This window comes from Pseudopipra pipra, chromosome 2 (genome assembly GCF_036250125.1).
Source record: "Pseudopipra pipra isolate bDixPip1 chromosome 2, bDixPip1.hap1, whole genome shotgun sequence".
NCBI lineage: Eukaryota > Metazoa > Chordata > Aves > Passeriformes > Pipridae > Pseudopipra > Pseudopipra pipra.
In genome coordinates, this window is record NC_087550.1 from 100,887,226 (window position 1) to 101,009,892 (window position 122,667).

Here is a 122,667-nt window from a genome sequence, read left to right on the forward strand (position 1 = left end):
CTTAAGTACCTACCTATAGATAAGGAAACTCTGGAGACAGATAAGTATTTTACTTGGTAAAATCATTTCCCCTCAGTTTGTACTGAAATAGAGCAAAAAACTTACTGTGACAGAGGCAAGTTAATTCAGCTTTGGTGGGAGTAATTGGGTTTGGCAGGAATTCTATTAGTGATGAGTAAAGGGACTTAAAACACTATGTGAATTATCTCGGGTTGTAGTTCTGCAGCTCAGCTACTCCATTCTCCATTCTCTGGCTCCAGTGCTGCAGCATTAACACAAATGAGAGAAATACAAATCAGTAAATTTTCTACAGATTTGTTTGCAGTGAGTTAGTCTGATAGCCAAGTAATAACTGCAGGAGCTCAAGTGCATCTCTGTTTCTACAGAACAGCTTCTCACATACAGAAGCCTTAGTGCTCAGGCCTCTGCTGGGAAGGTGGGATTTACTCTTTGAATATCAAAGGTAAAGTATCAACAAGCTGGACAGAGTTGGACTGTTTAGAAGGTGTTTGTGGTGTCTGGAGAGCAAATAGAATGAGTTTGGTTTCTTATTTGCATTGTTTTTTAAAAAGCAGGAGGAGCATCCTTTAGTCTACATATGTTTCCAAGCAGAGGCTCTTCAGTTGTAGGCAGGTACTGGAAAAAGTGCTGCTCTAATGGAGCTTGCCAGTGTGTCACTGCACAACCACAGCCACTGTACCACCACATGGAATGCCAATTAATTAAGTCCCAATGGAGTGAGTAGGGTCAGTCATTGCTAGTATCACCAAGTTGCTCTGCATTCAGCTGTCACCCCAGCACTGTCCCATTCCTCATGGAGTCAGGGAACCCAGAGGGAGCCATTGGCTCATCCTGACTGTGAATTGCTCCTGCAGCAACTGGCATCCCGGAACTTGGGCCGCATTCCTTATATTTGTTTGCCATCCGAAGATTTTGATATGTGGCTTATGAGCTCAGGAAGAGCATCTGCCATAGTCTAAAACAGTAACTTATTTCAAGGCCAGAATACACAGTATATGCAAGAACAATTACCATGAGGCAATCTTGAATGTTGATCCAATGCATTGGCTCTTCTGAGGCAAAGTGCACACTCTTACCCCAAGCCTAATGGCAAGAAGCTGCCCCACTTGCATGGAAGGATCAGTTTCATTGAGATTCCTCACAGGAGATCACAGTTGGAGCAGCCCACATGATGTATCTCCTCTACCATGAGGGAATTTCCTCTTGTGGCTGTGCCATAAGTGCATGGCAAAGGGCAGACAGGTTTGAGCCCACTACCTACAATCATCCTCCTTACCAGAAATGCACAGCTCTGAAGTCACCGTAGTGATCAACACACCAGAACTGAGCAATCTAAACACATGTCTATTCCAGGAGAGTGAATTCGAAAATGTTTCTTCTGACCTTTCCCAAATGCCGTTCTTTATCATTGCCAAGCAGAATTCCAAGCAGTTTAATCAGAAAAGGATTTGGAATGGTGATGGATGTGTTTGGGGTTATGACTATTTTTCAGTTTTGTAAATGTTTAAAGTATAAGCTGAGCAATTTTCTTTTTAAGAAAATTTTTTCCCTTCACCACACCATTCTCATCATGTTAAAGAAGTTGCAAGTGGCTTTCTCTTTTATTCCAGTCCAGTGGCACACACTTCATCTTGTCATGCAAAGCACCAGGAGGAAGGCAAGTGAGGCAGTGGAGGTGGAGTGTGAATTTACTCCGCTTGCCTAAGCTCACAGGTAGGTTATGCACGTCATGCTTACTGGAACGTGACCTGAGCACTGAGGTGAAGCAATTTAGCAGGTGGTAGAACTGTGGTGATACGAAGCAAACACTGTATCAGTGATTTCAATTCATGTCTGCATGTGCAGGTGTCATGGTTAAGCCCTTCCATTTCAGGAGGCACTTCTGATCCTAAGCACTCTTCATTTATCAAAGATAATGAGTAGAAAATGTGAAATGCAAGTTAGAAGCTAATTGCTATAATAGGCCTTCTTATAGACAAATTGCTGATGACACTCTTTATCTGCCTTCATCAGCCAAAAAGAACAAAGCCAATTCTAGCCACAAATGCTTTTCCAACCAGGCAGCCATCAGACAGATACTTCACCCTACAAAACTAAGAGAATGGCTGTTTACACATGAAAGGTACATCTCCCCACAACAAATTGGTGCACAAGCACAAGGATGCCTTTGGTATCCTGAACTCCAGAACTGAGCCCTGTGGATGTCAGTCAGAACTCTCCTGAGACAGCAGTGCTGTGCACTCACATCCAAGACTTGAATAAGTAGTTTGTGACACAGCCCTTTTAGCTCCTATCTGCACATATGTTTTGGGGAAGTCTTTTTTTGTGGAAGAAGAGGTGGATGCCCTTCTCCACACTGCAATTGTTTTTCTGAAGCCTTTACAGCTTTTTACAGCAGCAAGGAGTTTAGTGAATCTCTCTTTTTAGTCTCTGTACTCACCTAGGCTAAGGCAAGGCACCTAAGGTTGCAGGCAGGTATCTCACAATGCAAAATTATTTCAAAGGTATCTCTTTCTTTGACTTAATTCTGAATCCCAGACTTGTTAGGTACCTAACAACCTAGGAGACAATGCATGCTTCTCTGCTGATGCTATCAAAGGCAGACAGAGAGACAATTACTCTTAGTCTAGAGCACCGGGAACAGCTTTATTATTTAATATTAAGAAGAACCTGCCATGTGAATTATGTTCTGATCATGTCTATCAGTCATTACAGTAGTAGAAAAACCCTGGGAATTGTGTGTGTGCCGTGTCTTTCAAGCAGATTACTCCTGTACAGTATGCTATCCTCCTGCTTTGCTACTATAATAGAAGACATATTGAGTTGAACAGAAATTAATGAAAAAATGTTTACCTTATCTCTCTTGTTCCCTCTTGGAGACCAAAGAGAAAGCCAGGACAGTAAGCAAAAATGCATTGTGACTATAAAAGCCTTGATAGACCCTCTGAGAGTAAATTCATGAGCCACAGGAAAAGGTGGGTTAAACTAAACTGTTTGGTAATCAATGGAAAGTCCAGTTATTCTGCGCAATGGCTACAGACCAAGAACAACCACTATGATTTAAAGAAAATTTGACATGTCAAATAAATCCAGTTTTGTTCTCTGAAACTGCAAGTTTTATTCAAAAAGCAAGTATGAAGGTTTCATACTCTTAAGTAACAGCCCAGCATGTTATTTCATTAAACTTGAGCCATTTTATCCTGACTGTAGGAAAAATGCAATCCTATATCAATCACTGGAACTCATGTTAAGTTAAACAAGGATTGGTTGATTCACAGATCTTTAAAAAGCAATGGGGAATGTGCAGAATCATCATTTTCATTAATTGTCTCAAAATAAGTTCAGAATTGCTGATAAAATATACAGGTACCACGAAGGTTAAAAGAGCAATTAGAGCAATTTGTCTGCCCTGTATACAATGCCCAGTCAAGCAAAATGTGTTTTCAAAACAAAAGCTTGGGCAAGTGAGAAGAAAGAATGGAGATCAGCCCTCTGCAATGGAGAATTACCTCGGGGGCTCTATGAGACAGCTAATTGAGCAGAATAGCTCATATTTAAAAGAAAAAATATTTTTGGATGAAGAAACAGGGAGTAATATTGAGTAGCAAAGAGACAGTACTTTCTCTGCATATGTCCTCAGTGAGCTTACTGCTAGAATATGGTGTCCTTTTGGGGAATCCATGCTGCAGAAAAGGAGGCTGAAAATCTGTAAAGGGCTTAGAGAAGGACAGTTAAAGCAGGAAAATACAGCTGTTAGGTGGAAACTGAATAAACTGTATCTATTTATGTTTATATTCAAGAGGTTAAGAAATTACTTGATTATAGCCTACATACATTTAGAGTGAGGAAGAGATTTAACAAAAATAATGCCTAGTGAGACACAGTAGTTGGAAGATGAAATTCAGCAAATTCAGCCTTGGACTGTAAAGTTCAGTAATGATAACAAACCACTGGTTAATAGACTTATAACAGATTTTCCATCTGTTAAAGTTTTGAGGACAAAATTGAATGTGGATCCAGTTTTTCTTGCCTAGCCCCCTATGGAGTATGGCATTGCAGAAATACAAGAGAATGAGGAAAGGGTTTCTGCTTGTCTATACCACCAAACTCTGGCCCTCCTTTGGGTTGCTTCAAGTAGTTTTCCCTGAAACAGTTACATGTGTATTGTGACCCTTCACAGATGCCCAGGTCTATGTTCTGCAATATCCTCAGCAGAGAAGTAGCTTCTCTAATGGTGATGGAGTGATGCAAATTTTCCACAGCTAAGAAACTATTAAAAAGAATAAATAAATCCATTGTTTTTTGCCTAGTTTCCCTTATCTATGCTCATAGTAACTCTTTCCCTACTATTTTATACTACTGCACCTTCCACAGTTTTAGCTTACTGCATGTAATATGCCAGCTCTGGCTACCTCCTTGCAACTGTTCTATTATCCATTCAGACACAACAAATCCAGAACTATCATAAATGCTAAAGCTAAATAAAAATGCTGCTTCAGCAGGGAATCTGATGCTATAATATACATATATAATATAAAAAGTGCATAGTAATATATAATTATAGTATTATGTATTATATGTTCTGGTTTATATCTATATTATGTATTTATGTTTTTATTTTATAATATATATGAAATATGCATCTCTAATATAATATGTTAGACAAAACCTGCCAAGAAGCTTTTTTGTGTGGTAGGAAACATAACTCATTTTGTTTTCACACGCTATCAAGTGTGCATTTGATGACTTTAATGACTGAAAAATTTATTAATCTTTGAATCAGCCGAAGCTTCTGCAAGTAAAAGTGTGGTTTCATGTCATCACACGGCTACTTAAAAGAACTTTTCCTTGAAAAATGCAAGCATAAAGGAAATATATAGAGAGGCCTGTAAATTGTCTAAAATTACAAGCAAGCAATTTTTACATCAATTACTTTTTAATCCATTCCCAGATGTGTGATAGTCGTCCCAAGAGCTCCATGAATAATGATCACCAGTCATATGTCCTGACCTCCACTCACTGTACTGTACCATCATTAATGTTTCTATGCAAATCATCTTGATCTCAGGTGGCCATTCATCCCAAAGTCACTGACATGGCAGAGCGTGAGAATTGGTACTCAACTCTTTCAGCAAGCATGGACTCCTTAATCTTCCAGCTGACACGTACTGTCCTACAGTTTCTTCCTCCAAGAGATGACAGCCTAACTCCTGAGTCCAAATGTTCAGATATGTAATTGGTGGATTGTGAGTATGATGGGGCAGGCTATTGGAATACATGTTACTAATTGTTTAAAGCAACAGGCAGGACAATTCACAACATGGTAAGGATAGTAAAAGTCATCACAAAGTACATTAGTTACCAGAGGTGGCTGGCTGTCAGAGCTGGTTGGAGTATTTTATTCTGTTTGTTATGGCAGATACATTTCTCATGACAGAGAAATGTCTTGAATGCCTCACCCTGCATGGCTTCTATTCATAGCACTGTAGAGTGTTCTATAATGCAGTCCACATTTGTGGCCAAATAATCATAATGTTTCCTAGGATCAACAAAGCCCAAAGCCACAGGCATAGAGAGATAAAAATCTCAAAATATCAAATATATTCCCAGTATGAAAATAATAACTGACATAGCTGGCATCTTTAATTTTAACACAGGAAAGTCTCTTCTGAGTGAGGAGCACTCCATCTAGTAGTGATGCCTGAAGTTCAGGATTAATTCTGCAGCTCAAGAAACAATTTAGGAAAGTTGAGTTCCTATGAAATTGCATCCTTTGTTTCTTTATCTCTCTGACACTTATGCAATAGGAATTCTTGCCCCTAATGTGTTTTCTGCTGTCTCCTCACTACCACCCTGAGAAAAGAGCTTAGGCAACGCTGGCTGGGCAGCCCATGGGCACAGGCTGGCTAGCCAGTTGTCTGAGCTCTACCTGCCCTTCTTTTCTCAGTATCACCTCTTCCTAGTGCAATAATTTTCATAAAACTTTAAATATGCAGACTGTAATGACTCTTAGACTGCCACACCTCTGACTGTTTGGACTTAAACCAGCCAAAGATTTAATAAGGTATGAGGAAAAGAATGAGAAGGTGTTGGACAGGCACTGTGATCACATAAGTAGCATTTCCATCAGAAACCTCATTCATAATTTCATGTGAGTGCTATAAGAGTCACAGAATATATTCCTCAGCTGTAGAACTTACCTTGCCAAGACATCTACAGAGCTTACTCTGCTCAGTTCATCAAAATGGAGACTGAGAGGTAACATGGTTATAGTGAATAAATGTTCTCAAAAGAGGAAAATAAATATTTTTTTTTAATGTAGTAGAATAAACTGCAGTGTGAATCAATGGTTTCAATGTAAAGACAGATAAATCTGAAAAAACTAGTAGGTTATCAATGCAGTGATTAATTTCTGGCATGTAGTGGGCAAGTTTAGGCTTCAGCATCCCTCAGCGTGTCCAGATGAAGGACTGGTGACTTTACCATAGGACACAACTTGGTCAAAGACAACACACAAGGAGGCTTGGTCTAAAAACTGTCTAAGTAATAACTGAGAGTCCAAATAACTGAAAATGTCATTTTGGATGATCTTATGGATTTTTTTTTTTTTTTTTTTTTACTTTAAAAGCAATTGAATAAAAATTAAATGCTAAGTTAAAGATATCTGAAATCAAGGTATATTATGAAAGTGACAAAATGCAGTAATGAGTACAAGGATTAGTTGTACACAACATTACTGAATTACAATAGAACATCTTCCTCCCTTTCTCCCGTCTTGCTGAAGTGTCACTTACAGAGGTTCATAAAGTGACTAATGTATTAAAAGTTTAAAGTTTTGGCCACATTAGCCATAGAAAGGTTAGAGTCAACATTGCAACAATGCCAGTATTAGAATATAACTTTTCTGTTGTAACAAATCACGATGCTGCAGCTCACAACAGCAATAAAACTGCAGTGCTTATAAATCACTCCATAAAAGAGAGTGATTTTTTTTTCATGATAGCAAGGCTAGGAATATTTTGGTCCCAAAAGACTGAAACAATTCTTTGTTTAAATAGGAAGGAAGTTTGGGGGGTAGGAATCAAGGAAAGCTGGATATGCTGCATTTAGACGGAGAGCCTTATAAGTCACTAACGACAATGTATTATTTTGAATGAGGAGAGGAAAGGGAAAACAGTGACATAGCAAAGACATGTTTTAACAATAATACTTTGGAAGTCTCATGAATAGACTCCTGACCTTTACTGCAAAACACTGAGGCACAAGGCCCCTACACAGGCCTGCATTCATTTCACAAAAATAAACAGTATCAAGGCATTGTTTTAACCAGTCAGAGCAAACTGGTTGAAGATTTGTGCTTCAGTGTTGTACTTCAGGCAAACATGAACATATCATAAAATAGAAAAAAGTGAGGCATAATGGAGGAGAAATAATAAGAGGGAATTTCATTCAGACTCTCCTGATCTTACTTTAATTAATAGGTTTTCCAAGTTTTTCGAGTGGTGAAGGACGGAGTTTTAGTTAATAGTTTTCTGAATGTGGCTTGTGTGCTGTAGATTTCTCACAATAGGTCTATCCTACTTTGACATAGCACACGGTGTCTGTAATGTGTGGTACACTAGATAAGGTGGAGAGCTGCACAACATCAGAGTTGAATGGTACTTGCAGAAATAATGAGCTACATTTCCATATGCATGTAAACACCTCAGTCATCAGTACACTATCACCATTGACTTGTCCAGACAGGAGTCATTTAGATAGACAAGCTTCTCCTGGTCCTTTTTATATGCAGGCAGTATTAAACTGTGTAGTCTCAGGGACATTACGAAGATGCAAAACCTTATAGGCTAGACCAACACGCTACAAAGAGTAGCTCTTTTACTTGTATACAAGCAGATTCCTCGGCTGAAATGCTATCAGCTTCCAGGAATTACAGGCCCACATTGCTGTAAAAACGGGACAAAACGTGAAACAGGAATAATTTGCACTGAACTCACTCACAGCCTGTGCTCACTCACATCTGGTAGCTCACACCACACGCTCTGCTATGAGTTGTGCAGTCTCCAGCCTTTAGCAAAGATCTGACTTTTTAGGCAAGAGAAGACAGAGCAAGGTGATATTTGTAATTAGCGATACAGTCATAGGCTACACATAAATGTGTTACTATGCCCTTTAAAATAAACAAGGGGCCATAGGGGAACAGCTTGTGGAAAGCAGTGCATCTGATTTAACCACAGCTCAGAGGCAGTGCTGGAAAGCAGCAAAACAGTAGCATCCCTCCATGCAGCACAGAGAGCTCATTGTAATGACAGCACGAGTGACTCAGGGCACTGGAATGAGATATGGCACCTTTCACCTCCAGGTCACTAGTTTCCATCCATTTTCAGCTAGCCAGGACTAGAACTTATTACCATCAGAGGGGCGTTCAGTGAAATGAGTCAGTTGTGTCCGTGCAGCCGGGAAGGGACAGCTGCCCAGCTCACACAGACCAGCCCCGCAGTTGTTACCCAGCACGTACTGTTCTCCCAGGCTCCAGCCACGGCTATCCAATAATCACCCAAATGGCCTGAAGCTCTGAGGGCCACCAGGCATACACTGCTGCCTTCTGTTTCACACAATAACAGGCATGTTCACCCCACTGAGAAAGAGACAAAGACCTTCTCATGTCCCCTTTGTTCTTCAGTTCTTTCTTTCCCTATAAAGATCTGCGAGAAATGTTGTCTACACTTCTCTGCAGTTTTTCCACTTTCGCCAAGTCCAAGTATTGAAAAGTGATTGACCATGCCACAAGAATCATGAGCATTAAAAAGCATATTCCATTTTCTATTGTTCAGTTCTCTTTTGATTTTTGTATTTGGCTCATATTTTCAACTTTCTTTCTCTTTCTTTCTTTCTTTTTCTTTATTTCTTTCTCTCTTTTTTTTCTTTCTGTCTTTCTTTCTTTTTCTTTTTCTTTTTTTTTCTTTTTCTTTTTCTTTTCTTTTCTTCCTTCTTTCCTTCTTTCCTTCTTTCCTTCCTTCCTTCCTTCCTTCCTTTCTTCCTTCCTTCCTTCCTTCCTTCCTTCCTTCCTTCTCTCAGGAATTTTGAGATACTCATACAGATCCAGAAGCACAGACTTTAAGAAGTATTGTGATTATTTTTTCATAAAAAATAGGACCTGACAACACTGTATGCTAGTGCTGATTTAACACACTGATACATTCCATGCACAGTGCAAATGTCAGTAACTGGCTCCCAGTGGAGCTCAGAGGAGGTTAGTAAGATGGACAATCAACTATAACATGCTTGGTTCAGGGCCAGTGAGATGAATATTGGGTCTTTGTCTACTGCAAGTCTCAAAAAAAGGCCTGTAAAGAAATTCAGATTCTCTGGTACAAACTCAACAGAACTGTGGTCCCAGTTGCTTTACACTCCTCCCTGCAGAGACTAAGTCTTTATGCTCTCTTAAAAAGCATAGAAGTCCCTTGATCATTTCACAAAAAATATTTCACCAGTTTTGTTTTTACTTTAAAAGTTAATTTTCCCTTTTGTGCCATTATCCCTACAAGAGGATTCATATAAAAGATTATGCCAAAGAACATTGTGTCTTCAAAATATTAATTTCTTCTTCCATTTTCACATATATCATTTGATTTATTTGCCCACTACCTGTTTCCTCCATATCCCTGTGCTTCCTGTACTTCCAGGCTGCCCACTGCAGCTTCTCAGTGTTGCTGGCCATGGGCCAGGACCACAGCAACTGGCTACATCAATCACTTCAGCAGTTTAATCACACCCTTCCTCTGGTTTTCCCCCTTATATCAAGGAAATGGCCTGCAAATCTCATAGACGACACATTCAGGAATGAAAACCTTATCACTGCTCAGTCAAGCCTTAACAGTGCTGTGCTAGACCTTTCTACATGGCAGCCAGGCATCACAGGGCACTGCAGAAATACAGTAGGGTAGCAACCCCACTCCTGCTAATCTGGTAATCCAAGGTCCCATTTCAGCTATCTTTTGAATTCAAGCCCTGCAAATTGTTCACTGGAAGCTTTGTCTGATGACAGAGTAGCAAAAATATTTTACCTTTCTTTTGACTCCAAAGACACTGGATGCTAGGAATGCACGCCGTAGTCTAAAATCCATACACAGTGTTAAATACTTAGAAATTTTTGTTTCATAATATGCAACCCTGGCATGTGAAAAGCAAAGAGTGAGAGGAAGGATGTGAATTTTTTCTGCCACCCTGTGAGAGATGACAGGGTAGAAAAAAGATTCCTCACAAAAGGTCTACTAATATGCTCAGATACCTGTTATCCCTCTACATATGCATAGTCTTACATTTTAAAATGTGGCTCAAGGAGGAGCAGCTGCCATTCACATTTAAGCTCTCTCTACCATCAAGGTAAATGCATTCAGAAGAGCACGTAGTACTTCAGAAGACATACCTTAGCCACCACCTTCTGCACTCTGTTGAGTAAAGTGGAAAAAGAAAGACAACAACTATGTCTTTTGAAACTGGGCAGAATGTAAGATTCAAAGCATCAGAAAGTGCAAATCAGCAAATCTGTAGCCATAACCAGCAAAGAACTGAAGTTTATGGGCTTTGGTCCTGAATCCCAGGACTCTGTGTCTGTTTGTTGATAGTGATTGGAGGTGATAATGGAAAGAAATATCTAAGGCATTATACAGATTTTTTTAACAGATCACAATTGAGTTAAATGTCTACAAGGAAATTTAAGTCTTGTGTGTCTGAGCCTCAGCCAACAGTAGGTCTTGTATTTATCACTATATTACACATGAAGTGTGCACTAATGGGTGTTTATGTGCTCTCTAGAGGCTTGAACAAGCATTTGAACCAAAACTACTAGGAGTTTTCAGTCCAGTATCCTGTTTGAAATAATTATTTCAGGGCGATCAAACCTGAATATTTTTTTTCTTGACTTTCTAATAAATGGAAATAACTAATTTCCAGCTGACTTAGATAATGCTCAGAAAGTTAAGGTACTGTTAATGACATTCTCCCGGGATGTAGGACGCTTCAATTTAACTCTCTCTGCTGCCTGACGGCTGAATTTTGGCAATCAAACTCCTCTGACCTGAACAAAACAAAGAAACAAAAAAAAGCAAGCTAAAATATAACCCCACTCTTGGACTTAAGATTCTTCTGCCTAGTTTGACCTGAACTGCTCTGTCTTTTGAGATCCCCTTATTGCTAATAGTAATATTGAGATTTTATTTTGTACAACTGCTTGAAGCTTGTTCCAAATAAAATAAAGCTTTAAATATAGCAGATTACTTTCTCCACCCTGTCTGACACGAGCTATAATCTGATTTTTTTTCTCCCTTTCATGAACACCATCTGTTTGTGACCATTAAAATCCATTTTCTATGCTAAAGGGATGGGAATTCAGAGGGATGTGCTCAGCCACTGTCCAAACAGTATTGTCATTCCTAAGGGATCCATTACAGTCTGACACACCCAAGTATTTATGAGCCATAAAACGCCTCCCTAAAATGGCGATTCATCACCCTGTACATGGGAGACACTGACAATGACAGAGCATGTTGTAGCTACGAAGGGAGAGAGGGTGTATGAGGTTTAAGATTTTTTTTTTTTTTCTGAAGGAGCAGTGTTATATAGCATCAGGTTTTCCCCACTATGGCACCTCATTTCCAAGCCATTTGCTCTGACAGTTCTCACAGCCAATGTTAAATTAACAGATGTCTTGGAACTGGGCACGAAATGAGACAGCTACAAGGTCACCACTTCTCCCCATCATCTGCTCTGGAGTCACCCCCCCCTTGGTGTCAAAGCAGAGCATCCAGCTGCTTTTCTGTGCAATGCTCCCTTCAGGGCTGGTTGAGGGACAGAGCGCAGCTCCCACACCAGCATGACTGAGCATCCTCCTCATCACATCCAGGCACAGTCAGAGCAAAACAGTCACGTGAATGAGATTCCTACAGACTTTTATTCCTGTTATCTATGAGGCAAATTGTATCCCCCCTCCCCCATTACAAAACTGATGTTGTTATAAAACTGATTAGAGAAGCTGCAGTCTCTGAAGAAGTCAGACAACACAGCAAATGGGTTTTTTCAGCTGAGATTTAATACAGAAAACAGATAAATTCAAGACTTTTGCTCCATATGGCAGCGGAGCACATAGCTCTCACACCCACATGAGAAACTGCATAAGGGAACAAAGAAAAGGAAATACAAATGCTGGCAAAAAAATATAAGTGCAAGGGCAGTCAGAAAACTGGCTCTGAACACTTCTGAAGCTTTGTGAACAAAAAAGACTACTGTAAAATTTAGACTGAATTTACACCAGTATCCAAAAAAATCGCAGCCACTACAGAAACCATCTTATTTTTATACTTGCCAGCCTAATATTTAGTGCTGTGCATGCCCAGATAAGCAACCATCTAGGCTAAGCTGTGCTTCTCTGTGCCTACCACACTTTGGAGATTTACAAACGAGGCTCCCGCTGCTTATGTTCCCTGGGGGAACCAAGCTGACAGGCATGCTCAGTGAACAACAGCACACATCGACAGCATTTTGTTAAGCAGAGGGCACCACAGACACAATTCTGCTTCATGAAATGGAGAAAAAAACACTGGGAAATTGTGGACAAGCTGGAACAGTAAATCTTAATTGTGATAGATTTAATAACCACTGTGCATTCAGTAAAGGCATCAAGTGACAGATGTACATAGATACTTGGGACTGAAACTGCACTCCCCATTCCTTGTTAAGTGTTCTCACCAGTGGATTGCAGGGCCTGAACTACAAAGCCTGTTCCCATGCATTCCTCCTCTCCAAACCTTCGACTGCGTTTCCATAGTAGGACAGCCTCAGTGGTGCCCAAGCACCCCAGCGGCAGCCTGGCCATTCCCCTTCAGGCCCCAGCTCTTCCATTTTTCAGGTAAGTTCCCCCAGGCAAGTAGGGAAATGTTGTATAAAAACACCATTACCTGTGGCTACTTTGAAAATAAATGCACGTTGTATCACCTGCATCCCCTGGGATGACTTTAAGCCTCTGCTGAGTCCCATTTAGTCTGAGCATCCTGCAGGATGTGAGTTGGTCATAGGTACCTACACTTCATGGTATCTATCAGCTAAAACTCAGGTATCTTCCCACTTATTGTGCAGTTCTGATTACCATCTCCAAGCACCTCCCCTGTTACCTGTACTTGCAGTTAAAGTGTCCAATTCATATCGAGAAATCCCAGGCCCAAAAACAGGGATCTAAGCAGATCATCCTTTTTCTGTCCTGTACCCAATCTAAGCCCTGAGCTCCTTAAGGCTGTATACCTTAAAAGACAAATAACGGGATAATTTTTATCGGACTGTGAGATGCCATTGAAATGGGACTATCTCAAATGCCAAAAAAATGGAGACAAAAGGCTCCTTCAGCAGACTACAGGAAAAAATGTTTGCTGGCCTGCTGCAATCAGTTTGTATCTTTCAGTAAGTACCATTCAGGCACATTCACAAGAAACATGGTTCAGAGAGCAGCTTATACATTTTCCTTAAATTCTAATACACGGAAAATGTTGAAAATTTTTTAGATATTTTCTGCCTATTCTTGGGTTATACTTCACGGACTAAGTAATAACTGTAGACCTGTACAGTAGCTGAGCAGCTTTTTCACCTGTATTATAGGAGATCAAAAAGCTGTATGCAAGGGAGCCTTAGTAAAGAAGGGTAGTGTATTCCTCAGTTGCTCACAAATGCTGCCAGCACTCTGATTTTCTCTGTTGCATCAAGCAAATGAAGAGGAAATGGGACCGACTTACACATCTTAGATCAATCTCTAAAATTTCTCCGATTCAGATATTCAGAGATTTGGGGGATTAACCCAGCTATTAATGAGGCTGTAGAGCTTAGGTAATCAGAAAAATGCTACAGTGCACATTAATCTTAACAAATGCTATTCAAGGACAGAGTGTAAATATATTGATAAAAGAGTTAGAAGTTAAAAAAACCCCTACCCTACCACCTCACAAAACATGTGAACTATTTGCTTTCCGGGGGCTTTGGGCAAAGATGTAAACAAGAGTCTGAAGGAATCCACATTTAAAACTGTGCCTTTTCTTGTCACGCTTGACGCTGAGACATCATGGAAATCTCGTACTCGGGGAAAGAAGGAGGGTTGCTAAGCTTGTGGCGTGTTGTTTTTTGGCTGGCTGACAATGCCCACGCTGAGAGGCCGTAGGACGGCAGGCAGCGATGGCTGACGAGCGCTCCTCGCCATGCGGCTGCTGAGAAGCCGCTTCCACAACGCAGTGAAGCGCTGGATGCTGCCGCCGTAGTGAAGAGCAACCTTCGAGGGTTGGGCACACCCCACCTTAGCGACAAGAGCCGGGGAAGGGGGAGGGTCTGCTGGATTCTGTGTGTTACTGATACATAAAAGGGACATCATTCACTGATTAAAGGGCTTTTTATTGTATAGTTGCGATTTTCCTTCAGCAGCAAGCTCTGCTTGCCGCCGTACAGGGACACGTTCTGCCGATGCGGGCACACACGGCCGCTCCCGCACGCTCCTGCAGGGTGTTTATGCACGCTGGCTTAGCCGGGAGCACTCCTCCCAAAATGTCCCCGCACGTGGTACAGCTGCTGCTGGGGGACGAGGCGGGGAGGCGGTCGGTCCCCTCCACCCCACAGGCACCAGCTCCTTTCTCTCCCTCCCAGTCCCTGACGCCGGAATGACAGAGCGGCGGAGCACGTCGAATCCCTGCTCGTACAGACAGCGCCTGCCCGCAGGCGAGCGTGCCCGCCGCTCCAAATATCCCACTCCCTCTTCTCCAGGCGCAGGGGCGGGTTCCCTTTGTCAAAGGCTCCCGGAGGTGCCCTGCCCACCCTCCGTGACCCGCCTCCATTCCCGGTTGGGAGCAGGGGAAGGGGGGTCTCACCCACGCCGGGGCGGGGCGGGAGCCCCCGGCGGCTCCGCGTCCTTGCGCGTCCCCTGCCGGCGGGAGGCGGCACCGCAGCCCCGGCTGGCGGCAGGGCGGGGGCTGTTCCCTCGGCCCGGCCTCCCCCAGCCCCAGCGCTGCGTCTCTCTCGAGGAAAAGTCGCTTTCCGAGGCATTTGCGACCTCAGGTTTGGGTTCCCCGCCGCCCCCGTTTCCTGTTATCTCGGCAGGGCTTTGCAGCCGTGCGCGCAGGGCGGGGCGCGGGCGATTCCGGCCGCGGGGAGCGCGGGGGCAGCACCGGGAGCTGGCGGGCAGGGTAGGGCGGATCCTGTTACAGTTGTCCGTGATCTGATGTCGAGTTCTGCACCACCAACTGCTGGAGGAAAGTGCCTCTAACAGGATGGCTTTTCTAAAAGGAAGACAATGTGTCTCCCCCCATTTTTTGTGCAGTACGTCAGCTTTGCGTCTCACTGAGGAGGGAGGGCATCAGGTAAGCACAGCAGGCTGCTTCTGTCAGCGGCACACGTTCCATGGAATCGGCAATGCTGAATTTTATCCAGAAGATTTGCGGAGCTTTAAGTGAAGACAAGCTGCCCCTTCCAGGAGGATGTTGAAACAACAGGGGATCCGGCCTGAACTTCACATCCCAAGCTGGTGTTCCTTCCCAGACATTTCCTCTGGTGTCGCAGAGAAACCTCGAACAATAAGCACCAAGGTGCTGTGAAACACCCCTGTTCTTTGCAAATAAAGACATCTCAAAAAGAGTCTGACCTCAGATTCTCGGCTCCAAATATTCACTTCTTGCTTTGCTATTTGTGCTCCAAAACACCCTCACTGTCTGAAAGCAGGAGCTCCTATTGCCTTCCTACTGGGAAGAGCCCTTGGGCTGAGTGCTACATCCTGGTGCCACTTGAGCAGGAGACCTTGGGAAGGCTTGGGGCAACTCTCCTCAGCTGAGCAAACACAGGAACCTCCTCTTGATATGTGAAAATGGGAAAATCAGGACAGCTCTTCCCATGCCCCTCTCCTGCTGTATGCCTAGCCCGTGATTTAAGTTACACACATACATGCATCTGTGAGCACAAGCAGGGAAGAAATTTTCTATACTTGATGTATGACAAAGACACAAGTGAAACAGTCTCTTAAATTACACAGACAGTATTGCTCAGCTAGAGGGCTGTGGCTTCACCAAAACAATCTAGCAGTAGTCTGTTTAAGTGCTATCATCCTCTGTTTCATCCCAGTCCAACTCCCACTTACATAAAGAACAGCAGCACCCCAGAGCTATTTACTCACATGTTCTTGGAGAAGGTGTGATTATTATTGCTGGTGGCTCTCAGAAGAAATGCATGTGAGATAAGATCTAAGGAGAGCATGAGAAGGAACAATGGTCATTTGGAAACAGGCTGTTCTCAAGGGTGACATTTGCAAGCAAGTGTTTACTTGTGGGGTTAATGAGAAGCTAAGATGAATGGGGAGATGGTTGATACAAATAAAATACACACGACAGCCTTGACCAAAGTTGAAAAGTTTATTTGCTTCCTCATAAAATTTCCACTACTCCCTTGTTACAGGCCACATTGGAAAGATCATATCATGAAAGAAATCATGAAAGAATTCATGTCACTGTTTTCTCATTCTGATAGAAAGCAGAAGAATCCATGCTTATTTTAAGCAAACTCAAAGTTTTGGACTCGAAGGTGGCAGGAAGTCTTAAAAGTAACACCTTTGAAGAGAATTAAAGAGAAAACTTTATTGCGGAGTCACATTATGAATGCAGAAAGCGGTATTTGAAATATGAACAGTTTGTGGCTGTTAAATCAAGCATTCACTGTGGATACTCCATTTTCCCATTTTCCTTTTTGTATTACTCTCATGTTTGTGGCTGGGGCCCACAGGCTGTCGCACACCTGCAAGAACACATTGCATCCATCCTCCTCTGTTTCTGGAAGGCACAGCTCGTGGCACTGCTCCGAAGCTGAGACCACTGCCAGCTGCCAGGGCAGAAATGAAGGAGGCCGCTTGCACAGATGGGCTGCAGTCTCAGCCAGGAAGCAAACAGCTGAGGGGCAGCTAGAAACTGTTTCTTAAACCCCTTCTCACCTGTGATTTGCCACTCAACCCACAGGCAGGTAGCTAACTCCCCTCAGAGCTAAAGAGGCTCTGGGAGGGCTCCAAAAGCAAGTAAAGGGGTGTCATGGGCCTTTGGGGTTTGCACAAGTGTGCAAGTGGGGATTTAAAGTTGACATAACCTTTTTCAGCCTTCAGAACTGCAGAAGGACCTGCCCAAAAGCTTTTGAATAAATTTCATAGTAAATTGTTAGAGCAAGTATTTGTGTTTCATTACTGGGTCTGCTGCTGTATTGCTGTGTGACATGTTTCAGCCTCTGTGCTTCAGTTTTTTGCATTTGCAGAACAATATTACTGTTCATCTTTTATTGCATATGGCATTTTTAAAACAAATATTTCAAGGGTCAAAACCGTGGCCAGGATTCCCAGTGCATCACTGTTCTTATTCTCTTTTTGTTAAGTACCTAACATCATGCCTAGTGCCCTTTTTGGCTAAGGTGCAATCCACACAGACAACCACTTTCTTCTCTTTTTTGATGGAATATTAGTTTCATCCATGTGAAGCTTCAGGATATGATAGATCTGAGTGTATGTTTTTATAAAGCATGTGCACTGCTGCAATATCCAGATGTTATGGGCAGTAACCAGGAATTAATTTGAAGTAATTATAGCAGGGTTTATTAAAGAAATTATTGAAGTAGTTTGTAATTAAAATAATATACTAATACAAATTTTGAAGATACTTCTGTTTTTATTTTAAAGAAACAAGTAATAGCAAACACTAAAATAATGAGCTTTCTTAGATCATCTTGGTTGTACCAAGACAGTAATTAAAACCCAACTGTGTTCTTTATATCACTGATGGGAATTTTAAAATTAAGCCACAAGATATTCAGCTGCTTTTTCTGCCTTTTTTTTGCAATGCAAGCCACATAATCATTCTTACACACAAGATTTTTGAAAACTGAAACTTGATTCTCTTTTTGCTGGTGAGGATGCATGAAGTAAAGACAGATGGATCTTCTCAAACTGAAAAGCACCAAACACATTTTCAGCAGATACACATTCACGTTTCCTGGCTGAGAGGCAGAAGTAACTAAACTGTAGGATAAGCCAGGCACTGTTGTTGAGTGAAGCTTCTGTTTATTTGAATAGGTTCTACATGATACTTTTAGTCTATTAATATGTGAACATTACATACCCTGAGCCACTGCTTAAAGATCAATCATGTTTCTAAAAGGCTGCTTTAAACTTAAGCAAAAGCAAGGAAGTACAATAGGGATATTAGGAATCTATCTATATTAATTTTGCTTTTCTGAAGCTTAGCTCTGTGACCAAGAGTATGGACAGGCTCAAGTCCAAGCTGCTTATGACCAGCTCCCTCCAGCACATGTGTCTTGGAGTCGGATAGCCAGGGAGGTGCAAAGGAGATACAAGGAGGAGGCTGCCAGCTAAGAAACAGTCCAGTCTATTATTTAAAGTGTTAACACACCTTAAGACAGCAGACAATATCTGCAACACACTGCAAATGCATACAAAATGCTACTTCTGAATTGATTTCTCCTTCTTTCAGGAAAACATACATAGAAAGTAGGGAGCAGTACAAGCTCCGTTGGACTATCCATGATCATGACTATCCAATGACCACATTTATTTCTTTTTATGAAAGAAAACGTTTTGAATTAAATGAGATGGCTAATTTACTGGGCCATGTTTAATTTGGTGGAATTTGCACCCAGTTGCACCCTCTGGAAGTTAACATTACAGAATGAATGAGTTATCTTAGGAGCTGAGACCTGCAGAGACAATGTGAGTGCCTGAGTGTCTCCACTGCAAGTCAGAGCGCTGTGGTCAGTGTGACTAGCGGTGGCTGGTGCTCAGCATATGCAGCTCAGAAGTGTCTCCAGGCATCCATTAAGAGGCTTGCCAGTAAACAATACATTCTACTTGCTCTCTTAGTGATGAACAATCATCATTATTCTAGAATAAGGTATTTATTGAGCAACCTTATCTAGTAGATGTCCCTGCTCATTGCAGGGGCGTTGGACTATATGACCTTTAAAAGTCCCTTCCAACCCGAACTACTCTGTGATTCTAAGATTCACCTTCCTGCACCGCTTCCAGATTTGCAGCCATTGCAAAACCTGTATTAGAACTGCTGTAATTTGCAATGCACTGGTAGTGTGCAACTCAGTTTCTTCTGTTGGGGATGGAGTGTGGACCGGAAGCCAAGCAGATGGTAAAAGTACATTTTAAAACAAATAAATCCATATATTTAAGTCAAGACAATGCTAAGGCATAATCAGTCCTATTTGATAAGTGAATAAACTCATTAAACAGCTAACAGAGATGAAACTGGCATTCCTCAATGCATATAAGAAGAAGAATATTGCATAGAGATTATGGAGCTTTTCTCCCTGGGGGTTTGTGAGGGGACAAGTCTTACACTAGCTTCACATATGGTACTAGGGAGTTTGTTTCTTTACACACTTATATTTTGTTCTTATAAGAGGCAGTTACTCTAGGAAAGTAACCCAAGTGGTAAATCTGGGCAGAGAAACCCTTACCTACACCTCAGTTTTCTGTAATCACAGGAATCCTAGTGATTACTACTTTGCTAGTGCAAGATCTGATCTGGAAAAGGAGCTTTGAACATATGTATGAGATGATAGCAAACATTTGCCTTTGCTTGGATCAGTTTACTCTTATCCTCTTATTTTAATAGCTGAGTTCCCAGTGGGGCAGGATCCTTGCCAAACCTTATAGAAGTTGCCCTTATATCAATACTTTTGTTTTCCACATAGACGTTTTTTTCATGTATTTTTTTAACACTGCTTCAGATTTCAATCACTACAATATGTGAGTGTCTCATTCTTAGATGAATTTCTTTTCTTTTGGCTTCCCTATGAAACAGGAAAGGCTTTGTAGTTTAGGTTTTTTGTTTGTTTGTTTTGTTTTCAAATCCCGGTTGCACAGGGAGAGACCAGAAGCACAGAGACTCTACAGCTCTGATTCTCAAACACAGTGAGGTGCTCGACTCCTACATGGCAGAAATTCTTCTATGTGTTGGAGGGTCTGAGCATGACTTGGTTGGAATCACACAGAAAGCACGTGGCTGACTGGGGAATCTGGACAATGAATTGGCCTCCTGTGTCTCCAGTGAAAACAGGCTTGGAGTGCAGGCACTGAACAGCCCTTCAGCAGCAAGAAGCGAAGACAGCGAGCAGAAGGGTTCAGGGAGAGTGCTACATCTCAGCCTAGGGTCTTTAATGAGTTTAACCTGATCCTCTCTTTCACCATGGCAGTACCTTACAGTGTGAATAATTTTACTATACTGAGAGGAGACAGTTCATTGGTAGATATTAAAACCCAAAACAGAATTCCATTTTGAGGAGTTGTGAGGCAAAGAGAAAAGAATTCATGTTCATACCAAACATTTTTTAAGATTAGTATATTGGTGTCATTACTCCCAGTTTCTGACTCAGTGACAACAGCCTATGTGTTTGAAGTGGTGAATTTTTCCTGAAGTTCACTGTTCTGACTGCACTTGCTGAAAGAATTTTATTAATCTTCACTCTAAGCATCAGAGCACATCTGCTACAGTCTTTACACATCTTGCTTTTCCTTTTAACCCACAAAATATTCCCTTTAAATTTTATTTCTGAAGACTAAAGTATAAAAAAAGTGTAATTAAAGTAGACATACCAAGTTTTAAAAAGATGTTTCTCTAGACTTTAACATAGAAATAAAGCCTTTTGGAAAAATTGACATTTTAATGGAAGAAAACCTTCACCAAAAATCTACTGTAAAACTGGTCCTGTTTTATTTAGCAAAATAGACACAGCATTTAGTCTACTTTTGTTTTTATCTTTGTAGCATAAATAGGTTAAAATGAAAGTATCTGAGAAATAGTGTGATAAGGGAGCAAAAATGCACCACCAGTCAACTGCTATCCATCGAAAATCTACAAAAAGGTTTATCTAAAAAACAAACACCTTGCACTTTTAGAGGCAAAGACTGAATGAACAATTGCAGTCTCAAATGTGCCTTAAAGTGAGGGCTTTTTGCATTCCTTAGGACTACTGAAAAAAGTGAATTCCCAAATAGAAAGCTCATGCATTGAGACCATTTTGCTCTCAGGTTCCCAAGAGACAATATGGACTGTTACCTCTAGGTCATCAGCCTTTATAGACATTCATCCTGGTTAGAGAGTGTGCCGTGCAGTTTATTAAAGGTCTTCTTTCATCCCCTGCAATCTTGTGTAAACTGTCACTTCTCCAGAGCTTTGCAAAATGTGAATCCAAGCATGCAAACTCCCAACTATACAACAGGAACTTGTACCAACACATTCCAGCTGCTGCATTAAGGTCAGGCCTGGAGGTCACTGTCGTTCTGTCAGAGACACCAGTCATTGTAAACTCCCAAATAATGTGTTCATTGGGGGTACAGTAAAAGAAAACTCACTTGAGTGACAGGAGATACCATGTGGCTCTTTCGCAATATTTACCTATATTCCAGTACCATCAAGTATTGAAACACAATAAAAGCCTTTGGAAATGAGATATGTGGGGGTCTTTTCTCTACAAACTGAATTTGTGCTGAGGTTGACAGCTCACAATGAAGTCTATAGCAGGAAGCAGAATAGAAGCCCTTACCGCCTGCACCTTCCTCATATATAACTGTGTTTCCTCCCTCCCTAAACATGGACTTCAATAATTTCTTTAATAAACCCCACATCTGCCCACTCTTACCCACCCTTTGTGTGGAGAAAAGTAGTTGTGCCAGTTGTGCTAGTTAATTTTGCTACAGCTTGGTATCAGATACATTTGGGATGGTACCCTAGCATGGTTCTCTATTACCACTTCCCAAATCCTCATTTATGATGGAGATTTACTTATTCTCTGCTTGGACATGTTTACTTAACAAGCAGTAATGATTCTGCACTGTGAACCAGCCATGACATTTGTGGCAGCACAGCTCAGCAAGGGGGATCATCTTTTCTGGAAAAGGAATTGCCTCAGAAAGAAAAATCCCATTTTGTGAATATATTTCAGATTTTTTCCTCTCCAAGAAACTCTCAAAGTTGTCAATTAAAAAACAATTAAGACAATTAATGATAAATTTTGGAGTAGCCACAGGCTTTGCGTTTATGGTATATAGCAACGATATAAAGAGTCAGTGTTTAGTCCTATAAAAGAGAGTTTGGATGCTTTTTTCCACCCCTCCAAATGTCTTTGCAGCCTCATGTTCAAATCCTTCATATACAATACAGGAGAGTCATGTTCAACTCTTTGCTTTTATGTGAATTTAAATTATTTAAAGAACTCCAACAGGGCAGTAAAAGAAATCTGACACACTCCCCACCTACCTCCCCAAATAATAGTCTTTGTGGTCAAACTTTTAATGCCCATTGCAAACAGCATCACAGCAAGTGTTGGATGTGGAACTCACACCAAGCAAATGTCCTATTCACCATATCAATGGCTTTTCTGAAATGTGGCTGTGAGAGATTTGCTCCTACCTGGATATTCCACCATGGAGCAAAGAAACCTTTCCTGACTAAACTGATCAAAAGTACCATATGTTCCCATGAAACACTTCTTTTCAGACATGAACCATTTTCAGTTTTCGTAAGAGAAGCCCTGCATCAGCTCTACCACCACCTCTTTGCTGTTACACATGGCACAGCTAAAGGGAACTCCAATTTGTCAAGGATTCTATTTTTTTCTCTCTTTTTTTTTCTTTTTTCTGTTCCCACACTAATTTTCCCCTTATCCCAGATGTAACCAAATTCTGCTTTCTCCCACCATCCATGAGAAGAGTTTGGCTCCTGGCACACTAAACCCCTTCAGCTTTTCGCTCCTGTCCCTGCAGGCACACAGGAGCAGACAAGATGTTGTCATTGGTACAACTACATAAACTTGCTTGCACACTGCTGTGGGGTTCATCCAGCAGATGTCAGAGTGGTTCAAGACCCATCATGAGAAGCAAGGCCTGTGATCAGGGCACTTCTTCCAGTTTTTTAAGGAAGGCTTTGCTCACCTTCTCTTCTTGACTTGGCAGTCCATATCAGACTCCTACCACTGTGTCTCCTTTGTGACTTCCCTACTGATCCCATGAACTGTTGACAGAAATATCATATTTTCCATACCAAAGCTCCATGCACCTATGCTGCCTCTTTGTGTACAGCACACACCATCAGAGAACTTGAGTCATCCCACAGCATCGTGGCAGAAGCACTGATTGAAGAAGCAGCTTTGATACGTTGTTGAGGCTGGGCAAATGTTTGACTGCCCAGAGGGTTTTCTTCTGCATCTTACCTCCAACCCAGTGCTGATCAGTCTGGTAACTGGTTTGATAAACCCCGCAGAGAGATGGCACTTTTATGCTTCCCTCTACTTAGAGAGTAGAATCAACTGCTGTTAGACAGGTCACTTTTTAGACAAGCAGCTCCTATAATAGTTCAACAAATGGGAGATGTTCTGATGAAGACCAGACCAAATTTTCTCATTTTGTAGCTACTGAAAATGTAACTTTTCTCAGTTGCTTTCAGGTTGTGAAGTAGCATTTTAAAAGAGCAGCTTAATCCCCTGTTTGGCATTGCAAGTTTCACACATGGACCATCTGCCTCTTGTTTATCCTCTTCTCTCATGGACATTCTCTTTCATTCTCACCTCATATTAAATTTCTGGCTGAAGATATGCTGAACAGTTGGTCCAAACAGCAGAGACACCTGATGTCTGTTTGCAGAAAACAAAGCTAATCAATTGACAACTCAAGGACCAGACCTTTTGATTTTTTACATACGCTTCTGAGCAGTAGTGTTGCCAAAAATTCTGGACATAATGCTTTATGAGAGTAATGTCTTGTTAATCTGAGAAAACACTCATGGCTGTGCTAAGCACTCTTGAGCATTACAGCTACTCTTATCAATATTAAGGACTGTATATAAATCCTTCCTTGTTCATATCCTATAGATAATAACATTCTGCATCATCCACAGAAAACAAAGGTCATTTTATGTCTTAGATGATATTGTATCTGTACACACAGTGTGCACACATAAGCATATCTACAGCTTTCTAGTGGCTCTCAATACGTACAAAGAATGCTATAGAAAGAGAGGACTTGGGAAAGTATTTGTTCATAGAGTCTTTAGAATACATCAGAAATTTGTATGTAAGATAAGAAGAAATGATCGGAAGTTCACAATGAGCTAATATATAGAATACATAGAAGAATAGGAGACTAGAACTTAAATTTAGTCCCAACTCTGACTACTCTGACAAATTACAGCCTGCCTGCACAGCAGGTACTTCAACTACAAAGCTGACAATACACTTGGCAAGACCTGGGGACTGAGTTACTTGGTAAGGCTCAAAGCTAGCATGAGCACTGTAACTAGAGCTGGATAGCTGCCTTCCTTTACTAAATTAAATAGCTATTGCCACCTACTGGCTACCTTGCAATATCAATATAACAAACTGGTGATTTCAAGTATATGAAATCATTCACCTGTTTTCTCCATATGAAAATTATATAGAGTAATAGTAGAACAATTAATGATTGCCATCTTTTTCAGTGAGGAAATTATACTTAATAGAGTTTTCTCCTTTTACAACGTATATTGGTAAAATAGTTTTGTACATTTAGAGGTTCCATCATGTGGCCATATGTGGCTGTGCTAGAGGGTATAATATGACTATTCATAAATGAAATTAGTGTCCCAGTCTGCCTGCACTTGGCTTTTTTCCTAGACACACAACATCTGAGGTAGGAAGACATATTTTTTGTATGTTTTACTAAAGCAGAATAGATCCCAATTGCTGGCTGGGTGTAGGTACTAGAAATATAACCAGATTTTGGAAGGGTCTGGTCACAGTCTAGCTGAAGAATGGTCACGCATCAATAAATCTATTGTATCATTTCTGCTGTTAGCAGTCAATGAATTTAGCTGCACTCAAAGCACTGCTAATTATCATAACCTATGCAGCATCAAAGCAGACTGGCATCACATTCTGAAGAAAAAAATTATATGAGCAGAGTTAATCATATCTACAACAGTATTTTTTTCCCAGAAAACCCGAACAAGATGTAATTCAGGAATTTTGGTAAATGATAAAGACAAGTTGCATTTGATTCTGGTCCAGCACCAGCTTTGCCAGTAAAAACCCAAGAATTAGACTGGATGAAGAAATTCACCTTCATTTACATCAGCTCTAAATTTGTTCTGCTGCCTTCCTCCAGCTGATTGAAGCTGTGTCACATGAATGTTATTCTACCAATTCAGTACCAAGCCAGTAAAGTGCTTTTTCAAAGCTTCTTTAACATGACTTAGTTAAAAAAAAAAGTACAAATGTGGTTTGCTTAAATTTATTTTGAAACATGTCGGAGAGTGCTCATTCAACCTGTACCAAGTAACCATTCACTTAACCTGTACAGTAAGTAACCTTTGACTGATCAATGGTGGTGAATAGTAACGTTTGTAGTAAACATAGAAACATTGTAAAGCAGTTTTACCATTTGGCTTAGTCTGCAGCAAACTGAAATGTCTTTAGTCAAGGATGATGTTATCTACAGAGGAGTTGAAGATACAGTAATTTAGGTGTATTGACTTTATATATTCAGCTGATTTCCTTACATTTATAAATTGTTCCTGTGCAGACCAGCCCTCTTATATTTCACATATGGCTATGTCTTCAGATTTAATTAGTGTCAAGCACAATGCAGTGAATAAAAATTACATATTCAGCAGAAATCCATATTAGATAACATCATAAATGCTCTTTTCAAAAATTGGCAGCAGCAGCCAACATCTCTAGCGGGACACATACCAACAAGCAGTCTCAAACAAACAGCTACTCGACTTGTATAAAAAAAAATTCTCAGTCCTTCCCTCCAGTTGTTGGGGTTTACTTTGAGGATTTCTATTTAAAAGAGAAGCAGTACGCTTAGATTAAGAGAGCTCTGAAGCCATTCTACAGACAACAAGCAGTTGGGGAACTTGCAGTTGGGGGACTTGGGGAACAAGCAGTTGATGTTAGCTTATCTTAGAAAGCATCCATAAAAACATCTATGAAGGACAAGCTATCATGGGTCCCTAAACAATATTAGGTATTAGACCATCTCCTCTGAGAAGCTAGAGCATATTGAAGTAGTATGGAAATATGGAATTACAGTAGCCTCACAGTTTGCCTCTTTACTAAGTAAAGTTAAGGTTCTGTAAAGAGAATAGGTTTAGATTAGGTATTATAAAAAAATTCTTTACTGTGCAGGTGATGAAGCACTGGAAAAGGTTGTCCAGAGAAGCTGTGGATGCCCCACCCCTGGAAGCATTCAAGGTTGGGATGGATGGAGCCCTGAGCAACATGATTTAATGGAAGGTGTCCCTGCCCATGATGGAGGGATTGGAACTAGATGATCTTTATGGTCGCTTCCAACCCAAACCATTCTGTGATTTTATGATTCTATGATAGCTCAGCTGCAGGATTTAGCTTGGCAAGTAGCAGCATCCAAAATACTTCTTTTAAGATGACAAAATATCTATTATTTTTCAGCCTGGGGGTCTATAGCATAGAGTCCTTTTTATCTATCTATGCCATACTTCTGCTTTCATCTCTTTCCTGTGCTCTCTTACCCTTTGGTAGCTTTCCAGAACTATGAAAGTTACCTGTAGCAGGCAACTGAAGTTGGCAGCTGGGAAGAAGTTTAACACAGTGCACAGCATGGCAAAACATGAAATTTAAAATACAGCGAGGACAAAGTGTTACCTAGTACAAACACTCTTCAAAGGGAGATGGTGAGGGGGACAACCACTCTGTGCTGGAATTACCGTGAAAACTAACCTGTGAGCAACCATGGGATGGCAGTCTCGATTCACTCAAGTACAGCTTGAACACGCCATAACACAGAAAGACTTGCACAAAATAAGTACATACAGTCACTTGCTCTTCATCCAAATCCATGACAAGGTAATCAATTCCTTTTCTCTCAGCTAGACTTGGTGTTAGTAAGGCTACTAAGACCTACAGGCAGAGAAGTCTAATGTTTACCCACTATGAAACAAGGAGGCCTTTCCAAGAAAATTTTATTACAGACTTTGAAAGTATTCAAAGAGAATTCAATAAATTGTAGCAATTTAAGGTACATAGGCATAACAAATAATGGCACTCTTAAAAAAGTGATAAATCTTATATTCAGGTTCTCTATATTCTTAAAATTCAAATTTGTACACTATTTTCTGTTTCAGTTTCATTATTTTTTTTTCAGGTATCAGATTAAACTTCAGGGTAGCCACTGTAGAACAAGTACAATCATAACAATTTTATCAGGTAGAAAAACTGAGTTTTATTATTAAAAATGACAGTAGGATAAAGGAAGATTTTTTTTTTTAATTCAAAATCAATTCAAATTCAAAATCTTGTCACACAACCATTGTGATAACCTTGTAGTTCCCAGTCCATGAACCTGATTTGGATGAGTTTAATAAAGCAGAAGATGAATTTTCTTCAGGTATGTCACAGGCAATCTGAAGTCTCTGTGCAAAAGCAGAAAGTCAGGAAAATATGAGTCACATCAATAAAAGCACAAACAAAAAACACACAAAGCACCTTAAAAATTTCCAAGCTGCAGCTGTACATTCTGAAACCGTACTAAATTTTCCAAGTGCTTTCCATCTTTAGATCCATTTGGATTCAAATTCACTTAGTGAAAGAGCAGCAGACATCGGAACAAGAAGTTGCAACCTACAGTTGTGTGGGGACAGGCCATCTCTCATTAATGTGTAGCTCTTCAGTATGTTATACAAACAGTGAGAAATGCTTCATGATACACTACGAACTCATTGACTTGCAGGGACATATTTCAGACTTGCTTGATTGCTTACCGTTCCCTGCCTGCCAGGGAACATGAAAGTGCACACATTGAGGCATATAAAATTAGCTAAAGCTTTAACAGATTTCAATTCCAAAGGCTTTACTTATTCTGTGTCCTTTCAGTCACTTGGAATTTCCCTCACCCTTCTCTGAAGATTAAAGCAAGTTAAATACTTTATTAAATTGTGAGTCTGTGTTCAGCCTCTAAATTTCTTCAAAGGGGACTTCCAACTGATAGCTCAAGCATAAAAGCCCAGAGAATAGCCAAAGGTGTCCAAGCAGAGAAATAGCATAAGATCTCTGGACAGTTATTAAGTTCACAGCTTCATTCACTGTGAACTTCTCTATGCAAACAAGCTCTACGGCTTGAGCAAGATCAAGAGAAGAGCATGTCTAATTGACAAGCGAGATTTTCTCTGAAGACTTTACTCCAGGAACATGAAGTTAGCAGGCAAAATATCTCCATGGTAGCATTTAAGGCTGAGTGGCTGAGTCCTTGTGCCAAAGCCCACTCAAATGGCTTGTTTTTCAAAACAAATGAACTCATACACGTATTTGGTGGTGGTGCCATAGTACTAAATAGAGCTTTAGACCTTTCTCTGAACTAAGGTTTCAGTTGTACATGGAATATCTGGCTGCACTGAAATAAAAAAATTATTTTAATATTTTAATGTAGCTTGCTTGCCACATACCATATGTACCCTGTTTCTGAAAAAAAAAAAAAAAAAGGCAATATTCACAAATACATGTTACTAAAACCTTGGTCTCATTGCTTTTAAACAGAGAAGACCATACCACAAGGCAGGTGGAACTTACTGTATTTTAATGTCACCCTAAATACCTGTCTGCCTCAAACTGACCCCATAGTCCAAGTTGGAAGCTGCATTGTTTTATCTGATGGGTCACAAAATACAAAAGCAAATGAAGATGGGTGGTTGTAGTTAGTGACATTCAGATAGCATTCAGTACTCTTCGTCTGTTCTCCTTAACTAATAGCAAAATACTTGTTTTGAAAAAGTTTTGTATATTTCAGTTAATATCTTACTAACATTTTGTAATCATATTCATGTTGTATCTCCTTAAGAAATTTGTTCTTTCTGTTCAATATCTGGCTTGTATTAGGTATAGCTTTGAGTAACATTTATTCTGTAATTTCTTGACAATAATTACAATAATTACAATAATTACAGCAAATCAAAGGCTCCTTCCTTACCAGAACACTGAAAAAGTATATAAAGAATCAAAAGAGAAAGTTACAACTAATGTAAGACAGAGAAAGTTGTCCCGATTCTCAGCACTAAGCAGCATTGGCACCAGGTCCAGAAATGCACATGCTGTTGTGTTCCATGACATCTCTTGTGTTTGTGGGGAAGGGGAATAACTCTGGAAAATTCAGAAAGGCTCAGTATAGCTCCAACAGGTTAGTTCCCCTTGTTTCCAGTTATGGCAGAGGTGTTGTATGTGTGGTCTGCGGAGCACAGATACTCTGTGAAATGCTGGAAATAGGTCTGGAAACATTTCTGAGAAGAGTGATGCTAATAATGCTAGGAAGCTACAGCTTATAATGAGGTCTGAACTTCCACTGGGGAAACTGGTGAAAGATTGCAAAGCAGTGCTCCATGGTTGGGGAGCGGTTCTTGCAGGGCATTTGGACACTTTAAAGAGTTAAGCAACTGCCTAAAAGTAACCTGACTGTCACCCTTGACTGTAAATAGAACTCAAAGAGACCACTCTCCCTAGAACAAAGTTATTATTTGTGAATCTCCATTTTGAGACTCAACATTTAAGTTTTTCTTTGTGTTTACAGGCCTTATAGAAGGATTATGAGTAAGCAAATCAGTGAATGGAACAATACAGATCTATTATTTCTCAGCCCTCATCACTATACTGCTTCCCTACATCATTTCTCATGACCCACCAATTAGCAGCACTTCTTTATTTTCCCCAGGTTTTGTTGTGGAATATAAATGAATCTGAATAGGACTGTTTTAATAACTGAACATATATTAATATTCCAAATTTATGTCATCACAGCCAATTCTTACAAAAATATGTCATAATATACAATACAAATGTATCACCGATTCTTTGCCAGGGATTTAGTTCACAATCAAGCAAGAAGGAGAATATTTCACTGATTTACTGCGGTCTAAACAGACAATAGCTGATGAAAAAGGACATAGGAGTGTGTTTCATTACTGCAAATAGGCAGAATGTAATCTGTCTTGTGTCTAATCACAAAGGATGCGTTTATTATATATACTGAAAAATGAAAAAAAATCTTGAATTTAGGTGGCAGAAATATAAATCAGGGAATTGTACACTAATAACTTAATTCAGACCATAAATATGGTGATCTTTGCAAAGACAAGCAATTCTGTGCTTGCTGTTTCGTGTCAAGAACATAGACAGAAGCTTGTGTTTTCCAGATAATTTGTCTCTTAGCCATTCATACCCTAACTTGCTCTGAGTTTCCTCTGCTCCCTATACCTTTCTGTAGCTGTATAGTGGTACCAATACAATAAAAAAGGTATAGTTTTATAACTGCTGACTTTGCAATCTGTGCAAGACCCCTCTGAACAAGAAGCTCTCTGTCAATGGCTAAATGGACTCACGGTACACGTGCAGACTTCAAATACAGCTTCAAAAAGTTTCTGTGTGAAGAAAAGAAGCAAACTAGGGAAACTTGAATATATGATAAACTTATTCATACATCAATTTCAATTTGCAATATCAGATTTTGTTGCACCTGGATGTTTGATGTTGTCAAGAATGATTTAAATTAAAGTGTAGCTTATCTGTTAACACAAACACTCACATTCCCTCAGACTCTTCAGTGCAAAGATCATATCTTTGACTTCTGTAAAGTGCCTGAAAAACAGCCCTAGAAGCCCTGAAAAATATTAATATTATCTTCAAAAACAATGATGTGATATGTGAAGTGAAATAACATTGAATATATAAGGAAAAATTCCTTATATTTGCGCACAAGAGAATAAAACCAATACAAACGTGATAATTGCTTTTTATCCATGAGTTCAACCCACACAATGAAACTGTATTTCAGTTAAGTTGATGTAATGTTCAAACCACAGGCAAAAAGTTTCAGCATCAGAAAGTGAAATCTGAAATTTCCTGTCATTATATTAAAAAACTAAATCTATATTTCACTAATCTATGATGAATGGTTTTTGATTGCTATAAAAAAATAATTCTGCTTTAATCTTGTGATTTTAATTATTAAAAACTCTGCTATAGTGTGCTTAAATATGTTGCCTCTGGAAACTAGAAAAAAAATCATGCTAAATATGAATTACTCTTTACAATTGTCATCTTTTAGAGTCCTGAAAACGTAATCCTTATACAAAAAGACCTAGTCTACCCCAAAATTCTCCTCCCTGGGTCCAAAAAATAGTCTGAGAATTCACGGAGCATGTTATGAACATTAGCATATTTCAAATGTAAAAAATTTTTCAAGATGGCCATAGCAGATGCCATCAAAAGCAGAAAAGAACAAGTATAGTAGTATTTGAGCAAACACTTTCCAATTTGGAACCAGTTGTGATTTGTAGAAAATCTGTAACAGCCTGTTTTAAAACATTAATCATACTGGTTCTCCAGATCCCATTCCTATGGTGTCCCCACACTGTTATTTTGCAGTATTTAAAACAACAAATTCTCATCAGCACCTTCAGAACTTGCAATGCTGGACATTTATAAGGAAACATGAGGAATGCTCTTGTTCAACCAGAAGAGTACCAGGCCCCTCTTGACATTCAAAAATGCTATAGACATCCCAAAAGGCAGCTTCTTAAACAAACAAGGAAAAGACAGAAATTAATTAGGATAGTGGTATTCTTTCCAGGAGGAAATATGCATATCCAGGAGGAATGCTTTTCGGCTTTTCATGTGCTATCTTCATTAGAGAACTTTGTAAAAAAGTTTAATTTTGTACAAAAATTTAATAAGAAACTTAATTGTATAAATATGTTATGCAATGCATCAAAAATAGAATCATAGAATATTATGTTAGGGGAAAGATTTTATGTTAAAGACATTCTCCTTAAGAATAGAACCTATAATTCATATTCCAAAGCATATTCAGATAGTCAGTAGGATGAAAGCACATAAAGTGAGAGGAAAAGATTTTGCTATGCTAGTAATGAATTAAAAATGTCTCATGGGTACTTGAACTGACTCATGCAGCTTTTGGTGAAATTAGGAGCAGAAAAGAAACAGAAACTACTCAATCATTCCTCCAAACTTCCTCATATTCTTGCTTTTTGGTCTTTTTTTTTTTTTTTTTAATTTGAGTGAAATTTACTTCTTTTGGAAAGGCCATGGAATGAACATGAAAGCCTCGAGCGTCCTGATGACCCACACTAATCAGACACTCTGTCCTGTGGCCATCTCACAAGAGGAGGGCTGAGGGCACCAGCCAAGTCACATGAGAGATCATCATGCACTCACATGAAATCTCCCAAAATCTTCACTGAAGCTGAATTCTTTCTCTTCCACAAGTCTGGGAGGAGTGCAACACCAGACTTGACTTGTAACAATTTAGGCTGAACTCAACAGGATTTAAGTGGTTTTTTTCTCTTCATCTGTTATTTTTGGGATAATTTTCCATGAGGCATTGATGAATTCCAGAATCTCAGGCAATAATAGTCTTCTATTATTATAGCCAGGAGTATAATTATGCGGGGGAAAAATGAAAGGAAGGTGTTTTTCACTTCTTAGAGTTGCTACAAAGCAAATAACTGCTTGCACTAGCAGTTTGTCACAACACAAGAGCCCTGCTCAACCCCTCAGCAGAGTGATCTGATTGGCACATACCTAGGGCAGAGGCCAAGGGCAAATCGTGTGTGCTGCTCCTGCCTTTGAGCAGGGATCATGAGGGGAAGAGAGACGGAGCACAGAACCCCTGGCAGGGGGGATATGGAGAATTCAGGAGTGAAGGAAGAAAACTGAACCTCACAAAACTGTCTGGTCTTAACAAAAAAGACAAGAGGAAGGAGTAGGCAATGAGAAAGATCAGAGACACGGGACATACGCAGTGTCTTACACTCAGAGTACCATCCTTTTACATGGAGAGAGACAAGATGTTGCTTCCAGGGAGCTAATGCAATGAGATGCTGAAGGTATGCACAGAGCAGGCTCTTAATGAGCCAAGAGATTTTGCTTTATGTCAGAGAGAGAGGAAAGCTGTAGCTGAGGCTATGTTGTCATGGAAGCACTGTAAAAAAACAAAAACAAAAACAAAACCAAAAACCAAACAAAAAAACAAAAAACAACAACAAAAGCAAACAAAAAAAAAAAAAAAAAACCAGAGAAAAGCAGCCCTCCTCTATGAGATTGGCTATTCTGTATTTCAAGGTGTTGGTCAACAGGGGCAGCTCTGTTGTACTTAGCACCACAGCTGCTAGCACTCTATTTCAGGAATATTCAGAACTCAATAAGGACCTCCTGGGGTCCTTCACAGTCTTGTTTACACTACTCTTTGGTGTGGGAGATGTGTTTTCTGATCTCATTTTTTTAACTGCCATCTGGAAATTTACTTATCCACTTACTGCACCCATTCAAAGCAATTGTGGGCAATTGAATGCACTTTGAGTACTCCAGAGAGCTCTCACTTTTGAAAAGCCACATACAGAGCTACTCACTGGAGGAAAGTCACATTTTGGCAGAGATATCAATGGGTTAATGGCTTTGTTTAATCAAAGAAAATGGGGCCACAGAGAGTTGAGATATAAAAGAAGTGTTTTAATAGCAAAGCAGAAGGAAAGCTGGGAATTGCTTCAGCCCACTGCAGTGTGAGGACTGCAATTTTTTGTATGATAAAATCTAACATAGCAAGTTTATTCTGTGCTTCTGTTCCTTACTGTTTTCTTCTTTAGTCACTGTGTTTTCAGCTACTTCAAGGTCCATAAGTTTATCTTTTTCTTAGATGAATTTGTTTCAAGTTTTGTCTTTTTTATTAGATTTAGACACGTGGTATTCTTAAACACCACTTTTGAGGACTTCTGATTTTTGCATTACTGTGCATGAACCCATTTGAAGACTGACAAACAAACCACTACCACTAGAGTGGATTGTCTAAAGACATTTCCACTTGTGCTATTTCTTTCACTTTCATGCATGTCTGTGTCCTGTTACTACTCCTGACCCAGGAAACGCATCCACTGCCATACCAAAAGGGTCCATTTATGCATATCTCAATATTATAGCTTTTTTTATCTATATAAAAAGGGAAGTCACTGGAGTAAGTGGTAATACTGGAGCTAAGCCATATATTCCTTTATTCATAATCATAATATGCTTGATAAATAACTGCGGCTAGAATGAGGTGTGTATCTGTCAAACTACCATGACTTTCAATGCAATAATGCACACATTTCCTGGACCAGGCATAGTTAGAGATAAGCAATTTACTGTTAAGTACAGGGTGACCAAGAATGAAGAGACTGAACAGCTCAACTCATTAACTTGCCTTTCATAAATCTTTCAAATCATCATTATGCTTAATGTATCAGTATCAATTTTCAGCAAATAACCATTTTAACTGGAAGCAGCTGTATAAATAGAATAAAGAAAAACGACCTTTCTGAAAGCTGAATTGCACATCCTTGTAGAGGATGACATGTGCTAACACTCATGAGCTTCCTTCTCTCCTGCTTCCCATTTTCATTGATTCTTGCACAGTTTTTCTCTCACAATTGCCTTTGACACAAGCTCAGTAGAACAGTTGTTCTGGTTTATCCTTTGACAAGAATTACCAAGCCACAGAACAGCAGCACCCAGGGACTCTGTGTGACCTGTGACAAAATAGCAACAAAGGAGAAATGAACACTCCATGTCAAGTTTTATCCTTCTTTTGCTTCTTACCAGTTCCATAATGTTGCTCTTTATTCATGATGTTAGTGTTCATGAATGTTAGAGGTTCACATTAATGATAAGAACATGTTATAAGCAGCTGTAGCCCAGAAGATCTAATATTTTACTCTCTCAGGCTGCCAAGCTGGGATCTCAAACTGCCTCCTATTGATAAATGAATAAAACCATCATCATGTGAGCAGATCCACAATTACCATTTGAACAGAGGAGTTCAAAATTAAATTTTTATATATGATTTTGAATGTATGGAAATTTTACATCATGTTAACATTTTGGTATTTTAGAGAAAACATAATAACATCATGTATGCACAAAAGAGCTGTTTGTAAATGAGCTATTTAATATCCTATGCATGTACTTTAATTTTCCTTTCTTCACAACCCAGTTCTTTCATTTATTTTCCTTTTCTCTTGCAGATTTTTCTTTTCAACATATTGTCCTGTAAAAACAGATTAAAAAATTTCAGAGGAGTAAATGAGAGGAGGCTTTGTACTCTCTGTTTCATATTAATTTCAATTTCATGTAAATAAACACTGCAATAGGTCATAGTTGCCTATATATGCCCTCTACATAACAAGTGTCATGAATTTAAGAAAGAGGGAAATATGAAGAGAAATTTGAAGATATGAAGATATTTTGAGAAATATGAAGAGTTTTTTAATTCTTGTGTTCTAATTCCTCACACATTACTTAAGATATATTGACATCTGCGAAGAGCAACCAAAAATTAAGAAAAAGGGAAACTAAACAAGCAATAGAATAGAAGTATTCTTTCACAAAACACTAACACAAATGGATAGAACAGAAATTAAACTGACAAAAGATAAGAGGCTTTTCTTCAGGGCCCTAAGGGAGTTTAATTAACTTATTTCTAGAAATGGAAAAAAGCATCATACTGATTTTACTGTCAGATATTTGGCTAGAAATCAAGAGCTTCAAAAGATATTAATGGGCAAAAAGGTAACATCTGATGATGTAGAAGACAGACTCATATAAACTCCTTAATTTAGGTGTTCCTGAGGACATGCTGAGAACAGAGAAATGATGGGCTGCAAAAAGGAATCTGAAGTAAGTACCAAAGATGAATCATACCAAAAATAGATTATCAGCAAAACAGCAATTTCCTTTCCATGTAGTAAGAGCTACCAGCAGTCTGAAAAATGAGCAATGAAGCTCAGAAAATAGGTTAGAGGGTTTGCTCTGACCTGCTGTGGCTGCTATAGGATTCAAGCCGTCAGCATATCAGGACTGCATGTAAGTACATGAAATCATTACTGGATATAGGCACAGTAACTCCTCATTTCCATTTATTACTTTTTTGCCAAGGTCATGAAAAAATATCTGATGAATGTGCAATATTTCAGATGATGTTACAACTGACAGAGCAGGCCACATGCAAGCCTTCATTTATTTAATGTTGCTTACTGACTGATGCTCTTTTCAAAGGTGAATTTAGGTTGGTGCTACTTTCTACGATATTCTACTTTTGATTAGCAGTGTTGTCAGTGCCATCTCCTGCAGCAAAAAAGGGTCCATCATCTTCAGGAATTTACCATATGTAAGCTAGAAGACCTAAACTGTATTCTTTTTTTTTTTCTCAAAAAAATCAGAAGGGGAGGAAGTTGTTCATGGTACTATATGCAATTCTTTTGAGACAAAAAGCTTTCCAAAGGAATGATATCCATAAATACAATCTACTGTACTATACTAATTAGATCTGATGAAGTACAGCCCTTTTCCAGACATATTATTGTAAATGTAAGCATCTAAATTCTGTAAGGGTAGGTTTGGGGTTAGAAATTCCAAACTCAAGATATTTCAGAACTATGATGGAAATACTGTGGCTTTCAGCAATACTCTAAAAAGCATGGAAATTTTTTTTTTCTCTTATAAAATACTATTTCAGTTAGAGCTATAAGCAAGAATCTGTTCTCCTAATTGCAATTTTCATGAATGGTCACTAGTTTGCTTTTAGACAATCATTTTCAGCCATTTCCATACTACCTGTTTCCCCTTTACTGTACATTTGTACTCCCTCTGGGCACCCACTGGGCACCCACTGGACTGGACATATGGGACAACTGCAGAAACAGAAAACTCCAAATAATTTTCTAATTATTGATTTATTAGTGTTAACTGATTAGTGTAAGATCCACATCAGGTCTGATGCCTTGACTCTCACCTGCTTTTTCTCTTTCCTATGCAGATGTCTTCACACCCTTAAAACCCAATGCTACTCTTTCTATATCCAGACTATAACTGAGGTGGTAAGAACCTCAGTCAAGGAAACAATAGTAAAAGGTGAGGTTAATCTTATCCAAGCTTCATACCCCACCCAAATAAATGATAGGCAATACTTACAAAGACCATCAAATATTTCTGGTTTCAACAAATATAACTCCAGTTTTAACATACATAATTTCTAAATAGTCTTGCTATTTGAATTGTAGCTGCCATGATTCCAGCTCTCTCTCTTTATACTTATGTTGTTTAAAATTTTTAGCCCTTAGAGCAAGAGATTACAGAAATTGTGTAAAAGAGGATCTTGAGACCTTGAGACCTACATAGTCACAGTGACTGCAAAGCAAAATTCAGAATGATACTCAAGGACAGAACTTAATGAAAATGGGCATTGTGAATGTCAGAACATTTCAGTAAATTGCTATCTTTGCATGGCACTGTAATGACTGTAAGAGAAGAATAGAAAAAAATAATCTCAGATAAAGTCACTGTGAGTGTAGTTTCTGTTTTAGGAAAACAAGATTGAAAAAATAAAAAATAAGTATCACTACTGACCTCTTTAAAGGGTGACAAAAAAAAGGATAAAACCTCAATGATTCTTACTTCATTTATTCCACAGCACTGCTTCTAGGGTAAGATGATATGCAAGCTAATTGCAAAGAAATTGACAGGCTACTCAGCAAGAATAAATCAGTGTAGCTCCTCAAACATCATCTGAGTGTTGTGAATATGTAATTCCTCTCAGTCTGATTCTTCAACACACCTACGGCATTTTTGGCTGACTCTGGAACTACAGACCAGCTGAGGAAACAGCCTTGAGCAGTGTCAGTCATAACATTTTTTAAATTGTGAAAAATTTAAAATATTACCCACGTCTAGTACTAGGTTTAATTTCACTGTATGACTTTCCCTCTCTCGTATTCTACGCAGTTTCCCAGTGCCCTGTTCAGAGTTACAACGTCTTTCAGCAGAGTAAGAACCAAAGACAACTTCTAGTCATCTCCCTTAAACAATGGTCAGTATTTTTTTTCTAAGGCAACAAAACTGCAATTTCAAAAGCACTTAGCCTTGAGCATTCCTGGACACACTCCTCTGCACCTGGAGCTGAAAGGATGTTTGCTGTTCCAAAATGCGTTCTTTCCAGGCTTTAAATTGCAAGATCTGAATAGTGATAAAAGATATGAATGTGTCTGTGAGTAACTGACAATTACTAACCTTACACCTGCAAGAGATGTACATACATACATGAGTATGTACATACAGAGTTGAAATATATGCCATATATTCCCACATGCAAAATATTTCCCAGCCGATTTTCACCCCTCTCCAAAATCCAGACATGGTTAGGCAACCGTATAAAGGAAAGATGGGACATTCACAGATTTCTCTGGGAAAATTAAATCACATTACATTTTTCTAGTTAAACTATCAGTGCTCTTTCTATTTACAGGCAAAATTGCCAGGACCAATTTTAGATTTGTATTCTCTTCCCAGCTTTATGCCAGTAATTCTTTTCTAGATGATAGTGATAATTTCATTAGTGTCTCACAGGTTATTGGTGTCCATGCCTGTGAACATGACTGAATGAGCAGACTGCCAAGAAGAGTGCAAGCTTATAAGAATAACTAAGCAGCAGGTAGTTTGAGTGTCACAGAGGTCAGTATTTGGCAGTTCCCAAATTTCCACATCTGTGTCTTCAGGTCCCATGAACCATGAGCTGCTTTCTCCATCACTGAAAGCCAAAGAAGAGCAGGGCAGAGGTGGCTGGGAGAAGACGTTCACTGCAGAAGACATTCACATTGTTCACATGTGCAGCTCTTGACTCAGAGCATGAACAGCGAAGCTCCAGTTTCATGATAAACTTCAATCAAAATCAACGAAATTTACATAGAAGTCATTCCTCTGACTTTAAGGATCTTTGGGTTAGGAATAATCCTTTAAAAAGTATAAAATTAATCTCTCCAGGCCTGATGACAATCAGCTGGTCCAATATACAACAAATGTATTCAGTTTTGCACATTTGCGCAGAATTCAGTCCTTGTCTTGGTGGGCACCACGATAATAAAAAAGACTAATAATAAAACCTCACTCATGCCTGTTATTTCGCAATGTGTCTGTTTTCTTATACGGTTACACAATGAGAGGATACATGTTGTAAAGTGCAGTTATCTCCAACAGTTGGCCGAGTGCCTACAACTGTAAAACAGAAAAATTACGCAGTCTTATCAGGTCACTTGAGTGACCCATCTGAAATCAGACCACCGTGCTTAGGCTGGAAACAGGCCCCAAAATGCATAATTCTTGAGAATACTCATGTATCCACTAGCTAAGCAAGCTAGTGGGAAAGGCAAATGGGAAGGATGGAAGCTCTTCTTCACTTCAGAAGAGATTTACAGATGTTTACATATGTTTCACAGCAGTGAGGAAGCCTCAAAGCTAACACTTATTTTTCATACCAGTAATTCTAAAATATTACTAGCTGTTTTATAAGCTGGGCAAAAATATTTCATGAACATTTTCTTTGCTAAAAATGCTGAGGCTGGATCAAAGATGTGTCTCACAGATTGATATGGTTCACAGCTGAAGCATGCTGCCAAGTACAGTGCTGGAAATATATTCTCTGTGCTTTACAGTTACTTTTTATGATGATAGCCAGACTATTTTTTCTACAATGTAGAACATTCTTTGTTAAAAATGTTCAGCACTATTGACATCTCAAAGCATTTGATGTGAAATGTGATAACATGTTTCTTTGGATATAATTCTGCACACTCAGTAAAAGCCTATATTTTAAATGTTGTAGTTTGAATTATTTATTATTGGTAAATTCAGCTGACAATTTCCCACAGGTCCAAACCACTTTTAGGCAACAAAACTAGCAAAAAGCATATTCAAGGTCATATAGCTAGAAACTGAGATTGCCAAGAGGCAGATGTTGCTGCCATGCAATTCTGTAAAAGTATTTGCAAATAATTTCAAAAGTTCTGGTTTCCCAAGCTTTGCTGATGGTTCAAAGCACCTTTTTCTGACAGTACTCAGCTCAAATGTTCTTTCTATTCTTTATCATGCTCCTAAATAAAATGCAGTCATCATCACTTTGTATAAGAAGAAAGGAATTAAATCAGACTGATCAAACTACCGTGGTATTACTCTGCTCTCCATTGCTGGCAAAATCCTGGCAAGAATACTCCTGAACAGACTAATACCTGCTATAGCAGAAGGAATTCTACCTGAAAGCCAATGTGGTTTCAGAGCCAACAGGAGCACCACAGACATGGTATTTGTCCTCAGACAACTGCAAGAGAAGTGTAGGGAACAGAACAAAGGTCTCTATGTAACCTTTGTTGACCTCACCAAGGCTTTCGATACTGTGAGCAGAAAAGGTCTATGGCAGATTTTGGAACGTTCAGGTTGTCCCCCCAGGTTCCTTAAAATGATCATCTCACTCCATGAGGATCAGCACGGCCAAGTCAGATATGGCAACACACTTTCTGAGCCCTTTATAATAACTAACATTGTGAAACAAGGCTGCGTTCTCACACCAACCCTATTCACAGTCTTTTTCAGCATGATGCTCCAAAGGGCCACGGCAGACCTCGATGATCAGGACGGTATCTACATTCGATACCGTACTGATGGAAGCCTTTTCAACCTAAGGCGACTGAAGGCCCACACCAAGACCTTAAACCATCTTGTCCAGGAGCTGCTCTATGCTGATGACGCCGCCCTTGTTGCCCACACAGAAGCAGCTCTGCAGCGTTTAACATCCTGCTTTGCAGATGCTGCTGAGCTCTTTGGGCTGGAAGTCAGCTTAAAGAAGACAGAAGTTCTCTTTCAACCGGCATCTCAGGAAGTCCCCCATCATCCCCACATCACCATTGGTGAATCAGTGCTCAAATCAGTCCAGCAGTTTAATTACCTAGGCAGCCTCATCTCCTCAGATGGTAAGATTGACGGAGAGATAGACAACAGGTTAGCAAAGGCATACAGTGCCTTGGGAAAGCTTCATAAAAGAGTTTGGCAAAATAAACACTTGAAGAAAAGTACAAAGATCAGTGTTTACAGAGCCATAGTGCTGTCTACTCTCTTGTATGGATCCAAATCATGGGTCATTTACCGCCACCACCTGCATCTCCTAGAACAGTTCCATCAATGCTGCCTCCACACAATCCTAAACATCCACTGGTCAGATTATGTGACCAATACATCTGTTCTAGAACAAGCAGCAGTCACAAGTATTGAGGCCATGTTGCTGAGAACACAGCTGCGATGGGCAGGGCACATCTCAAGGATGATGGACCACCGCCTCCCTAAGATCTTGCTCTGTGGTGAACTTGCCACTGGCTGCCGCAAGAGAGGAGCCCTGAAGAGAAAATACAAGGACTCCCTGAAACAACATCTCAGCCTTGGCCATATTGATCAACATAACTGATCTACTCTGGCCTCCAATCGGCAGGTCTGGAGACACACCATCTATAACGCTGCTGATGCTGTTGAGAAAGCACGCAGGATCACCCTTGAGGAGAAAGGGCAACGCAGAAAGAATCGTGTCTTGCAGAATATACCACCTAAGGAGTCTTTCTGCTGTGCCTTTTGCAACCGGACGTGCCTGTCTCGTATTGGCCTTTTTAGCCACCAGAATAACACGGAAGAATAATACGGAAGAAATTTTACCACTACAGAGGCAGAAAACAATAGAGACAGAAGAGACAAAGTGTCTCAAATCCCTTTTTACTAAGTTGGAGAACAGATGATTGCACAGATGAGAATAGGAGTGAGAAGCATTTCTTGTGGGTTTTTTTTCCCAAGAAGGGTAGTCTCACAGCAGACACAATGTAGTTTATGTTTTCATCTAAGGAGGTTAGTCACATACGCAGGTCTGAAAAACCCTACTGCAAGGCCAAGTTCCTCCCTTAGATGCACACATTTAATTCCCATTGAGAAGAAAAACCTTAATACATCCCAGATAGAATCTGATCCTTTTCTGTTCTCTGGTTTCCTTAGTTGCTATTAATGGGTGGACTAGAACCAGAACACCATTAACCAGTTGTCAAAGTTCCCTACTTACATTCCAAACTTGTATGGAATTAATACATTTAAATTATAACTTTTCATTTATCTTTAAAAGTTTGTAACAAATTAACCCCCAATTTGTTGAAGCTAGTGCACAGAAAATACAAGTACACAGACACTCTTGACCAACATCATAATGTAATATCTCAAGAAACGGGCATTGTACAAAAGCTTGAATGTATTTGAACTGGTTTCCATTAGTTTTTATGTCCCCAACTTGGTAATACTATGAACACACTCCTTCCTGTTCTGGCGCTTTAGAAAGGGTAAATGATACCTTGAGACCTGTGTTTTACTACTGAGAAAAAGAAACACAGACATTTGTGGTATTAAACATGTGCCCATGTGTTCAGAATTACCATGAAACATGGCTATCCCGAGGGAAGCAGCATCCCTCTCTGATTAAAGACTGCATTCACGAGACTCATTAAGGGCTCTGGCAAGCCCTGACTATGACAGACTTAGTGTGGCCCAACAGAGCAGGGACAAGCAAGAATTGACACAGCCATGTATCCAATGTTATGTATATCACTTCATACTGTTTCATGGGGGATTCTCCTCAGAAAGCTCGGTGTGTTCAAAGCAATTCTGCCTACAGGGAACAACTACTGGGACTTAGGTCCGACTCAGCCAGAAACATGTCACATAGGTGATAACACACAGGCACTGTGGCCAAGTATCCACCATCCAGCCAAGCAGAGCACAGGACATTGTGCTGGTTTAGCTCATCATCTGCAGCATATTTCCACTGCGGTGTGTACACACGGTCAGCATCTATCCCAAAGGAAAGGTAGAAAGAGTATGTGTTTGGTTTTTAGCAGGGAACAAGAAGACTTAACAACTTGCAGATTTTAGAACAATCATACTAGAACACATTGTTTTATTGACACATCTTTAAAAGAAAAATAGATCTACTCTGCTCTCATTGTTCAGAAAGGAAAAGGAATCTCAGTTTTTGAAATTTTGTCATGATTCACCATTTACTAACCATAGTATTTTATTACTATAAAATAATTTGGATGCTAAGAATTACAATTATTCTGGCCATTAAATTCTACTGTGCTTGGGTTTTTTAATTATAACTAGTGTTTTCAAGGGGTTTTTTTTCTGTTGGAAGCTATCCTCTGAAGATAGACTCTGAATTGTTCTAGAGACATCAGAAGTGGAGATCTTAGAGAAGATAAGTTAATTTCAATTCAAAAAAGGCAGAGATGACATTATTTTAGCTCTGTGAGAAGAATAAAATAATGTAAACATCAGTGTGTATAGAATTTAGACATAATGGAATAACATTTATGCAACCATGCTGTTATCAAATCTTGGACTTTTGCAACCACATAAGTGGTAAGTTGCTCATGTGGTTTACCCACTATGATAACAGAAACAAATGCTACAGGTAGATTCTAAACCCATAACATTTCCAGATTTCCATCCAAGAGCTTTAGCAAAATAGTCTACCTCCTTTTACTAAACTAGATATGGTCCTAAACATCCCTTCACTCTGAATTCAGACCAGATTCAATGTCCATTTTTATGAGCTACCTAGTCAGAATTTTGGATTTGGATTTCTGTTCATAACATGATAGCATAGGCTCAGTTCTGCTGTGACAGGCAATTCTAACATGAAGAAAAAGCTATTTTTAAGATCTCACCACAAATCTGGAAGATAGCCTGTCAAGCTATAAAATCTGTTTCCACCCTTTGTTTCTTTTTTCCTAGCCCTTCAAGTCTTTCTAGAAATAATCCACACAGAGAAAAGCAATAGTGTAAGAGCAGGTTTACATACATACTATCAAAATGTGGAGCATATATTCAACATGTATAATCCAAGTTTAATGGAAAGATTATCTCAATTTGACAATTGTGATGTTGTAACTTTGATGTTATAAAACACCTCCAATTTTACAAAGACAACATTTGCTGTACAAACTCATTTTGCAAGGAATTGCTTTGTAGTTGCAATAATCATCTTGACAGATTTAATGGTAATTTTCAAAGCCAAAGAAACAACACTGTTTATTACTTTTACTGTTAATTTGAACAGAGGATTAAAAAAAAGTATTTATCTTAGTATCTCTCAAATTTCAAGAGTATTTTGTTACAGCTGGCACCTTTAAGAAAACCTCCAAAATGCACTTTTGAGAGTGACATAGAAGAAATCAGATAATAAAAATTCTCCTTTTAGCAACAAATGGAAAATAGTTTCCCACCTTTTCTCAGTCTCTGTTGCATCTTAGCTACTCCCAGTGCCTCTCCAAAGTGAACTAGAAAGCTGTACCTGTTAATCTGTTTAAAATCTATTCGAAACATAAGAGTAAAGCTAATTTATTTACGTCAATATATGCACGTACACCATTTTGCTCATTAAGTGGGCCACAGGAACAAAAAAAATTAAACTACCAAATTTAAAAATTAATTTTTTTAAAAAGGCTGTAGTGATAGTTAATTAAGGCTTTATATTTTTCTATACCGTGAGTTTTTTTTCTCCTGTTTTGTTATTATGGAAGCAATGCAAGTGTAAATGTATCCAGTTTTCCTTACACATCTGCCAGTTTTCCTTGCATCATTTAGTAATGATGCAGATGGAATCCCAATTCAAAATAAACAAAGTAAAACTTTGCATATAAATATCTTCAAGCAGACAACTCGTTAATCTCTCTCTGAGACCCAACTCTCTGTGGCAGCATCTTACAGGAAAAAAACATTCAGATACTTGCAAAACAACAACACAATGGAGTGGCTCTGAAAAATGAGCAGGTGGAGATGGAAAATGTTCAATCCAAAGCTGTTGACAGAAAAATAGACATCGAATTACTCTCCGAAAGTGCTCCTAAAGTTAGAAGCCTGAATTGTTTTTGGTCAGGATTTGGGGTGTTCTGAAGTCCTACAGTATGAATGCAAGCAAGCTGAAAAGATAATATGACCTGCCTTCATTGTTTACCTGATTTAGAGAACTAAAATCTAGTTCTAAAATCCTACCACCTTTTGGATTTCTCCATCCTTTAAGAAAAGCATTTGACCGACAAAATTTGGAGAGGAAAAATTTTTACTAGGTTTGAACATCCTAGATTTCTTATGGCCTAGGAATGAACTGTGCCTAGGTGCTCTCTTTCACTAAAGACTAGTGATATGGCACATCAAATGTAAGCTTGTTTGTGTTTATGTGTGTTAATTTATCTATTTATGTCCATAGTTATATGTAAATATATGTAAAGGAGTAGCTTGAGTGCATGGAGGTTTCTCTTGGGACAGGTGATAAAACAGCAGAGAGAAATCACACTGAAGCAACCTGATTGTTTTCTGTGAAAAGGTGAGTAACTTTGGTGGTTAGTCAAAGCATAGCCTTTGCCACTGTCCCCTTATCAACAAATTAGTGGCCAGTAAGGCAGGCAGAAAACTGGACATATTGGTGTGTCAAGGAGTTGTGATGAGTAGTGCAAAGTCCAGCTGACAGGCAGTGACCAGTGGCATCCATCACGTTTATGTACTGGAGTCCATCCTGCTTAACATCGGTGGAAGGACACGGTGCATCCTCAGCATGCTTACAGCTGACACTTAACTGAGATGAGTGGTCAGTGTGCTAGAGGGCAGAGCTGCTATTCAGAGAGTCCTGAACAGGGTGGAGAAATGAGTTGAGAAGGCCCTCATGAAGCTGAACGAAAGCAAATGCAAGTTTTTGCGTCTGGAATGGAATACCACCATGTGGCAATACAGGTTTCAGAAGGACTGGGAGGCAGCTTTGCAGAAGGAGCTGTGAGCAACAAGCTGGCAAGAGACAGTATTGTGCACCAAAGAAGGCTAACTGAACCCTTGATTGCATTAGCCAAGAGTGTGGCCAGCATATCAGAGAAGGTGATTATTTCTATCTATTCAGCACCTGTGAAACCAGACCTGGAGCGGTGTGTCCACTTCTAAATTCTCCAGTTCAAGAAAAACACTGACATACGGGAGCAAATTCAGTCAAGGGCCACCAGGCAGGGCAGGGGTCTGGAGCACATGACATATATAAAAAGGCTGAGAGAAATGTGTCTGTTCTACCTTAAATAGAAGGTTAAAGGGAAACTTTATTCATGACTTACAACTACCTGACTGAATGATGTAAAGAAGATGAAGCCAGGCTTCTTCTCAGTGGTACACTGAAATAAGACAAGAAACAATGGACACAACCTGAAACATGGGAAATTCCAATTGGATATAAGGAGTACATTTTTTCTCTTTTAATGAGGGTGGTGAAATATTGCAACAGCTGTCCAGAGAGGTTGTGAGATATCCATCCTTTCAGGTATGCAGGACTTGACAGAACAAAGTCCTCAATAATCTAAGTAGAGCTGCTTTGAGCACATGAATGGAATAGAGGACTTCCAGAAGTCCTTGCCACCCCAACTTATTTTATGACTCAATGGGTCGATTGACCAATTGATCAGTCAATCAATCTGTCCAACTTAACTACTGATACAAACACACACAAAACCTATATCCAAGGTCTGAGAATGGATGGTGTGGGAAGAGGTAGGTTTCTCCCAGAATGCAATTTTGGGGATTGTTATTAGTACAAGTAATAAAAATTATCTCTGAAGATATGCAAAAGTGATATTCAGTTGTTCCCTAGGTTCCCATTTTAATTTGCTTTTTCCTCCTTTCCCTGAAACAAATTTACTGTAATTGAAGGGAATCATTTATGATTTACCCAGCTTATCAGCAGAGTGTTGTGGGAGGACAGATTAATGAGTTTTATTGCCATGTCTCTCATAAGAGAATGAGACAAGATAAATAATAACCCAAAGCTTTAATAGCAATGGAGAAGGAGGTAGTCTTCAGGGTGACCTATTTTGTGATTCTGAAACACATAGCAAAGGAAAATGCCCTTCTGAGTTGTGGAGTGCCACATATAATATAATGCAATTTCTTTGGTACAAGTCATTTATATGCATTGGGTTTTATACCAGTTTTGTTTAAGGCTTTACTCACTGTTCTATATGCTGTGCTATCTTTTGAGAGAAATAAATTAAAAAATATAAGCAAATGTTTTGATGTCTAGAGGAGAATTTCCCTAAGTTACCAAAACTTATTTCCTCTTCTTCTCAAGTCACTAATAACAAACCACTGTCCCAGTAGGAAAAGAATGCAAGTTTTTCGCAATCATACCATAAAATCTCCAAGTTAGGTTATGTTAGATCAGAGAAAGTATAGAAAAGGAACAGTAACACTAAGGCATGCAATGCAATGTGATCTCTTCATATTTCAGCAAGGAATGTCATTAAACAGTGTGATGCAGAGAGACAGAGTTTGGTGTCATCATTACCATAATTTTTGGGTTAAGCTGCCTACTGAAGACAATGGACTACTTTTTGTTTATCTTTCATCTGTAAGTCAGAATTAATACCTTTTCTAAAAAAAGCAAATTAGAAGGTAGTACAGAATATATCTGCTGGTTTATGCTGCCATCCCGACCCTGGGTATCTAAACACCATTATCAGCAGTACTACCCCAAGAGAGGAATCCAGCCTATGCATAAACTATGCATCATCATTCCAAACTTGTGTATGTTTATTCTTTTTTTATCAGTTGATTCATCTTGGCTTGTTGGTACTGCCACGTTTTCACATGTCAAATTCCAGACTAGCACAGGCAGCAAACAGTTACAGCTGAGGAATGGTCACTGTGGGATTTCTGCTGCTGGCCTATCTGAAGAAACCTTCAGATGCTGTAATTACCACAAGAAATTATAGCTTTAGGGTGTCTTCATACCTCTCCGACAACTCGTCCCCACCTGGATTGCCTACATCACATTTACACCTAGAACAGTGGATAGACTGGCAGCACACACGCCCTAAATATCAAACTTCCAAACTGAGCTTATACTACAGAAGGTCATCAGTGATTTCATTTTGTGTTTTGCTGAACATGAGGCTTCTTAGAAAAGACAAGGAGGATTTCATATTCTCAATCCCTGCAGAAATCCTCCTCAGCTGGAAGTACAGGTCAATGTAATCCTCAAGGAGAAAGTACAAAAAAGAAAAATAGGTGAGAAAATATGAAAAAAAATAATTTTTCTGATGAGACACTTCTTCAGTAAATTAGTTGTTCAAGAAATATAATATAACATTCCTGTATGGACCTGAGTCACAAAATCCATGCTCAGCCATTTAATTCCTGTCATAGACCAGGGCTCAAAGGCTGAAGTTTCTGAGGAATGCCCCCAATACACAGGAACTGACCTACTCACTTCTAAATCAAGAGCTGCATTCTAAGCAAATAAAACACACACGGTTATGAAATAGAAAAAAGAATGCAACACATTGTGTGCAGCACAAAAGAGCACAGATTTTGCAGTGAGATGGCTGGGATTTCTCCACTTTGTATTTCCTGCCATTCTTTCTCACATGGGGCTGTTTTATCAATTAGCAGCACATGTGTGAAAAAAATGATCAATTATATAAAGAAAACCAGCACAATTATGCACATTAAAACACAGAGAGACACTGGCATTCATTCAGTATTATAATCTGCCTCCAGATAACAGTGAACAGTCAGTGACACAAAGCAATGCAATTGTTTCTAAAGAAGAGATTTTCTCCAGAGACCCCTCTTGTTCAAGGCAGGAGATGTAACTTTACTCTCTTAAACAGATTGCTGGAGAGAGATAGGGCACTGTACATTGTTTTCCAATTCCAAGAGATGCAAACACAAAGTTGCCTCTCTGTACATTATTAACTGCTAAGATTTATACTGTAAAAAACAATTTCAAGAACAGAAAAGCCCTTCTCTTACATAAAGGTCAGTGACAAAGACAGCCCTCTTCGAAGACTGAAACAAAATGTTTTTAACTCTTACTTATTCCTTCTTTTTTTCTCAGCAGGATGTCAAGTCTAGCCTGGGCAGCCAGAAGTTTTGGATCACAATCCATCTCTAAATTTTAATCTTCCTTCTCAATGCATTCTGCTGCTTGCATAGCCCACGGGGTCTGCACAACTTCCACTTTCACCAGAGCTCACCATTACTCCACTAATGCACTGAATGCCTCACACAGGCCAGTCTCTCCTTTTTAACAAACTGCATATCATTTGATTTATATCTAAGCTTAATAAACATGTTTCTTTTACTGATAATGGTATTGTAAATGGAAGACTACTGCAAAATGTTAGACAGCTTTCTGCCAGACTTAGAATCATAGAGACACAGAAGGATTCATTAGCTACTCGTGCAATTTCAAGCCATGGCATATTGATTTCTTCTGCTTCCAGCAAGAAGATACGTGACTTCTTCATTGTGCTGATTGTAATTAATGATAAAGAAAATAAAATCCTAATTATTGAGCAAGCCATGTGATTGATTCAACTTTTTGGAAAGAAGAAGTTTACCTTTTCCATCTCCTATCAGAACACTTCTGTCAAGATACAAAGGACAAAGGACAAAGAACTCCTACTTTCAGGATTTTTTTCCAGGAAATGGTGATTATATGACTCAGGTGGGGTTAAGATGCAGAAACATTGGGAATCACAGTCATTAAGGGCAGAATTGTTTGGAAATGTTGTTTAAATATACTTCGGATTTCCCCTTCACATACTCACAGACCCATAGTGGAAAAGGAGAATTGATACTGTAAGAAGTACAGAGAAAGCTGAACTCAATAAACATTTCCAGACCTCAGTTTCATCTTGAAAGCTTCTGAAATCTGTGCACTTCATCTGTGACAATTTTGAATTATAGGCCTGCAGGAAGGGGCATTAGAAAACATTTGTTACAATAAGACTGATCCTACGCTAGTATTTTACCCACATGGATCTAAGATGTTTGTAGGCATCTGTTCACTAAGAAATGTCCCAGTGTCCAATCCTTCATGGTGACTCTTTACGCAGGAAGTGTGATTACACAGCACAAATGCAATTACAGAATAGTGACAAAGAGTCTGTAATTCCACCCAACCTAAACTGAATTTTAATTTAGCAAGTCAGGATTAGCCATTACTCATTCTCATAAACCATTTGAAGTTACTACGCATGGTCAAGAATGATGATACACAAAACACACTGTGTCAGGTAAAATCACACCAAGGTAATGGCTGCAACTGCTGATATGAGTCTGTTTTTGTTACTAGCACTGTAGAGCTCTGCAGATTACATCATACAGATCATTTCCATACCTGGCATCCATTCAACCTGCATCTATACTTATCCACCTTTACTTGCCTGCTTAGACAAATCAGCAATGGGAAGGAAAAAAAAAAGCCAGGAGCATATAAATCCATCAGCACTAAATACAGAAAGTTAATATTAAATGCTGTGCAATGGGGAAGTACTTTAGATTTCAAAATGGAAACACTCCCATCTAGAGAAGTGGGGAATTCAGTCCCCAGTAGGAACAGAAAAAATGAGCACTCTTACATGTTTAAGCACACCAGATACCAGTGGGATACAACATTTCAAACAAACCTAGCAGGTATACAGCTGTCTACTCAATCCTACCATCAGTCACAGAATCACACCATCACAGAATCACAGGATATGTTGAGTTGGAAGGGACCCACAGGGATCATCGAGTCCAACCCTTAGCCCTGCGCAGGACAATCCCCAAGAGTCACCATGTATCTGAGGGCTTTTCCATCATTCCTGAACTCAGACCACAAGTAACTGTAGAAGAAATGAAATAACACCTACCAAGGAGGCTGAAACACTGATTGCTTTTGAGCTTTCATTAGCTGGCTGGGCTAATTTAGAACCATGCTGTGCATTCAGGGGAACAAGCTGGTGGTTAGTGGTGTGATCAAGGACGTTCAAAAATATTGCATAAATTTTGAAACAACAGCTATTATTTTAAAAGCAGTCATTTTCCAGTTACTGTGGTAAGCACACCACAGCAATGTGATTGAAGACTGAAGAGTGTAAGAATGGGATATTTAAGGAGGTCAATCTTCCGGGCAAGAAATCGAGCATGATGGCAGAGCTGCTGAAAGCCTTCTGGAGAGTTTATGGTGAGAAAATAACAAAGCTCTTCAAGAAAAAAGCTGGGAGGTCCTCTTTATCTGAAAGTTGTCATGCAAAGGTTAAACATGGAAACTTCTTAATGAGCACTGTTATTGTTTTCTGTTTGACACAGAGAATAATAGAAAGCAGATGTTTCTGCATAGTCACCTTTAATAAAAGGAGAGGAGGGATGGATGAGGGAGAAAAGCAGTTGGACATAAACACTATGGCTTCAGAGTACAAATTTATTTACAATGTGTACACAATTGGGAAGGGGAAAAAAAAGCAGCAAAAATATTTTCCAGGAGGGACCTAAGGCATACACTTAGCTTTACACTATGCCTATTAGTAACAGATAGATGTTAAACAGATGTTTATTGTAAAAATATCCATAATAATACATCTCCACATATAAGCTTAAGAAATATGTGGCTCACGTGCAAAATTTAAAGGAGAGGAATCCATGTTGGAGGAAAAAGTTTCAAGATAAAGGTGTTAAAACCAAAGAGATGGATATCTACTCAGAAATGCAAATCATAAAATCATAGAATGGTTTGAGTTGGAAGGGACCTTAAAGATCATCTAGTTCAAACCCTCCTGCCATGGGCAGGGACACTTTCCACTAGACCAGGCTGTTTAAAGACCCATCCAGCCTAGCATAGAACACTTCCAGGAATGGGCCATCCTCAACTCTGCTGGGCAATCTGTTCCAGTTCCTCACCACCTTCACAGTAAAGAATTTCCTCTTAACATCCAGTCCAAATCTCTCCTCTTTTAGTTTTAAACAGTTCCCCCTCATCCTGTGAGTGTTAGAGGGCTCCAAAGAGGTCTCTCAGGAGCATTCTCTCAAATGCAGAAGTGAGATTAAGTGCCACTCTGGAAGACAGAGTGACAGGTACAAAAGTAGTGAGTGGTGAAAGATGTCTACATTACCTAAGGAAATTAATAGTTCGCAACTCCAGAAACCTGCAAAGATTTATATCCCTGAGAGTAAGAGAGAAGTTCAACTTCAAGAGGACAGCCCTGATTATGCAAGAAACACAGATAAGTAATCTTCTACCTGGATCTCAGACTGGGACCAAAGCCAATGAAAACAGTTTTAAAAGCACCAATAAAGAATGAAATGTGTGCTTGTAAATATGAAACTGAATGTTTATGTGTCCTTACTGAAAGAATAAACTAAGTTTTATAAAATATTGCATATTTGGTAATTTTTTCATTTGACTTAATTCTGCATTACTTCTCTTTTCTGTCAGACATTCTCTGGATTCTGTTAAGATTTGTATGAGGGCAAGAGTCATAATATTTACAAGAAAAAGAGGTAAAGGACACCGACCAAATGTTGAGGGAATTCAGACAGTTCAGCTGAAGAGTAAGAACATGTCCTCCAAAATTTGCATTTGACATTTCAGTATCATATTTGATGGGACTCCAGAATCCTGAATGATTCCTGCATGGCTGCTGGGCAGTGAAGAGAGCATTAAAGTATTAAAAGCTCTGTGAGGCTCTTCCTTTCCAAATGATTTTAATCAGAAAAGGTTTGCATGCTTTTTACATTTTTCTATCTTATAATTTATAGAGGATGCACAAATGTTTGGTTAGTTTATAGCCAGCTTTATAAGCATCAGAAGATGCCACAAGAAGGATTACAAAGTATGTTGTACTAAAAAGCCATTGTGTTTTCACAAACTGAGAGGCATTTTTGCAGGAGTTCCTAGGAGCCCAGAAACTTAGGTGATATTATTTATTTTGTCCTGATTGGCCCCCACACCTTTTTTTTTGTAAATACTTCTGAGCCAAATCAGGAGAAAGCATACAAAATGTTAATAAATTTCACAGAATCACAGAATATGCTGAGTTGGAAGGGTCCCATGAAGATCATTGAGTCTAACCCTTAGCCCTGCACAGGACCATCCCCAAGAGTCACACCATGTGCCTGAAAGTATAGTCCAAATGCTTCTTGAACTCTGTCAGGCTTGGTGCTGTGACCACTTCCCTGGGAGTCTGTTCAAGTGCCCAACCACCCACTGGGTGAAGTACCTTTTCCTAATATCCAACCTAAACCTTCCCTGACACAACTCAGGCCATTCCCTCAGGTCTTGTCACTGATGTCACTCTCACCACAGAGAAGAGATCAGTGCCTGCCCCTCCTCTTCCCCTCACAAGGAAGTTGTGACTGCAATGAGGTGTCCTCTCATTCTCCTCTTCTCCAGGCTGAACAGACCAAGTGACCTCAGCTGCTCCTCATACGGCTTCCCCTCAAGGCTCTTCACCATCTTTGTTGCCCTCCTTTGGACACTCCTCAGTAGTTTAATATCTTTCTTACATTGTGGTGCCCAAACCTGCACACAGTATTCAAGGTGAGGCTGCCCCAGTGCAGAGTAGAGCGGAACAATCCCCTCCCTCGACCGGCTGGTGATGCCATGCCTGATGCCCCCAGGACACGGTTTCTCATCCTGTGTATTATCTGTTTTGTGATAGAGAGTGAAAACAGACTTAAAACATTCATATATCACTTCATATCTAGAAGTGGAAAATGCTTTCTACACAAAGTGTTTGTGACAAAATGGTTCTTTTAGGAGCAGAATTCAGGAGGGGATTATTTTCAGAAAAGTGATATAGCCACATTTTTAAGCATTGAAAATTAAAGTCTAGGGAAGAGGAAAGAGCTTATGAAAGGAGTCAAATAAAAACATGTGTAGACAGCCAGATAAAAAACCTGAGGATTTGAAAGAGGCCCTTTGGAAAGATTTTTTTTCCGAATAGTAAGTATTTATTTTTTGTAATACCAGTACTGTCCATAATGCAGACACAGATGGTGTTTCTGTATCTGCATTTTTGTTCAAATTAGAATTGGACTTTGGAAGTAAATTTCATGACTGTTTAGGATGCTTAGCTTCATGCAGACCTTGTGAAATGGATTTTGTGGGTTTTAGCTGAAACCTCAAGATGCACTTCAAAAGCATACCTGATACAACTGAACCAGTAATGATCATCCATGACGGAAAACCAAACTACAGCAAAGAAAACCTTGACTAGACATTTCCATGCATATTTTTATCTAGGATCCCCTCAGATTTTTTATCAGTTCCATATTGTCTTCCTTTCATTTAATGACCTATGTCTTAGCTGCCAAAAACAACTTTGTCAGCTTTTGCTGAGTTTTTCTTCATTTTTCCTGAACCAACCATCAAATAGGCATATATATCCTTCAGTTCAGTTACTACTGCCAAACAAATTTATAACATCACTTGGAACTCCAGACTGTGGAATATAAACCTAACATGTGAAACTTCCTACTTACATGTTTAGAAAAGTGAACTACAGCCTGATGGTGTAATTTTAACAGGCTCTTGTTTATGGTATGTTAGGTCACCCACCATCCTGAAGGTATGATTTTTAATTATTTAGATGTAATAAAATACAAAGCATTTCCTAAGCACTAAGCTTTTATGCTCACAATAATTTTGGCCAGAAATAAGGATTCTCTCACAGAAACCATAATTCGGTTAGATATACTGAACCCTTCTTAGGGGCATCTGGGATCCATGGTATTACTGTCAATGGATTTATGCTCTCTGCTGCACAGAAGACAGCAAGTGTTGCCCCATGGACCACAGCATTGAGTTAACCATAGTAACAATCTGAAACGTTATCAAATATCAAAGGAATGTAAACAGACCACTTTTGGGGGGAATTTCATAAGTTCAGATAGAAAAGTAGGTTGAGGTTACAATTAAGTTTTCCTAGTAGCAGAGTTTTGTTAATCCTGGTGCTCTGCCTTTAACAATCTGGTCTGCCAACTTTTCTGATGTACATAGTCTCAGAGAAGCAATATTACCATGCCTCACAGTGGGTCATCTGGTCCAACCTCCAGGCCCATCAAGAAGGGTCATCCTAGAGCATATGGCACAGAATTGCATCCAGGCAGTTCTTTAGTATCTCTGGTGAGGGAGACTCCACAACCTCTCTGGGCCATCTGTTCTGGTGCTCGATCACCTGTGCAGTAAAGAAGTTCTTCCTCATGTTCAGGTGGAACTTCCTGTGCATTAGTTCCTGCCAGTTGCCTTGTCCTATTGCTCAGCACCACTGAAAAGAGCCTGACTCCATCCTCTTGATACCCTTCCTTCAGACACTTACAGACATTGGTAAGATCTAGAAAAATGAAGGTAAAGAGTCTTTAGACCCTTGGCTTCTTCCTGTAAGTGCAGAGCCCAGTTGCCCAGTTCTCACTCCTGTAATCCCAGGTGTTCATGACCACTGACAATTTCCCTAAAATGTCAGGTGATTATGAAAAGATGTTACTTTAATTTTTAAAAGAGTTTTCCATACCTCTTATCTGAAGAGAAAGTTTAATTCTCTTAATAAGAGAAAAAGAAGATTTATTACTGATCTTAAGTATGTCTTATAATTTAAACTTTTTAATTACTATGAATAAGATAAAGAGTACTTCCTATAATAGAACTTGTAAAACACCTTACAGGTGACTGTGGGTTTTAAGCAGTACTGCAACTGAAATGTTAAATGGTAACAGTGAAAGTAATAACAAAGTTGTGTCACTATGGATTTTCATGAAAATCCCTAGAATTGTTTAATTTAATCAAAATAGTTCAGAGTTTTTAAAAATTAGATCAGATGTCAGACCTATGACTTTCAGATTGCTAGTCTCCTTCCTCAGTTAGTTCTATGAAGTCACACCTATTAAATGGGTTACAGTCTGTGCTTCCCCACTAAGCTAAGGTTTCTGCATTGTTACTGAGCATGCCAGTACTGAGATGCTCGAGGAGAACAAATGAGGATATATCTTGAGAATCCAAGTAAAACAGAAATCTCTAAAGATAGCAGAAATAGCAAAAGCTGAAAAGTAGAAACTGTGGACCCATGCTAAATTCAGTCCAGCCCTACCTGGCTTAATCCTGAGTTTTTTTCATTCTCTTTCCATGTGCTGACCTGTTACATTTTGATGATTCCAAAAAAAAGGACAAACTGTTAAAGCTTAAAGCTCCAAAGCACTAAATGACAGGACAGTCAATTAACATTTAACACTTATTAATATGTCAAAATAAAGGTATAGATTACATGAAATTTACATTTTTTTAAACATAGTATTGCTGAACAAACTTTAAAATCACTGTGTTACAGCATTTTTTCTAACAGAAAAAAACCAAAAAACTACTAAGAGGCACCATGTTATTGGACCACCATATGGAAAGTGTTATATATAAGAGGATCAACAGTGACTGAATTATTTTTGTTACAGGCTAATGTAGTCAAGCAGTGAAAGATTTGTGTGTTAGTATGTAGAGAAATAATATGAAGAAAAAAAAGTCTAAATCTTCTTGGCAGGAGACCTGAAACTAAGGAAAATCACATCAAAAACCAGGAAGTTGTACTTATAAAATTCCTCGGTGAAACCCACACAGTGATCTCCTATTACATTCATTCATAAAACTGCTGGAAATGGCAATCCCTGATGCACACATGGATTGCACAGGTATCAATTATAATTGGCCAGGTGGGAAACAAGGGCTCATATGGGGGGCATTATGTATTAGATACTTGGTGTTGGGTTCTTCACATGGGACATGCAGCACTTTTCAGAGCTCAAGGTTTAATTTAAAAATGCAACCCTTTCCTTTCTATGGGGAAAGCATACTCAAAGTGTGGGAAAGAAAGGGGCAAACCTAGTTCAGCTCTTCCATAACCTCACAAGCCATCTTCCCTCCAGCCTTCCATCCCTTTGAGTATGAGAGCTACTGCCTCAGAGGAAAAAAGCATATTAAATCATGGTACAGTGAGAGTTGTGTCAGGGCCTGTACTTTGTGTACCTCCATCGTGCTTAGAGACTGAATCTCCTCCCCTGCATGGAAGCTCCAGGATCCGTGAGTCTATAGAGCAGTTCCACAGTAACTGTCAGAGAGGAAGTAGCAAGTGGGAAAAGTAGGAAAAACCTAAGCAAATATGAATTTGGTGTATTTCCCAGCACTTTGCAAAATACGCCATGAGGCAACTGAACTGCGTGAGGAGACCTTCTAAGGTCTTAATTGACAGGATTGCATGAAGGACAGAACAGGTTATCCTAAAAGCTGAGGGAGATTCCTGTAAGACATGTTATATATGACTCTAGAAGCCACAGGCCATTCTTACATCAGCTTGATATGAAAGAGCCCCTGTGAGAGCTCAGAGCAAGATTGGGAGATTGGTCCAAAAACTGCCCATTAGCTTTCATTTAGGAGACAACCATGACTGCAGTCTCAATAAACATTTCCCTAATAAATCACAGGGAATGGGGGAGACCCAGGGCTAGTCCCATTCCAGCAGGCAATGTGAAATACTACTTAGCAGGGACCACCAGGGCTGACAGACCATGGGGGAGATCATGCTGACCTCTGGGACCAGCCCAGAAAGCCAGTGTATTCCCTTGAGTCCTGCCATGGAATTTTTCCTCTCCTCTGAAGAGGTGTGAATAAGAGGTTATTCTATTAAAATTTGCTGCTATCAAATCAATGCGGATTTACTAGTGCAAAACTGCAGTATTGATAAAAATGAAAAAAATATTATTTAGATGGCCAAGGAATGTTAATGAAGAGGAAAGGGTGTCAGGTGTGAGACTGAAATTCCTCTAGAGTTCTAATAAATCTTCATGTCCTGGTGGCAAAGCAGCATGTTTAAACTCCAATGGACATCATGATTTACATGCTGTGGTTCAGGCTGATTTCCCACAATTTTAATTCTTATTATAACCAAGTGAGGTTATAGGTGAAGTCCTGACATCTTCTGTGAAAAAAGATACATGTAACTTTCTGGGTGGTTAAAACAAAACCAAATTAACATGGTAAGTGTGAGTATATGTGTCCTGTCTCACTCTGTCCCATCTTTTCAGGGATGAATCATGACCTGAGACTTGAAAACTTCTCACCTTGGGGATCATACAGCAAAACTCCATGACAAGGGGATCTCAGGTATTTTGCAGGCTAGAGGTTCTAAAGAGTGCAAATATGAATATCCTAGCACACACAAACATGCTCCATTAAATCCATTGCTCTTGTTTCTCTAATTATTGTTCTAAAGTAAGGATACAGTTTCAGGTAATAATTTTATTATCTATCCACAAGTCACTCTTTGTAAAAAATAAAGATTTTTGAGGAAATAATTATAGCTCGTAACAGACTACATGCACCACAATTCAGAAACTAAGTGTCTTTTGACCAATGAAACTTGTCTTGAACCCTGATCAGTATTTTAACGGCAAGCCCATCAAATTATTCATTCATATCTATTTGTTGGAGTAAATGTGCATAATAAAACTGCAAATCTTTGTATATAGTTTTAAGTAATTAGAATGCTTTCTACATGGCACAGACTTAACTAAAATCAAGACTACTCCTCCCATATAGGAAGACAAGTCTAATGAAGAGAGTTAAAGAGCCTCAAGGTGCTGCTGCATTTCTGCATTTCAGAAAGACAGCAGAACAGCTGAAAACCAACAATGGCTTTTGCATCCAGCATCCAGAAAAAAAGGTGTCTCTACCATCCTGCACAACACAATCAGCATTGCACAGGTTTGTTTCTTTTAATTAGATTAATTTTTATTTGATGTCATTTGAATCATGGGACTAAATTTGCCATCTTTTGATACCTCTGCTCTGCTTTAAGTCTACAAGGTGACTTAAACCTACTTTGGGGGAACATCTGTAATTTCAGGAGTCTAAAGAAATCAGCAGTGGATGACAACAGCCTGGCAGAGGCTCAAAGCCAAGAGTAGATGAGCAATTCAGTAAATTATCTGTCTTAGGATCCTTAGAAAGTTACCTTGTTCAAAATGTTTTGATACAAGCATTGTGGAAATTCCTGGAAAACCTTATTAGCAGAGATTTTAGACTGACCCAAATAGATACTATTGCTTTATATACCTCTCTTGAATATAGGTGTTGATATTGCTCAGCAGAGGATTAAGTTGGAGTGACTAAAACAGTTGCCATCCCAGGTTTTCTGGACATTCCCATTCCTATGGCAAAAATGAGAGAAGAAAAGCTGAAACATTTTTAATTTGCTGGCAAACATCAGTCACAGCTTAAATGTCACTACAAAAAGATAGAGTTATTAGTTAATCTTGAGAAGAACCCTAATACAAAACCCAGCACCCCCCAAGTGCAAGCATTATTCTAGAAGAATATATCAGGGGTGAAGCAGTTTACGTGCAGTGGCAGCAGTACCAAAGCCAAAGGACTAGCTATCAAGAAAAAATGTCACCAGTGAGCATACACAGCTTAAATAACAACTTAGAATCACAGAATCGTTTAGGTTGGAAAAGACTCCAAGGTCACTGAGTCCAACCTTTAAACTGACACTGCCAAGTCCACCAGTAACCATGTCCCCAGGCACCACATCTAAACGTTTTTCAGACACTTCCAGGGAGAGCGATTCCACTGGGCAGACTGTTCCCATTCCTGACCACTCTTTTAGTTAAGAACTTTTTCCTTATATCCAAGCACTTTCTTTAGCGGCTTAAACAAAGTTTGGTCAGAGGTCGTGCTTTTCAGTGCGACTGAAAAGCAAAGCCTGGAAACCTTTCAATGCAAATGCCGTTTCCCGGTGACAGAAGTCCATCGCAACGGTGCCACGGGGGACAGCGGGAGCCCGCGGAGGCAGAGCCCGCGGGACAGGCCGGCTGTGGAACGAAGTGAGCCTGCAGCAGCGACTGGTCTCGGGCCGGAGCGACGCGGCTCTCCCAGAGGGACACCGCCGTGGCTCCGCGCCCGGCGAGCCGGGGGTCCCTGCCCGCCCCGTCCCGGGACGCGCGGGGGGAGCGCGGCCGGAGGCGGGTCCGCCCCGCCCCGCCCGGTTATAGGGCCCCGTCCCACCGCCCGCCCGCGCTCCGGCGCTGCCGCCCGGCCAACGAGGGACAGACAGACACCGCCGGGGGCCGCCCGCGCCCGGGCGATGGTGCCGGCGCCCGGGAGCGCCCTGCTCGCCGCCCTGCTCGCCGCCGGGCTGGCCGCCGTGGGCAGGTGAGCGGGGACGGCGGGCGGGGAGAGGGCGGGAGAGGTCGGGGGTCCGACCAGGCTAGGGCTGGGTCCCACTCCTCGTCCGTGCCGTGCCCGCCCGCGGGTGCGGGTGCTGGAGAGTCCGTCCCGCGTCCGTGTCCGCTGGGCTCTCCCGGCCGGTCGCCGGGGCCGTGGTGCTGAACGGCACCCGCCCGGCTCGGACCCTCCCGCGGCGTGTGCGCCGCTTCCCCGAGGGGCTCACCGGAGCTCACACCACAGCTGGGGGTCTTCTGCTTCGGGACAAACGGCAGCGTCGGTGACGGTCCAAACGGTGGGAGCAGCTGCAGCACCTGTAGAAAGGTGTGAGCTGCTCCAGTTCTTGATCTGCTTGGATAAACAGGCGCTTCACAATCATCCCGCCATCACAAAGTTTTAGGTTCTGCAGAGACAGGTACGCTCTGGAAACAGAATGAGATTTTGAGAGAGGATCAATGAAACCACTTACTCCTAATCAAGCCATTCTAGTGTTCCCCCTCCCAGTTCTCCAGAAGCACAAGCGCTGCAGCAAGGGAGTAGCTCATAAAGGGGAAATTCACAGCAACTGTGGGTGAAGCCTTCAAGATGTTGTGTGGTTTATTTATTTAGTATCAGATCTGTGAATGGGAACGTTTGTCATCAGCCAGTGGCAGTGTGCTGTTCCAGAACATGTGGGGCTGTCGAGTGGTCAGCTCCCCAGTAAGCGGAAGTTTACGAACTCCAGACTTGCTTGAATATCTTCGACAAAACACATTTGCTCTCGAAGCAGAGCTCTGTTTAAATGCCTGCGTTTGTTGGTCATTTTTCATGTGTACTTGCATTCCAAGTACTTAGAAAGATGTAAAACCACAAAATAAGGATGTTATCTCTTTCTAGAAGAAAATATGGCCTGAAGTTAACTAAAGCCAAGAGTGATATGTTTGATAAAAATTGTTGTTTCACATTAAGTCAAGAAACCTATGGGAAATGCACAACCTACCTATAACTGATTGCTCTATACCCTGTCCTGTCCAAGTTGGTGTTGGGTGGTAATGGCATCTCGCAGTTCTACCAAGATTGTCACTCTACTATTTCCATTGAAAGAAAGTGGGAAAAAAAGATTTTCAAACATATTGATGGAAGCTTTGGATGACAAGGGATCGTAATATAAGAGGATCCTATCTGCCTCTGAATGGTTAAGAAGGAAAAGGAAATAGTAAAAATCAGATTCAGTTTTGAAAGACTGATTTAATTATGGTTATTTATGTCTCCTAGAAGTGTAGCTTTCATACCTGGACTTTTAATTTCTCTGCTCTAAGCACTTCTTTTAATGAGTTTGGTGGCAACATGAAGCCATAAAGAAGAAAATTCTGCAAGCCAAGCTAAACTTCATTTATTCTTTTGGGACGAATTCACAGTGAAGCAAGACTGTTGTCATGTTGAGTGCCTGAAACTGGCTGAAGGGTTACCTAAGACACAGTTATTAAAAGATATAAGGTGACACACTTTTCATTTTATTTAATATGAATATAGGTGAACTTTTTTCCTAGAAGGAAGTCACCCCTCAAATAAACTTTTGTGAAAACAGACAAACCAACAAAACTCCAAAAACCCGACCAAACAACCAACGCAGAGAAAACACCTCATGCCTTTATTTTGCACAGTGTTCAAATATACTTCTGTATTGCATACACTCAGAGTTCTAAGGAATCTTTTTGAAATTGCTAATTTCTGAAATACCATCTTTTTGTTCTTCTGAATATAACAGTTGATCAAAATTTTAGGTTTGGTGATAGTTTTTGCTAGCAACAATGTCCAGAAATATTTTTAGAGGAACATTAAAGAAAGGGATCACATCCTGCCTTTGAGTTAACTGGAAGCTGACGATAATGGAATGGAGACGTTTGCCCCCACACCCTGCCAGCAGCAGACAGCTATTGTGTGCACAAGAGCTGACCAAAAGTGTTCTGTAGAGGTCTTATGGGAACAGTGCATTAATCTATTCAGCAGCTGTTAAAAAAAAAAAAAAAAGAAAAAGTAAAAACTCATAAATGCTCCTTCCTAGATAAAACTTTAGTAAAAGACAATATTAATAGGACTATATTAACTCAAACTAACTTTGTTATCTACCTACCTGGTTAACTTAGGCTTCTGAAGATTTGCTTGCTCATCCTCTGCAGCTGCTACTGTCGCATCACTCAGTTCAGGCAGGGCTTACACTGCAAATGATCACTGGTCAGGAGAACATGACAAGTATCTTTTTTTCAGTGTTGAGGTTTTTACTTCTTTTTATTTTAGCTGTTATGGGTAAAATGGCTGCTAATGAAATTTGTAGTCCAGCACAGTTAACAGCCCTGTTATTATATTTGAAATTTTGACTGCCCATTGGTATGCAGACATTTTTAGTGGTTTGGATTTGGCCTAGATCATGAACTAATTTTGAGAAAATGATGCAATGTAAAACTATTTCCTTATTTTATGGAATGAAACAACAATAAAGAGGGGTAGGAGTAGTAGGAAGATTCTTTTGGACAAGCAAGTCCCAACATTTAGGTGTGCTTTAGTCCCCTCTTTTCACCTTTTATTGTACTTATAATATTTTTCTTTGCAATTGTTTTTGTATTTAAGCTATTAGGGGTATCAGGGATATCCGTCCTACCCTATCAACTTTGCTCTGCTAAAAAGTCTACCTAGACAATTGATAAGTGGAGCAGGTAAACTTTCTGAATACGTGCTATTGTAAATATGTTTTCTTCTTTTCTAACATCAAATTTAGTAAATCACTGTAAGAAGTCAAAGGTCCTCTGTAGCAGCTTAACCTCTGTCCTCACATCACACATTCAATTTATTTTGTCTGTTCCTCACACCACTCTAGGAATAAAGTTACATACTCACTTGATCCTGGCCAGTATCTGGATGTTTTGCTCTGAATTGGTCTGATGTTTTTTGGGATAGGATTCATAATCTTCATATTACTTCAAAGAGGAACAACATTCATGCCTATGTTTGTGTCACTACAGGCAAGGTTAGGTCTTAGTCTGTGAAAGAGACTATGTATCTTAAAATTAGGGAGGAGTTGTTCTCCTAGTTCTTCAAAGCTCTTCAGGTCTCTTACCCTTCTTGTGGCGTTCATATTCCTGTTTTCCCCTCAGAGTATTAAAGGATGGTAGCGCAAGAGTAAATGGTTACAAATTAGTCTTTATCTTAATGAGCTCTTCTCTCTCTCTTCTGGAGATGCCTGGCCTGCAGTAGGAAGCAATTAGATTCCCTTCTCAGCTTTTGGTTTGTTCAACTGAAGCCAAGTTCTTATCATCCTCTGTAAATAGGCCATTCTTCATAGCTTTTCTTATCATATATACCATATATAATTCAAATGTCTTCACCATGTTAAGAACTGTACACAATCATCCTGATTCCAGCCAGGACAGGATTAATATTTGACAGTAGCCAGGAGGGGGCATGGCCAGGACACATGTTATTCTATACCATCTCACGTCATTGCTGGGGGTGGAGAAAAGGGACTGTCTTCCAGGCATGAAGGGTTCCTTCTGGTCAAGGAAACACTGTAGAGGGAGTCATCCCATATTGGAGGTTTTTTCATGTGCATAGTTTCTTTTCTTATACCCTCTGTCATCAGTATTTTTGTTGTTACAGTTTGTTTTCTTATCTCATTGCTGTTTCCAGTAAGTGGTTATCTCAACCCATGATCTTTACCTTTTGTGCCTCCAATTCTCAACTCCATCCCACCACAGTGGGAAGCAGGAGGAGAAAACGGGTTTGGAGAGTCTCAGTGGGGGCACTGAACTGGGGACTACCATTGCTAAACCACAACAATACAGCCTGGTACAGCAGCAGTAAACCTTTCCTAGAATTTTAACTGAAACACCTGAGGGTCCCACTTAGTTTATAATGGTGCCAGGGGCTCACAGCAATCTTGCGATAAATAATGCAGCCAGCTTTCTGTCACCTCAAACAAGGAGGCCTTGGATTGCTGTAGTTGCTATTCATCTTCACTGTTCTTTGCTAAATACCACCCTACTGATGTAAGCAGCAACAGAGCCATATAAAATCTCTTCTGCCTGGGCACTCTGGACAGCTAAGTATGCCACTTGTTACCTTTAGCACCAGTGCTGTAAGCTGCTGACTCTCAGAGGACAGAGTTCTTCACTAAAAATTCAGAGACCACTCTTGCCACTGACCTGCACAGTCTCCCTTCTCTTGCCCTTCTTCTTGAGTTGTGTATTTGGGCTGCAGGTTCTTCAAGGCCAGGAATTTTTTGCACACTGAGCAGACAGTGACAAGCCCAGCCATCATGCTTGGGCCTCTGAAATCCTACAAGAATATCTTGCAGGGAGAGATCAGAAGTGCCCTGTGCTTCCAGTCTACATTACTTCTCCCCCAGTATCCAAAAGGGATCTGGATCCTTTCTCCCAGAAAGGATCTGCCTGCCTGAAAGAATCTCCTCTTTCTAAATTTCTTTCTTTTGCACAAAATACTGAACTCCTGACAGTAATGGCAGAGCTGACGGATGTTGATTCTTCATGGTTTAGAGGGACTAAGCTGGCAAAACTGGTTTTCCTCCAAGATTTTGGGATCCAGGTGGGCTCTCAATAGTCTAGTTGATCTTTCCCACTGCCAAAGGTTAAGTTTTAACTTGGCGCTTGCTGTGAAAATCAGAACACAAGGAAGACCTTGTCCAGGGTGGTATCTATAGAGTACAGCTATGTTAATTTCATTTGCAGTTTTAGGAAACCTTTCCCAGTTTTAAGAGAAGTTTGTGCTGAAATCATGAGATATATTGTATACTTTACAAAGACACTGTCATTTGATTTTGAAGTGAATTACTAAATAAAACATTACTGAATGAAGTTTTTTCCTGTGAAAATGAGCACCTTTTGGAAAGGAGTGAGATCCTTCTTGCTCCAAGCTTTAGGCATTTTAACCTTTCAGGGGAGTCATAGCACTATCCAGATGCATTTCAGAGGATTTTCTGGGATGGAAGCAGAATGTACTGTTACTATTCAGGTAAATTCAAGGGCACTTTCTAGCCTGCAAACAGAACATATGTTCTTTAACTTGTATACTTGCAAGTGATTTAAGCCAGCAGCATTTGGATGAACAAAATGGAAAAAAGTTATTTTTTTGTCTATATGTGCAGAGGCAGGGTGCTGATTTCTCACAGATGCACATAGAGGAGTTATAGCTATTTAATAGACTTTTTCACCTGTCTGAAGATGAGGTGCATGTACTCCTGTAAACTGCATCACTGGGTTGATGGCAAAGGTTGGATGACTTCAGAACAATTTAGTCCAACACTGAGGTTTTTTTACTTGTCCAGTGACATAAAGACCATCTCTTCATTCGGAGTATCTCAGGTACATGAGCTTGTGCATTTCCTCTGAACTCCCTTCTCTTTTCAATGGTTCAGCTACTAAAGAAAATGCTGGTGTAACATATTGTACTTGGAAGTGTATGCATATATTTGTTTTATTAGTTTGCCTCAGTGATGTTTACAGTAACGGTTCTGATATGAGTGCAACCCTTACAGATAAGCACTGGATAAGTGCAAAGCGCTGCTGTAATGTGATAAAGCAATGGCTTTACTGTGCCTCAGACTAAAAAATGCAAAAGCTCATGCCTGATTACTTTTCTCCATCTTTCTTTTTCCCACCATGAGATATTTTTTGTTGTGTATTGCCCCCTCAGTACCTCAAATCCCTTACTATAAAGCTGCCACCAATAAGGTGTATTCTGTGTCAAAACCAACACTTTGGACTCTTTGAAGAATGCACATTTTAAATTATGGATTGGAAAAAGCAGTGAGGATGCAGGATTTTGGAAAAGGAATTTCATGAAGGGGACAGGCATGTGGTATCGGAGAACTTAAGTAACAGCAAACAGAGGGAGAAGACAACTAAATCCACAGTACTAGTTGCAGCACAGAGTAGGTCTAGAAGATTTACACAGTTGTGGAATTGCATCAAATGTATGATTTTGGCAACTAGCATGGCAGGTTTTCCAACTCTTGCAGTTGTTGATCTGCAGTGACTTTGAACTCCCTTGGCTTATCGGCAGGTGAAATCAACACTATGGTCAGGCAGCCCCGTGCAACCAGAACGCTCAAGACTGTCTGCACTTATGCAATCAATTTGCACGTGTGCAGTGACTATGACCAGCAAGTCACTATCTTTTATGGGGCTGCCTGATGTTCAGAACATGCATTTCTGTAGAATCAATATTTCATCATCCAAAGCAAAAGCGCTGTCAGGTGTGGCATCGTATATTCGATCCAGGTTGTTCATGTGGCACAAACTGAGGCAGCCCCATTGACTTCACTGATATTAAAAATGACTCATACTAGCAGGGGACCTGGCTGTATTTTTTGCCTTTGCCATGTTTCTTATTAGAAAGGGTTTATGTTGCACAGTTAATTTATTGCAGGTGAAACGTTCCCAGCTCCCCTGTTTCTCCGATCAAATGTGACTTTGCATTCCTCTCTAGGAACACTGCTCTAGGTTTTGTGAAATGAAAATGCCTGACAGGGGATAAAACATAAGAAAAATGTGCAATGGAGTACACAGAGGAATGAACTAAAGTGTTTTTGCCTGATGAAGCTGCTGTTTGTCCTTCCTTATGCAGCTTGAGAGCTCGTGGGCAGCTGGTGGCTGTGAGCCAGCCTGGGGTGTGTCGCTATGGTTCCAGGTTGGATTGCTGTTATGGCTGGAAAAAGAACAAGGGCCACTGCGAAGGTAACATTAACTTTATGCTTGTTTCCTCTCCATGGCTGTGTACTTGGTACTGATAAAGGGGTTTCATGTATGTCTGCCAGACGTTACAGAAAGAAACCTTCTGAGGAGTGAAATTTCTTAACTCTGTGAAAAGAGTGAATAAAACATATTTGAAAGACCATCTCCTAAGAAAACCCAGAGCTTTGGGTAAATAATAAAAAGCCATCAACTGCATATGCAGAGATTCTTAGATCCAGAAGGGACTGTCTGTTCCAATCTCCTGCACAGCCCTGGTCAGTGCCTATACTCTTACAGCTGTTGAGAATGTGCTAAAACCACAGTGTTTTCCAATGCTACGTAAGGACCCCTAAAATAGTTTTCTGTCAGTTGGTATCCTTTATCTTCAGAGTACACAGCCTCTGAGAACCAGGAGGTTTTAACTTTCTGAAAACATAAATAAAACTCAAGAAATAAGTGCACCCGAGCTTGGGTAGCCAGCCAGCGTCCTGGTCTGAGGATCATCGGCTTAATGAAGAGACAATGGCTCTTAAGACATTTCTAATTTGTAAAAGGTCTACAGATCCCAAGGAGAAGGCAATGTGGAATCTTTCTCTTCAACTGTACTTGTGCAAAACACAACAAAATCATAAAATATATGTTTTAGAAATCTTTTTCAGATGTTGCACCTGTTGTCCCAGAGGGTTTGGCATTTTGTGTCTGGTGAATTTGTATAGAGGCTCAGGGTTATTCACTGCTGAAAATCATAAAATTTCTCTGCTTTATATATAAAAACCATCATTTTAAAAAAGAAAAAAGGGATTATTTTCATATTTCTGCATTGCTTAATAACACCTTAGTTTTGATGCAACTGAATAGCTAGAGGGACAGGTGACAAATACATCTCTGATCAGCCAGTGGAGTAGATTGTCTTGTTTTAAAGCAATAGGTTTTCATAAACTTTGAAGACTCTTCTTTGGCAAATTACTTTAAGCCACCTATAATGTAATTCTGCATTGTAAATCCAGATGCAGTGTTCTCTGCTTCAGTGCTAACACTGCAAGCTGCTCTTTTCCAGTCTTGGATCTCCTCAGTTACAGCTGCAGAATGTGTCCATCCCATGGGAGACCATGCCAAGCAAGGATGCATGGGATCCCAGGGGAACAAGCTGGTCTTGCAGTGTGTCATGTTGCCTTCAGGGATAGAAATAGTGTTGAAAAATGCCTCAGTCTGTGGAGTTAGTGGATCAGTACATCTGAATTCTTCTGTAAATGTAGGGAAGATACTTGAAATCAGAAGTATGAATTTTAATTATTCGTTTTACTATATAGTAATTAACACTGTGACTTTCCTATAGTTTGCAGATCAGCTTAATTACACAGGGTATCGAGATGTGCATCCTGGTGCATACTTTTTCACTGTTTTTACAGAGCTAGTTCTGATTTAAATGCATGTCTTGTTTGCTCTTCCTGCATAACCCCCATGTTGACAATCATATTGACTTTAAGAGCCTTATAAGCCTTATAAAAGTCAGTTTAATTTCTGATTGATGATCTAGAGGGCCAAGAGTTAAAAAATTTTACTTTTTAATCCATCCAGGTTAAGCATAGCCCTCTCAAATTATTGTAAACCTGATGCAATTACACTTATTGGGATGTGTGGTAAGGACAGTTGCCTCATGACAGATGTGCTCTGGATGTTCCACTATGGAATAGACACGTTCCTCAGCTGTAACTCAGAAGGTCCAAGACTGTAAAACTTTTGTAGTATAATGTGTCTCCTTTGGCTGCAGGAGACTCTTGTTGCCGCTTTCCTGCTCTAGATGCCAAGCCTAGCAAGTCAAGCTGCTGACCAGCTGCTTCTCACATAGGCTTCTTAAAAACAGGAAAAATGCAAGAGTACAAAACTACTAAATATGAGTTGTAATCATGGCAGAAAAAGTATGAGAGAGAGACCTAAAAGTAATCCCTTCTTTTCCAGGTCTTTATAAACCTGGAAAAAAACAAACTCTTTTAATTTATGTTAGCATCACTATTCTCAAGCAGATAGAAAGTGCTGATCAGTAGCTACCATGCTCAGACTAGAGGGAGAGGTATGGAGGATGCTGAACTTATGCAAAAAGTTTTTAGGCAACTAAGCAGGGCAAAAGTTTTCAAATAGATTATTTCTAACTTTTTCTCTCTCCTTTCTCTGCCTGACTCCACCAGCTACCTGTGGACATGGTTGCAAGTATGGGGAGTGCATGGGACCAAACAAATGCAAATGTTTCCCTGGATTTACAGGGAAAACCTGTAATCAAGGTTAGTGCATATGCTCCAGAAAGCACTGTTGATTTTCTGTCTCCTTATCTTGTACTATGGTTTGTGTCATCTTCCAATATAGTAAACCAGGATATTTTCATGTTTACGTAGAAGAACTTAAGAGTTTAAGGCTCTTACATCTCCAGAATCCCAGGCAAGCCCTAAGTCTCCTTCAGCAAACAGAAGTTTGAACCCATATTGTGTATGTCCTATGGGCTGATGACAAGGGCAAGTTGTCATGTTTATAGTCAGAGGATTAAGGCATGGAGAGATTACACAGGAAAGTATCAGAAGAGATGGCAGTCAGTTCCAGAACCCATGTTATTTTCTTAACTAGCAATCCATGTTTCTTCTTTAACTAACCTTCTAATCAGAAAGACATGCAATTATATGCTAGACATGTAATTTATCAAGCTGTCTGGGCTGTTTGCAGATGCTGAATGGTATTTCTGAGAACCAGAATTGGGAGTCTTTAGAATTGCATTTTCAGAAACTTTAAATGCACCACTTTCCCTCCATAAACTTGCAATTCAACATGGAAATATTTCAGTTAACACATAGGTAAGAATTCAATTTTTTTTCCTGTTCCAATATATGAGACCCCTGCGTTGGATCAGATGAAAGGAGCAGGTCCATCCTACTGCAGCACAGATGAGTGAACTGCAGGTGCTTGCTACCTTACCAAGCTCCTGCAGCCTTTGACTGAAAATTTTGCATTGATGTGCTAAACACACTTTTTTTATAGTCAAAACAACCCATTTATTACACAGTATATTTCAAACAATATATCATAAAGCTATATTGTTAAGTATTTTAGAAAACTCCATCTTTTGCACTTTTGGTGTTTTTCACAGGGAAAGAAGTTAATTCCTTAGTACCACTAGAGAGGAAAGGGAAACAGCAGCTGTGGTTACATGTAACAGTTATGTAGGTATTACTTACAATTTCTGCCTTTAAACCCAGAAGTTTAACCTCAAAAATTTTTGGCAGCTTAAAAGTTACCAAAAAGCAACAGAGAAGCCCCCAGTTTTTAGGTGTTTTCTGTGCAGTAACTCCATCTGCATTTGAAATGCCCTCTGTAGGCAATCAGATCAGTTCTGTGCCACTTGCAGTAGGTTCAGAGTCTGAGGCATGGTGGAAGCACCACACAGACCCACATGTGCAAATCGCCTCTTAGACCCTGGGCTCTTCTACCTTCTGAAGCAGGATTTTTTCAGTAAAGTGGTTGCTGTCACAGACCAGAAGTCTCCCAGAGTCTCCAAGAGCTGTTTCAACAGTATAGCCATTTAGGTGGTCATGTTCCAGCAGCTAGGAATGCTCATACCCACTTTTAGTTTACTGGAGATGTAGCTTTGGTCTGTCCTTACACAGAATGCCCTGCTGAGCAAGCTCAACATGAGCTAACTAAAATAACAGAGATAAGGGGACTGTATTAGTCTGCCACCAAGTCTGAGCCAAATTAGCCTTATCTCCATAGGTTTTTTTTTAGAGCTGTGTATGCTGTCAGTGCATTGTGTGAGATAGGTGCAGATAAGCACTTTTGAAAATGTATGGCCTAAGTAGAATAACTTTTGTTCACCAGTTTGCTCCCTAGTTGCTTTGTTAAGAGGGTCTTGATTATTTAGTGGAGCCACAGTAGCACAAAAATCCAGGGTGATTTGCAAGAAGATAGGTTGCCCTTTTCCAAACACACCCTACATTTAAATAATAGAATGTCTTTTAGAAATAGAAAACCTCTTTCTTCCCTGGACTGAACTGTAACAAACACTTCTGCACCTCCACAAAGTTTATGCTTTGAATGGCTGACCCTGTGGTCTGCAGAGTACATAGGCATGAGAACAGATGCTTCTCCCATTAGAAGTGGAGCTACACAAACTCAGTGCTTGCCTGGAGAGCTGCATCTTTACTGAAGATATATTATTGGTCCTATGCTCTGTTTAACACAGCACATGTTGAAAGGGCTGCATATGCTGGTGCATTCTGTTAATGCATTCTGCCTGTTTCCTCATCACTAGAAGAGGTAGGGATGTCAGTTCACAGAAGTCACAGAGATTTTTGTTCCCTTGCCATAGGCCAAATATTATTGTGAACACTGCTCACCCTATACTGCACAAATTAAATGTTTTGGAATTCTCATTTTCTCCCTGTGAAGAATAGCTATTGGAAATTTGAAATTGAGTTCGTTTCTGCAAAGTCTTTACATCTTGGATTCTGAGAAAGATTTAGGATGCTTTAATTCTCAGGATTTTGAGATTTTTGAGATTGGTCTTATCGTATATTGTATTTAATTTTATTGTATTTATTTATTGTATTAATTTCTGCTACTGATAACCTTGGTGCCAATGTGTAGCTCAGAAAAACAAAAGTAAAAGTCTTTGTTTCACTTAAACTCATTTGCTGTTCTCAGTCTCATTTTTGCCTTTCTAGTACAGAGGTCAGCGGGAGGGCTAAAATCCCCAGCTAGAATCAGAGAAATCCAGACAAATAACTCCCCAAAAGAGAGTAACTAAATTCTCTCTCCACCACTCCACCTCTTCCTAACAAGCTGCCAGATGTGGCCAGAGTTTGCATTAGTTTTTCAAGTGTAGAAGTCTGTGTATGTTGGTTTTACCAGCAGTCTTTCAGCCAGATGGTCTGCTAAACTCTCATTTTGCAAGGGGCTGGCTCATTTTCCATCCAAACGATTTTACTCTGGGGAATCCAATGCATTAGGCAATATTATCCACCTATATATATGAATATATGTATAGAAACCCAGCACTCATTTAATTCCAATGACTTCTGCAGATCTGAACGAATGTGGACTGAAGCCACGTCCTTGTGAGCACAGATGTATGAATACACATGGCAGCTACAAGTGCTATTGTCTCAACGGGTACATGCTTATGCCAGATGGCACATGTGCAAGTAAGTAATAGAGCTGATGGAACAGGCACACCAAAATCATCTAATCACATTTAATTCCAGCAGATTTTCTTCTTGTGATGAACAGATTTAGCTTATTTAGTATAGGGTTTTTACCCCAGTTCTCTGGTACTGCCACAGCTGAAAGAGGCTTTTCTATTTGGTAGTTCCTGGATAAAGTAAACTAGGTCATACTTGTATTTTGGTATTCAGAGGAGTTTTGATCCTTCTAGAATAAAAATCTTTGATAGTTTTACTTCAGATGAAGGACAGCTAGTACAATCTCGGTGCATAGTCCTGCCAGTTCATCTGCTGAGTAAGGATAAATTAATCTATCCAAGCAAAGCACCAATACATACTACTTTTTACATGCTGTTATACATGTTGCTTTACCTTTTTGTGCTCCATGACTGATTTATTTTATCTGTATTGATATGCCTCCCACAGCTGCTGCCAGCTTCTTGGAAACATTTGTTCCTTGAACTAAGGCTTATCTAAACTTCTGGGGAAAATAGATATTTCTACCTATCTTCTTTGTCTTTAAGCCAGCATGAAATGGAAAGGATTCCACTGTTTTAACCAACCTGATTTTCAGACCTGAGGAAGCATCTTGTTTTTCAATGATCAAGTTTCATTAGTAGAAAATACTTTTTTTTCTTCACCTGAGCAGTTCCATACAGGTATTTTGGCTTTGAATTTCACAAAACCCAGGTAACATGGTGACAGTCTTTTATAGTGTTCACTGGACTGGAGCAGATCCATCAGTTGGACAAGGAAACCAGTTCATCTGAGCAGTGGAACAACCTGCTTGAGAGCTGTATTCTAAACCAAAGGACCTGGCTGTATGAGGTACAGCACAGTCTTTCCCATGAACATGACAGAAAACCATAAATTCTAAAAGTCTTTGATCTCCAAATCTTGGAGAAAACCGTTCATCAGGCAGGGCGCCCATCTGGCAAGTCAATCAGAATAATTGTAAAAGTACCCAGCCTTGGCAAATACTTGCAGGAGTGCAGGGTCTGCAGCTGTAGAGCAGGTCTGAAAACCAGAGCCACTACTGTCTCTCACTTATGGCAGGGAGACTGAAATTGCCACAAAAGGTGCCCAGGGGACAGAGCTTCTGGAGGGTTTCCCTGCCATACATCACATCTCAGGTTCGTGCCACTGCATTACTAACCATGGTGTGTATTACTGGCAGACAGCAGCTGCAGGCCCCTGACATCCTTGAGAAATGGATATTTATTTCTTCCATTTCTCTCTCTGAGTCTAAAGGGTGGTATTAAAAAGTCACAGAACTGGGATCAGCAAAGAAGAGAGGAATAAGGACTGATAAGGAAAGAACAAAGTAGACAGGAGTGTAAGATCTATCACATGGACTCCAGAATTGTTAATGTGTTAATGTAGAGACAGTTTTATTTATAATGAATGGAATTTTGTTGTTCTGATTAATTTCTGATCTAATTTCAGATCTAACTTAAGTGTGTGATCCCAGCCTAGAATTTTGCTCTTTTTGTTATTTGAAATACTGTTTTCAGGTTCCAGGACATGTGCCATGGTGAATTGCCAGTATGGATGTGAAGAAGTCAAAGGGGAGGTGCAGTGTCTCTGTCCATCAGGTGGCCTTCAGCTGGGATCAAATGGAAGGACATGCATTGGTATGCTTAGAGAGCTCACTCTCTTTTCTGTAGGATTCCTGAAACCATAAGACTCTGGGAAAAGGTTAAGAAGCAGTTAATCCTCCTTGGTGGATTGAATAATTCTTCTTGTTAATCAGTGTGATGTAAAGTTTTCATGCTTTTTTTTAATAACTGTTCTTGTACTATTGGCCATGTAATTCTTCTGATAAGTCTCATCTCCAATAAATAATTGAATGTTTTGACATGATTTAGAGTCATCAACAGATTCAGTTTCTCCCTATTGCTATGAGGCCATTAAATACAATGTTTTGTCTTCAGGAAGCTGTCCAGGTTTATTTAAATATTTTTGAATTCTTGTCCACTTCCCTTTGATCACCTAAGCATGGAAACAAATGGTAGAAATTATAAAAAGACTGACCGTGGTGTCCAGCAGGGCATCACAGCAGTTCTAAGCCATAAAGGGCAGCAGTGTGGCATGATGAATTACATTAAAAGTCACTACTATGTGCTAAAATGTGATATGTCTTGCCTTAGCCCAGCAAGGGAAGGTGCAGAGGTTCAGTAGAAGAGCTGCTGCTGCTCTCAATTTCCTGTTCCTGGAACTTTGTCTTAAACTGTTCTTTGACATTTCCATTCTCTGGGAAATAAAGAAATTTTTGTACTTCCTCCTGAGCCTACTCCAAGACCTTAGGGCAAATCATTGTCCCCAGTGAGGAGAACCCACAGTGCCAGTTACCCTAGATTTTACCGTGCCAGGTCTCGAAATCTTCCATGAAGTTAGTTCACATTTTGCTGCTTCATTCAGAAGAACACATGCAAAAGCAAAAAGCCATCACTAAGCATGAAGTTACAGGAGTTATTTATTAAACAACTTGTGATAGCCGAGACCAAACCATTCCCATGCAAATCCCAACTAGTTCTTGCTTTCCCATTTTACCTTCTCATGGATCTGACCAGCATCCCTTCTGCTCTAGACATTGATGAATGCTCCACTGGCAAAGCTCTCTGCTCTTACAACCGCAGATGCATCAACACCTTTGGAAGCTACTACTGCAAGTGCCAGCTTGGTTATGAACTGAAATACGTCAGTGGCCATTATGACTGTGTAGGTAAGAGTTAGCCCATGAATTTTCCTTCTTCGTTGTTTTTTTTTCCCACAGTGTGCATTTTCCCTGTCATTGCCTGAAGCATGATGGCCTAGCCTGAGGATACTGCCTCAGAAATGGTTAAAAGATGTCACCCTAAGGATATTCTTGATGACACTTTGAATTTTTCTCTGGGTTTTCTCTGTAGCCTTATGAAAAACGTAACCACTGGCACTTGCAATTAAAAATGGCCTCATTGTACTGAGTCAAGATGTGCAAGAGTTTGTAGTAAGCTAGCAACAGTTGACTAAAATAAATGCCACTTCGGGTACAGGTTTAGTTAAAGAGCCATTTTTTGTTGTCTTGGCTTTCAAACTGTGATGAGCAAATTTTTTTTTTTTTCTTTTTTTGTGTGTCATTATTGAGGAATGTGAATCAAGTGCCTTCATGACTTTAAAACAAGTTGTTTGGATGGACAGTAGAGACAATGGAAAAAAATGTGTGAAAATAGTAGGTTTCAATTACTTTTCAGATCTCTATAGCATGCCAAAGTTTCTCCCTAACAAGAATAAATACAGGCAAAAAGTCATCTTGGCATGCTCAGGTGTCAAGACAAATGTCAAATCATCTTTACTCCTGTTTCAATCCATTAGTTGAATGATGGAAGAACAGCAAAGTATAAGTTCCTGCAGCAGGTGCCACAGGAGCATTGTTCAAGTTGTTGACAACACAAGGGCCTGGAAGGGTTAGAACTACAAGTGCATAAAAAAGAGAATTCATGTATTTTGTTTACATTTGATTGATATTGACTGAGGGGAGGAAGTGAGATCGTGAGGCAGATTTGGAGACCTAAATTTGCATTTCTTGTTGTCTGCAAACGCTGAGAGTCTTAAACTGGAAAAAATATTTTTTCATACAATATATGTGGATGGGGGAAAAACTGGAGAGGTCTCAGTAGTCAGGACTTTTTCTGTAAACCTCAATCTCACTTTCAGAAATACCAGATTTTTGAGTCACTCTTCCTGCTACTTGTCTGTTTGCTGACTTACATTATGAGAGGACCCGTCAGCTGCTAAAAATGATGCAATCTGGATAAAAGCATCTCTTTACTGAGATGCTCTACATTTTCCATGGATGCATATGCCAGTAGTTGTGCATATGGAGCTGACAGTCAGCATTCTCTCCTACTGTGAATTCTTCTGCCCCTGATGGTCGCTGGACTGTCTTGGTCTAACGTTAGTGCTCACAATACCTGGAAACAGATGGCTGGCACAAACAAGCTGTCGTGAACCTTGGGTTTTCAATAAAGCATCTATATCTCTCCCTAGATGTGAATGAATGTGTGACAAATACACACAGGTGTAACCTCCATGCAGAGTGTCTCAACACTGAGGGGTCCTTCAAGTGCAAATGTAAACAGGGATACCGAGGAACTGGATTTGATTGTGCTGGTGAGTACCACTGAATGTCAGGAATACTGCTGTGTTGTTTTTCTCCAACAATTGATCATTCTAAGCCATTTTCTTGGAAATGTCATGCTGAACAGTGCTGCAATACCAACCAAGCAAGACCTCTCAAAAAACCAGTATATTAATTGTAGGAGTCATAGCATAGTTAGTACATTTATAAGTTGTTCAAATTAATTTTGCCTATGAGTCTCCAAGTCTCATATATCTCTAGGAATCATAAGTAGAACAGAGAAGAGGATTTGTCGTGAAGAAACATCTTTAAAAACATACTGTGAATTTTCCATAAACTCCCAAGGGTAGCCCTTTGGAGGGCTGTGCAGTTTCTTCCAGAAGAGTTTCAGGCTAACTTAGCAAAAAATGAGAAAAGGGAGAAAAGCTGTGACTTCTGTGTTAAATTATTTTCCCTTAAAATTTTGCATTTGTTTCTCTATTGAATACTGAAGACTTCCTATAAAGATGTAATTGCCCAGTTCTAACTGAACATGACCCTCCAAGAAGGAAGAAAGAAGGGCTGTTCTTGTCTTTCTATTTAAAATGAACCTTTTTATTTATACCTTTATTAAACCCAGTAGAGGTTTCTCCTGCAACACCATTAGAAATGTTTTCCTAGGGAGGACATCTGAGCCCTGCATAAACTTTTTAAAAGCTTTTTTCTATAACAGATGAACTCAACATAATATATAAACCTTCCTGGGCTTTTTTCAAGTAATCCTTGATCAGATGTGTATTACGGTTATATTTCATGGTTACAGATGTTTTATGAGACCCTCTTTTATCCATGTTCCTACTCCCATTATGATAGTCATTGAAACTTTCAATACACATTGATAAATTAGTATTTTCACAGAATCACAGAATTTTCTGAGTTGGAAGGGACCCACTAGGATCATCAAAGTCCAGCTCCCAGCCCAGCCCAGGACAGCCCCAAGTATCAAACCATTTTGTTAAATTTCTATTTCCAGTAAAAAATGTTGATTTCTAATGAACAAAAATAAACAATCAAAAACCTGACTGGTACCGAAAGGTTTGGTTTGGACATAGATTGCCACAGCAGAGCTGTTTAGGAGGTTCCTCTCTCCAAATTCAATGTTATGAGCCAGCTTCCTTGCTAGACCACATCCCCTGTGATATGTCACTGCATCTTACTGCAATGGAAGGATGCAGTAAGAGGGATTGAGACCTGACTGAACACCACAGCAAGCTGACATGACATATCATGATATGGTTTTGTTAAAACAAAATGTACCACTGATGAAATGTTAAAGAAATACATCTCCAAGCAAAATGACCTGGTTTTTTTTTTCATTTGTTTGTTTTCTTTTTATTAAGATGCTGACAATTTCCAATCTTTTTGGCTAAGTCTATGTATAAAACATTCTTTGCTCAAGCAGAAACAATTCAACAGGCATGATTGCTTAAATATGAACAATGGAAATATTTTTGCTTGTGGAGAGGCAGTTTTTAATGTCTATCCCTGTAAAAAAAATCAGTCCTGAAGTCAGGTGATTCCTATCTTCTCACTGATGTTTCTTAGTTGTTTGCCTCTCTCTGACTACTTCCTAATGTCATATTTCCAATTACTGAAGTCCATTATTTGCTTAGCAGAGGAAGGAGACATGCATTCATAAACTTAGTAAAATACACTAAATGGAAAAGAGATTTACTATGAGAAAGGATAGAGGAATAACACATAGTAATGAGAGAAATCACAGCCATAGGCAGAAGATCAAAACGTGAGTGTCTAGCTAGAAAGATATATGAAACAATTGAGGAGGAGAAAAATACTAGAGTCAGTGGTAGGTAAAACCTGAAAATCAGTGGTGCTAAAGAGAGACTGGTTTCTCTGGTGTCATTCCCCCACATACACCTTTTATTTAAAGGGAAGAGGAGGAGATTCTTTTAGCCTTGAATGTTTCAATAGTTCATTTTCACTGCAATCCTCAAAAAAGTCTGACCAGTATAACTGATGAGGACAGGACATGAGTCTTGCTATTGGGGAAAATGTTTTTCAAACAGTAACACAAACACTAATTGGATGTACCAGTGTATCAACCAGTACACTGAAACACTGAGTGTTCTCCATGTCATATGGCAATTGTAGAAAACCTTTGGCTTTACTGAAGCTGAAAGTTTTGTTATTGGATTTAATAGGATGAGGGCATGATCCTGGGACATTAGGGGCTTAAGGATTTTTAAGGGGCTTCACACTTCTTTTGGTGACAATGGCTACAGCTCCTGTGTCCCACCCCAGCTTTCAACAGATGAGCCTGGGGTAGTGCTGCAGTTAAACAAAAGGCTTCTTAAATATGTTCTCAGTACTCCACATAAGTATCCCCACAGGGCTGCAATCCTGTTTTCATAGGGAAGCATTAATACTTTATAGCAATTGCCTCTAGTATATAACATACTGGCTACCATGGCAGCAGTATTTGCTTTTTATAACAAAGGAAAAATATTTTAATGAAAAGAGCATAGCTAAGTACATTGTTTATAATGAAATCCCTATGGCTACATCTCCTCATGCCACCAAATAACCGAATAAGTGAGATAATATATAATTCACCTTTGCACACAAGGTGGGGTACATTCTTTCATTCAATTTGCATGTCAATATAATAACTTAGGAGAAAGCTGCTGAAACATCAGACAGCAAATACTACTGCTGGCATGGATATGACTTGCGATTGTTCAGGCACCCTTTTGCCATTTAACACTCCTAATATGCATGAAACACTAGAGGCTGCTTCTGAACTGTCTCTAGCCCACATTTCATTTGAGAATCCCTAGAGATGTAATGTTTTGAATGATCCCTAAAAAGGTCCTAGCCATTTCCACATCTGGCCTCCCTCTTGCTGCAATCTGTTGCTCTTCTCAGGTTCATGTGTTTCCTGATTTCCTATTGTGCATTGAAAAACCACATTTCCCCTGCCACAAAATACTATATGTATTTCAGCTTTTATTTAAGAATAGAGTCTGACAAGGTTCCATAACCAGTTAAGATTCCTGTGGAAAAAATGAACCTATTTTTGATTCGCTTTTATGGTACAACAAAATAACAGGAAAAAGGATTACTAACTTTGTCTACAACCTTCAGGCATCACTCTAAGGAGCTCAACAATGACACTTTTATTATTGCTGGGCTGGAGGCAGGGGTTACTACTCTTCATTATGTTTTGCTGGATATCTAAATGTCATTACAATTTCATGCCAGCTCTCTCTGTGCCTCTTGTATTACTCACTCATTTTTTGCTGATAGGGTAACTCTCAAACCCTATATATGATTTGGCTTTCTTATTAACTTGCCAGTCCTGAGAAACATTGAGTTTGACACAATAAAGTTTCAAAGCTTAAGAAGTAATTGTGGTCATATCACTGGTGATATTCTTACAGTTCAATTCAGTATGAAGTCAAATACTGCTGCTATCCTTTAATGAATAACACTTAGGCTTTTGTCATCACACATTTCCTACTGGAAGCATTACCAGCTGGTGTAATCAAGTATTAAGCACAGTCCAGTGTGATGAACTTGCCCTAATTTCTCAAAGTATCCCTCCCTAAAAAAAGACATGAAACAGGGTAGGGATATGTAGATGATGTTCCATGGTGCTTAAAAGAGAATAATAGTCCACAATCTGTGTTTTAACCTATCTATGAAAGCTTTCAGACTCTCTTAAGACTGTCTAAAAGAGGTTGAGAACTTTTAGAAAGATTTCTGAAACTATGTCGTGCTGATCTAATCTTTACTCACATCTATAGGCTCTGCCCAAATATGGTAAAGGGTTGTCTGTATCCCTCACCACCTCTCCAAAGCCACAACGGGAGCTACAAAAGGATTTGTGAGCTAATTCCTAAGCTTGTTTCTCACCAGATTTTTAAATATATTGCTGGGTGTGAAGGTGGAAGCAGTGGGGAGCCTGCTGAAGTGCAGAGGAAGCTGTCTCCTTCTGCATCCTCAGTACGCTCAGAGCCCTGGCCAGCACTGGCTGTGGTCACAGGGTGTGTGGAAGGAAAATGGATCACTGTCTGTCCCTCTCCTGTATCATCCCCTGAGTACTTCCCTTTATACAACGCAGCACGGAGTCAAGGGGTCGGCATCTGCTCTCTACTTTTTTCAACTCAACTTTCGCAACTTGGTCATTAGACATCCTACACCAATCCATTTCTATGGTTTTATAATCTTGTACAGCAACTAATGACAGAAAATATTTACTTTTATCCCTCAGCCACTACTTGCCTCTGTTTTTCTACCTCTTGCTTTAATTCTAATTCAAAGAAAGAAATATTTGTGACCAGCACCTCTGCATTTATCTCCATGTCCTGGGGCAAAGGGCTCTGAAGAATCACTGCCTCAGGTGTAGCACCCCCGATTGCCAGGGAAGATGAACTGCTCATTCAGGCAAGTCCACAGGCAGTGGATTTAAGAGAACAGACTGACTTTAAGGTGGGGTATCCTTACACTGGATTATTCCTCCTGCAATGTATGTGTAGACATAAAATACCTTAAAACCACATCTCCAGCTACTCTAAAGCTGACTGCAGATAAGAAGGGGAGTAGTGCCATATTCTAAAATGTGCTTCTTGTCTTGTCCCTTTTGTCCCCATGAGCAGATTTTCAGAGTGCAGCAGCAAACTGGAGTCTGCAAGCACATGGGAATTTAGACATTTTCATCTCCCTCTTTTTGTCACTCTCATCATTTGATTTTCTGCACTTCTTAATTTTGCACATACAGGGAGATTGGTTTTCTGACACCACAGAGGTTATTATGTTGAGCTGTAAGAATTTATAATTTCACAAGGAAGACTTCAAAGCAGAAACTAAATGTAGATGTTCAGGTCTGCTGAGCAGTCAGCCCTGCCTTGAAAATCCCCATAGCCTTTATTAACAGCATGCAGTTTCTTGTTACTGATTGTCAAGAGGAAATTTGTTTGGAATTAAGCTTTCCTGTTAATTTTTATTGCTACATTCTGAGTTTAGACCCAGAAAACCTTACATCCTTCATGACATCATCCTCTAGAGGACACTTAGTGCAGTATTAGTAAGGAGTTTACTTGCAAGTATGTGACAAGCAAGGCTGCAAGCTTTACCTAAAGGAAAAGAAAAAAAAATTTAGTTTTTAGTTTTATTGGCATCCATTTACTCCAACTGCAACTTCCAAAAATCCCTGAATGCTCCAATGAGCACACCAAGAGAGTCTGATTCTGTTCCTGACATACTAGATAGCATGTAGTTGCATTTCCCATAAATAAAACGTGACAAATTCACAATGATAGGATTCCATTTTCCAGGAGTGAACATAATTTCAGGGAACTTTCCCCTTTTCCTACTAGTCCACAGTTATGTTTTATTAGCTGTTGTTTTTTCTTCTGCTATGTCTCTTCTATGAAAAGAAACACACAGAAGAAAAGTACTACTCAAAATTACAAGTCCTGTACATCTGTCCCAAAATACTACTATGAAGTAAGGAGCAAAATCGTAACATATTCTTGTTCTGTTAATAAAATCACTAGACAGCAAAAGCAGAGGGAAATAAAAACAGATGACTTCCCCCACCATTTTCAATCCAAAAAGACTGTAGGTACTGCAGCATCAATGCTGATCAAGAATTAAAGACAGAAAGCAGTATATAAGGCCCACTGGTAGAAATAGTCTCTCTTTATGGAAGAGCTTTTGTACAGCACCAAGGAACTGCTCAACTCTCATTGTGTCCTAGGCACTTCACATAAAGGACTCAAACTACAGAAGGCTGTCAGTAGCTTATGACATGTTAATTCTTTCCTACTCACCAGTTCTTCCTCACCCACTCAAATTCAGGCTGTGCTAGAGGACTGAGTTGGTCATGTCATAGCAGTTGTTTCATTCTGAGTTGTTTCAAAAGACTCATTGTCTTGAGCCCCAAAGTCCATTGCCATGGACTTCAAACCCCAGGTTCCTCCTTAGTAGCTCTGGTACTATGACAGAATAAGGATTTGATTAGGTCTAATGGAAACCTTATAATGGGATGTGATCATCTTACAAACTAGAACTCCTCAGATTAATGTTTTCTCTGAAACTTGCATACATGTCACACAAAGCCTTCCAGGTCTTGTTTTGGCACTGTGGTGTTCTCAACTGATGCTGAGCAGCAACTGATGTTGCTGATAAAAGGCAACACCTGCAGTATTGCCATAATTTCTCATTTGAATTTGTACTGTACACATACCTTGAACAAACTGATCCAAAGTAGTCCTCACTTTAACCCTCAGCTGTGATTTGGCCATCAGCACAAAGAGCCATCAGTCTTTGTCAGATGAGAGAAGAGTACATCTGGAAGGGACTAAAAAAGATCAGTTAGACTGTTCTTTTGCTCTGAGGCAGATCATATCCAGCATATTAATGACAGATGGTAGCCTAATAATTTTTTAACTTCTAGTGATACAGTTCAAATAACCTAAGTGGCTTTCTCCTGTGTTTCACTATCCTATAGCAAGGATAGTAAGCAAGTTTTTCATAATACGTAACTAAAATATCTTGTTTCATGTAAACTGATAATTTTTCTATCTTAAGAGAACATGGGGAACAGCTGCCCAACATACAGTCTCAAAGGAGCCCTTTGTTCTGCTACTAGGTCCCACCACTGGTGGAAAATCAATCCTGCCTCCCCACATGCCTAGAAATTCAACTTCAAATGCATTCCTATGAAAAACCTCCCACATTCAAGCATCCATAGTTTAATGATTGTAGAGAGAAAAAATTTGAATTCTAAAAGAAATAAATGGCTTGTGTCCTGCAACTCAATACATTGACAAGGAAAGCATGATTAGAAAATCAGAGTTGCCATGTAAATGTAAAAATGTCCTCTTACCAATTAATGTTTTGAAGTTTGTGCCTGAATATAGACTATATTGACTTAATTATACTTCATAATAGGTAAAACTCCAAAATCAGAATTTTCTTTTATTTTGCAGATTTGAAGAATCTTGATTGACTTTTATCCTACTCTTTAGTTTTCACCTCTGGCAGCCCTTGTGTTTTTAAGCAGGATCCAAAGCTGCAAGATACTACAAGAATGGTTATTCAAAAAGATAGTTAGTATTACACAAAATGATAATATCAGGATAATTAAAAGGATAATACCAGATTATCAAAAGGATAACCTAGAGTATTTCATGGCCAAGAGGAATCATAAAATAGTAAAAATCGGAGGAAATTTTACATTTATGTTCTACTCCATCTTGGAATTGCAAGACGATAATAATTTGGCATTCCTGGATGCCTCTCTGAATTTTTGGGTTTACCCCTTACATCTTAATAGCCCTTAGAACTAAATGAAATATGACAGAGCAACTTGATGCATGTCTTCTCAAAATATGCTCCATTTCAGTGGCTTTCAGCCTGTCATGGAAGGAAAAGTAGGCCAGAAAAGTTCACAAAAGATAGCTAAGAAAATTGCTCATTACTAGTAGGCTGACAGTTGTGCAGGGAATCTCAGCTGCACATACAATTTTTAGTAGTTCACAAGTTGAAGCAGGATTTATTTTTCTTTTTTTTTTTACCTAAGCTTCAGTGTAAAAATAATGTAAGGTGCAGCATGGCCTGTGTTACACAGGAGTCCAAAGCACTCTTGACAGAGGATCACTTTGGTTTTTTTCACTGTAACTCAGACAGAGAGCTGAACACGAGCATGTGTGTTTGGTTCTGTGCAGAGCTGAACTTATAGTAGAGAATTTAGCTGTATGTCTCTAGACATTGTAAAGGACACCATGGTCCCATTTAGAAATGCTGGATGGTTCCTTAGATGGATATTTACTATTTTCTTCTTGGTTCTAGTTATCCCTGAAAAGTCAGTGAAGGAAATTGCAAGAATCCCTGGAACAGCTAAGGACACAATTAAGAAACTTCTTGCACATAAAAATAGTGTGAAAAAGCATGAAAAAATCAAGAATGTGATCCCAGAAGCAGCTGTGACACCTCCTTCTAAGACCCACTTGCAGTTATTGGACTATGAAGGTGGTACTGATCTTGGTGGGAGCTACAGTGAGGAAGAGAAAGAAATTGAAGCTACTACAGAAGATGAAGCAGAAGAGTCTGATGAAGAGGAGAAGGCAGATTTTGAGAATCAAATCGATGATGAGCAAAGCCTGAGAGGAGATGTCTTTTGTAAGTTTCTTTGTTTTTAAAAAAATCTGTTTTTAAAAAAATCTGGCTTCAATATAAAAATATATAAACACTAACAAAACCATCACAAAACATCATAGACACTTTAGCAGAATTTACTTGTAGAAAATGAATCATAGAATCATAGGATGGTCTAGTTACAATCCCCCTGCCACAGGCAGGGCCACCTGTTAGACCATGTTGTTCAAAGAAATTAAGAATTTCTTCCTAATATCTACTCTAAACCTACCCTCTTTCAGTTTAAAGCTATGCTAGAGAGATTTTATTTTGCCAGGGGATACTGGCAGAAAGTCAGTGTGCTCTGTGACATAGAGATAGCAAGTATGTCCAAGATGTAGTTTCATTAAGTATGTGAACTCTGTATTATTTATGACTTTCTTGTTTGATGCCAGCTGTGATTCTAGGACTTCAGGCATTGTGGCATTTGCATTTTCATTTTAAGATAGGTAGCTTGTTAACTGTGTTTCCTTTCCTTTTAAATTTCCATGTGCTATAATTGATCCTTGTTAATAATAAAAATTCAGTCATTATTTAGGCACTTAATTGCTTGGACATTTGGCTTCAAAACCACTTTAATTTTTAATGATATTGAATGATCCTTTGGACTACATCGTTAGCTCAAATTTACAGCTCGTAAATTTGTACATCATGTTTTTTCCCTTCTTTGCTGGTGTCTATTCAGCAGATTCCTTTACTACCACATTAAGTTCCTCCATATAATCCCCTCAAGTATTCACATAGCATCTGCCTCTTGTATTATTAATATAGGTATTCTTTGTCTTCCAGGAGGAATAGTTAATTAGGAAAAATAGATAGGTCGCACTTTTCAGAGATCTTAATTTTTTTTTTTAAATTGACCTATTATTTTATCATAGTAGTTTTACTACACATTAAGTGCATAGGGAGTCACAGAAAAATACTGTAGGGAAATAAAGAAATTATTTTACAGAGATGGAAATTATTAAAATAGGCCAGCTATCAAAATACTGAACCTTCATCAAAATTGCTACTCACTACTTAAAAAAACAAACTACAATAGTTAAAGACAGCACAGTGAAGCCCCCAACGTTTAAGAAATATCAAAATTAAGGACATCCATGAAAATTTTTTCCTTATCTTTTTATCTTATGATACAGTCTTTAATGACTTCAAATGACTATATTCCATGGGATCTTTACCTTGTTCAGTGTGGAGGAACGATCTGTCTTGTTGTGAAAGGTGCAGTTTAATAAATTGGAATATTTATTATCAATAGACTAATAATTTATCCATATTATTTTTATTATTAATTCTTAATATTAAATAGTTAAATAAATATGTCCTATTTATTGCAAAATTTGCAGATATATAGAAGATTAGAGTAAACCAAAGTATTGGAAAGCTCCTTACTCTGTGAGAAATGTCCTTTCTGCACATGGAAGACACAGAGAGTTGGACCAAAGTACTTGGTTGTACAAGCAATGATTGTAGAGATGCTACACTCAAGCTACACTTAATCAATTAAGCACAACCTTAATTCTGACAGCTTCTAACATTTTAGTGCTTTTCAGGTACCATTGGTAATCTAGAATGGTATTGCCAACTGCAACTAAATTCTATATTCTCTACTTTATCAGTTTATGAAACTCATATCGTGTAACTCCTGTAGTATCATGTAACCAGCCATGTTATTACAGAGACATTTACTTTGGTAACAGCAAGAGGTTTTGGGTTCTGGTTTATTTGGCAATACTAAAAGTGCACTGTTTCCCTTATGATTTTGGGGTTCTTAATTTTGAACAAAAGCTCTCTCTTAGTTAATCATGATGTCTGTTCTTAATCTTACTCTTTTCTGATAATTACACCACTCTGTGAGCTACAATGCTCAGACCACAGCTCAGTCCAGAGCTATAGATGTCGGGCATCTGGCAAACGTAATTCTTTCAGAGCAGGACATGGCAGCACAGATATGGTATATTCCTTTGAGTCTGACATAGTGATACACTGTATATACAGGAAGTGAGTCTTAAATTTACTACTTCTTACAGTCTGCTTCATTTTTTTACAGTGCCCACTCTGGTTTCCTGTTTTGTTTTTTGTTTGTTTGTTTGTTTATGGGGGGTTTTTGTTTGTTTTCATTTTTTATTTAGGGGGTTGGGTTTTTTCCTTGTTTTGTTTTGTTTTTGTTTTGTTTGTTTGTTTTTAATGAGCTTTGAACATTAGAGAACAGTGTTAGAAACACAGCAAATAGCATTTTTGTGAGAGTTCCTACATGCTGCAGTTTCAGGCACTTTAGATCGTATGTGTTAGAATTACCAAGATTAGTTACTTTTCCCAAATTCAGCGTGTTATTTTTACATTAGACTAACTAGATTAGCTAGGCAAAACCAGACACCAGCATTTTCCAGGGGAAAGAAAAATCAAACAGTAGTAACAAGAAATAAAAATATACCACATTGCCTACAACTAGCACACTTAAATACATGGGTGCTTATATTCTGCTATATATCTGCTCTCCCAGTATAGCTGCCTCAGCAAGAGTTCAATGTGATGCCATAGATGCTTTATAAAAAAATACAGTCACAATAATGGGGTAAAAAAAAAGGGATCAAAGCTTTAAGGATAGCACATGCATTACTGCAGACAAATAGAAAATTACTTCCAGGCTATAAACAAAGCCATATTTTTTCAGATTAAAATACCATTTCCAAATGGTATTTTATATAATGGTATTTTATATTTTAATAAGTAACTTTATATACAGCACTTGGCAAAGCAGAGAGGTGAAACCAAGTCCACAGAAAGGAAAATCTATCAGTGTTTTCAGAAAGCTCCTTTAGCATCAGTCACTTACCAGATGCTTAACAGTGCTTTTGTACTGTTTTCTGAGGGGTGTCCATAAAACAGTGCTCCACAGACCTGTTCTACTGAGCTTCTGCTCATTGTGGTACCGGGTTCAATTTTGGTTTGGGGTTTTTTTGGTTGGTTTTTTTTTCTTTACTTTGAACCTTTAAATGTTGTAGTTTACTCCAAGCACTGCTTTTCCAGATGTGCTCCTGAAACTTCCTATTGCTCTTGTGATCTCATTGGCCCTTATTTGACTTACAGACTGACTTGAGGTTCTATCTATGTGGCACTTTTCAGACAGCCCTGAGCTCACACAAGCAAGCCAGATGCAAGCCAACTCCAAAGAACTTTTGTGCTCTAAGTTGGCACAACTGGCAGATGAGCGCTAACAATTCTGTTTGACAGGGAGAGTGAACTGATATCTGCCTGCATTTCTAGGAGGGCACTGCTGTGCACTGTATAAAAGGATGTGCTTGAATCTGTCTCTTTTTCTATATTTTCTAGTGGCAGTCTCTTTCTTTACTTCACTATATTAAGGTCCTCAGACAGGGGAGGTGGCCTTCAAACCTTATTTATTTCAGTATGTGCAGTGCTCCCTGTAAGTCTGGTGTTTTTAAAATGGAATTCTAATTTCATGTATAAATTTGTTTCTAAATCCCCTTTGTGGCACTCTCTTCAGTCATGTTTACACTAGAATAATGTCTCAATGCTTCTTTGCAGCCCTACTCTCTCATTTTCTTAGGTTATTTGCTAAGAAGTGCTTCCATGATTGCAAACATGGAATTTTTCACACTACAGATTTCAGTAGTTCCAGAGTTTTTTATGCAAGTCTTACCATTTTTTAGAGAAGTACCTTCAGCCAGGTAGACCTGGCTGGGGCTTTCTATTGAGCAGAAAGTCTCCTTCCCTGCTGCACTTCCTGATGTATAATACACTTGACAAACTCCACCTGACAAGGCTCGAAGAGATTCTCCCTCCTAAGAACAAGGGCAATACTCAGATATATGTTGCAGGTAGCAACACTGAATTTCCTGCAGATGTAAGAACCTGTGTCAGCAATGAGGTGGCTGTTTTCAGGACCAGAAAATCTCCAATTTATTTACGCTCAGCTTGTCACAGACATTCACCGACACAATTCCTGTAGAATTTCATGGTAGTGTGTTACATGGGTATTGCCACTGATTCCTGCTCTGAAGATCAACCCATCTTACCTGGTAAGAGTATCATGATGACATCAATGGTTAAGAATGTGTGCACCAACATACGAAGGTTTTTTAGAGAAGTTTTTTTATGTAGAGATTTCACAGTAGCTAGTGCTGCAGGTAAGTAGATGGGAGGGCATCAGCAGTACAGAAAGGACGGACTCTGCTGTGCCTAAAGTGGGACTATGTGCACTTTCATTGGTGAGAGTATGTTCTTAGGGAACATGGGATGAGGCCTACCTTTCTACAAGACCACTTGATAGCAGAAGAGCTAAAAAGAGTAATCCTGACTCCTGCCTACTACTTACGAGGGAGTAAACTTTGTATCCTGGCTATGTGTGATGATGGTTTGATGTAAAATGTAGGCACTTTCCAAGCAGTAAGGTTTCTTGGAAGCCTTTCTCTTAGCTGAAACTTACAGTTTCTCACAATAAGCAGCTGATATCTTTCAGTAAGTGGAAAACTTGACTGTCATGCCTGACTGAAAACAAAAATAGATTTGGATACAAAACTGGACTCTTTTTCTGTGCATGACAGTTCTTCGCTTGATAGCACATAGCTACACCTGGATGTATATCCCTCAAGTGAATTCAAGTGTAATTCAATAACTCCACATATAAATCACACTGGCAGCTGTTGTCTTCTGTTAAATCACTTTTTCCAGAACTGATCATATTTTAATAGCTCTCTTCATTTTGGCAAGGATTTTCACAGCCTGAGTCTCTTTCAATAAGTATGAGGCCAAGTTTATGGCACGACAGTAAACTTAACACCTAATCTCCATGTGCCTATTCCTAAATGTGTATATGTAGACATATATTAATTGGAGAATGCTATATTAATCCTTGCCTTGAGTAAGAATATTATCCAAGTGATTTAAGTAATGGTCTGGGTGAGGGGAAGGTTGCAAGGACAACAAGAGAGGACACGCTCCTGGCAATTCATCAGAAAGCTCATAAGATTGCATGAGTCTCCTTTCTCAGCTCAATTCAGCACCTCTGGAAATACCTCCAGGGCTTCTTTGTTAGAGTGTGATTTCACTGGTGTACACAAAGCAATTTTTGACAGTTTTGAAGGAGAAGAAAGGTTAAGTAGATGGTATAGCCTTTATGGTGCTAGGAGGCTCTGGATTGCAACGGGTTCCAAGTATATTCTCAAAATTGAGTATGTGTTTACAACTGTATGTTGGAGTATTTAGATGGAAAGCACTAGTTCAGCTGAACTCATGGGAAAACAACTCCCCTCTGAACAAATGTGCATGCATGTGAAAGTAATGACTTTTAAAATACTTGGCATTTGCATATATGATACAATGCTGAGTAGGGAAAAGTAATTTCCATAGCTCCTATCATCTGGCACTGTTGAAGCAGTTTGAGCTTTTCTTAGCTTAGAGGCCCACAGGGTGTGGGTGAAAAGTGAACTTCAGTCTTTTGGACTTTCCACTAACACCTTCTGTAGGCAGTAATCCAGAGGATCTTCCCTCATTCCTCCTCTGAAATGACACATTTAACCTCCTCCTTTTTTCAGAGGTGTGCATGAATATATCATAGGTATATGAATATGATAGAATCCTCTACCAGTGAAAGCAGATCTTCCTTTTCTCTCATGTGTGATTATTTACTTACATAGGACATGCATAAAGAAGTTGAGACTGTCATTATTTTTAGTGAGTGCACTTCTCTATTAATCACTTAAAATAGTACAAGAGAAGCTTAATCACAGAACTTTAAAATACTTACAGTGTTTCAGAGTATTATTCAACATAAATAAGAGTATGTAAGCTTCTATAACTTTGTACCTCACCAGACAGGAGAGGTTTTCCCTTGGTCTCTGATGCTGTTGCTGAAAAATAATGCTTCTTGAGCAAGTACCTCCTTCAGGCCAGTGTCTTGGAGAATGCACCAAACATTCATTGGCTGTACTGACTCTTCCAGTTTGGCATAAGACACATCCACCAATTTTTACAAAATAACTTGCTCAGGGCTTTCCACGGGGTCTGGTTATCAAAACATCAGTCTGTGCTTATCAGCTGTAGCAGGGAGGGTGAGGAAGAGGAAGGGCAGTCACCACAGCCTTCCTTCCCAACAGCTGATCAGGTATTTAAGTTTTAAAATTCAGAGTCAGTATCCAACTGGGGTTAGGGAGTTTGGTAGTGGAGTGGAAAATACATACATTGACTTATTTAAATAAATGATGGCATCTGGTATAAAGAAATAAAGTTTCATTTTCTGTTCCCATGATGACTCAGCACCTGACAAGTTGTTTTCCCTAGTTCCAAAGGTGAAAGAAGCAGCTGTCTTTGGCCCTCACCTGGCACAGAGGAAAGTTCCAGTGTCAAGACCAGAGCAAGAAGGTAGATTATTTTTTTTCTACAGTATTTAGTTTCTTGCGTATTGTATGTTTTCATGACAACCTATATCAGCCAAGTCAGAATGAGTTTAAAAGCCTTTAACACAAACCAAGGATTTGGTGAACATGTTAGAGACAGTATCTGGCCAAACCTTTCTGCCAGTTCCCATGTGAGAAGCTGGTTTTGTGTCCTTTTCCAAATAGAACTGTTTATAAGCCATGTACAGAAAGTTCCCCCACACTGGAACTTGACTTGTAATTGAATTTCACTTGAATAATTACATAGTCATAAAAAAATAAAGTACTTTCAATTGTGTAAAAAATGAGAATATGTTCCATGGCACACAATAATATGCCAATGTCTGTCTGCCATATCTTGGTTTTACTCCTCGTCCTCTGTCAGAAGTCAGTAGGAGTTTCCCCTGCACAAGACTGAATAAATATTTACCCTGAATCTTACACAGCCTGGCTATGAATTTGTGATAGCTCCCTATTCATCAGTAAGTCTCATGGATATCACAGTAAGATACGTTCTTTTTCACATTAAAAAATCATTACAAAATCAGTCAGGGGAGCATAGAAGGTCCAAGACCTGTCAATTTATATACACAATTTAAGCTTCTGCTGTGCCTTAGGAAATGGCTTCATGCACTTTGAAGCAGAAAACTTCACTGCCTGTTGGGAGCCATAACAGACACTGCAGTGTAGCTCTGGTCAAAGCAGAGCATAAAGGAATAAAGAATTTCTTCACCAAAAGGGTTGTCAGGCTGCCAGGGAGTTGGTGGAGTCACCCTCCTTGGAAGTGTTCAAGAAATGACTCCATGTGGCATTTGGTGCTACGGTCTAGTTGATATGGTGGTGTTCATTTGAAGGTTGGAGTTGATGATCTTGGAGGTCTTTTCCAGCCTTAATGATTGTATGATCAAAGGGCACTCTCCCTCTCTTTCCTGGTGGGAAACTGTTTCCCCTGTGATGGACAGAATCATGAAGCTGACAATAAGGACCTGCTTTTGAGAACCATGGAAAAAACCAGAATCCATAAGGAGGGACTGAGAGATCTTATCGAGCTGATGCATTTACAGGGCAGTAGCAAACTCCTGGGAAGGTACCAGTGAGGGCAGGGGCTGAAGTGCTGGGATTGGCTGTAGCTGAGGTTATTTTTAGGGCAAGGAGGGTTTCACCCAAAACCAATCCACAAATACTTCCAAATCTTAAACAAACCAAATAGACAGATGTTCTGGCTGACTTTTTTTCCTATTTAGAAATACTCAGAAATAGTCAATTTATACAGCAGAGCTCTTTAAATGCCATGTACTGAATGTCTTTGCCTCATGATAAAATACATTAATAGAACAAGACAGATGCATCTTTCTGAGGAGACTCAGATGGCTGACATATTACTCTTAATCTGATCTGTCATGCTTGCATTGCAGAGTGTTTCTTTGTGTATGTAATGCTTTTCATCTGCACAGTCACGAAGGCTGTGGTGTGCTATGGGTGACAATCTTTTTCAGTTCATCCTTCAGAATCCTCTAAGGATAAACTGATTTGCCTATTCCCAGCTCCATGTAGTAGGAGTATCAAGTGCTGACATAAGGAATTCTGCTCATGGGAGGCCAGCTTCTCTCAATGGATAGAACTGGAGCTGATCTCAGCTGATTACAGCTACATCAGTGTAACAAACGGAGAGGAGAGCTCTAAAGTTGCCAGATCCCAAATAATTTCTGACACTGGAGTTCAAAACTAACACCTCCAACTATACTTGGGGATCAGCAGACACTCAGTATACAGCAGTCATAGCATACAAACTCATGTGCAGATGGGAGATTGGCAATAAAAAGACACAACAGACTTTCCTGTGAGCTAAAGAAAGGATTACTACATGAATTCTAATGTTTTGCTTTTTTTGCAATTTAATCTAGGTCAAGACTATGTGAACTCAGATTATAGATAATTTTAGAATTACCTGTACATTAATAGTGGTGTGAATAGTGAGCAAATTATTTTAACAGTACCCATGATATAGTATTTCTCTTACCTCTTTGACAATTTTTTTTCAGTTGATTGCAGCTTCAGTCGAGGAGTCTGTGACTGGAAACAAGATGCTGATGATGACTTTGACTGGAATCCTGCTGATCGTGATAGAGGTATTTAAATATCTGTCCTCTACCTAAGCTTTGATGTGATGGCTCACCCCCTCAAAAAAATGCAGGAGGGAGGGGAATCAGAATCAGAATCAAAAATTAGCTTTTCAATCAGTGGGTTATTTTTATAAAAGATGAAAGGAGGCAGAGGATACTGGGAGTGGATATTGTTTCTTTGAAACATGCAGTGGCAGCTGGTAGTCAGCAACATATTTCAATACAAATTGATCAAAATATAAGAAAAATTATTAGAACATAACTCTTCAGAATTGCAAGGTACAAAGTAATGGAAACCTTATCAGCTACATGTTGTGTCTCTCCAAGATTGGTAAGTCATTTAATCACACATCCGTAATTTAGATGGATGTGGCAATGTAGTCACTCACGTGGCTTAGATCACTGGGATAACTGCTCAGAAGTCTTAAACTCTGCAAGCAAATTAGTGACAGCATTCCTCAGAATGAGCCAAGGGCAAAATGCTATTCAAGAACAACCAATACCTGACTAGGTACCAAGAGGAGGCCTGCTTGAACCTGAGAAAGAGCTCCACGGGTGCAATGTGTGACTGCTCCATGGGTGTACATAAAAAGGTGTGGCTGGAGGAATTTGTTCAAAAGGATGTCTCTTCCCCTGTGACCCAGGAAATGTTGCAGAAGTTGCTGCAGTAGGGACCAGCAGATCCTACAGATCATGCGGGCCACTTGCTCCAGTTTCTACATGTACATTCTCTCCCTCTTCCCTCACAGTCCTTCCATCCCAGTCTTTCTTCACTAATCCTTTCTATCCTGCTCCACATAATTCCCAAAATCCCTTCTCTGTACTGTACTTCCAGGAAGACCTTATCCTGGCCTTACTCTGTCTCCCTGAACTAACATCTGCTGATTATGACTTTATTTATGGGCTCAGATGTCTTATTCCTTTGTCACTTTGTGTGTGTGTCTGTCACTTCATTGGTCCCACAGGACTTGGGGAATAAGCTATCAGTTCACAAAGGACAGTGGAGAGAGTATTGAGCTAGCTCAAGTACTGAAATTATCTGACCACAGAGGCACAGCAGCATGTTTCAGGCTTTTGCATTTGAAAAACAGATGGTTTTGCCTTAGAAAGATAGTGCAAGGAAGAATGACTGTAATTACCAGTGAAATATGAACTCATCTCCTCTGTAAACTGATCTGACTTCCAACCGTACAAGCTTGTTCCTTGCAAAGTACACTCCCTGCTGCTTTTCTCCAGTCTGAGTTTAAATTATTCAAGCAAACTAGCTTCCCCTTATCTTCCTAGTGGAGATGTATTCAATTTGCTCATAAATAACACAAACCCAATAAAGAAGCTTTTTTTTTCTTTCTCTTTTTTTTTTTTTTGTTACAAGGTGATGGGTACTACATGGCAGTTCCAGCTTTTGTGGGGCACAAGAAGGATATGGGGCGTCTAAAACTTCTTCTCACTGACCTGAAACCAAAGAGTAGCTACTGCTTGATTTTCAGTTATCGGCTTGCTGGTGAGAAAGTGGGGAAACTTCGAGTGTTCCTGGCAAACAAAAAAACTGCTCCTGTCTGGGAGCAGAACACAGGAAAAGATGAAAGGTGGAGAACTGGAAAAATAGAGATATTTCAGGGAGCTGAGACAACTAACAGTGTAAGTGTAACAGAATTTATAAGCCAATTGCCATAATCGACACAACAGTTTAATTTCTTAATCCTCAAGTGTTCCACCAACTGTTTTACAGGCATCAGCAATTGAAAGGCTTACCTGAAATGGGAAACAGGAGCCCACATTTTAGGAGGCACAGAAGTTATCACCTGGTTGTAATTTCAGAACTGAATTACACAGTTGATTAGAACAATGATGGCAGTAATTCTGTCATTTTGTAAAAAAACTGCATCACATCGTAAACTAACACGAGTTAGCAAAATCTCTCCTTAATATCTCATGCACCAGAAGCATACACACATGCCTGGAAAAATGAAAATTTCTCTTTCATAGAAGAGGATGCTCTCAAACCACACTAAGCTAAACCATTAGAGCAAAAGGAGACATCATGCATAATCAAGGGTGGGCAATCACCTCAGAAGCAGGACATACCAATCAACAGGGAATACTGTGCACTGGTGTATGCCTGAAAACTGTCTCATTCAGGACTTCAGAAAGTTTCTCCTTGAAATTCTGGGGCCTGCTTTCCATTTATGTGACTGAATGTTTTCAGTGCTGTGCAAAGGCTTCTACTGTATAATTGATTACTGTGAGTATAAAGGAAATGTGAGCCCTTTCAAGGTCCTTTGCACAGCTGGAATGATGTAGAAAAGCCCTCACATAAATCAGAAACAGACTATAAAATAAAACCCCAGACATCCTATTCATAAAAATGAACCTCCTCTCTCTATTTTGTATACATACTACACTGAATACACATGAGAGTAAATATATATAGTATATACACAAAAAACCCGAGGATCCAAATAGATTGAAAATGAACAGTTGCAATGTCTTCAATAAATGAAGTGCATTAACATCGCATACTGTGATAAAACTACATTATTATAAGAGGATTTCACTCAATTTGCATTTTCGTTGTACAATGAAAATAAATAATCATATTAAAGTAATCCACTTGGTATTGTAAATCTGCACAGAGGATTTTAAATATAGTTCCAATAATACATGGAAGCTCTAAAAACAGCAAGGATTTAAGTCATTAAGTCCTGTATTGTGAAAAATATTCCTCAGATACAGACTCATAATTAATTAACATTAAGAGTTGCTAAATGTTCGGATAATCTATATTTTCCCTGCTAATACATGTCTTTTTTTGTGACAGGTCACTTTTGAATCAGAACGTGGGAAGGGAAAAACTGGAGAAATTGGAGTGGACAATGTTATACTAATTTCTGGTCTATGCCCAGAAGATACCTGACAATGGACATTTGAGTATACCGGATTTAATCTTATTTTTCATATTTGCCTTTTCAGTAGTGTATTTTTGTATCCTTTTCTTTATAAAAAAAAAAACCAAAACAAAACTATAAAACTGTGCCTTGAACTTAACGCAACAATGCAAATGGAAAAATGCAAGGTGCAGAGTACTCTTTTTTATGAGTCATTCTAATTCTAATACATGCTTTGAGTGTCACACTACTGTATTTTATAATTCAAGGTCAGGGTTTCTAAAGTATTATTTGTCTATTTTTTTTATAAATTCTACATGCTTTTATTTCCTAAAGTTCTTCTCTATTCTTAAGTCTTCTATTTCACAAGAACATAAAGCAGTATTTAAGAGGATGTTGCTACTTCTGGTGACATAATTTTAACTTCTTACTTAGTGCGTATGTTGTACCAAAAATCAGGGTTCATCACCTGGTGTGCAGTAAGCCAATCACACACAGAGCTGATGTATTTGTTTATTTTATATTTGTGCAAATGGGTGCTAGGTGGCAAAGCCACAAAGTTAGCACACCAAGGAGAAAAGATGACCACTATTTATATACTGTTAATCTTGATATATTCTACTTATCTAATATATATTCAGTGTTTACTAGTCTACTATTGCTGAGCTGGCTTCTTATCTTGGGTGACCTGGTGGTCTTCAGTGTTTACTATTCTATTATTACTGAGCTGTGCTGAGCTGGCTTTGTTAGTTTCTTCTTATCTTGGACTTCCTGCAGTAGCACACCCTTCCTCCCAAATTTTTTTACCCCTCTGGGTCTGTGGTCTTTGAAGCATGTCAAGCCCTAAACTTTAATAAGGCAATTTTATTGACAAATAATTTGTCATAGACATCAGGTAAATATTCCACCTACTGAACAAGCAGGAAGAAAGTGAGGAGCTTTATTTCCTTCTTTATGGAGCTAAGCAAGTTTTAAGTGGATCCACGCCTTTGAGGAATATTTTCATTACCAATAAAGCATGTAAAATACCTTGTTTGTCATCACTGTCTTTGAGTCACACAAATCATTGTTTAGAAATCATCCCTTTATAGTTTTATAAGCATTTAATATTCATCATTAACAGATGATGTTACCAACTGGTACAGAAAAGAAGAGCAAAAACAATGACCATTATTAACATTTAAGAAACTTCACATTAGGTACTGACCTTCAGGAACAAAAGATCTGGACTGCAGCCTACTTTACGCCACAGAGGTGAGAACAAGTAAGAAAATTATTTGCACAGATCAGTACAAACTGGAATAGCTGCCGCAATTCTTTCTGTAGTAGATGCAGAAATTGTTTCTCGTTTGGAAAGGACTGTCATATACAAGATCGTTTGCATCATACCAAATAATAAAAATAATAATCTAGCATAATAAGATCTGAGTAGAAAAAGTGAAACCTTTTTTTGTTGTGAATAAATTCAAAGACAGCTTCTGCAGAAGCACCCTAATAAATCCATTCTGTATAGACATTCACATAAACCACATCAGCGCATCACCAAATTAACTGCTATTGTTTGCAACATTCAGTCCAAAGATGGAACTGCTCAGGGCAAAAGCTACATGTTTCTCCTTCAGTTGAAAACAGTTAAAGGGCATATTAAGCCTACAGCCATTAATGCCTCAAAATGTTCCTGACAGTTTTCCATTACTGTGAAATGTGAAATCCATTATCTGCTTGATTATTTTAGACAGCAAGGAAACTGCATTGGTAGTATTTGAGAATGTTACATGCGTGCTATAATCAAGTGGCTTGAACTTTGATAACATAATTTGTAACTTTTAGGTCTGATAAATCTACTTATTCACTTTGGAAACAGTACTCTGCCTACAAGTTAATGGGAAAAAAAGAGCTTCTAGCTAATTACCAAAATCTATACTACATCCTTCAAAAGCTACTCAACAGATGTGATCACTTAATCTTGAATGTTGTAACAAAAGGTTTGAATCAACGCTTTTTCAAATGAAAAAAGAACTAATGGAGACATTTTGTCAACAATGAATACATGGAAATGCAGAGGCATGTTCTTTTAACCTGCAATTGAAAGAAACTTAAAAACATTTTCCAGCTATTAGATGTTATTTTTATGTATTTAAAAAAGAGTTTATATTTACTTCATAATTGCTATATTGTTAATTATAGAATCATGCATGTACTGGAAATGTTGAAATTCATAACAATATATTAATGAAAAGCTAAATAACAAGAAAGTGTGAATAATAATTTATTTGGTCATATGGGTAACTGTTACATTAAAGCTCATCACAGCAAAAGATTTTTAATAGAAATGAATTTCTAATTTTGATAGTTATTAACCTCTCAAATACCTGACCGTAAAATTTGATTTCAACCAAGTTAAACATACAGTCTCTCTGACCCTCCTCAGGAAGAGCACATAACAGAACTGCAGAGAGAACATTGATGATTAATTTTTATTTGGGAAATATTTAGCTGGGGAATATTCAGCCTACAGGGATTCAGTGATTTTTAAATTTTTTTTTCTTTTAGGGAGTAGCCCAATACTCAATCTGAAAATCTCTCAATTTCTCAACATTTCTGTAATGCATTATACCAATTTCTATTTCAAATAGAGTCCTGAGAAAAAACTTCTCTTCAGACATAATTGAGAAATCATTTTAAAAGTGATCTTTCTAGATTCTCAGACTAAAGCTAACTTAAATCCCACATTTAGAGTGTTTTATTAATTCATTTCAAATGAAAGGGAAATATTTCAAAGCTAAATATTATGTAGAATAATACAATATATTACAAAAAAAGTGTATTTGATGCTGATAGAATATTTCCCTAGACTTGCTTCAAAACAGCATTTAATCCTTTTTTCTTCATATACTTCTTTTTACTTCCATGAAAAGATGGTGCTTCTCCAACAAGTTGGATGGTGCGCAGGATCACTGAATAGCTCCCCAGACATGGTCTAACAGGGCCCAAGTCCAAGCTCTTCCTCAAATGATTCCCAGGCAGAACTTGGGAGTCAAAATGCTCCAAGAATCATTCCCAGGAGGCAGTTCACTCGCAAAAGCCCCATTTTTTTTGTTGGTATGTTTAATTTTCTACTATTAATTTTCTGCTATTGTTCTGTAGACAGACAATAGCAAAGTTAGCAGCTCATTCAGGCAGTTGAAATCTTCCAGACCTGACTGCCCTGCTCCATTGCTTTATTCTGGCTATACAGGGAACATCAGGGAACTTCAGGGAACATCAGGGAACATTTTTGATGCCCAAAATCTGCTTGCTGAACTGGACACCTCTGGTGTAGAGTCAGTAAATCAGACTTAGGCACGTAAAGCAGGCGATCAGAATCTGGCCTTAAGTTCAGGTTGATAGCAGTTTAACATTAAATCTCTGGATTTTTATTCACTGCAGGTTATTACAGTCATCATAATCTCTGTGTTTTAATTCACTGCAGTGTTATATTTTCTTGCTATATTTGATACATGGTATTTTTGTGTACTGCATTAGGATTTGTCTTCCCACCTGAAAAATTACTCAATTTACAATTATATTAGTACCATAAAAAAAGGAAGTCACAAACATGATGAAATGGTACAAAATACTGATAAAAAACTTTTATAAGTACATGCCATAAAGTAATCAGAAACAATATACTTCAAATTCACCCACAAAAAAACTATTCTCCCCTCAAGCACTAATTTTATTCTAAACTCAGTAATGTTCACAGCTGATTTTAAAAGTGCTAGAACATATACTGTACTCAAGAAAGCCACATGTTCACTAACAGTGAGTTACTCATTAACATCATCTTCCTACTCAGGATGTAAATGTATGGCAGTCCTAATTTTCTTTCTCTTCTTTGAAACTTCCAGAATGTTAAAAGTCACCTTTTCTAAAGGTAAAGGGGACTTGTAGAATGGCCTGACTATGTGCACTATTGAAAATGTGTGTCAGAGTGGGAATAGCAAGATAATAATGTTTGCCTTTATGGTTCAAACAGTCAAACTGAAAGGTGTCTGCAAAGAATCTTGTGATACTGAATGACTGTGCAAGCAAATTGGATATGAAAATTAACTGTAGATCACTGCAAAGTAATGGAATAGGAATAAATAATCTTCTTTATATCATAGATGTAGTCCATGGCTCCGAATTAGCTTATACCTCTAAGGAAAATGATTTGAGAATGACTGTATTTTCCTTTGGAATGCTCACTTGCACTGAAAAAGACAAAAAAAAGCACATCAAGCACGTAAATGTCCCATGTCCAGATCCATTTCCCATGTATTTGTCCCATATTTCCTGTACTGACATTGCTGTCCACCATGTCATACAGGGGCACTTTGTAGTTGATCTGCTTGCTGGTTCCTTCAGGAGAAGCGCCAATGGATTTAAATCATGTTCATCATAGTTTAAGAGCTCTGTTCTTTAACATTTAGTTACTATTTCAAGGGCACTGTGTGTATGTAAAGAACCCCAGGGCTGTCACAACAAATTCATATTTCACTAGCTAACATCAGATTGGTTCACTGTGTATGCATAGCAGAAAAGGAGACACGGAGAGACATGGATGTTTACCTCAATTTCTCTCAAGTGAATTACTCTGCAGTACTTAACTAAGCAAGTTACTCAGATGGCTTTGTAACACTCCACTGACTCTGGCAGAATTTCTTCACAGATACTCCTGGCAATGCAGTTTCAGGTCTTCCTAGTGGCATGATACCCCCACCACATAGTGGTATTCCTGCCAGGAGGAAGAGCCGGGAAACACATGGGAAATGTCTCATTAACGCTACTCAGTTAACTTTATATGCATCATCCTCATAATCCTCTCTAAGTTCAGGACGTTCCAGTGTTACAGAAAATGCACAGGGATCTCAGGACATGGAAGTAAACAGCATGGACAGCCGTACCAGGAGAGCTGAGCAGCACTACTGCCAAGGTCATCCACTGCTCGGTGTTGAAGGTTTTATCTGATCACACATAAGCAGCATCAGCTCAATGCCAGACTGAGAAAATTCAGGGTCTCTTCCATCTCCCTCTCAGAACTGGATCGGAGCCTAAACACGTGAAGTGACTCTAGAAATGAACAGCCACCCAAGACATTATACTTTGTGTGAATCAACACACTCCAAATGCTGTGATGGGAGGTACTCTCACAGAATGAAATCTGTCCAAGTCCCAAAGTATGGCCCAAATCTTGGACTTTCATAGCCTATGGACACAACATTTGTGTAGGATTCTCTTCCATGTATCATTAAGGATGGAGGAACAGATGACTGTTTAAAACATTTAATTTCATTTCATTATCATTCACCTCGTAGTGTTCACATTATATTTTTCCTCACTTGCTAGCAGAAAGGTAGGGACCCTTTTCATGAACTGAATCATATTCCTATATCATAGATAGACTTGGGCTTTTTTTTCTGGGAGTTCTAAAATCAGTATAAATTCAGACTTATTGGCACAATAACCACCTTCAAACGAATAAACCTTAAACTGAAGAAAGGTCTCCAGAAAGAACTACAGTGGTGAACCATGAAATGAATGTCCTGGGTCCTGTTATGACATGATATGACATAATTTTTAAAATAAAATAAAAATATAAACAGTAATTTTATGAATAAATAATAGCCAAGCACTTTTTTTTGATTTTTTTCTTTAAATAGAACCATTGTTTCAGGGAAAAAAAATATGGAAGCTTATTTGAAACATATTATTCTTTACAGGAACCTTATGACAGACATTGACCAACATTTTTCCAACTAGTTCTGTGGATATTTAATACTTTATCAGCTGGCAGAATATCTCACTCTGTTGAATAGAAGCCTATGTTTTTAGAGAAGCAGATATTTATCACTGCCAGTACTGAAGTCTCAAGGAAGTTGTCACTGTTAGAGTACCACTGATATTATCCTGTTAAACCATGCAAACACAAAGATGTACATATATATCCTTACACACATATACACATATGTATGAATTTAATGAGCATATAATTTTAATTCTATTTTTGTTTTGATTTGGTTTACTTCATAGGGAATTGAGAAAACACCATTGGATCTGTTCTATAAATGGGAAACTGGAATAATGATCCCTTATTCCTTAGATCAAAGAACATTTAATGGCGATGCCCGAGCAATTCTTTGAGTGAGGAACACACCTCCAAGAGGGACACCCTCCACTTTGATCCCTGCTCAAAGGAGGGCTAATCACGAGGAACAAGTCACATTCCTTTTTGTGCCTTCCTGCCAAGGGAGCTCTGTGCCTTTGCAGTAGGCAAGGCATTTCCAGCTGAGGGCATGAAGAATCCTATATGTACTGTGCTCACAACCATACAAATAGAGAAAGACTAAAGAAAGCTATCATTCAAGAGCTCTATCCTGGGAGCCCCAAACTGAAACTAAACTGCTAACTCTTGAATATTGCAATGATAGTTGCTGCTGAGTTCATGACATATGAATGCTGCATAAATACTTCAAAATATTTAAGATAGACCATTGGATGACACTCCATATTTGGACGTGGAAGGTTCTGATCCTTTTCTGCTAGTATGTTAGTGTGCCATTTCTGAACATGCTTCATGTCATGTTTCAAATTCTTCATCTCTTGTTTCATAAAACTCTTGGGGATAGATTTTGTCCCACACTTTGTTGCTGTGTGAGTCACAAAGACAAGGCAAAAAGGAAGCCTGGCTGTAACAGTGGCCTCTAGCTAGTCAGGGCTAGCCATTGCACCACGCCTTCAATCAGAGATAAATTTGTGACCTTGGCACAAACACATTGCGAGTTAAGTATTAAACAGAATTAGCACTTTTTTGGGTTCTTCAGCTATCAGTGTAAAATGTACTCACTGCATCACTAGCAAGGAAAGGTTTGAGACCACTCAGTAATGAGCACTGATGACCTAATTCAGTACAATAATTTAATAAATTAAGCAATTTGTGATTTTTTACATCCTATACAACAATGCGTGGCTTTTTTTTTCCTTTGTGATTAGAACTGGTGATGTTCATTATGTGAAAATAGGGAAAAAGAGATATGTCTGCAGTATACAATATTCTTGCTGAAACATATTGTCAAGTTCAGGTAGGTAAAGTCATATTACTGACAGCAGAGGGCAACACAGGTCTCATTAGTGAATAAACCCCAAAACATGTATTAAAAAAACATACTGACTTTAAAAAACATGTATTAAAAAAACATACTGCATCTGAGAATAAACCCCAGCATTACCTGTACATTTGCTGTAGAGCCAAAATTCTGTAAGTATTAATCATTCTGAACACCTATGTAAAACATATGTGAAAGAGGAAAGCAATGACAAATACCTTTGCTTCGACTAAAACACATCAAATTTTAGATGTTGACGCATAATCTGATATCTCCATCACACTTCATTATATCCAAAAGCTGCAACTGTGTTAAGTTTTATAATAGTTTTTTTGTTTAACCCTGTGCACAGCTCCATGTGTCATCCAAAAGATGAGCTGATTATACCTAAAGCAGTACAGTACCATGTTGAAAAAGAGAAGTTTTACAATGTTTTTTTCTGCTCTCCATTAGCCTTAGGTCTGATACTCACCTGGTGTGTCGCACTGCCTTTCCCAAGCTGTGTTTGCTTAAAAAGGACCATGTCATGACTGAGGTTAATGTTTAAAATCACATGAATACCACCTATTTTTCATTCATCTCAGGGCTAAGGGGAGCATGGCGGGGCTCCCTTCACCACAGAGATGGGCACTGGAGGAAGGCCATGCTCTGCACAGGGGCCCCAGGGCAGCATTGTGGTGCCCCTTTCAGCCCATGGCCATGTCAGATGCCAGTCCCATGACCAAAACATGCTGGCAGTCTCCACGGAAGCTGTGCACTCACAGGTGAGGCTGCTCGTGAAAGCAAGTTATTTCTGCACCTGTTGCCCTCTCCAGAATGCTTTCACCCTGTGGCAGCCCTGGAGGACAGCATTGGAGACCCCACTGAATACACCCCCCACCCACCACAGCCCTCTGACAACAGAATCACAGATTCATGAGATCATCAAGTCCAACCTATGACTGACGGAACACCACCATGCCAATTAGACCATGGCACTAAGTGCCAAGTCCAGTCTTTGCTTAAACACCTCCTGGAACGGTAACTCCAGTACCTCCCTGGGCAGTCCATTCCAGCATCTAACTGCCATTTCTGTAAAGAAACTCTTCCTCATGTTCAACCTAAACCTCCCCTGATGAAGCTTAAGATTATGACATCCTATCACTTGGTTGCTTGGGATAAGAGGCAACCCCTCATCCAGGCTGCAACCTCCTTTCAGGTAGTTGTAGAGAGCAGTAACGTCTCTGCTCAGCCTCCTCCTCTCCAGGCTAAACAACCCCAGCTCCTTATAAGACTTGTGGTCCAGACTCTTCACCAGCTCCATTACCCCTCTCTGGACTCTTTTTAGCACCTCAATGTCCTTCCTGAGTTGAGGCGCCCAGAACTGGACAGCACTTGAGATGCGGACGCACCACTCGAGGTGCGGCCTCAGCAGTGCCGAGTACAGAGGGACAAACACTTCCCTGGTCGTCTGGCCACACTATTTCAGGACGTGGCCTCTCTGCCCGGGGGCACCTCCCGCGCCAGCTCCCCGCCCACAGCGGGGCCTCCCGAGCCCGGAGTCCGGCGGCGCTGCGGCACTGCCGGGGCCAGCGCGCAGCCGCCCGCCCGCGGACATGGCGGCGGAGCAGGAGGCCGGCGGCAGGCGCCGCCTGCGGAGGTGAGGGCGCCGGCCCCGCTGCCGGGGCACGGGAGGCGCGGGGGCAGGGCTGTGTGTTTGGCCGGGGGTAGCGGGAGTGCGGCTTCCCCTCCTCGGTGATGTCCGGGGAGCCACCGCCCCGTGCCCTGGCGGTGGGGGTGAGGCGCGCGGGGGAGCCCCAGGAGCCACGAGCCGTCCCGCTGCTCCCCAGCGCCGGTTTGGCCTTCAACAGCACGGGGAACTGCGGTTTGCCCTTCAGCACCCCGGGGAACTGCGGTTTGCCCTTCAGCAGCACGGGGAACAGCGGTTTGCCCTCCCAAGCCCCGCTGGCCCGAGCGGGGAACAGCGGTAACAGCGCCCTGGGAAGCGGGGTTCGGTAGGTAGGGCCGTGGTTGCTTTTCCTCCTGTGCCCGCGCCATGCCAGGGATCCGAGGAGGGGCGGTGTTTCGCCTCCGAGCAAGACAGCCCCAAGCAAGACAGTCAAACTCCAGCTAGACGGGTCCGAGGATGTTTAGCAGGAACGGGCATGAGGAGCCGGGGAAGGTTTAGGTTGGACATTAGGAAGAATGTCTTCACGGGGTGATTAGACATTGGAATGGACAGCCCCTGGAGGTGGTGGAGTCACCATCCCTGCAGGTGTTTAAGGAAGGACTGGACGTGGCATTCAAGTCTAGTTGGCAAGGTGGCAAGGTTGGGCTGGATGATCTGAGAGGTCTTTTACAACCTAATTGATTCTGTGATTCTGTGAAGTTTTAATGAAGGATTTGGAGAAAAACCACAGAGTTAGTGGTATCCTGGATCAGTTACTGTGTGCACTGGCCCACCCGTTGTATGGGGGCAACTGCTGGTAGATTTGCAAGCTGGTCCCCACCAAGTTTCTTGGGCCAGTGACCAAGATGAGGGTTACGGCGGCATTGCTCAGCTGCTGGTGCCATGAGTCCGACCCCAAACCTCGGCCAGGCAAGGTGTCACTGCGGCTGGCTTCAGCTGCTTCCTGACAAGTACATACTGGGCTGCTGCTCCCTGCTGGTGGTATTATCCTTCTGATATATATCAAAAGTGTCTATAAATCCACTCTACAGAAGCGGCTGACCTTGAAAAATGCAATAATAGTACTGTTATGGGAATTTTTATGTATTTGTTATGTTGGTCGCTATGCAGCATTGATGTCTTGAGATAAGACATATGCTGGGCATAAGTATAGAAGGGAATTGGAGACTTCACACTTTTCAGTGTAGTACATTTAATAGTTAAATATATAAACCCGCTCTTCATTTCAAGTGTATTTCACATAATTTCAACCAGAACATCAGGTGTCTTGATCAAGACTGAAATTATGTACTTTCATATCTAATTATTCATATTATAGCAGAAAGAATTTTAGCGGACACTAATAATATCTTACAAATACCTTTTGATTATATCACACACTACCTCTGTAGAGGGGTCAGGAACATAGGTTCTCTTCTGCATGCAAAGGATTTGTTTTTGAAGGAAAAATTATATAAATTTTCAGTGGAAATCCTATAAAAGAACAATAAAGTGATATCTAATCTAAGTATGGCCCTGGCAATGGAGTGGCAATAGAAATAGTATAGAGCTGATGCTTAACTAAAAATTGAACATTAAAGCAATAAAATGTCTTTGTTCATCTGAAAAATGATGAAAAGCTCACAGAAGTTCATAAAGCATGTTTTTATTATTTACATGTTCCATTTTTATCTGAATTTGTCAGCACAGTTATCCATAAAAAGGCATTGGAGACTCAACACTTACTTTTGCTCGTAGTGTGCTAAAATTGAAGTCCTTGCTAGCTCTATATAAAAATAATCTTTAAAGCCATTTTGTCAAGGAAATGTATTCAAGAGAAAGAATTGCTTGTTTCTCTCAAAAATCATTCATATTTTCTTTCTAAAGTATTAAGTGAAAAAATACACTTTGGATAGATATGTCTTAAGTACATTTTTACTTGTTTATTTAGGCTCCTAAGTTCAAGCCAATCTGTTTTGTTGGACTTTTGTGCCAGTGCAAAAGCTCACTGAAAGGAGGATATGAGATCCACCTTAGGAAAGTTTCATTTAGGTTGAGGTTGTGCAGGTTTCAGACAACCTGGACATCTGCAAGAGGATATAAGCAATATTTTTTAGGACTGAAAAATAGGTGGATACACTGCCACTTAAAAGCCAGTGTTAAACCTGCACTTCGCAACATGTACTTCAGTAGGTTTAAAAAATTAATGCTGTTAATTCTAACCAAACAAGAAATTCCAGAGGAAGATACAAAATAGTGGAGAAATATCTAAACTCTAATGCCAAGCATGAACATGAGAGGTAACATCATTATGGATAAACAGGGAAAGGATTGTCTGTCTTCTACAGTTACAATAGAACATGTAAAACTCTGATTTTTTTTTTTTCCAGAAAAGTAAACTCTTAGTGATTTTGTCTGTGGTGGAAAGATGGCAACACTAGAGGCTCACAGCCTTAAAAGAAATACAGAACAGTTCCCAGTTTTTTACTTCTAAAAGCAATATAGTGTATAAGCCAATCTCAGTGTATTGGGAATTCTGAATTATGATTTCCCAGTGTTTGGAGGACATTGTTATGAATGCTTCTTTTATGCAGACATTGAGTAGAGGGAGCAGACCAGATGTCTGATACAATCCCAGTGGTGTTCAGATGCAGAGAGAGCATGCACACACTTCGTGAACTGTTACCTGTATAAGGCAATATGTTTAATGTATGTTGAAGAAACCAGCTTCCACTTTGAAGATGTCACAGCCTTCCTGAAATTCTTTGGCTGGTTTGTCTGGAGGAGATTGAGGGGAGACCTCATTGCAGTCTACAACTTTCTCATGAGGGGCAGAGGAGGGGCAGGCACTGATCTCTTCTCTGTGGCAACCAGTGACAGGACCTGAGGGAATGGTCTGAAGTTGTGTCAGGGGAGGTTTAGGTTGGATATTAGAGAAAGGTTCCTCACCCAGAGGGTGGTTGGGCACAGGAACAGGCTCCCCTGGGAAGTGGTCACAGCACCAAGCCTGACAGAGTTCAAGAAGCATTTGGTCAATACTCTTGGGCACAGGATGTGACTTTTGGGGATGGTCCTGTGCGGGGCTAAGGGTTGTACTGGATGATCCTTGTGGGTCCCTTCCAACTCAGCATATTCTGTGATTCTGTGAAATATGGATATGAACATTTGCATCCATCCAGATGAACAGTTTAGGAGACTAAGCTATATTGAATAAAAGTAGTTAATTAGTAAACAATGACACAAAGCTGCTTAGATCATATTTCTATTGCCAGGTAGATTTCTTGAGTGAGGAGGAATGTTTATAGCATCCTCTTGCTGTGGGAAAATAGTGAAATATTGTTCATATGGTCTGCCGGATTTAACGATAATAATTATTTTTTGTTTTAAAATCTGTTACTATTGTAAAAACATGAATGTTAGGAAATGAAGCACTTATTTCACAAATTGCAAGGAAACTTTTTCACACAGTGAAGTTTTGGTTGGGTACTGAGGCAGGTGATGCTACAGGAATGGTATTATCATTTTTTGCTTGTCCCAGCTTAAGTTTTGCCTTCATGATAGAGGCATGTTGGAAAAATGCTAGATGTATTTCTAACAAGCTTGAGTTTTTGGTCCAGATGATAAGCTATACTCTTTAGTTTGCAGGAGACTGTTAATTTATAATCACAAAAATTATTATATGATTTTTGAAAAATTGTGTGCAACCACACAAAAAGCCTGAACCCTGTGATAAACTGCACCGTAGCAAGTCAGCTTAATTAGTGCAAAATGCATCTGTCACAATCTGTCTCTTTACCATAGCTAGGTAACATTAATTCATGTCTGAGTCATCTAGTTTCATTCAACACTCTTCTGATGTGTATTTGTCACTTGTAGCCACAGTGGAAGTTCATGTTTAGAAAATGTACCCTGTGTGTCAAAAGCCTGACTTTTGACTTGCTTGAAGCCCCAGCTAGTACCTTATACTGACAAGCCCTAGAAAGAGGCTGAGAGAAAAGGGATTTCTCTGCCAGCTGTGATAAGTCTTTGCAATGAAAATTTGAAAAAACAGATAACCCAATGGAACATTTCTGTGACCTTGTGCCCAAACTAGGAAATGGGATGAGAATAAAGTTAGTGAATACTGAAAAATGATCTGGTTGTAGATTAGAGAAACCATGCAAGTGTTTCTTTATGTAAAATGGTGCAAATTTTAAAGCAAATAGAAGCACACATTATTTATACATAATTTCCAATGAAACTTGATGAAAAATCTCTCAGAACTCTATTTACATTTTATTATTGCCATACTGAGTCAGAATGTATTAGAATGAATTGTGAGTATGTATAGCTGTCCTATTGTGGAAGAGATTAGCTAGTGACTCCACTCGATACTTGTAATCTGTAACTTGTTAAAAGTAAATTTAGTAATTTTTAACTCCTTAAAAGTATTTTATTAAAAAGATCAACCATATCAATAGAAATAAAGATTCAGTGGAATAATGCATTACTTTTAAGATTTTCAGGGTTTCAACTAGTTACCTACTTAATTCAGTACAAGACTTCACATGATTAAGGCAGACAGAATATAGGAAAAGCTAAAATATCTTCTAGGGAGACTCAATTTCATTCTAAACTAAGTTATTAAAAGAAGTCATTAGAAAGGTAAAGTCTCTGCTGGGATGTGTGTGTCCACTCTAACATCAGCTGAATGTCCTAGAACTCAAAACAGCTGCAGCTGTTCAGTTGATAAAGAATTTTCCTCATCTAATAATTTCTGCTGTGAAACAAGCGAGGGTGTTATTCCTCTGGTGTAGCTGTAATATTTTGAGCCTTTTCCTGAGCTCTGGCTGATGTCCAAGGAAGCCAGTGGCTAAGCAGTCTGGTAAGGACAACAGCTTTTCCTATCTCATTAAATCCATGCATGTTTGTTTGATCTTATTAGAAAAATGTGCTGACAGCTCTAGTTTTGGAACTGATCCCTGAGGCTTGAGAATTTCATTATGCACTCTATTGATTGTTTTATCTTTTTCTTTTTTTTTTTTTTAAGAAAATAAGAATTCTATTTTAATTAAAAATGGGGGTTCTGGGAGAAGCAACTCCAAATCAGAATTTGCCTTGTAAAAGAGGCTACTGTGTACATCTTCACATGAATGTGATGCACTCTGCCATTTCTCCCTGCAAATTCCCCCTTTTAGGAAGAAAGCTGTGGGAGAGTGATTTCGGTGAGAGAAACACGTGACAGAGACAGTACAGCTCCAGATTAGTTAAGAGCACTGTAGTTGAAGCAGTCACTGATGTAGAAGATACAGAACAAAGCTATTTCTCCTTAGTGCTGTGCACTCCACTGCCCCTGGATCTGTGACTGAGAGGTGACTCTTCTTGATCAATGAGGTGTCTGTGGTCACAGACAGCTTGCAATTATACTGTTGTGTTGCCTCAGTTCTTATTGTATTAACTTAGCTTTATTCATGTGGCTATTCTTTGAAGATGATTTTCTGTCTAGTTCAGAATTTTTAGAGGTGGGAGGCAGTCCTGCTGAGAGGCAGGAAGAGCTCTGATTTTTGCCAAGATAAAATAAAAGCCCCAGTAAATGGTTTCTTGGTGACATCTTTGAAATCTACTCTCCCACTGCAGATAGGATGAAGGAATGTTTTTGGGTCTGGAAGCTGGCTGTGAGAATTCTCTGATTTCTGCTTAGACTCTTGAGTTTAAAATAACATTTGATAATTTTTATTGTTTATATGAAATTTAGGTTGCCCAAAGTAAGCCGGTGTTTCCAGGACTGTCCTATGCATCATCTCTGCTATAGCATTAACCAGATTTTTTTCAGAAAATTTATTATGCCATTAGGAGTACTTGACTTCTGATCCTCATATTGGCTGTGGTTTGGATTTTCTTCTGAGGTTGGGATGAGGGACAACTGGCGTTCACCCTTCCAAGACATTCATACCCATTTGCTTGGATGCACTCTGAGTTTGTCTTGGTTTTTCAGGGTTATCTGTGCTAAGACAAAATAGGCTATGGCTTTGCACCGGATAAGGTGCAAAGACAAGGCTTTTACCCCAAATGATTTTGTAGAGGCCAGTGTTTTTACCAGGGACTGACTTTGCATTTAGCAGCATCTCAGGCTGGGGGTTTTTTTTGTTTGGTTTTTTGTTTTACTCCTATTTAGTCATTATACTGTTTAAAAATGTTCTGATTCAACTTCGCATTATTACAGGATGGCCATATTTTAAACCTGAGGTAGCCTAATCTTTTTTTTTTGGTTTTTGGGAGCAAACTGACTTAGAAGATTTTTATTGATTGTCATTATTTATTCTTGTACACACAAGTGACTCATTATACTGTGCAGTCAGAGTGAAAACTCTTAATGATTTGGCAAGAAAGTGCTTCATCAGCATGGCATTACAGAGTCTTATTGTAAATATGAGCCAATCTCTACCTTGTAACCTTCAATATACTCTTGGAATTCAAACAGATGTTCTCATGCATATTTGGAAAGCCACAGTGGTCAGGTGAAGTCCCCGGTGACTGGAAAAATGGAAACATCACTCCCATTTTTAAAAAGGGGAGAAAGAAAGATCCAGGGAACTACAGACCAGTGAACCTCACTTCTGTTCCTGTCAAGATCCTCCCAGAAGATATGCTAAGGGACATAAAAGACAAGGAGGTAATTCGAGGTAGCCAGCACGGTTTTACTAATGGCAAGTCATGCCTGACCAGTCTGGTGGCCTTCTGTGAGGGAGTGAAGGCAACAGTCTTTACTCAGAGGGTGGTCAGGCACTGGAACAAGTTGCCCAGAGAAGTAGTGGATGCCCCATCCCTGGGAGTGTCCAAGGCCAGGATGGGGCTCTGAGCAACATGGTCTAGTAAATAGTATCCCTGCCCATGGCAGGGGGCCTGAAACTAGATGACGTCTAGGTCGCTTCCAACCCAAACCATTCTCTGATTATGTGATTCTATGCATTGCTTAAGTGAAATGCCTTGTGTAGTTGTGGTAGGGATGAGAATGTTTGTATTGTACTGCACAAAATTGTGACACATTTATTCTTTCTTACATCTTTACCTGAACAAAGGCCCATGATTCATTTCATAACTTAAGAAAGAAAATGGTCTTTCTTGGATTTTTTTGTCCCTTGGAATTAGGAAGACAGCAGAACAGTGCTGACTGAGTACAATTCAGTTAATTTTATAAATATTTGCTCAGCAGCATTTGTCAAATTGCAGTAAATCAGGTAGAAAAGCAGTCAAACTCTAAATTTAAAAAAGTCAAATGAAAGAGCAATGTAAAGGACAAGGGCTGGATAAGGGTGCACCCTTTCCCTCCTGTCTGTATCCTAGTACCTATGGATTCTACAGGGGGTTTTTTGCCAAAATTTGGCAAATAGATACCGTAAAAATGTGAAGTCTCCTAAAGGTCATAGGGAAATTGTTTTTTTTTTTTTCTTCACAGACTGGAGTTTCTCATTATGCACATTTCACAAGATTCCATGGGTTTTCTATGCTACAGCTCCCTCAGGTGGTAAAATAATTTTCCATTTGGAATTCCAGCTTGGTTTCTGTGAAACACTTGATTTCTCTTCAGATGGTTTTGAGGCTTCTCCCAACTTACTGTTTGTTCTATCTGATTTGTAACAGAAACATCAGAGTTCAAGGAACAAGAGTTTCAGTGGGAAAGAACTCACTCTTGCTATACTTGGGTTCCCACTAGAAAATACACCGCAGTATTACCACAGCTTCAGTGATTTCTTATTTCTCCCTATAAGAATGTGAAGAACATGTTTTCTACAGTTGTTTGACATAATCATGTTGTGCCTTGATTAGAAAAGCAGAATTGGTGCTTGATTCAGACTTAACATGAAATGGTACACAGGATTCCCAGCAGTATTGACCTTTGCTTCATCCTTTGAATGGTAAAGATCAACCATTTGATTACCTTATATGTTCCTTATAAGTTCAGGAGTCTCTGTTTAATTTCTGATTGCATAAACAATGGTCTGTCTCAACCTTGGTGATAAGTCCAGTCCTTCCTTGATTTATAGGGCAACAAATGCACAAACAACTTTTTTTTTTTTCAGCACAGTTCCTTTTAATTTGGAAACAGAGATGAAATTTATACTTGATTAGTTAGTGTAATATATACTTCAGAAGTATATATTGCTTTTCATCTTGAAGGATCTTAAAATCTTTTGCAAACTAGGTACACACCACAAAGCCAGGGCTGTTCCAAGAATATTTTCCCTGCAGAAATCTCTCTGGTGTCATTGATTATTTACCTTTATTCAATTGTTTCTCTGCTGGCTCTTTCTTGTGCTTCTGCCAGTTACCAGTGCATATCCCTCTCCATTGCAATATTTAATTATGGATTTAGTTCTGTTCTTGTCATATTTTTGATTACTTACTTTTTCTGTTACTTTTACCCAGCTTTGGTTAGTAAGTTTGAAGGGAGTCACTCAGTCCTACCTCATATAAAGATGTACATGTTGAGGGAAGCGTTCCCTTAGAAGTGATTGTTTTGACTTAAATGTGAATAGTCTGTTAGGTGGTTTAATTTCCAAAATTATTTTAAAATAATTATTCATAGAATAGTCCCTATTCTGTTTTCAGTTTGTTTATTTAACTCCTGCTAGAATATTTATGAACTGGAATGTAATGATGCTTAAACTTGAAAAGGTCAATGCGTGACTGAGAAGATTTAAAATTTCTAATCACAGAATATTCTAAATTGGAAGGGACCCACAAGGACCATCAAGTCCAGCTTTTAAGTGAATGGCCCATATGGGGATCAAACCTGCAACCTTGGTGTTATTAGCACCGTGTTCTAACCAACTGAGCTAATCTCATAATTTAATCTATTGCCTTAGTGTAAATGTCCTTAGGTAGAACCTTGCCACCCTGGTGGGCTTCCGAGGGTCAGGTAGATAACCATGAGCAAGGACCACTGCCATGAAGCAGGGGGTATCCATGGACTCCATGCACCATTTCTTACTTACAGATCTTCACCCTGCAATGTTAGAGAGGAAACTTTCTATGAAGCACAGTCCTCAATGAAAGATCAAAATACTTCACCTTTGTCACAGGGTAAAAGTATATACACGGACAGATAATTGGCAGAGTACTTTGTGTGTGGTAATTTCTTTGTGTGTCCATAGTCCTGTATGCTACATATTGAGAGTTCATGAAATCATCTTGCATTTGGATAAGTGTGTTTTATGGTGTGTGAGTGTAATACAATATATACATAGGTACAAGAACTGAAGAAAATTACGTTTGGAGTATGTTGGAAGAATCAGAATTGATTCTAAGTTATAGGACAACCATACTGGTCAAACATAGGACTGTCTCACCAACTCTGCCCCAGATTGCACGAAAACCATTAAATCAGCAGATAATCATTTTCTAATGTCAGCTACTTAGTGTTCTGGAGACAGAAAACTGTCCTGCTTAGTGAGGGCAGCCGTACGTGAGAAAGCACCTCTTTCCACTGACAGTCTCTGTGTGTTCCTGCATCAGAACAGAGGAAAGGATGGACTTACATGTGCTTTTCAGTATGATGAGGCACAGGGTTCAATTTAAGTATTTGAAAACTGCATCCTATTTCTCTGGTTTGAAAATTCCTGAGTAATAAAACAGTTTCTGTAATAGCCATTACTGGCCTTTTCCAGGACTTCAAAATGTTAGACAAGAATGCACTGTTCAAATACAGGTTAAGTGAATGTTCAGAGCATTCACTGTGGAGGTTGGGTTGGTCTGTGGTTCAGGATTATAGAAACAAGTGAAGTCTTGTGCTCTCTGTCCTTTTCTTTTGTGGAGTTCTGAGGCTCTGAAGTTTAAACCTGAAGTTTGAACTTATTTCTATCATGCAGAAAATTAATTATCTGGACTGGTGGTCATAGAGAGCAACAGAGCATTCCCCAGCTGTATCCCTTGTGCCTCCTCTAACTCCATCCTCAGGAGTTTTCATCATGGAAACAGTGATGCTGCAAGAACCCTGCTTATGAGCTCCTTTACATATGGACATGTGTAGTTAGCCTTGCCTCTATCAAGCAAATGACTTTTTCTGGAGTAGAATCAGGAAGTATGCAATTTCAGACAAAACAGTGGTTTTGTGCATAAATTTAGAGGACTAACTGCAGAAAAGAGGAACACAATGTTAACACACCATCCATTTCTGCATTCTACATTTAATTCTCCTTTTCAGCAAGTAGAAGAATAGCATTAGTAACATCAACATATTTTTGTGTGTAAATTTACAATAACAATGCACTGAGCATTTTGTTGGTCAAAGGGGTTGAGGCAAAGGAATCAAAAGGAAATTTTATTCAAGCCATGAGACTTGGCATTCTGAAAACACCATTTGGTTTTCCTTTACACACTGGCATATATGGGAGCACGCTTTAATAATGCTACAGCTGTAAGAAAATAGAGGGATGTGTCTTTAAGTTTTAAGAATTTTCAAAATTGGTAGATGTCATTGTTTCAAAACTGTTTTGCTGGTGTCACTGTTTCTGAGCTTCCCTATCCTGATAATCCAACTGTAATATGAAGCCAGAACTAGCAAGAGAAAGGCAGCAGTGGGGACATCAGTTAGAAGTTTACTATTCTGAATTGTTTCTCTGATAACACCTATAAAGAGAAATTTTTAGAAGAGATATAGCATAGCAAGTGAAAAGTTGAGGATCATGTAGGAACCAGAATGGTGTTTTGGGCTTAACTTTCACTGATTTATGTCAGTTCACTTAGACTTTCTGCAGAGTAACCCCAAAACTTCACTTTGCAGCTCCCAATACAACGTGTTCACCTACTTGCTGTTCACTAATTGAAGAAATCCCTAATATCAAGTTATGGTGACAAAAAAGTACTCCAAAAGCCTGAAAACTCTGGCATCTCCATTAGGTGCTTGAAAAACTCATTTAGGTCAGTAACTTTTGGTCAGATGCCAAGTCCTCATTAGCTGGTTAATTTTATTCTTTTGAAGTAACAAAGGCTTGAGGAAAAAGTGTGAAATGAAAAAATCACAATTCACAGGTATCTCATCTGTCTGCTATAGAACTTAAAATTTTAACTAAAACAATGTGACTGTGCAAATTTTCTTAAACTTTCTAACTTTGTATGTTTCCTGGGTCATTCTTAATGCATGTGTCTATTTTCTGCACTTATCAGTAATTCCATTGCACAGGCTACAACATACAGTGGCAAAACCAAATAAATTTGTGGAAAACGTAGCTATGATACACACTGCTCCCTATTCCAAGTCAGTCTTCTAATGCCAAATCCTGTATATTTGAATTTATCTAAAGGATTTCTTATGAGAAACCAAGTGGAAACTTGCAGATTTCATTGAAACAAAACCACAGATAGCCAAACATCTCAGCATTTGTTATAAGAATTTGTGAAAAAAAAATTTAACTTAATATATGGTTACAGGAATGACTAATTTATAAAACCAAACCCCCCAAAACCAACTAAACTTGTAATCCCCCCCCCCCCCCCCAAAGAAAAGCACCTTACAATGTGAAGGTTTTGGACCCACTTTGATTTTTCTATTATTCTGTGTCATTGTGCCTTACACTGAGTTCATTTGTAGTCACTTGACTACCCCAGCAGAAGTCCCTCTGGGCTCTCCTGTCTGATAGTATCTTTCTGGAATGAGTTAGACTAGCATTTGCATTTTTCCAGGAGCTGGGCTCCTCTGCGTTTTGCATTTGCTTCATTAATTCTTCTGTACACAATTTCAAGAAAATGGTGGCAAACCCAGTAATGTATATAAATAAAATAGTGTAAAATAGCATGAAATGAAAAAGAAAACCTTGTGTGAAAATACAGAAGATGAATTAATGCCATAAATGCAGTAAATATGATAATATTTTTTTGTTTCAGGTTTAAAAATGTCTGATTGGAAAAATATTGTACACAGAACCCGTTGTATTGAACAACTGCTGTCTGAGAACAATTTTCAAGATATTGAGGATCATCTTAAAGAACTTGAAGATGTTGATATGATTGTAGAATATCTTCAGGGGACAGAAGTTACCAAGGCTGTATACAGAGTACTCAAGAGCTGCCCTTCAGGACGGTTGAAAAACAAAGCAAAGCAGTTATTATCAAGGTGGAAAGCACTTTACAAGAATAACTGTGTTCGGTCAATGCAAGTTAGACAGTCATTTTCTGCGTATGTGAGAGAGGAAATTGGGCATTGCAGTAGGGCTCCTAGAGAGCAGTTGCTGTCTGAAGGACCATATCAGGAGGAGGCAATAGCTGGTACTAGTTCCAGCTTTTTGGTCCCATCACAAACTGTTACAAATGTGGTATGTAACAATGCAGAAGGCAGTATGAATCAGCCTTCTTCTTTTGAGGAGCAACACATTGTTAATGAAGATTCTAAATCTGTTGTTAATGGAGCAAGTCTGCCATCAGGACCCGATGAGAGCTCTTAGGTATAAATGTACAGATCTTCTATATAAAGCTTTGATTGGTTCTGCCAAAGATGAAGAAGAAACTGTTAAATGGCTACAGTTATCTAAAGAAATTGAAAAACATATTTTTGCTCTTCATGCTAAAAATGACAAAAAATATAAAAATTGCATCAGAAGTAAAATCTTTAACCTGAAGAACCCTAAAAATTGCCACTTGAAACAAAACCTTTTTACAGGGACTTTGAGCCCAAAGGCTTTTGCTGAGATGACAGTGATGGAAATGGCCAGCGATGAACTGAAACAGCTCAGGGCTCTGTACACAGAATCATCTGTTCAGGAACATCAGCTTCCACAAGTTATTAATGGCACACAGACAAACAAAATAAAGTGTAGGCGCTGTGAAAAATTTGATTGCACTGTCACTATGATCGCCAGAGGAACTCTCTTTCTTCCAGGTTGGGTGCGAAACACGAATCCAGATGAACAAATGTTGACTTACGCTGTTTGTAATGCATGTGGAGAGCAGTGGTATCACAGCAGATGGATTTGTTTGTAACACTATCCCTTCTTAATAAGTGGTTTGCAAACATCGATATAAGAGAGTGCTGCCATGGCCCGAGGGAAAAAGGGATAGGGACGCGGCACCACACAAAGGGCTCAGACGCAGCTGAGGGTCTGGGTGCAATGCCGATTTATTGAGAGAACACAGGGACTTATATAGGGTAAATCTGAGGGGAGGATTCAGAACTGGGGAGGAGCATGGGACTGACAACTCAGGGTAAGACAGGACTGGGAGACAGGGGAAAGGTGGGTGTAACTTCTGGGTATCCAGGGGAAAGGACCAATGGTAGCTCACTCTGCACTGCGGCAAACCTCAACCGATCAGTGACAGAGGAGTGGGAAAGCAGGGGAGAACAAGGTGGTAAACAACTTTTGGCGGGAAAATCTGAGGGACAAAGGGGAATAATATTGGGGTACATTAAACTTGATGCAAACCCAGTGATGAACTGGGGAATAACAGTCAGTCCAATAAGTTAACAGTCCATTTAAGCTCTGTAAATGTCCCTCCACGCTTGAAATCTCTCCCAGTCGGACTTCTCATTCTCCTCAGAGTGCCTCTGTTGAAACTTATAACTTTAAATTCTGTATTGATACTATGTAGATGCTGTCACTAAAAGGTGCAAGATCATGAGTACAGGATGAAGAAGTGGACGCATGTAATTTTATTTTATGTTTTCATATTCTGTCGGACCGTAGCAAGGAAAATTAAAGTTTTAAAATTAAAGTTTTAAAAAACTGCTAATGTATTTTTGAGGATGACTCAATAAATCTATGTGGTTTTAAGTAATGTACATATGTAAAGAAATAAAAGAGTAGAGGGAAAAAAATTGTGACATGGTTACGCTATATCTGAGAGTGAAATATTCACTAGTAAATCCATTAAAAATATTCCGAGTGCTGCATTTTTTTTCTCAAGGGGCTGAGTATTTGGAAATTTTGTTATATTCAGCAGGAGTTCTTTCACAGAACCTAAGTTTCATTTACAGTAAACAAAACTGTTTCCAAAACTGCAGTTCACATACTCGCCTGCATTGCAGAGTGTTCAGCATGGATTCACTCCTTAATTAGATCACTTTTTGCAAGTAAGTGTTAAATTATTAAGTTGGTTTGAGAGGTAATTTCTAACAGGAAAAGAAACAAAAAATAGAATGTAAGGGGGGAGAAAACAGCTAGCAAATGAAAACAGGAATGACATCCTGCTTTAGCTTTTTATAGCTGTTGGAAAGAAAACAGGACCTGTGACAGTCTATCAGTATGCAGTCCAGATTTACAAAATAAGGTGATGTGTCCTGCAACTGTTAAGAAATTAATGCAGGATCAGAGAATGGATTATTTCAAAAAATTATGTAAATATATTATTGAATTTATCTTTGTTATAAAGGCATGAAATTAATAGGCATTAATCAGTTTCTGAGTGGATATCGTCTCTGGAATTGGGACATCTGGCCTGAACTGAGAAAATTAATGTTTTTATATTGTGATTTCTGGTTAATCAGAAACAATGAATAGAAGGAAATCTAATAGCTAAAGTTTTTATACATATTTTTGTTCCAGCATCAACAGGATGTTCACTGATTGTATACTATAAGCATTTATTTATTTTAAAAAAAATCATCCCGCATTCTTCTTACTTAAGTAATAGCCCTTTGTCTCTTACAAATGCACAACAGGCATTTTTCGGTTCAAGGCTAAAATGCATCAGCAGAGCAGGAAAATGTGGTGAGTATTGGCTGGAGGAGTTGAGGCTGGTTCCTGCACCCGTCTGGCTCTGACACAGCTGGGGCTGGTCAGCTCCTCTGGGCTGAGACACTGCCCTGGAGCTCTCCAGCCACATGACCTGCCAGAGAAAGGAGTTAGGGACATGAGATGAGAAAATAGCTGTTGGTGAACTAAAAGCCAGCCAGGACTAAGAGACAGGCCTTTTATCTGTATATGGGGAAAATGTTGTGTAACCTGTTAAGAAGAGACACTTAAAATATTCTACTAAAAAAAAAAAAAAGAAGAAAAATCTTTCCATTCAGTGGAGTATTAACAGTTAACTTTCAATGTTGTGATTTACTGTGGTATTACTTAAGATTTTTATCATGTGAAAATGTGCATTCTAGGGGAATTGCACTGATGTAAAATATATATTAAAGCTTTACGCCAGACCCCTGGTGTTCAACTGTGTAACCAATCAGTGAATATCTGCCCTTCCTTCCCAGCCCTTACCTGTGTGCTGGAATTGTTGGTTACAAGTAGTCCTGCTTGTTTAAGTGGGAGTACTTCTGTGTAAAGTATTATTCTTAGCTTTCAATGAAACTGCAGGAAGGCAAACACTTCTGTGTGACTGGTTCACAGTAGGCACAGCATTGTTGTGTGGAGTCATTTTGGAGGTCATGGTCCTGTTGAGAGCTGTACGCCAGTACTGTGCTGTGTCAGAACACCGTGTAGCAGAAGACTATTTTAGCTGTGAATAACAGACACTTATAAATAATTTCTGCCTGCAGTTGGTTTTGAAGCCATTCCAGTAATGTAGAGCTCATCCAAGTTTTATCTTGCCAACGGGAAATGTTACAAGGCATGGACAGTGTTTTTGACAGAATATATTTCAAGGGTAAAATTTATAGCTGTAACACTGACTACATTTGTGACATAATATATAACATAATTTTCTTTTGAACTGCTCATCCCTAAATATGTAGTGCTAAGCTATATCTATGATCCATATTTACTGAGCAGGTAAACAGCAAGTGTGCAAACATCAGATATCTTAAAACTTTTAGATCCCTAAGCAAGCCTGCCTCACTGTGATCTGAGTGAGCCATGCCAGCAGCAGCAAGAGAGTCATTTGGTTTTAGCCTTTCATATCTTGATCTTATCTTTTAAGATGTGTGAATAATAAAATCCAATTACTAGCAACTGCAGTTGCAGATTATGGTATAGAGACCATAAGGTTAATAACTACAAATAGTAATAAAATGGATTATAACCGCGCCTCTTTAAAACTGTACCTTAACTTTATTCTGTTACAAGCTGAGAACAGTCAGAACTCTTAGGGCAAGTACTTGTACCCTTGCAGTTGTAAACTCAGCATTTTAAAGTAGTTTTCTGTGGTAATACATTGTGAGCAGGCATTTTTCCATTGTTTTCCTTCCCAATGACAATTGAAGAACCTGAGAGCTGGCTTTGTAGCAAGTCCAGTTAAAACTAGACATTAAAAGATGATAATATATTTGGTAAATTTTGTGAAATCCAGTAATCATGAAAAGAATTTCTATTCCTGTTGAAAGAGACAGAGCCCTTAACCTTTACTCAGGAGTTACCTAGTCTAAGCTGCTGGCTGATGGTGCAACGCACACATAGTTTTAAGTATTACCTAAAAACCAGGCAAAAAAATACTCTCCCACTTGCTCAGATGGTAGTCTGGGACAAGGAGGACATCTGGGAATAGTGACAGAATAGAGCAGAAAGTATTGGGGGACAGGAAGAGTGAACTGCACTGTATTAAGTATGCCGAGGACACAAATCTCTAGGAAACGAGGCTTTGTTGTTCCGGGGCCGGTGAAAAAGCTGATCTAGGTTCGGTTTCACTTTATGCTTAGTTCATGCTGATAAACATGCTGCCACAACTTCACATCACAGTTAGTGAAACTATACAAAATCCTAAATTATTGTATTACTTTCTTGATCATCTTATGCTTTTGGTTATTTTTACCTCATACAGTTCTTTACCAATTTGGCCATGTTTTCATCTGTATTTGTATCTGATGCTTGTTACTTGAAATATTTAGTAGAAGCCAAATGTCATGTGTGGCAGCATGTACTGCTACATATGAGAATAGTCTACAGATGTAAAGTGCCAAGTATGAGAGATGGTCATTCAAGTGAAGCATTGCTCTTAAGTAGGTGTGGTCATAGTTTCACTAAGCAAAGTACTGCTCCAGGGCACAGTTTGTCAACAGGTTATATTGTCCCTACCCAGATTGTGTAACTGTGCAGGCTTAAAATATTGGACTGGATAAGATTGTATGCTTCGTCTCAAAATGTCTCTAAAAAGTCAACTTGCAACTACACAGTGTATGTACCAGCAGGAGTGTGTAGATCACTGGAGTACAGGGAGTACAGGGTCCAGCAACAAGGATAAAAGAAAACTGAGATTCTTCTGTTGAAGTTGCCTCATTTCAATTTATTCCAGGTGGTAAAAAGATCTCTTAACTTTTTTAAGCATAGACAATTAGTTTTGGTATGATGTTTAGCTTGTCCATGGTGCTACTCCAAAAAGGAGTGTGACATTAGAGGTGATCCACAAAAAACATAGGACAAATGTATGCTGAATAAGGCTAAAGTCTGTATTTGTTTTCATTGGGTTTTCCAGAGATGCTGTCAATTCAACTGCTTCTTGCATCCTGTGATTTAGCAGTAGCAATGAAGTCTTAAACAGAAATTGCACTCAAAGATCAAGGAGCCTGTAGCTACAGAACTTGTGATACATATCTTGAGAAGATGAAAGCTAAATTAACAATGAATTTCACACAATTTTCAATGTAAAAACAAAGATACTGTTCTGAGAAGTGCTCCCTTAACACCAGGGATAAAACTCCCTCTGGTTCTTAGAGGTCCACTGCGAGATCCATTTCATTCTGTTTTGTTGAGCACCTTTTCCATCTCCCTCATAACCCTCTTACTGTGCACTTTTTAGGGAGGTACTCAGTTGCCATTTGTTGTTTATGACTCTTTCTTCCTTTCAAATCCAAAAAGAAATTTGTGCTGTTTATTTTTTATTTAAAATGTGTTCCTTTCCTGTCTGCTGTGCTGTGTACATTTGTACTAAAGCCAAAAACTGCAACCCTTTTAACAAAAAAAACAGCTCTTTTTTTCTGGCAAAAAGGAAAGTTACCTGGTAACAGACTGTGGTTAAGGAGCAAATATGTTGAATAAAAGTCCTTCAGAGACTCTTCAGGGTGTAATGGCCAATTCACTGACTGCCTGAAAGATAAGGAAAGAAACAAGAGCACTTTGATAATTTCTTGGATTGCTCGAGGGCTGGCCTGCTTCATTCTGGTATGAACGGAGCCATAAAGGCAGATGACTTCATATCCCCTTATTTTGTACTGCTGTAATTCATCCAAGAGGTGACAAAGTCATGTTTTATTGAGGCCATGTCATCACTTGCCAGGATGGGACAAAATCTCCTTGCCAACTACAGATGGTAAAAAGCATTCACAAGCTCTGTTATACA

At 39.4% G+C, this 122,667-nt stretch overlaps 2 protein-coding genes across 3 annotated transcripts; both read left to right on the forward strand.

The window, feature by feature from the left end:
• The first annotated feature begins 59,685 nt into the window (after nt 1-59,685).
• EGFL6 (EGF like domain multiple 6) lies at nt 59,686-96,740 on the forward strand. 2 transcript variants are annotated; one of them, XM_064646629.1, is made up of 12 exons: nt 59,686-60,043; nt 66,674-66,783; nt 68,967-69,059; nt 71,847-71,966; nt 73,499-73,618; nt 74,575-74,709; nt 76,014-76,136; nt 83,962-84,291; nt 90,610-90,690; nt 92,747-92,833; nt 94,200-94,465; nt 95,646-96,740. In XM_064646629.1, exons 1-12 carry the CDS (start codon nt 59,976-59,978, stop codon nt 95,739-95,741), a joined length of 1,629 nt encoding a protein of 542 aa, XP_064502699.1. In that variant the 5' UTR covers nt 59,686-59,975; the 3' UTR covers nt 95,742-96,740. The 2 variants fall into 2 exon arrangements, with proteins under 2 accessions (XP_064502699.1, XP_064502700.1); XM_064646630.1 differs by lacking the exon at nt 90,610-90,690.
• Nucleotides 96,741-104,350: 7,610 nt separating this feature from the next.
• On the forward strand, nt 104,351-118,170 carry TCEANC (transcription elongation factor A N-terminal and central domain containing). The gene is given in 3 exon segments (XM_064646631.1): nt 104,351-104,478; nt 116,350-116,876; nt 116,878-118,170. Coding segments are annotated over 2 exon segments (1,083 nt in total). The 5' UTR covers nt 104,351-104,478; nt 116,350-116,357; the 3' UTR covers nt 117,442-118,170.
• Nucleotides 118,171-122,667: the final 4,497 nt, after the last annotated feature.

Coding starts and splice junctions, on each gene's coding strand:
- EGFL6 (XM_064646629.1), top strand. CDS start 59,976: ATGGTGCCGGCGCCCGGGAGCGCCCTGCTCGCCGCCCTGCTCGCCGCC. Junction 66,784..68,966: donor GAACAAGGGCCACTGCGAAG/GTAACATTAACT, acceptor TGACTCCACCAG/CTACCTGTGGACATGGTTGC. Junction 69,060..71,846: donor AGGGAAAACCTGTAATCAAG/GTTAGTGCATAT, acceptor TGACTTCTGCAG/ATCTGAACGAATGTGGACTG.